Source organism: Dunckerocampus dactyliophorus, chromosome 13 (genome assembly GCF_027744805.1).
Source record: "Dunckerocampus dactyliophorus isolate RoL2022-P2 chromosome 13, RoL_Ddac_1.1, whole genome shotgun sequence".
In the NCBI taxonomy this organism is placed as follows: domain Eukaryota; kingdom Metazoa; phylum Chordata; class Actinopteri; order Syngnathiformes; family Syngnathidae; genus Dunckerocampus; species Dunckerocampus dactyliophorus.
In genome coordinates, this window is record NC_072831.1 from 5,764,953 (window position 1) to 5,895,226 (window position 130,274).

Here is a 130,274-nt window from a genome sequence, read left to right on the forward strand (position 1 = left end):
AATACTTTAAGAAACAGAAGTGCAGAAAACACATGTTTCTATAGTGGAGTTCAGGACGCGCAGCAAAGCCATCAAACAATTCATTTTTTTTCTCCATAACTAGCCACTACAATTGAACGGTTAACTTTAGTTATACTGTAGATATAGACATCTTACCGCTGAGTTAGTTTATCCATATTTGGATTAATAAAGATGAACGTTGCATCTCCGTGTGTAGCTTGCGACATCTGTTCACCACTCTATCTTTGCCAGTAGCGAATCGGGAGGGGAGCTTAATGTCAGCTGACTGATGTCATATGATATCTACAAAGTGACATTTCCGCAATCAACCCAAACTACCGTCGCCATCGACGGGTAGCTCGCGATCGACGTAAAGGGGCTGCCCTGTAACGGCCCCTGCTGTGCACAGTTTGTACTGTATGATGATAAATGACTTCATAAATAAATATAGGAGTAAAGAACGGACGTCAACATTGTTGTGATGATGTATTAATACATGCACGATATAGTTAGCAACAACTTAATGATCAATGTATCTTATGGCAAGATAAGTGCATCAGAAAAAATAGGGTACACTCATCAACACATCAGCGGATGCTGTGCATGGGACATTCCCTCATGCCAATGATCCAAAAAACAAGGCCAAGTCGACACTGGCAATGGCTGCAGAAGAAAAAAGTGAAGGTTCTTTTGTGGTCATATCAGTCTCACTGACCTCGATATCATTGAGCCACTTTGTGGAAACCTCAAACATGCAAATCTTGCAAGGCAGCCCAGGATCTTTTTAAAATTCCGTTCCTGATCGACAATGCCCTCAGCTGGACAGTTTACACATGGCCTTTGTTTCAAGAAGTACAGCAGATTCAGGGGACTGCTTAACAATGACTAAACAGGCCACAGCCAACGTTCCCTCTAAGCTGTGTGCGTGCGCAAACTCCTGCATTCTCAGCACGAAGCAAATCCATGCATAAAATAAAATCCAACCAGAACTGTACATAAAATAAAGACAACAATTTACTCTGTATCATTTTGCAATGCAATGCTGTGAGTGGCAGGTGACAAGAAGCAGTATCAACAGATAAAACACTGTCCAGCCGATGTACCGGAATGCCCCACTGTAGCCCATAGGTTGGTCTACAAACCACACCTAACATCATAAACTCTCCACACAACTGGATCTCAACAGTGGTGCTTCACATTATAGAAAGAAGCCTACAAAGATCATGTTACACTCATCCACACACTTACTGTAGTTACCAGACTTAACTGGAGATTAAATAACTACAAAGCAAACTACCCTATTACATGGCATCGTCTGATGATGTCAGTGGTGACATCATTCTCCCTTTAAAAGCAGGAAATACCTGCCGTCTCCTCCCCACACATCCCTGAAGGTGATGCGTGCTACACAGTGGAGTTTCTTGGGACAAATGACTTATGAGTCACACGTGTTACCGAATAAATCTAACAGAATCAAAACTCCTGTTGCATTTGCTGTAAGTGAAATCAGTATTGATATAAATAAATAGATAATAGATAGATAAATCTGAAGGGACAAGTGATGAGTTCCAAACTCTTCCACAAGGACATATGAATGAATGAATTACTCCTCACATCACAGGAGAAGTGAAGTATTGCACATACCGATAGTGGAATGGCCATTTCTTTGTGAAAGTGAGAGTTGGTATCACATTTAAAATTGTGAGAACGTGTTTTATCATATAACACAAATGTCCGAGACAAATTTCCCTTTAAATCAGATGTGTATTGATGCAATGTTTGGATTAACAGCTCTTATCATTTTTAGTCGAAGAGTAGATCAAAGTTTATCTGTTTCTTCAAGGGTTACTTAACCTCATATAAAAAGGTATTTAACAGAAGTAATTAACAGCAATGAGTATGATTATACATGAGGGTGTGTATCTATGAAAACAAAAGTGCGGTCCGGGCGGAATGGCGTAATTACAATGATACACGCCCTCCTGCAGTTAAACAGTGACTGTAGAAAAAAGGAATTACAAATGTATCCTTTATCTTGGTAATGGTTTAGTTTATTTTGAACATGCTGAGCCAAGTTACATTGATTTACAACAATGCAGTGAGGTTCATGGCTAGCAAGGCACTGATTCCTTTGGAGTATGTTTTTATGGGATCACAGGTTGCTCATGAAGAAGATAACAAGAAAAGAAGAGAATAATCCACTTTCAAAATCTTTTTTTCAAATACTTTTTAGTCCCATTTATTTATTTATTTTCCTAATAAACTGAAAAAATATTTGTGGTTTTACCTCTTATTTATATTTGAAGTGCATGTGCCCAATTCTTCTCCAGGAAACGCTCAGTTACTTTGTTGTAAAGGTCTGATCACCCTCTGTTGAGCTCGGATAGACACTCGTGATCAAAATTTTAAGACCAGTTGAAAAATTGTAAAAACTTACATACACGGTGGATCTTAAGGAGGTTCCAAGTAGAGCTTCAAAATGCAAAAACATTCTTAAAAGATCCCAAGGGTTATGGAACAAAAAAGTCGCGGTAGACCCAAAAAAACTTCACCGGCACTGAGCCAGAGGATCCGATTGGCTTTCTGTCAAGACACGGGACGATCCTCGCGCCTAATGAAGGTTGTTACTCGTGCCGAGTGCAGTCCAATAAGCATCAGATGTCATCTGTGAGAGAAGGGTTTGAAGAACATAACATGTCAATGCCCCAAAATTGCCCGTTTAGAATTTGATCTGTAATCTGTATTAACAAACATAATCAAAAGCATGATTTTCTTTACTTGACAACATTACACACCCACCACACTCCCTTCCCTCTCATATGGACTCATCTGCTTTTTGTTGCTTAATTTTTTACTTAAAAAATCACAAGCAACTTCCTCCTTCCTCCCTGCCCCCCCAGCCCCTTAATTTTACAGTTTTTCACGGCCTTCTTCTGTGGAAGTTATTGACCTTATCTGCCGATCCAAGTCATCCACCTGCCATTTACAGCCCCTCCCTACTGGCTTGGTTTAAGCCTGCTTTCCCTCACTGGTCCCCCTCATCACTCCTGGTTCACATCCAAGCTACTTTAATAACTTTGTCCCATTTCCAATCTCCCATTCTTCTCCAAAATCCTTGAAAAGTCGGTGGCCTCTCAGCTCCATTCCCACCTCACCCTCAATAACGTACACAAACAATTCTTCACTGGTTTCTGCTCACGCCATAGTGCCGAAACAGCCCTTTTGAAAATTGCTGTCTTCTGGCCATCCTCATCCTCCTGGACTTGTCTGCAGCCTTGACACCATTTCACACTGTGCCTTCCTTAACAAACTGCACAATGTTGGCATCACAGACACACTCCTCGAGTGGTTCCAGTCAAATCTCTCCGGCCGCAAATCCAAATCCCATCCATCCCAGTTTTCCTCTGCTCTTCATCAAGTACAGTCATTTCAGGTGTATTTTTTCTTAAACTTTGAACCCCGCGGCTTATACAGCGGTGCAGTCGGTGTGTCCGGAAAATACGGTATTTATTATTTCAGTAAAGTAAAAAAGACGTCAGCGACAAGCATCTTCCAGTCACGCACACCCCCACCCGTTCACGGTGAAGTGAGGAGTACTGCAGCGCCTCAGTGTACGACATTTCTTTGCATTTTATTGTCCGATGAGCAAGAATAATGATGCCACATTGCATTAAAGACACGGGCTGTAGAAAGTTATGGTGTGTAAATGTTTCTGCAACCAAATTATTGGCGCCATGCTGACAAACAAAAATCGTCATCCGACTCGGTGCATTGAGCGCAGCGCACTCAAGACGGTAGGCTCAGCTCTAACCTCGTAACACAGATAATAATGTCAGGTACTTGGAAGAATATGTTATAATATAATATCATGTATTATATACTGTATATATGACTGGTTTTCATTTTGGTTGAGTCACGTTTCTCGTGTGGCTTTTGTTTCTATTCATTTTTGTGGCGACCTTTCAGTTCATGAAGAATTACATAAGCCGGAGTTAGACGGACTCTGCTATTAAAACATAACCTCTGACAGGATACTTTTGCACTCGGCTGAGATAATGGGCTGATGAGAGAAAATGACAGTGGCTTGAACTGGTTTCATAGCACCAGTTCCAAACCGGGCTGTAATGATGCCATTAAAATAAAAGACAGCCGCGTTTTTTAAACAGAAAACTTTTTGAGCTTACCTTCTAAACCAGTTCATCTTGCTTTGTCGTAAAACTTCCCTTGCTATTCTTCCTATACATGTCAGCCTTCCACTCTACGTATTTAATTTATAACGGACTTTCAGGACCTTTTAGCAATGGCGTTTGGTTCATAGCCAGTCGCCTTTAAAGAAATATGTACATTTATGAGCGCATGAAACCAAAGAGGGTGCTTGGACTTAAAAATGAACACAGGACTTGACTCACTCAGGAACTATTTGTGGTGGAAGCTGCTTTTGATTTGGCCGCAGTCACGGCTACATGCAAGTGTGCTGGAGTGGACGCATAAACATCCAGTCTTGTGAAAAAATTAGAGCACCCTATGAAAAATGCTTGAATATGACATCGCTACAATAAATGTAAAAATTCTCTGCTTGGTTACCTTTCAAATGCTGCTAAGTAGGGGTGCTCTGATCCATCGGCCACCGATCAGTATTGGCCGATTTCCGTGAAAAATCACGAGATCGGCAAATGCCGATAAACGACTTTCAAAGCCGATCACAAAAGCCGATATTTGCGGCTTGCACTATTGTAGCATGCAGCGATCCTTTCTTGCAGTTTAGTGTCTTGACGAAACGAATGTCTTTGGCAGGTTGTCCTCTCACTCCTCTCACTGTCCTCTCATTTTCCCCTCCCAAAACATGCCACAGAAACTATCTTGCGGGGATGGCAAGTTAAAAAAGTTCATACAGCATTTATACATACATACACTTGACAGTGTATGGTGAGTTTTCGAGGCTCACGGTGTGATCATCATTCAGACGGCCGCCATGTGGTTAACACTCGCGCGAATGTGCGTGACCGTCAAAAGGCTAAGCTAATAACCCGAAAAATAATTGAATTCATCGGACGAGATGACCAGCCTTTGTCAGCAGTGGAAGACAGAGTGCTTTCTCACGTAGTTGCACCACTGTACTCCCACATCCAGTGTCTCCTTAAAGATGGCGTGTCATTCACCATTTCACCATGCAGTCATATACTGTATGTCATATATGTAAGTCGAATATGTTTTTGTCTAAACTGAGGTGATTTCATGCTTCTACGTTCCTTCCCTCACCTGTGGTCATGAGCTTTTGGTAGTGACCGAAAGGAAAGGAGTTTCACCGTAAGGTGGCTTAGAAATAGGGTAAGAAGCACTGTCATCCGGGAGACGAGTAGATCCGCTGCTCATCCACATTGAGAGGAACCAGATGAGGTGGCTCAGGCATCTGGTCAGGATGTCTCCCGGATGCCTCCCTGGGGAGGTCTTTAGGGCACGTCCAACCAGTAGGAGACATTGTCTCGCAGCTGGCCTGGGAACACCTCAGGATCGGCCAGGAGGGGCTGGACGAAACAGCCGGGGAGAGGGAAGTCTGGGCTTCTCTGCTTAGGCTAGTGGCACTGCGACCCGACACTGGATAAGCGGAAGAAGATGAATGGATGGATAGATCACTTGTTCTGTTTCAGTTTATGAAGAAAGAAAATGTTGGCATTCAGTATTTAAATCGCTCATAACTTCCATAACTTATCATAACTTCCACCATTCTGTATTATTTCTGTCTGCGTCTTTGTGACAAACTTTTGCACGCGCAAACAGGCTGAAATTGACATCAGATCGTCTTTTATACACAACAGATCCAAAGATATTTATTCAATGTGTTTGCGGTATATTTTTATATGGTTACCGTTTCAAATCACTGTCGTCTGCACGTCATTGCCCTCAAAGTGACAGGGCCCTCTCTGGCACCCCTTTCAGTCGTCACCCTTTTGAATTACCCGTATATACAGTAGATACATACGCTACTGTATATTAGAAGTGAGAAAATGTATACACATTAAATCAATTTCATATCCTGCTCCACCAACAGATGCTAATGGTATCGTGGAAAGCACTACTCAAAATATGATTATTATTTTATGTTTAACATGCACTTTATAGGTAAAGGGACACTGGCATGATTAACATTTAGATGTCTGCAGAGGATGTCGGTAACAGCTTTGGTTTTTGACCTCTTTCAGACCCCCAAGATACGGCGATAAATGAATACATTCTTAAATCTTATGTACAGTTCATGTGCAGTATAGTTTAAGAGAACATAATTTAGTGTTTTAAAGTACATCTCTATTAGGGATAGTCATAAACCACGCATACACACACGCAGACACACACACACACACACTCTCTTTCTTTCCTTGAATCGTTTTGATAAATGCCTAAAGATAAAATGAGTCATTGCGTAGACAGTTGGTGTGAAAGTACTTTTTGTAGAGTCAGAATAATAAATGAACTGTACTTGGCTAGGGCAAGGATGATCAATCAAAAAGTCATGATGCACTGTGTCTTGTTATACAACGGGCAGATGAAAGGATGGATTGCAGTTACACTTCAAAATCAACCAGGAGCTGCTCTTCAATCTTCTGTTGCCCGACCTATCCAATCCAGGTTTCTCCTTGTCGTTCTGTTCCAAGTGGGATAGCTGTGCGTATAATTTACCACAGAGAAAATCTGGTTTTGATGGAGACTTTGTACTACCTGTATGTATCAAAGCCATATTTCCAGTGGAGATGATGGGATCCACATGGAGAGTGCCGCAGCCTACAGGAGGTTTGTGTCGCTGTGCCAAACATGAGTCGTTCATCCAGGATAATTGTACTTTTTGTGTGGGCAGCAGATGTTCTTTGAATTAGAACAACATGAATATTATTGTCTAATTGTTTATCCCTTATGCTCCTTTGGCATAAACTCAATATGTTGTTTTTGTTATTCCATTATTACAAATATGCTTATATACGATTGCCTTCTACTAGTTGAATCCTGACTATCCTTACTTTTCATCTGAAAAATTTCAGGGCAATTTTTCAATTTTTTATGTTCTCAAATCATCCGCAGGGAATACGAACATTTTAAAGTTGTGTCCAAAATGCTTAACTGCTTAACTTTTAGGAAAAGGGGCAGCGTGGTTGCATCTGTGTTGCTTGGGTAACTGCGATGTGACGTTGGTATCGGTTTACACGTGCTATGCAGCCACTTAACTGGAAGAATGTCAGCGAAACACTCAACCAAACAAAAAAACACAAGCGGGCAGCATTGCTCAGGTGGTAGAGTAGTCGTCTCTCAACCTGAAGGTTGCAGATTCGACCCTCCGCGTCCTCCCACGATCATGTCGAAGTCTCCTTGGACAAGATACTAAACCCCTAGTTGCTCCTGATGCCATCAGCGGGTTCATGTGGTAACAGTGTCAAAGCACTTTAAGTACCTTCAAGGTAGAAAAGTGCTATACCAGTGAAAGTCCGTTTACCGAGATAATTCTAACCACAAGCACTTAAATGGGCAAATGGGCAAAACAAATAAGCAGTCCGAGACCAAAATATGTCCTTAATAATTTCATAAAACAAAACTAATACAACAAATTTACCACTTTCAACAGTACAATTACAATTTGCATTATGCATTTTCACATCTACAGTAGAGCGACCGTATTTTGATTAGTGAAATCCAGGTAACTTGGCACGGCAATGAGATACTCGCATGAAAGTTTAGTAAGTTTAGAACTTGTTTGGTTTAGTACGTGTTTATGATACACATATAAAAAAATGTGGATTTTTTTTCCACAGTGGTACAGTGGAACCTCGGTTAGCGTACGCCCCGGTTTCAGTCAAGGTAAAAAATTGACACCAAAATTTTGACTCGGTTTGCGTACATTTGCCAGCTAGCACACAGTACGGGGCGTGTTTAGTTTTGTTTTTGTTTTTCATATTACACATCTTTCTTTCTTTAATATTTCAACTCTATGTTACTAAAATGACATTATTTTTCCTCATATTACAAGTCTGTTCTTATAAAACTGTGCCTTTTTTCTCTAGATGTTTTGACCATATTCTCATAGAATTACAGCTGTTTTTTTTTTCCATTTCTGCTGTTGTTGTTTTTTTTTAATTTCACAACTATTTCAACTTTCTTCTTGTAAATGTTCTTCTTGCAATTATGACTTTATTCCCATATTTTGATTTTATTCTCTGAACTTTTTCCACAACTTTATTCATTGTCTTGTTTGTCATAATATTATGACTGTAAAAAATATTATATATAAATATTTTTAATACATCTATTTAATAATATAATTATAAATTTATATATAATATATTTTAATACATATATTTTGAATACATATTTCTTAAATATTTCAACTTCAATTACGTTATTTTCAGACAATTATGCCTTTTCCTGTTTTGTCTTAATATTTTGACTTCATTCATGTAAAATTACTGCTGATTTTTCAATTTTTTTTTATTTAGTTTTTTTTGTTTTGTTTTAGAATGTGCCACAGGCCGCAAATGGCCCCAGAGCCGCACTTTGGACACCCCTGCCCTATACAGTGTTGTTTTCCCAAGGAAGGGCTCATATTCCATCCGTGTTGTCAAACTGCTCCAGATCCAAGATAGACTTGCTCCTGTCTGGAATGTTGAATTGAAAGCAATAAGACTTCTACGACGCATTTTTCTGCTCTTCTGTGAAGTTGTGTCCTGTGCAATGAGTAGCATCTTACATATGACAGTAACGCAGCTAAACACTCACTAGCGATGACTGATGGTTCTAAATATGCGCGGAGACAGTCATGGCTTATGCAAGACCCCAAGAGTACTATATTACTGCATTCCAGGGAAACAACACATTTCTGCTTGAACCTAAAGCGCTGCCAGAAGAGCATCCACCCACAATCTGACTTTCAAATCCTCTCCCGTTAAAACTCATGAAATGAAAGTCAGAAAGTCGCACGGTTCTGCTCGGGCTTTATTTTCCTAGTCGGTATAAGCATGTCTATTAGCAGTCATAAGACATTTCTATAAATGTCTTTCTGTAAAGGTGGGTAATAAATGCATGAATTACATGGGTGCATAGAAAGGCCGCGCAAGAAGTTAAACCAATATTTGGATGAAATACGTTCATGAGCATAGCACATCTTGACATCTTGGGCTTGCTAGATTTGTCCGCTTTTCTTTGCAAATGTTTTTCAGATCTGCCAGTTTGTGACAGGGAGTGGACGGATCCATCCAAATATTGGCATTTTATTATTTTGTTGATATTGTTGTATTTATATATTGTTAAATTGCTCACAGATACGCTTGTTGGTAAAATTGATATGGATTTTGTTTACGTAAACGACCAGTTGCCTGAAGACAGCTAGGATAAGCGCCAGCATACCTGCATCCCTAGTGAGGACAAGCAGTTTAGAAAATGGATGGACGGATGAATCTTTGCCTATAACCTTAGTCCTGCATATTAAGTGGCAAATTGAAGGCAAAATCACAACAATAATTCAGTGATTTTTTAAATATTTTGTAGTATGTACTATGCACATAAACATGTGGTGAAGTTAAGGCTAAAAATAGAAGAGAATAATTCACTTGGGTTAAAACAAATGTTTTCAAATACATACTTTTTAGTACATTTTATTTATTTGTTTTATTAACTGAAAACATTGTCTTGTTCTTACCTTTTGTCTGTATATGAAGTACATGCACCCTCCTTCTCCAGGAAAAGTCCTTATACTTTGTTGTAAAAGTCTGATCACCTCCTGGTGAGCTTGGATATATAATCCTCCATCTTGGCAGTCAAACTCATTAATTCATTCAGCAGATCATACAAATATCTTGAATTTGTTGCATTTTACTTGTCTAGAAGTCTAGCTCAAGCCGGCACTACTGTTTGTGTATTTCGAAAAAGTAAAAAAAAAAAAAAAAGCTGGCTTTGGGCTCCAGCATATCCACGATTCAGTGAGGAAAATCGGTACAGAAAATGTATGAATGGATGGCAAATTTTTTTTTAAAAAACGCTGGCTTTTCCTCTGGAAAAATGGCAGTGACAAGCACCTTCCAGCTCATGCACGGCCCCACCCCTTCAGCATGAAGCGAGCATTTCAGCAGCTCCCGCATAACATGTCTCACAACTTTGGTTTCTACCCTGTATTTGATCAGGACGTGCAAACTCAGTGCTTTCTACTTCAAGAAAATGTTTAAAAAAGATTGAAATCATACATAAAATACATTTATAATACAGTTCAATGGACAACTACTAATTTATTGACATTATCATCATAATTTTTTTTTTTTCACGATGACATGTACCAGAAATACTTTTGCCCTTTACTTTTTATTGGATTGCTACCAACATTTGCTATATCGTCCACCCCGAGTTGTGAGGATATCTCAGGTATCAGGTATCAGTATCGGTATTCAGGTCACCCAGCAGTTTTGCCGGGCATGGATCATGTAAAAATTTGAATATTTTTGAGTTGAACTTACTTAAATATATCACTTTATTTTTTTGATTGAATTGCACTGTGTGACTGCACCTGGGGGCAGACGTTTAAAGTGTCTTTTAGTGTGGGGTTTGAGAGTGCTTGTAAATGCATTGCAATTCCGAAAACCTTGATTACGACAATCACAAACATTTCACACGACTTACTACAAACAAATATTTCATCACACACCATTCTCTCCCCATTACCTAAAGTGAATTTTTTGCTTTTTACTTTTAACCATGGAAATGTTTTATGATTATTATTATTGAATTAAATACCAAATGAATAGCTTACAAAGATATACAGTATGTATCTCTTGCAAAGACATACACATACAGTGCATCCCATACAGATGCTGTTTCTTTGTTTATCACACGCCTCCATAAAATCCATTATGGACCATACGTGTTTTTTTATGGCCAGGTCTTTAAATGTTATATTATTTTGACATGAGAAAATCTGCTGGGACACTAAAGCTGTAACATATGCTTTCAATTATTTTAAGACAAAATAAATGCATGCAATTCTACTATTTCTGTTGGGAAAGAAAAACATGAAGTTTTAAGGGATGTCTGTCACACTTTTTTACTACTGTTTTGTGGAAGGAGGGCTGTTCTTAAGCAACATATTATACAGCAAATCATTCAGCATATTGTTCGAACACATGGATCAGATTCAGTGTCTGCAGGATAAATACTTCAGTGTGTGAAAGGAGCAAAAACCAGATTACTCCCAAAATGAGTTCCCGTGTGCATATTACTTGGGCCTGAGCGCAAACAATAGCTGTGAAAAGCCCCCATTTAAACTGCAGTGTTTATTATTATTATTCTCTGAGTTTTTTTCCCGCATTTTGGGGAGGTCTTAACATGCTTGAAAACTCACCAACGCTTGCAAGCGTCTTAGGGCCGATGAAACATGCTGTATTCCACTGGTCCCGAACACAAACCCCAATTTCATGGATCTGTTATGACAGGAAGCACGAAAAAGTCTCAACACCCACGGTTCGCAAACAGGCAGGGAGTTGGCCATTTTGGTTTGACCCAGCTATTTTGCCGTGAAAACCCAAACTACCGAACTCAAAATCACTGATACATGACAGATGGGCGATGATATCTCGCAAACAAAAAGCGGTACATGGCAACAAACTTAATAACTCCACGAGGAGTTAAATGCATCCATCAGGTCAGATCTTGGTCAGATTACCACCCGTTACCTGACCAAGTGTCAATACAGTATGTATTGACTACAATGTCGCCTCCTACTGGTGAAAGTGTTTAACTCTTATAACTACAGTAATTCGTCACTATATTGCGGTTTGAATATCGCCCCCTCACTATATCGCGTTTTTTCAAATAATAATTCATAAATGACTGCTGTTTTGTACATTAGCGTACATTACCTTCCACACTGCATGGAGACTGGCTATTGAGCTAGCAGAGTCGAGCCATGGCTGAGATTAAGTGGAAAAAAGGTTCTCTTCTCATTGCGTCTGGAGGCGGTAAGTTTTTGTCTCATTTGTCCTCGATCCCCACTCCGTTTAGAGTGTTTAGTGTTTGGCGTTTAGTGTCTAGTTTAGAATAAGTAAATTGGAGAGGCTAGCTAGTTAGCTATGCTAGCACCAGGCGTCTGTTATGTCTTTGCAGTGATCCCGTAGCCTGAGCAATGTGATGTAAACAAAGAATAATAGGAGTGTAACAGTGACTATTGGGGTGTTATTTCATGTCTACAAGGCTCTAATAATGTTAATACCTGTACACTAGGTCCCCAACTTACGAACATCCGACTTGCGAACATTCGGAGATTCGAACACAAGCTGACTGGTCTATATTTTCATGTATTTTGCCTTGTAGTAACTCCATATTTATACTGCTACATGCTACCAATAGAGGGCACTGTGACACTGCTAATGGGACCAACAGGTAGAGGAAGACGTGGGGAGAGAGTGTAAAGGAGAAATGGAAAGCTAAATTGTAGCTGTACGATGCAACCCTGGTCCAAGGTTTTAATTAATTTTGTGACCTGCTGAGCAAACGGTATTTTTCATGACATTAATAGATCCTTTTCATGTGATGTCAAACCAAAGCATTAGCATTATTCTAATACTTTGAACCCTGTACAGTGATGCTGCTAATTTATGGCTAAAAACTGCATTTCCCATGATGCTTAGAGTGAAGCTTCAGGAAGTAGTGATGTTGATGAGTGAAGTGGAACCTAATGTCACGTTATGTCTGATGCAGTGGTCTCTGACACATACGTTTGACCAAGTGTAGAATTACTACATTTTCTGTTTGGACTACTCGGACCGCCAACCGTCCACTGTCACCAATGGGTTTCGAAAGGCTGTACTGAATGAAGAGGCTAGCTCAAGCTAAATGGATAATTTGCCCAAAGACAAAGAAAGGGCGACAACGAAAGAGAGAGAGACTGACGGAGTGTGTGACGAAGGAATTATGAGGCTGTTCGATTGTGCTTGTCAAGGTGACTTACAGGTAAGTGGTTTTAGTTCCCAGTAGGAGGAGGAAGAATAGACAGAGAGAGAGATAGGTATATGGCGATGAATGCCTTTTCTGGTAGGCTACTGTTTACCTAGCATTCTTACACACTGTTCGGCACTGTTTATCTAGCCATGTTACAATGCATTGTTTGGCACAAAAAAAGCACTTATTTAATCAAAAGCTTAAAAAATCTTTCTGTGTAACATGTTTCTGTGTGCTGAATATCCCATGTTGCGACGTGGACACCTGCTGCTCATAGACAGGTGCGACCTTGTGAGACCCCCTCACACGTCTTCAATTTTAAGTGACTGACTCACATTAACTTGAACATTTCCTGTTTAGATTGCAGTGACTTTTTGCGCAGGTACTGTCATATTTTGTTTCACAGATGAACACAACCTTCTCTGGGTTTCAGTTCCTGTGCTCCGTGTGGTGGGATGTAGGTGTTTTAGCTAGCATTTAAGTCGTGGCTGTTGTTTTTAGGTTTGGCGCTTGGGGCCGACACTGGTCATCTCCAATGGCTGGGTGACGGTGTCCTGGCCGGGAATCAAACCCGCACCATAGCACGTACCGTTGCAGCACCAGGGCCTGCTGGCGTTTGACTGCAATCGACAATTTCCTGCGTTATCATAATCAATGTGCTAATAATTGACATAGGCAAAGAGAGTTGTTCCTCCTCCGAACAACTTTAATCATTGACAGCAGCTCAATTTTGCACAATTACAGAAATTGTCCCAAATGGAGGTAAATTGGATAGGCTCAAATGACAGAGGCTGCTTCATCACTGAAAAAATGGAAATGTTTCCATAGTGCAGAATGAGCTGTCAGTCTTCCACCGACACCACATGATGTTGGGGATTGATAACATAAAAAGGTTACAGTGGAACGTTGGTTTTCGTACGCCAGAAGGTTTTCGTATGATTTGATTTCTGATGTAAATTATTGCCAGAATATATTTACTACGGCCAAACAGTGCGCCTAAAAAAATCTAGCCCGTGGAGTCGAGGGTCCAAACCTAGCATGAAGAATGGATAGTGGTTCTTTTAGAGTTGGAAAACTTTAAACAGATTCACGCCAGAGTATCCTTCAATCGTATTTATTATGTGTGGTGTGGGTGTTTTATTTGTTCACAGAATGACGAACAACTTGTATCGGTCTCCTTCCTTCTTCTCGTGCGCTGGTGAGGCGTTCAAACGCACCTTGTATTGAATCTGCGCTAGAACTTTGATGAAGAAAGAAGTTGTAGCAAAGAACAAAGGCATCGTCTGTTACAATAGGTTGGTAATGTAGAGACTCCTTAGTCAACACAGGTTGCAGAGGGAATGGTTTAAGGGAGTCACATAACAGAAAGTGAGCTGGGCCAGTATGTGCTGCTGATGTTTAATAATAATAATGGATTAGATTTTATTGCGCTTTTCAAGGAACCCAAAGCACTTCACAATGAAGTGAACCCATTATTCATTCACTCCACAGTCACACACTGGCGGTGGTAATCTACATCTGTAGCAACAGCTGCCCTGGGGGAGTCTGACAGAAACGTGGCTGCCAATTTGCGCCTACGACCTCTCCGACATGGAACGGATTAATTGGATTTACAAGATTGATTTGGCTCGAAAAAGGCATATCCAAAATAAATAACATTTTTCTCGACATCTAAAAGGTCCAAATGGTATCAAAGTAATGTGGAAACTTTGACGTTTACTGTAGATATGATCATTTTGATATCTATACTATTAAGTAAGTGCAATTCTGCTTGTTCAGTGAGTTTTAGCGGTGAAGGAATTGTAATGGCGAAGTGTTAGCTTTCAGGCTAGGCCAAGTTTGTCGCATTAGTCTTTTGTTTAATGTAATTATTCATGACATGTGCTGTTCTCGGACTGTTCATTTGTTTTGGACATTTTTCCATTTAAGCGCTTGTGGATTGAATTGTCTTCTGTTTTCTTAAAATCATCTACATTTAGCTTTTTGATGATATTCCACGTGTACATGTGTTTATTGATACTGAGCAATTGCTATTGCAACACAGACACAACCCAGCAACCCCCAGTGGGCTCCTGTGGTTTTGAAAGGTTAATGGATTTTTATGTGGTGCTGAGGTGCTAACACAAAAAGCAGAAGCAAAAATATATAAACCATCTTAATTGGACGGTGCAGTTTAGAATTGTCTCATGTAAAAACTGCAGTCTGTTGAGAGCATTTTTCTGCTGCTTACCTTGTTCAGCTAACTTCGGGCGAAAAGCAAACTACACCCTACACTAGTTGCCAGTCAGTCACAGGGCACATATAAAAAGAACTATTCACACTCTCAATCACACTGTCACTGAGTGGGGACCGAAGCCACACTGACTGCAAGTCAAGCAAGTCAACCACTAAAGACTTACGTGAAACCACCAAAAGAATTAAGTTGATGAAGCTCAACTGTGTTTTCATTTCATTCCTTCCACTTCATGTGAGAAAATGACAGGCTGAAGAGGCCAGAGGCAATGAAACCATATCACACTTTTACAAGCCTTTTCAAAACAACTTGTCTTTATAATATAATGCAACATTGAACAGTGTCCTGCTGAGCCCCTGAGTTGTAGAGGCATTTTTAATTGTTGCAGGTGGTTTGGCTTGGCAAACATAGCTGTGATTATTACGGTTCTGCAAATAAAACTCCAAAGCATGCATGTGTGAACGGGTACACAAACAACAGAGCTGGGTCCAAGACAGCTGTGTCTAGACAGTGCCAAGTTTGAGGCCTGAGGTAACAGCAAGACCTCCTTTTACCTTCTGCTGCAGATTGAGTCTACCATGCATTCAATCTGTGTAGAAATTCCACAAAGACTATTCCATTATTGTGATTAACACATTTTAGCTATTATTTTTATTATGTAGGATAAACACAAAACTGCAATTTAGAAATGCTACTTCACTCACTCAAAAGTAATTAAAACTACAAGTATGTCACAAGTGTATTTAAACTTAATTTGTATTGGAATGTGTTGAGGCTAGATGAGCAGTGTTTCCTCGACATACAGACCTGATCAAAATATTAAGACCAGTTGAAAAATTGCAAGAATTTACATGTTGTAGTACGGTACTGTAACGGATGCCAGCCTGTGAGGCTGCGCAAGTAAAGTGTACGTTGGTAAACCTCACTCCCTCTGCCTTGAGAGCTGCGCTGAACACGCCTTTTGGCCGTGTGGTCAGCGCTCCTGTCTCCCATTGCGAAGGTCCTGTGTCGAGCCCCAGTGCGGGCAGTGTGAAGCAGGGCGGGTTACACATCAATAGTGACTATCCCTTTAAAGTGAAATAGGCTGTTCATCAGCTGATCAAAAGTTTAAGACCACAGCCTTAATACCCAAAATCTTGCCAAAAATGTGGATTCAGTGTCATTTTGTGTCACATTGTTATGATCTCTTGATGGCAAAGGCAGAAAGCTTCCTCTCTTTGAAGGAAGTTGGTTTGTTGAGCTGCATAAGCCTCTTGCGGCGCACCATTGCTGCTGAGGTTGGACGCGGTAAGACAGCCATTTGACACTTAACAGATCCTGAAAGTTATAGAACAAAACATTCAAGTGGTAGACCCCAAAAAAATATCACCAGCCCTTAGCAGAAGGATCCGATTGGCTGTCCGTCAAGACACGGGACGATCCTCCACCCAAAGAAGGTTGTTACGGGTGCCGAGTGCAGCCCAATAACCATCAGACGACATTTGTGAAAGAAGGGTTTTAAGAACAAAAAACGTCTTCAAAGGCCTCATCTCCTTCAACGCCACAAAATTGCCTCTTTGTAATTTGCACAAGAGCACCAAACATGGGACAATGAAAAGTGGAAAAGTTTTATTCTCTGATGAGAAAAATCTTGACGGTCCCGATGGCTTCCAATGTTACTGGCATGACAGAGAGATCCCACCTGAGATGTTTTCCATACGGCGCAGTGGAGGGGGCGCCATCATGATCTGGGATGGGGTTTTTTTACCTTCAATGGAACAATGGAGCTTCAGGGTGTGCAGGGGCGTCAAACGGCAGCTGGCTATGTGGATATGAACATTTGGGGGTGGATGGCAAGGGAAGTTTACAAAAATGGACGTCACTTCTAGACAGTGGATGCCCTTCGTGAAGCCACCTTCACCACCTGGAGAAACATTCCCACTAGCCTCCTGTAAACACTGCCATCAAGCATGCCCACAACAATTTTTGAGGTGATTAACAAGAAAGGCACAGCTAATCATTACTGAGTCCTTTTTTAAAAATATCATTTCTATTTTAGAGGCGTTTGAGGGTTTTTTTTTTAATTAAAGTTTTGATCAGCTGATCAACAGCCTATTTCAGTTTAACGGTTGTTCGCAATAAAGTGCTTACTCAAAACATTTTTTGTCTCACTCCCATTTCTTCTTTTTGCATTGTTAACCTCTATTGAGAACATCCTTAAGATTCTACAATGTAAAACAGAAGTTCTTGCAAATTTTCAACTGATCTGAAATTTTGATCCAGAGCGTATTTGGGTGGGTTCACTTTTGTCGTCCGGTACTCTGACTCTGTCCAGATACTTGGTGCGCACTTTAGTACAGTTACGTTAGCATTGTCATTTGTATTCTTATCAGCAAAATAATCAGTCAGCCAAATAATGCTTAGGAAATCATAAAGTTGATTGGACAGCATATATGTGACGTGTAGATTGTGCAATGCCAAAACACAACCAAATGTATACAGTCAAATTATTTTTTTGCTGACATTTAAAAGTAAAACATGATAGAAATCACTGTATTAAAAATAACGTTCAAAATACAGGAGAATGTAGTAGAGAATGTACTCGGAGTCTCATAGAGGTCCTTAGCATTAGTCTGATTGTACGTTCTAATATAAATCCATCATAAGGTGCTAACTGCATGTACCTTGTATGTTGCAAAATGTATTTCTAAATGAAAAGATACTCACTTGGAAATACCTGTTTGCTTTCACCTTCAAACTTGCCCAGGCATGTTCGATGGGTGGGGGGAGGAGACCTCAGAAATCTGGAAAGTGGAAAATGAAGTTATCCTAGTCATTTTTATCAAGTGTCTTCAACTTACTTTATTTATTTTTTTGTTCACTAATACATTCAGAAAATGTATTTAAAATATTAGGTTCATGCAATTACCTGCATTATTAAGTTAATACAACTCATAATAATGAAGTTTAAATCAATACATTAGAATTTTTGTTTTGTAAAGATGTGTTTCATTAAGTTACTATGATAGATACGCTGCCTCAGTTTGTACAGTGTTGGCTGTGATTTGTTCCAATGTTGCAGGTCAGTTTTGGCCATCTCTGGGAGCACGGTGCAAGATGAACAGCTTCCCTTTCCTGCTGTTCTGCAGCTGTAGCTGAACCTGCAGCTCTTCAGGCAGTAAGTACATTTCAGCCTTTGTACTCCAGAAGGATTCCATCAGCAACAGCTGTGGGCTCTGCTTGGGGATTAGACAGCGCCAGAATGCAAGAGAGCGCTGGCCCGCCTCAGCCAAACTCAGGAGGGGAGAAGGTTCGTGAGACAACTTCAGGCAAGAGTCCCATGACAGTTTTGCACTTCAGAAACACAAGCACTGCTCAGACAACACTGCTTAGGACACACATGCATATGGCAACAATTAATCAATGATTAACCGATTATCCAATTAATCAGTAACTATTTTGGTAGTCGATTAATTTTTTTTAGTGATTGAAAAATGTAATTATCCCCTCATTTCAGCCTCTCAAATGTGAATATTTTTTAGCTTCCTCAGTCATCTATAAAAGCAGACCTATTACTGCTAAACTGTTTGTTTTTGGTCAATATTGATTTGGTCCGTCTTGGGCGGGGTGGGCACACTACGGCACAGGAGCCACATCCGGCTCGCCAGGAGTTTGATTCCGGCCTGCCAGATGCTTGCAAAGTATTTAATATAAACTTCTAACATACAGTACAAGCTGGCAACATGACTTGCAAGTCGTCAGAGTCAATCTGAGACAACCGTTTGATGGTTTAAGTAGCTTTTTACGTACAACGATTCTGACAACTACCTCACCCACATTGCCAAACAAACACAAGTCAACAAATATGTGACACACAACTTAACCTACCCCCTGCACTGTCTGGGAAGTAATGTACTCTTTTTAATAGTCAATGTTTTATCGTTCATACTGTATATCACACATCCTTTATTCATGTGCATTCCGGGTGTCTTACTCAGTGTTATTATTTGATGTGGTTTAATATTTAAAGTGCTCGTTTATGGCAAAATAGCCCGCAATAAGTGAAATCTGCAAAGTAGATGTTATGTTTTAAGGCCGTAAAACCACTCACCATACACAGGCATTCACATTTTCTCACATTTCTCTCTTGCTTAAATACCCTCAAAGTTCAAATTTCATTTGAATTTTAATGATCAACCTACTAAGTTGGACTCAACAAATTATGAAGTGACCCACGTGTATTTCACACCTCTGACCGTGCCTCTTCATCCTGGCGTTTTTGTAACATATTGCTCCTGTCGTCATATTTTGCTCCTGCATGAACCAAAGAGTCATTTACAGTATTCCGTAATGGCGCAGAGCTGGGTCCAAGACAGCTGTGTCTAGACAGTGCCAAGTCGCGTAACATCTATTTTCCTTCAGCAGAAGTACAACTTTTTGTGTGATGGTTGGCTGCCTCCTCTGCCTTTTAGGTGTGACCGCAGGTGTCTTTGACAGTGCAGAATGTTCCGTCAACATTGTGGGTGTTGTCGGGGATAAAACTTGCAAACACACAGCACTTAAGAGTCACACTGCTAGCGATCGAACAGTCATGTAAATTTGGCAAGCCGAACGCATTCTGTACCGCACAGAAAGGCACGGACGAGATTGATTGACAATGGTCTACGGCCCCTTAGCCAATCAGGACGCAGAACACAATGCGTGGGTTCTCCCTTAGCCAATCACAACGCAGACACAACGCGTGGGTTCTCCCTTAGACAATCAGGACGCAGAATGCCATGCACGTTCATACTGCTGTGAAAAAAAAATAAACAAATAAATCCGCGAAACAGCGAGTCCGCGAAAGGTGTACCGCGACATAGCGAGGGATCACTGACATGACAGTTTTACAGATAAAATAAGAAAAATAATTCCAGGTGGACTGTTCGAATTATAGACTTAAAACATTGCGTGCTTATCAAATGTGGTGAGGAGTTCCCAAAAGATTATGACTGCTAAAAGCAACACTCTATTGCGGCCAATAGAGTTTGTGAATGTGCAAGTTAACACTGATCTGACTAACTAACTAACTAACACTGACACTGACTGATCTAACACTGACTACGTAAATACCCTTGTAGTCTTTTCATTTAACACTTAAAAAAAATAACTGGTGCAACAATTTTCTTTTTTCCATGTTATATTTTTATGAAATATTTAAAAATGCTGTATCTCATTGTGACCACTAGATGGCAGTGTGTAACGTGTTTTGTGGCAACCTTTTTAGTTTTTTCCTTGTTATAATAAAGTATTTTATTATTATTGATTGATGCATCAGAGTGCTTATTCCTTCAGCAAATATTGTAATATAAGAACACTAACGGCAAAGGACTCCTGTGACATTTACATCTGAGCACATTGGCGTAATTAATAATATTTCATATTGCATTTTTTCCTGGTGCTGGCCTCAAAAAGTGAGCATATCTAGCGTATTCCCTCAGCTGAAAATCCATCTCGCTTATCGATGGATAATATCATCAGAGAATGTTCTTTTTTACATTTTTTTTCTCCACGTCCCCTCGGGAACCTATAGGTTCTCAATAAATGGTGACGCCATCTCCAAATTAGTTAAACAGTGAAACGGTGGCACTTTCATAGCCGATGTTAAGCTGAAAGCCTGGACAGTCAACACAGCTCGCTAACCCACTAAACACACTTCGCAGAATACCCCCTTAGCCTCATGCCCTCATAAAGGCATTGGAGTGTGTTTACTTATGATAATTATGACCAGCTGGTCCACGCCTACAGTTGAAGACAAAAAAAAAACAAAAACATCAGAACACAGGTGCAGACAATTCAGAACTTCATGAATCTCACTTGAACTTGTCTTCAGAAAATTTCTTAACAGCAGGAGAAAATAAGAGACACAATGGTAGATTATAGTCATTAGAACCATGATGATATACAGCAGGGGTCTTCAATTAAAATTGAGTAAGGTCCGTTTATGCAATGTTTTCAAACTCATTTTGCCTTAAATTACATCAAACAGACGAGCTTATATGAATATCAAATGTTATGAAACCCTGTACGTCACCCTATTGTTTCAATACAACACAAATACCGTGGCACCTAAAAATGTTGTTGTGCGACTTGGTAAGAGCTTGACTGTCGGACCATTTCCCGCTGACACAGGGACGTAATACGTACAGTACGTACGCTGGCAGCGATAAACCAACCAGAGAACAGTACGTATGCTTACCTCCGCCACGCCTCCGGTAGGTATACTACCGGTATGCTGTAAAACAACATTTGTGAAGTGAAGCAAATGAAGTAAGTGAAGCAAATGAATTCGGAGCTTGCCATCATTCTGGGAGCATTAACAAAAGAACTCCAACCGCTGGACATTGGTGTAAACAGGGCGTTCAAAGTGAAGTTGCAAATGGTGTGGGAGGGAGTGATGAGAGACGGCAAACACACCTTTACTAAGACTGGGAGGCAGCCACCAAATGTGAATGGATTGTGGATGCCTGGGCTTAGGTATCTGCTTTAACTGTTGTCCGAGCTTTTGCGAAAGTCGGCATCATTGTTGAACAGCCACCTGACAACTGAAATAGACCCTGGAATTGAGACTGCGCCTTATAATCCGGTGTGCCTTATGGTGCGGAAAATACGGTACGTGTGTCTATATACAGTATGTACTGTATATGTATGTATATGATATATGTCTAAAAAATGTATATACTTACATGATATATTAAATTATATATATTGATTTACTTTGCAGAAAGTTAAGTAAAACGTGATACATATTTAAAGCTTTATCTTTAAATACAAAGCTTTGTGTTTATTGGGTGTGTGTGTCAACATCTCTGCTTTTTCTCATTGTGCCTTTTGCTCTATTTTTGCTGTTTTTTATTAACATTTTTATTTTATTTTTGTAGTGATGCAATGACAAATGAGCTACGGTCTATGGAGGTATATTTGTGGAATAATTTTGAGGTAGGAAAGGCAAATTTTGAGCCATATTTACATGCAATAACTACTGATGGTGCACAGGCACATTAAGGGAGACCTATTATACTAATTTTCGGGCTTTTGTATTGAGTTCTGGACTCCTATAGAGCAGCTAAACACGATAACTCACACAGAAAGCTTTGTAGATCTTCCAGACTCTCCACCTCTTCCTGCAGTGTTTCCTTGGGCTTCGTGACTCTTGTGTAATTTACTCCACCAGGTACGCCTCCTGCCAATCCCACTCCGCTGTGATTGGTGACACTCCCAAGCGCTCCCGAGGACTACCGGACAGCTGCCGAACCCCTTTTGTCCGATTACTTACACTAAATAAACACAGCTAGGACACTCATAAATTGTTACTTACAGTTTGCTCTTCTGACTCTTCAACACGACCAAGTAATGTTGGAAAGGCGTTGGTTTGGTGGATAGTCCAGCTTCGTATTGGCCCATGTTCACAAAACAGTCCCATGTGAAGTGCCATTGACAGATATTTGTCTTTTGCTGGCTGGGAATCAGCAACTCCACTTCACTTGTGCCTGATGCTTGCCTCTTTAGGCACACCCGAACAAACATTTCCTGGGAGCCATTGCTTGACGTGCCACCGTGAACAGAGCGAAGTAGAGCTGGGCATATAAGGAAGTCCGAGTTGCACTGACGTCAATGGAACTCTGTATTAAAAAAAACAATCTGGAAACCACAGCGTGCAGAGCTGCCCAAAACTGCTTTCAGGGCTCACTTCCAAATGCGCAAACCTCATTATCTGATATGTTCATCGTTTAACACGAGAATACAACATTGTAATAACGTTTGTAGGTTAGAAAAGAGTAAAAGCATAATATGTCCCCTTTAATGATAACCAACAGACATAACAGACATAAAATATCATCCAAAATTAAAACCCACAGCACGCTCACTCACCTGCAACATTAGGGGTGTCATTTAATTGATGCCATCACTCCTCTTGCAAGTAATGACAGCCTCCACTTTGCACCAAAGGAATGACTGGAAATAAGGTCAGGGAAATTGCAATAATGCAACAAAGTAGAAGTGATGGTGAAAGTTTTTTGATCTATTGAAAATTACTGCAAGTTTATGTATTTTGCAAATGACTAGAATTTACTAGAGGGTTGAATATTTTTGTGTAGTGTAGTGAAGTTAAAGCGTGTTAAAAAGATGGCACATGGGGAGTAGGAGCAAGCACAGAGGGGAAAAGTCCCTGATGAAATGTGGCACACGTCCATGGAATGCAATTCCAACTTCCACATCTGCAGGAAAGATGAAACCAGCTTCCTAATTTACAATGATGATGTCAGTAAGAATACATGACATTACTGGGATGGGATGCCAAGTCACCCTCCCCATGTTTCCTTCTTCTCTCTCTAGTTTTTCATGTTCCTTCTCTCAAACATTTTTGGACCAGGAGTTCTGAAATGCAGTATTTGACCTCGCTGTACTTTCCTGTTGAATTAAACCAGTGATGTAGATTTGATATTAGAAGACTTCTGTGACCATGCAGTCACATCCGAGTTACGGTACATACAGCTCGTTAAGGTTAAATGTTTATTAATATAATATCACAGCCGCCGTGGAAGTGGTAAGTTTTTCGCTTCTTTCTCCTTCTTCCCCACTCCGTTTGAAAAATTTCTTACATTTAGAATAAATAAATCAGTGAGGCTAACTAGTTAGCTCAGAAGCTTGCTATGCTAGCGGTGGCCGTGTTTTATGTCCCTGCAGTGATCCTGTAGCCTGCACCATGTGGCAGGAGTAGTGTAAAGGTGACCAGATGGGGGGTTATTTCATGTCTATAGGGTTGTAATAATGTTAGAAACTTAATTAGAAAGCCATAAACAGGTTTTCTATGCTCTAACTACAAAAATATTCTATTAATACTGAATCCTACTTCACGGAAATTCACGTATCGCAGTCGGGTCTGGAACCAATTAACAGCGACAAACAAGGGATGACTGTACCTACAATCTTTCAGAGCAATGAAATACCTTTGCCAGCAAACATCCATCTATTTTCATCCTCTTATCCGGGGGCAGCGTAACCGATGCCAGTTAGTGCAGCTGTGCAGCTGTATGCTGGTAAACCTCACTGACACCTTAACCAGTCACCATCTGTGTGGCATGGATCCACTGCAGCAGCCTGGTCTGAAGCAGACGGCAGTGCCACTCATCCAAGGCGGCTGGCATGCCAGCGTGAGCCGTCGACTAGGCAGAAGGTGGCTGGTCCTAGCTGTGCAGTGATCTGATGCGGTGTTGACCAGAATGAAAGCAGCTTGTTGGACCGGTTGGGACTACTGATTCGGACCCAGTCCATTACACATGATGCTTCCAGTCAGACTGCTGCTCGTCACAGCTGCAACTCACACCCAAGCATCAGGAAGGCAGTTATAAGAGACACACTGGATGTCGAGTTGACAGTCTGGGCTTGTAGCTTGATGGCTAGCGCGCTTGTCTGTCATTATAGCTGGCTGAACCAGGTGGGTTACAGCAGCAGTCTCAGTAGGAAAGGCCAGACTTCCTTGTTTCCGGCCACCTCCTCCAGCTCCACCGGGGAGACACTGCAGCACCTACCCTGGGCCTTCTCCCGGTAAGACATGCCCACAGCACCTTACCAGGGAGGCGTCCAGATGGCATCCCATCCCATGTTGACCTCAACTGACTGGAAAAGGGTATGATTTGAATGGTTGCTGTGAGTCTGGAAATTGACCAGTTATGTGGAGTATAGTAATATTACATGACAGAATTGCGATACGGGAGTGTACATAAGCGAGTGTGACAAACTCAGTTCATTTATAAAGTCATTGTTCTGCGTTGCGGGTAAATAGACAGACGTTCAATTCACTTGTGCAACAATAGATGCAAATGAGGGATGGTGCCATAACAGTTAGACGTCTAGAGCAGTGGTCGCCAACCTTTTTTGACCCACGGACCGGCTTGTGTTCCCACAAATCTCCCGCGGACCGGGGGGGATGGGGTGGGGGGATGTCGTATATTTTAGTGGTCTAATTTATCTTATTTATTATGTATTGTGTAAAAATAAGACATGAATAACATCAAATTAAAAGCACAAAATGAATGCCGATTCACCATCCACCAGTTCAAGTTCCAGCCAAGTTTTTCCAGAGAGATGATTACATGGCTGTTTGACGTGTGTGGTAAAAGGCAGTGTGCTAGCATGAATTAACTTGAGACAAATGTGCACATTAGCACTCAATAAGTCATCAAAACTTACCTTTATGCATTCCCACATAGTATCAGCATTTGAGACCAAATATGAGGTCAAAGAAAAATGGTAAAAATACAGTAGTAGTCTATCTGTGATAAAGTTAGCACGCGCACAATGGACATGCGTCAAGTAAGACGGATGTAACAGAGAGAATCCAGCCACTTTTCAAAATAAAACATAAAAAAATGAAATAATGGAAATTATTTTTTCTTTCTGTGCTACCCGGTACCAAATGACCCACGGCCCGTTACCCGGGGGTTGGGAATGCCACAACAAAGCACCTTTTTTCCACCCCAAAGTTCTAAGAACACCACTAAGGGCTATGTTATCAGTGGTGGTTTCACAGAACAGATTGTACAAAAATATCTCTTGTCGTCAAAATTACAAGTTGAACTGAACAAGATTCGTCTTTCAGCCGGAAAAGGGGCAGTGGCGTTAATGGCTGTCACTCACTCACAGCTACTGCAGGCAACAGGCAATGCCCGGAGTATGCACACACATATGCAGTCATATGCATAAAGCTACACATATGTCCCCCTACATTCACACTTTAGGTCAATTCCATTTTTTTTGTTCATCTTTTAAACCCAAGGAAGACAGGTAGTAATTGTTGCAAGGCACCCAAAAGCCTGTTGGTGGTGTAGGGGGTATCATGACAAGCCTACTAAACAGAACAAGATGGCCCACAATAACACACCACAGAGGCAAATGAGTCATACCTTGAATAAGTAAACAGGTGTGATTCCATAAAATGCCCCTGAATACAAACGGCAGCTGGACCACAACGTCAGCCTTTCAGGCATGATCTCAGTCAAGAATGTTTCACTTTAACTATTTTTTTCATTTAATTGCAATGCTGCTGTCGTAAAGACAAACCAAGGGTTACGGTGGACAAACCTGTGACTGGAACAAGATAAGAGAAGCTGTTCATGATGTCATTTGTATTTATATTTTCACAACAGGAATAAACAGTTTATTTCATTATCTGTGAGACAGCTTTGGTCTTGGCTAAATAATTATGGTGGCACCATGTTTAAACTATTAGATTTTATTGAAAAACGGCACAGCTGGCCTGTATGTCGGGCTGAAAATGAAACACTGTTACCTCCATGCATTACTAGACGTCCAGTCCCATGTATGATTCATAGGAATAAACTGGGTCGAACCTGCAACAAATCCTGATATTTACCATTTTGGTTCTGCCTCATTGTCTTGTTTGTTTTCCCCAGGCAATGCTCAAACCAGGAGTGTAATGCAGGTGTGTGCTTTTTTTGTTCTTTTCTAGAAAAGGAAGTGATTTGGAAGTTGAATGGACGTCCACTGCCTGGGCTTGGAATTTTGGACTATTTTGTCATTTTTCTTGTCCGCAGATCTTGACCATAATTATAGAACTGTGAGAACTGATACTCTTGGCTTGTATACTCTCTGGCATGGAGAACTAACCTAAAAAGGGTTACGATTGCAGGTAACCGCCAGCAAGACAAGCCAACCGGCGCTATCGGCTGAACTTCAAAGGGATTGCCTGGCATCGGAATGACTTACGAAGAAAAGGCTTCTGCCGCCTTGATGATAGTCCATCAGGACAAGGAAGAGGACGTGGAAGAGCCCCAGGAGTCTGAAGAGACAGTAAAGATGTTGAATGACAGGTGGAAGGAGTTTACAGAACTACGAAAAGAAAACAGGTCATTTAAAATAACAATAATAAGATAATACGGAGCAAAAACAGAAGATACGAGAATTTCGCAAGGAGATAAACAAAAATAATGTGTTCTGTATACTGAAAAAAAGGAAGCCATGAAGAAACAGAAGGATGAGATCATATCGATAATTATGTACAGAATGGCTGAGCTAGAGCAACGCACCGGTGTGAACAGGAGTTTGTTGCATGTTTTGCCCGTGCGTGGGTTCTCTCTGGGTACTCCTCGAACATTCCAAAAATAGTCATGCAATTGGCTCGCGATGGGTTATCTGTGAGTGTTGTGCAACTCTAGTTATGCTGTTTGAGTGTGTCATAGAAGGCCTTCTATGACGGGGCCGCCAATCTGTCCATCGCGATCGACCAGTCGATGTTTGGGGCTTTGCCGGTTGGTCACGAAAATATTAGGAAAACAAAATCTATTTTCCTGGCACTCTGGCTGTCCCCCAAAATGGTTTTGGTTAGCATTGCCGTCCTGGCCGTCTCCCAGTGCGACCACGACTCTGTACGGTATTGTTTTGCAGTGGCACTGATTGGTCTTCCATGGATGACATCATCCTCTGCATATTTTTTTTTTTGCATTTAAAGGGGTATTTATTGTCAATGAGCAAACAGTACAAAAATACTCTGAACAAACATTTTACGGTCATACTTCGCATGTTTCACAGTTAAAGCTACACATCTGGCTGAAGCCATGATTTTCTACTGGATGCTTCACATGCTGCAGTGTAAAGTCAAATGCTGGAACCGGTTCAGGATACTCTGTTTCATCACACTTAAAGACGGAGGGCATAGTTAATCTGTAGTTTTTATAGTCTTTCTGAAGAACATTACTGTGCAATTAATATGTTACACCATTTGTATAGCCACAGTTAATTGACACCCCCCTCTGTGTTTGCTACCCCATAAAGCATTCCTTTGTCTCACTGACATTACCTATGCAGTGTGTGAACACAGACGCAGCCATAAAGTTCTTTATTGCACGAGGCCTTTGTCTTAGCTTTTATGTGGAGTTTGCACCTGTTAGCCTGATGTGATTCTCCTTTGCTTTGCGGGAGAGCGCTCATGTGGCTAGATGCATTACACTCTGGGCATTCATGATTAAATACTATATGTTTAGTCTAGTTATCTCATGGCACTAATGGAGCAGGGCCCATGCCGCTCACACAAAAAGAAAACCAACGCTTGAGGAAACCCGCTTGGGATCAGAAGCAAGGAAAGATGATTGACTGGGGAAGAAACATTTAACACAACAATAATTCAGAGGGGTGAAGCCTATGTTACCAGTCAGAGCGTCCAAGTCATCTGTTTGATGGCGCTGTACCAGTCCCGGTACCTGCTCCTGTTCTAGAGGAGCTGTAGTCATCACCCCGTGCATCATGATCCTCAGCTGCTTCAGCCCTTGCCCCAGCAGAGCTAGCTGTCCCAGTGTCCTAAGCTAAAGCATTCTTCTCCTTAAGACCTAGCACTTCCAGCAAGTCACCTGTGCAGGGCGCACTGGCCATCCTGCCAGAATGGCCTTGGTGAGCCTCACGTGCTTGCCGTTGATGTGCAGTGATGTTTACAGTATTGAGTATAATACGAGGCAAGACAAGTTTATTTATCCAGCACAGTTTGTACACAAGGTAATCCAAAGACGGGTAAAATCGCTTCATAAAATCATTCCATAAAACATAAAATCACTCTAAAATTCTTACATAAAATTCCGTAAAATCATTCCATAAAACAAAAAAAAAATTCTAATTGAGGAGTGCAGATAAAATATTTCCAGTTGTCATTTGCACAGTTGAGTAGATGCATTTTCAGCCTGCACTGTTGCACGTTTTATGGAAGATTGTTCCAGATTTTGACAGCATAAAACTGAAACGCAGCCTCATCATGCTTAGTCCTGACTTTGGCCACCCGCAGGAGACCGCTCCCAGAGCTTCTCGGAGCCCGGGATGGTTCATGTGACTCAGAAACGTACTTTGGCACAAGACCATGAGAAGACTTGTGCACAAGTAGAGCTGATTTAAAGTCTATTCGCTGATCGACAGGAAGCCAGTGCGGAAACCTGAGTACTGGACAAATATGGTCATATTTCCTGGTTCTAGTTAGTACTCGAGCAGCAGCATTCTGGATGTACTGCAGCTGTTTTACAGCTCGTCTAGAGAGGCCGGTGAGGAGGTCATTACAGTAGTAAGCCTGCTGGAGACAAAGACATGGATTAGTCTCTCTAAATTTGGCTTAGACACGATCCCCGTGACTTTGGCAATGTTTTTTAGGTGGTTAAAAACTGCTGACGTTATTGATTTAATGTGGCTGTCAAAGTTCAGATCTGAGTCCATTATGATCCCTAGATTTCTAACTTGATGATCAGCTTTTAGAGAAATAGCCTTAAGGTGACTAATAACACTTTCTCGTTTTATTTCTGTGGGCCACAGGCAATGATTTCAGTTTTGTCTGAGTTTAGCTGGAGAAAGTTGTTTTGCATCCACACACTGATCTGTTTTAATGAACACTTGTTTACCTACAGTATGTTGTCTATTGTGTTTTCTCAGCAGTTTCTCCTGTTGTCAGTCAATCAACTCCTTCCCTGACCTTTTGTCTTCTTCAGCTGTCTCACATTTCCTAATGAACCTGTGTCTTAAACCTCTTGTCAGGTTCTTATGAACAATGTCATATCTCCTGTTCTTAGTGTGTGTCAATTTGTGTCTGTTCCCATTTTGCTAGTTTGGTTATTTTACGGGAATTTGTCTTGTCTTGTGTTCACTTCTGATTTTCCATTTGCTGAGAAAAGGGCCTTTAATGTTTTCCTGCTGTTCAAACATCCATCCATCCATCTTCCTCCACTTATCTGGGGTCAGGTTGCTGGGCCAGCCGCCCAAATTTAGAGCTTTACCTTCAGCTTGTTCTTCAGCACAACAGGCCGATACAGAGTCCACATGACTGCTGATGCTGCACCAATCTGCTTGTTGATCTTGCCCTCCATTTTTCCTCTCACTCAGGAGGTAAGACCCCAACATACTTGATAGAATCTCCTCCACATAGAGCAGAATCTTATCCCGGCCCGGAGAGGGCACTCCACCCTTTTTCAGGTGAGAACCATGAACTCAGATTTGGAGGTACAGGAGAGCCACGCTTTTGCGGCAGTTACGTTCTACGCCTACCAGCGAACGGCAGAAATCCGTGAGTAACTGATAGAAAATGTATATTTTTAGCACATGGCTTGCTCCTAACCCTCCCGCTACCTTGACATTGACGTTCTCCTCCAATTTTGGATCAACATTTGCAATAAAAGTGTTTAAATACAGCTACAGAACCCTCTCACCTTCAATTGCCATTGTTGACTAGCAACGGATGCTAACAAGCTTAATGCTAAATGCACAATCCAGGATTACTAAATGCATTTAAAGTATAACATGTGTATGTGCTCACCACTGATGATAATGGAAATGATCGATGAACAGATACAATCACAGTCGCGGTGTAGCTAGTCGTGGCATACAACTACGGTGCATTCATGGACCGCAGATCAAAGTGCAAAATCTCAAAGTCGGAAGACATAATTCAAACATTATTAGTGAGCTATAAAGACATGAACATACATAAACATTGACCTATAATATCACATCTTTATAATTTTTTGCGACGTGAATGAGATGTGTATTCTGTGGAAAAAAAACGGCCTATCTTTGGAGAAAAAACTAAAATCTACAAAGTTGCGAGGCCCTGTATGCTAAATTGTGAATGTGAGGGAATCCATTGTACTGATTCTGAAAATAATGGCCAGATGAAGCCAACGGCACTTTGATAGCTGCATGGCCAGGTGAAATTCAGGCATGCAAAACTAGACAGGGGTGCATTACTTGTCTTTACACCGGCATGGGATGGTCCAGGTGCAAGAAAATGCAGTGCTGCAAGGAATTTTCCATATGAAATATGGCATGGCTCCTTTTTGTGACTGGTTCCAAATCAGCCCTTCCAGTAGCTCAAAAATGTCATTGCTGGATAGACGGTATGTCTTCACTATTTTTATTTCTGACAGTCCAAATATGATGACAAGCGCAAGGAAGAGTCTCTGTGGCCATCATCTGTCATTGCGTGGCTCCTTCGCACCACAATGACCACAACCATTTGTGCACCTGCCTTTCAAATGCAGAGAAACGACGCAAAAATACAGATTGCAAACGGTTTCAGTTTGATCAATGAGTGGGTGGGTGCTAAATGTACATTTGCATTTCCTCCTCCCAGTATTGTGCATGTTCTGATCATCTGCATATATTCTACATATCCATGAAGGCAATGAAGGCATGAGCTTTGCGCTTGCAATCAGGTTTGCACATGTTTTTATCCTTTAGTAGATTGGGAGCTTCCTATAGATTATGGTGGTATAGATAATACAGAAAATATTGGGAAAGGCACTGAGTGTAGTCATTTTAAATTCAGTTTTACGACACAATTTCTGATCAGCAAACTGGCCTAACAAAGAAAATGTTAAAGAAATATGTTGTTAGTAAAAAATAAAAAATAAAAATGTTTCTTGCTTGCTCGGATTTTATTTTTTTGTCTGTCATAATTAAATGAAAAAAATATTTAAATAAAAAATATTTAAAATATATGAAATATTTACTTATTTTTATAAAACTTACTTCTTTTAAATAATATTCTAAATATTTAAACATATTTTATCTGTCTTAGATGTCATGTTTGTCATAAATAAATGAAAATAATCTACAGTCTGTTAAATATAATCTTTAGGAATTTCCTTATTGTAAAGAAAACTAATATATGGGTTATCTTACTTAACGTAAGCAAAATAATCTGCTTATTTTAAGAAGTATATGTCAGATTTTAGTGCATAATACGATATAATAAGCAAAATTTTGAAAAATGTCAACTAAAAACTATCAAGATACAATGAGACAAGAGTTAAATCATTTACAGTGGTAACTCCAGCCTCATGCCGGTAGATTAAAGAGCACATGTAATCATTTCCCACCTGTTTTCAAAGTAAACAATCACATTTTCATGCCATTAAAATGACTCATGGTTTACTTGGGGAAAAAAACCTTCACTGTGGCTCCGTGACTGAAGCAAGGACCATCTGGAGAGACTGAGTGCTCATTAGCTTCACTGATTGTATCACTCCTACACTGGGGGAAAAAATCGACATAAAAAGCCACATCAAGGCCCAGGTGGGATGAGGGTTTTGAAGGCTTTACACCCCCGTACAGTAGCTTCTTTGGTCATATGATGCCATCCACTGGACACAAGCAAGTACTATACTGAGGCACAGACTGCCCCAGTTCATGAAGCTTCTGCTATTGTAGCTTGAAAGTGGCTTCACGTGACTGAAAGTCATGAAGTCCCAAAGTGATGTCAAGTCAACATTTTGGAGAGGTTGTCATGTGACAGTCATGTGACTATCCCAGAAATTGGCTTTCCCAAAATGGATTTGTGTAAGCGAATTTCCAAAAACGCATTTTTTGCCATTTTTGCCAGATCATTTTACAGTCCACCCCACATTTTAAAATGCAATTTTGAAAACGGACATCCTTTTTTTTTTGTTGTTTTTTTTAAATATTCACACAATTATCCAAACATCGCACTCAACGTGCGTAACTTCTACATTGTGTGCAAAACAACACACATTAGACACTTTATTCATCTCCAAGAGGAATTCAGGTTTGGAGCAGCGCTCCAAAAACCATAATAAATAATAATAAAGTCATAATAAACAATCAAAGCAACACAGGCAAGATAAGAAAAGAAAAATTAAAAAAATAGAATAAAAATAGATACATAAATAAATAATACGTAACGGTTCACTTCCAATTTGTAATGCATAATAATATCTAATAATAATACATAATAATAATTATGTACGTTAACGTTTTTTGTGCTCACACTCTGTTGTGTTGTAAAGCCGGCTCTGGGTGTCTCGTGTTTCTCCTAAAGTCCAGTGTTCTCTCGTTTATCCATTTTTTTTTTACTATTATTATATATGTTTTAAGGCTGGCCGCACGGTGGCCAAGTGGTGCGTGCGTGGGTTTTCTCCAGGTACTCTGGCTTCTTCCCACATTCCAAAAACATGCATGTTAGGTTAATTGGAGACTCTAAATTGTCCATAGGTAAAAATGTGAGTGTGAATGGTTGTTTGTCTATATGTGCCCTGCCATTGGCTGGCGACCAGTCCTGGGTGTACCCCACCTCTCGGCCGAAGTCAGCTGGGATAGGCTCCAGCTTACTCTCGCGACCCTAAGCGGCATAGAAAATGGATGGTTTTAAGGCTGTAAAACCCCTCACCATACACAGGCATTAACATTTTCTCACATATCCCTCTTGTTTAAACACTCTCAAAGTTAAAATTTTGTTTGAATTTTAATGATCAACCTAATAGGTTAGACACAATAAATTATTAAGTGACTCAAGCGTATTTCACTCCTCAGACTGTGCCTCTTCGTCCTGGCGTTGTTCCGCTGCAGTGTTTTTGTATCCTTGTTAAAACATATTGCTCCTGTCGTCGTATTTTCCTCCTCCTCGAATCGAAGATTCATTGATGACAAATCCACGTTTCCAGTTTTTGAAAGATCCTGAGCATTATGGGAGAGAAAAGTGAAGTGATAGACCCCCCCAAAAAATCACACCTGCGCTGAGCCAGAGGATCCAATTGGTTGTCCATCAAGACACAGGGCGGTCTTCCACCCAAATTAAGGCCCTTAATGGTGCCGACTGCAGCGCAATACCCATCAGACGGCATCTGCAGGAAAAGGGTTTAAAAACTAAAAACAAATTCAAAGACCTCGTCTCCTTCAACACCACAAAACTGCCCGTTTAGACTTTGCCAGGGAGCATCAAACATGGGACATTGAAAGGTGGAAAAAAGTTTTATTCTCTGATGAGAAAAAATGTAACCTTGACAGTCCAGATGGCTTCCAAGGTTACTGGCATGACAAGGAGATCCCACCTGAGATGTTTTCTACCCGGCACAGTGGAGGGGGGTCCATCATGATCTGGGGTGCTTTTGCATTTAGTGGACCACTGGAGCTTCAGGTTGTGCAGGATCGTCAAACGGCAGCTGTGCAGATGTTGCAGCGGGCATCCCTCATGACTGAGGGCCCTCGTCTGTGTGGTAACAGCTGTTTTTTTCAACAGGACAATGCTGCAGTTCACAATGCTCACTTGACCAAAAACCTTGAGCTGTTTTGTGTATGAACCGCAGGTTCTACACGTGTGATCGTGAGATCTGTGTCAGCTACATAAATAGACTGTGACATTGAACCAATGTAACACAGTGTAACCTGCCAAATAGTTGAAATAGGAACCCCACACAGAGGAACAGCTCATACTAAACAATGGACAGCAATGGATTGTGCTGTTTTTTGTTGCTTATCATCACAAGAGGTGCAGTTTGTGTTCTTCCCATTTCATCACCTTTGTGGCAGTTAGCTGATGACTCTCTGCAGACGGGTGGGTCAAGTTCTATTTTGTAGTTACTGTTTTACTGTGGTCACTGGTTGGTAAGAAAACATTGCCAAAATGTTAAAATTGAAAGTAAAATAGAAAATTGTACTGCTTGGTGAAAACAAGGCTTTATTACTGTTTTGTTCCAAGACACAAACAAAAACAATAACAGATCTGCCCTGATTGTGTGCTTGTGCTTGCTTGAGCTATGCAGGAGCAACTGGAGACCATAATCACCATAAAACAAAACTGGGAGGACACAGCAACTCACATCGACCAAGGACTTCTTCAGGGAGAATAACATCACTCTTTTGGACCATCCTGCATGTTCCCCTCCTTTAAATCCCATAGAGAACATTTGGGGATGATGGCAAGGGAAGTTTATAAAAATGGCCATCAGTTCCAGACAGTTGATGCCCTTGGTGAAGCCATCTTCACCACTTGGAGCAATGTTCCCACTAGCCTCCTGGAAACACTCGCATCAATTCAATTCAATAGTTTTATTGTCATATGCACAGTAAAACAGGTAGTTTTGCTGTGTAATGAAATTCTTGTTCTGTTCATTCTCCCAAAAAAAGAAAGAAAAACACAAGAAAATGAATAAGAACATCAGAAACATAAGTACCAATAAATCAAGCAACAACAACACAAGAGACATTAATAGAAATCAATAAATAAATAATATAGTGCTATGAGTTGTGCTTGTGTTGCGTGCGGCGTGTGTGAGTGCTTCGTTGAGAAGCCTGATGGCCTGTGGGTAAAAGCTGTTCGCCAGCCTTGTGGTCCTGGACTTCAAACTCCTGTAGCGTCTGCCTGATGGTAGGAGTGTGAATAATGAGTGTTGTGGATGTGTGCTGTCCTTGATGAGGTTGTGTGTTCTGCGTAGGACTCTAGAATTATAAATGTCTTGCAGTGAGGGGAGGGCTGCCCCAACAATGTGCTGTGAGGTCTTGATCACCCGCTGGAATGCCTTGCTATCGCGTGTTGTACAGTTACCGTACCAAACAGTGATGGAGGCAGTAAGGACACTTTCCATAGTGCATCTGTAGAAGCAACTCAGGATTGTGGTGGACATGCCAAATTTCCTCAGTCTTCTCAGGAAGTACAGTCTCCTTTGAGACTTCTTGATGATTTGTTGGGTGTTGTGAGACCAGGTGAGGTCCTCGCTGATGTGTGTGCCAAGGAACTTGAAGGTTTTCACCCTCTCCACCTCAGTCTCATCAATAAACAGGGGTCTATGCGGCTCCTTTTCCCTTGTTCTTGGGTCAATGATCATCTCTTTGGTCTTATCTGTATTGAGATGGAGATTGTTATCATGACACCAAGCTATGAGATCCGCCACCTCTCTTCTGTATGACGTTTCAACACCACCAGTGATCAGTGTCCTCCGCAAATTTAATGATGCTGGTGTTGTTCTGGGAGGCCACGCAATCATAGGTGAAGAGTGTGTAGAGGAGCGGACTCAGCACACACCCCTGTGGGGTCCCAGTGCTCACATTTCTTGAGCTGGATGTGCGATTGTGGACTCTGACTGACTGGGGCCTGCCTGTTAGAAAGTTAAACACCCAGTTACAGAGGGAGGGTGACAGGCCAAGTGTGAGGAGCTTATCTGTGTGTTTGTGGGCGCTGACTGTGTTAAATGCAGAGCTATAGTCTATAAATAGCATTCTTACATATTTGTCCTGGCCCTGTAGGTGAGAAAGGGCTTTGTGGATGGCAGTGTTGACTGCATCATCAGTGGACCGGTTCTGGCGGTATGCAAACTGTAGAGTCAAGAATCAAGCATTCCCAAAGCAATTTTTGAAGTGATTAACAAGAACGGTGGAGCTACTAATTACTGAGTCCTACTGAGAACATTTTTTGTTCTGGTTTGGAGAGTTTTTTGTTATTTTTTGAGCGATGGTCTTAAACTTTTGATCAGCTGATAAACAGCCTATTTCAGTTTAATTGTTGTTTTCAATAAATTACTTTTTCAAAGTGCTTTTTGTGTCACTCCCCCTTTTTGCTTTTGCATAATGTAGCTCTACTTAAAACCTCATTAAGATCCAAATGTACAAAATGCAAATTCTAGCAATTTTTCCACTGGTCTTAAGATTTTGGTCAGGAGTGTATGTAGTATTCTACACTGGTCACTAGGTGTCAGTAATGTTACTGTAATGTTCGGTGAGACACACAAGCTCCAGGCTTGGTCACCGGAACATCAGGCTTTTATGGCAGGTTTGATTGGTCTCACAATTGGCTATTGTTGCGACCGTAACTCACGCCAAGCTAAAATTCAACTTCGAATCCCTGACGTCAATTTCTGTCCGACCCCCACATGCCTTAAATGGCTTATTTTCTCTTTTTATGTCTACTATATGGGGTAACACAAATGTAAAGGTGATTAAGGGGTGTTATTTCATGTCTAGAGGGCTCTAGTAATGTTGAAAAAACAAATTTAGAAGGTCATAGACAGTCATGTTGTCATCCAGCTTTTTTGTTGACTGTCATTATGTTATATATACACTGTAATGCTTTCATATTTTTCTGCTGTCTTCTTGTTTTGGCCATTAGCTCATCGAGGTCTTACAGTTTTCCAATATTGTTGTCTGTCCTGTCATCGTGTCCTGTGTCCCTATTACCATTTGATTCATGACATTACTGAGCAGTAGTTGTATTTACTAGCACAATGTCGTCATAAAACTGTATTTGCATGTGTAGCCTAACAAATAAAGTGGTCCAATGAAGCTAGCAGTGATAGCCAGGCTGCAAACAAGTTATCAAACTCTGTCAAGTATTTTTATCATGTCATTTCATGACCTTTCATGATATCAGCGTGCAGCAGCTGAGTAGGAGGTGCTTGTGTTTATGTGGATTTGTAGCACACACTAGGGAACAGAAGCACACAAACAAATACTTCATCTAAAAGGCAGACTCACTAAAATTAGACTTCATTGGAAGCGCAGCCATGGCTGAGAAGACGAGTCGGGCTGATCAGGAGAATAAACTGGAACAAGAGCAAAACCTTAGGTATTTTGATGACCAAGCTTTTGAAACTACAGCCAGAAGAGAATCCACTAATCTGGATTTGACTGAAGAAGAGGAGACCTCACCCCAAACTGAAGAAGAGACTGAGTGTCCAGGTTGCCAGTCAGTGGGTGTTGTGACTTTGCCTTGCAGCCACAAGCTATGTCTACGTTGCATTGAACTGAGCCAGCAGGAGATGGGTCATGAAGGTTGCACAATCTGCTATGGTTCCCAGTTGATGGACTCTGTCCTTCACAGTCTGTTGGGTGCCTTGTTCCAGGGGCAGCCCAGGAGATATGGGGTGACACCACAAGCAGAAGCAGCGATTTTAAGGACTGCTGCAGAGGAGTCCAAAACTTATGGTGAAAATGGTAATTTGGAGAAAGAGCAGCAATGTGTGAAGCATGGAGAACCGTTCAGTGAGTTTTGTCTAGACAAGGGAGACCTCCTCTGCCAAAAGTGTCAAATGAACGATCAGGAACAACACCAGTGCTGCTCCATTCAAGAGGCTGTTCTTGTTTGTAAGGTCAGATGGGGGAAAAAAACATATGCAGATTATACTTTTTATTTTTTGAATTCATGAATGCGATTGTGGTATGATCATATTTGCTAAGAAATATCTTAAACAACACTATAAGTTGTTGATGGTTGAATATATGTAATGATTTAACATTACAATCAAAGCACCTGTTTTCCATGATGACACTATAGATAGCTTTTTTAATGTGTTGTTGCGAACCCTGCTGAAACCATCCAATTATCCATCCATCCATTTCCTCAAGCCCAATCACGGGAATCTGGAACCTACCTAAGCAAAAGACGGACCACACCCTGGACTGGCCGCCAGTCAATCACAGGACACATATAGACCGTTCACTCTCACATTCACACAGGGGTACAAGGTGCATGTATTCATAAACTGACTTTTCATTACAGAACTTTTGGTTCGGTACAGGCGTAGATTCGGTACCGATTTCCCACATGGTACACACGAGAGGCAGGAAGTGTTTCTCACGCCATGTGTCTACTCGGTAAACTAGAGAGCAAGAGATCGTGCAAAGGAGAAACCAGAGCCTGGAGATTATCGGCCATTGTTTGGGAGCGTTTCACCTTCCAGGTGAAATACGTGAAACGAACGAAGGCAGGTGGATACGCTCTGGCTTCTCGCAACCCTTCTTCTAACCCTGTTAGAAAATGAATGGATGGAACATGGAAATTGTGATGATTAAATTACTTTTCTACTAAGTGGTTCAATTCAGTTCAGCTCACGATGAAGGCATTTGCTGTCCAGAACCAAAAACCTTGAGCTGTCTTGTGTATGAACCGCAGGTTCTACACTTGTGATCGTGAGATCTGTGTCAGCTACATAAATAGACTGTGACATTGAACCAATGTAACACAGTGTAACCCGCCAAATAGTTGAAATAGGAACCCCACACAGAGGAACAGCTCACGCTAAACAATGGACAGCAATAGATTGTGCTGTTTTTTGCTGCTTATCATAACAAGAGGTGCAGTTTGTGTTCTTCCCATTTCATCACCTTTGTGGCAGTTAGCTGATGACTCTCTGCAGACCAGCTCTATTTTGTACTTACTGTTTTACTGTGGTCGCTGATTGGTAACAAAACATTGCCAAAATAGCAAATTGTACTGCTTGGTGAAAACAAGGCTGTATTACTGTTTTGTTCCAAGACACAAACAAAAACAATAACAGATCTGCCCTGATTGTGTGCTTGTAGAGGCAGATGAGATCTACCATCAGAGCTATCCAGGAGCAACTGGAGACTATAACCACCATAAAACAAAACTGGGAGGACACAGCAACTCACATCATGGTACCTCTTGAGTGATGACAGTTTTTCACAATATAACAGGAAATGTAAAACTGAAAAATGTAGTTGGGCTGAAAAGTAGCAAAATAAAAGCTGGATAGGATGACAGGTTACAATGTATTTGTGAGCGATATTGCAAATTTTGGTGTTGATTCAGTACCAAGTAAATACATGGTCGTCCCTGTGAGATATGGCCGCCGAAAACCAGGTCGTTCAGTGACCGAAAGAGCAAAATTGCAGATACAAACGGTCCAAATCAATTTCCTCAATAGAGTGACTGGACTGGAGATAGGGTGAGGAGCTCAGTCATCCTGAAGGACCCGCTGCTCTTTTGCATTTAGAGGAGCCATTTGAGGTGTCTCGGGCATCTTGTCCGGATACCTCCTGACGCCCCCCTGGTGGGGCGTTGTGGGCATGCCCAAACAGGCCATGCTGGAGGGATTACGATTTTTGGCAAACGGCTAATATATTTTTATCAACAAACTTATTTGTGAACAGTTTCGCAACATACATATACTGTGGTGTGAAAAAGTGTTTGACCCCTTCCTGAATTTATACACACTTAAATGTTTAGATCATCAAACAAATTTATGACAACACAACTGAACAATAAAATGCACTTTTTAAATGAAACTTGAGACATTCCCTTTTTCACATAGGAACATGTAGGTTTGGATTTTTTTTTCTCCCTTAATAATAAAAGGTTTCATTTAAAAACTGCATTTTGTGTTCAGTTGTGTTGTCATTGACTAATATTTTAGTTTGCTTGATGATCTGAAACATTTAAGTGTGACAAAAATGCAAAAAAATAAGAAGGGGGCAAGCACTTTGTCACACCACTGTTTATAAAACTTTGGAGTTTTTTCAATGTTTTTTAGAGGGTTTTCTAGGCAGAATAGGTGAATCCCCATTTTCTTCATTGTTAGTGAAAAACTGCCTTGGCTCGGCGGCTATCTACAACTCACAGAAAAGGGAAAGACGTGTGTTCTTCTCATATAAGGATTGTGGATGATGGACAAAATAATAAAAGAAAAAGTGCAGTTATCCACAAACTCAAAATTATTTTAAGAAACGTGTCTGTAAAGGTTTTCTGTTTTGTTTCTTCTGTTCATTTTCTCAATAAAGACTCCAGCTGAGTTACATTTCAGAGCTTTTACTTTGTAGTACTGTAAAACTGAACATAGAGAAATAAAGCATGTTGAAGTGAAAGTGAAATAAAGCATAATTTTTATTCCTTGAAATGTATTCACATTACAACGTTACTATTTAACACAATCAAGCAGAATCTTGTCATGTGATAGTCTTCTTTTTTTGACATTGTTCACAGACCCAGTCAATAACAACCACCCAGATCTTGAGGGAGGAATTTGAGAAGATGCACCAGCACTTGCGTGACGAAGAGGCCGCTCTGATGTCAGAGTTGAAGCGGGAAGAAGAAGAGAAGATTCAGCAGGTCGAGCACAAGATAAACAAGTTGAGTAACGACATACGGAACCTGACTACCGGTATCAGAGAATTGGAAGAATTTATGGAATCAGAGAACATCTTCTTTCTAAAGGTAATAACTGTGGGGGCACATGTTGTACAAATAACAATAACAAAAATAACACAAAAATATTCTTGTTATAATTGTGTGAATGCTAGGATGTCACAAGATCTCGCAAAATTAAAACCGTATTATATCATATATCATATTTTTTTACGTTAACAAAACAACTGCCTCGTGGTCACTCGTGGGCACTAGCTAGACCTTAAATAAATTAACTCATCACAGAGTGAATGAAAATGAACTTGATCATTTTGTCATGCATTTTATGTTCATCTAAAATTTTAAATGATGTTACTGTTTTGTTACAAGCCTGTTATGGACATTATGGACCAACTGAAATGAATGCACAAACACATTTAATGGGCAGGTATTGCTGTCTTTCACATGACGTCATGTCCAGTAGCGTCGTCACAGGCTGAAACACGTGGGGGTCAAGCGTATTTGGCTACGTTCACACTGCAGCTCAATTCCGATTTGTTTTGCTGAAACACGTTGAGGGGAGCAAACACTGAAGCAATACTTCCATAAACAAACGGAAATGCGTGTGACGTTGCGCTTTTGTGCCTGCACGTTACCTCCCAGAAACTTTGCGTTCACATTATCAAGTCAAATTTTAGGGCAATGTGAATGACCACATGAAAAATGGGATTTGAACCAAAAATTTTGAAATAACTGCAATGTGAACGTAGCCTTTGTAACTAGAAGTTATGGAAAATCATACCTGTGGAACTTCAAATAGGGATTTTGACAAAAGTTACAACTAGGATAAGGATAAAGGGAAATAGTTCAAGAAAACAACAAAACCTTGACTGTGGAGTTCCCCAGGGATCAATTCTTGTGCCCATCCTATTTGCTCTATACCTGTTTTGTTTCCACGCTTGAGAGGCGGTTTGATGAGGTCATCTTTTGCGTGCCGGCAAATACGGGAGGCCATAGGCCTATATACAGATTATGTTTATTATCGGCTTTCGTTACAGGGAGAAATCCCGATACCGACCGATATTACATTTTTATGCCAATATCGGGCCGATAATATCGGGCTGATATTATCGGACATCTTTAGTACTTACGCATGTACGAATGATTTCAACACCTAATTTGTGGACCCAATCAGATGTAAAGAAGTTCCATACTTTTGTAATTATTTCATTCCTTGCGTGTAGAACACAGGTCCCGGGGTCCGGATTTGGCCCCCCATATCATTTTATGTGGCCCGCGAAGGCCTAGAAATAATGCAAGTCAAAAGGACACTTATTTTAATATTATTTAAAAAAATATTTGTGTATATATATTGTAATTTTGTTAGTAATATTAATTTTGTTTTTACTTTTTTAAGCTTTATTTTTCATTATTTTACTTGTATACGATTGTAAAATTATATTTATATTATTGTATTTTTATATGTATGCTGTAGTTTAATATTTTTTGTACTTAACATAAATATATTTAAATTAGTAAAAAATGTCATATTTAAAACATATTTTTACAATAATGTAATAAACGTTTACTGTTACATTTACAATAAATAATAAAATAATATATTAAAGTAAAAACAAAATTAATATTACTAACAAAAACAACAGAAAATCTTATATTTTTTTGTTGTCAAATCCAATTTAAAATGACTTTGTATTAGTTATTAATGAAAAATGAATATAATAATTAATTATTAATGAATTTCTAAAATAGAATTAGAAAAAGTGGCCCTCTGAGGATAACCATAACTGCGATGAGGCCCACGGTGAAAACGAGTTTGATGCCCCTGGTGTAGAAGCACGTCTGGCCCACCAGACAGCTTGACATGTCAACTTCAGTGCTTTCTTGGTAATAGTTCACATTTTGAGAAGTCTATTCCTTCTTAAGAGTATCACATTCAGCTATGTTTTGAAGATATGGCTTGTATATTCAGCTCTAAAACGTTACAGTACTCTGACATCTGCGCATCTCCGTGGTAATTGAAGACCGGAAATGACGCAAACTGCCTCCAGGTCATGTGGTTGCAACCAAACAATTCCAATGAATGTATACCAGGACTGCGCTTCTGGCAACATGCAGGAAATAGACAACAACTCCCAATTTCCATACTTTGAAGAGGTTTGCTCTTGGTTGACCAAGGCAAATCCATATGGACGGAGCCACAGGAGCCCCTTTGGCATCAAAGTAGACCTACTGTATAGGAAAGTAAGGACACAAACAAATAAGTGTCCATACTCACATTCTTATTCCAAATTCAAATTTTTGCATACAGACCTTCAAAACCTTCAACCAGACTTTCTTCTAATGTCATTCAATGTTTCAAGCAAGTGTGGAAATGAACACTTGAGCAGCATGACAGTGGACAAGAAACGATTTCCAAAAAGCCTTTCATGCTGGCTTCATTCTCTTCCCTCCAGTTGATTGAACTTGTTTTTTCTCCCTTCAGAATTACAGAAGTGCCTCTCAAAGGTGAGCAAGCTAATTTGTTGCTTCTTGTATGAATAATCACATACATGTACTGTACATACAAATCTTTGTTAGCTTTATGTCATAGGTGACAAAATGGATTACTATTAGTCTTACTAATATCAACATTTCAACTTTTTCTCTTTAGATTATGCCTTTTTGGTCTTTTTCTCAATTTGTTTCAGGTTTTTTTGGGTTTGTTTCATTTTATTTTTAGACTGTGGCAGGGGCAATCGAAACAAGCTGCTATGGTAATGGTTTATTTAGGGATGCTGCAATCGATCGGCTCCCGATCAGTATCAGCCGATTTCGTTGAAAAATCACAAGATCGGCATATGCCAATAAATTCCATTCAACGTCGATTGCTAAAGCTGATCACCTGTGGCTAGCACTATTGCAGACCGCAGCGATCCTTTTATGCAGTATCGTGTCTTGCCCTAATTGACGTATTGGGCAGTGTCGTCCTCCCACTTTCCTTCAAAACAAAAACAATCATGTCTGCCGTGTGGAACTCAACTGCCAACACATGCCACGAAGACTATCTTGCGGGCGTAGCACGTTAAAAAGCTTTAACACGGCATTTGAAGCGCAAACACTTGATGGAGTATGGTGAGTTTTTGAAGATGACGGTGTGACCAGCAGTCAAACGGTAGCTATCATAGCCATGTGGCCAACACTCTCCTGTATGTGTGTGACAGTCCAAATGCTAAGCTAATAACTTGAAAAATAATTGAATTCATCGGACGAGATGACCAGTCTTTCTCAGCAGTGGAAGACACCGGGTTTGCAGAGTGCTCTCTCACTTAGCTGGAAGTTCCACCAACGTACTCTAACATCCAAAGTCTCATTAACTCATTCAATACCAAAGACGTATTTATACGTTTTTAGAAACCCAAACACGTATTTACACGTATTGTGCGTATTTTTGCGCCAGAGGCAAAAAGAGGTGATGATGCAACTGCACAGTAAAAGATGTCACTTTTAAAGGAGCTTTAAGCCGTACAAATGGCCACAAGGTGTCAGAAGTGTATTTGATAAGCGCTCGGTATGGATCTTTTGGATGTAAAAACACACTCGACAGCAAGGAGGAAGTGGAAGAGCATGGTGGAGTGTAGCGTGCAGAAGGTTACTCACTGTAGGGACATTTTAATTCATGCACGCGTGTGTGTGCACACACAGTTTAGTTCGAAATGTGAAATTCATGGTGTTATATTTTGTGTTGTTTATGTTGTGGTATAATTGTTGACATATTTGAGCTGTCACAAAAGCAAAAAAAATGTGTCCAAGTGAAAGTTATACTTGAAACGTGTCTTTTCACAAAAAGCTGTTTTTCTCCATTTTCTTGTTGGGAGCTGATATTTTCCTGAAACTCAGTTATGTTCAACTGGTGATTACTTAAGAACGGAAAAAGGTAGAAACAAACTTTTTTTTCCTGATGAGTCTAATAGAACACAATATTCTGTGTGCCTTGAAAGATCAGTCAAAATGTTATCAATCCTTTGGAAGTTTCAGTGATACAGTATATGTTGTCTTCAAAAATTAAGTCCAAAATGTTTTTGTCTAAATGAAGGTGATTTTATGGTTCCTTTTTTATATCATATAGCCAGTAGCAGGGGTTGCAGCCAGGAATTCTGGGTGCCATGAAAAAAATCACGTTAAACCCCGCCCCCCCTCCAACTTTTTTATTAATTTAATCTATTTTTGAGCCCCCTGGCAGTCAAGGGACCTTGGAACTGTCCTGACTTTTTCCCTTTATACGGAACCCCTGGCCAATAGCACTCATCATAAATGAATTGAAAAACGTATAATTAATCCATGTGATCGGTATCGGACGATTTTAGTCCTGGAGGAAACCCTGCCTGAAACGGCAGCATAAAACCCTGATCGGCGCATCCCTAGGTTTAATTTAGTTCATGCATGCTTAACATGTATGAACAAGTACAAGGACATCACATGATAACACTGGCACAATTCACTATGTCCGAAAAGGAGCATGTTACACTCTGTTAGGAACCCAAGTTGCAAGGCTAAAGTAGTATTCCGGGAGAAAAATCCATTTTTTATGTATTCAACAGTTAGCATGTTTGAGAGTCAACAGCTGATGACATAGACAATAGATGACAACTTCCGGTTCCGGTTGGCATTTTGTTAGAAAGCTAATAGGATGGTAACAAGAACAGTTTGTTGTCAAAAATACATTAAGAACACAGTTGGACTCACTCAGTGTATTAATAATAAAAATAATAATAATAACATCCTATATTGTACGCTAAGTGAAGAATGCACGCAAACATTTTTGACGTGAACTGAAAAACACGGGGCGGACGCTAACCGAGGTTCCACTGTACATTAAAGTATGTGGGCCTGTCTCATTCTTTCAGGCAGTTTTATGGCATGTTTTAAAATGTAAAGCCTAAGGCGACATTTTCCATAATGCAGCTTCCGTCACAAATACTGCAGTTTGCCAATTTCACCTGAAATGTTACCTTGGTGATGCACTGTCACATGTTTAATGTATGGAAGTGCCACGGTGTGTAATACAGTACCAGGCTCTGCTGTAAATGTAGTGGTAAAAAAAATGTGTTATGCTTGGAGTGCCTTATCTTAAGTTGTTTGTCTCAGGACTCCGTACAGAGTGGACGAGTACAAAGATGAATTTGGAGCTCTGATTGATGTCCCCAAGTACCAGAGCTGCATTCAACACCATGTCTGGGAGAAGATGCTGAGAATAATCCACTATTGTGAGTAGGGACGTCCCAATACAATTCCGATTTTGCAGCTTTGCATATTGGCCGATAATGATATTGATCCAATATCAGCACGAATCATACAGTATAGAATTTTATTACTTGGTGTGGAATGTTAGAAAAGGTGATATTATCAAGTGATATTACTCAAACAGAGAATAGTCAGCAACAATAGGAATGCGAAAAACTGACGCATTTACTTCTTTGTGCAGCTGGTGTACAGCTTTGTCCACAACAGGCACAATGTAGTGAGGCTCAAGGTGCTCATTGAAGTGTTTAAACCTGACATTACTCACGCCAGGTGACGGAGGCTGGTTCTTTTTTGTTTTGGCCAATGAAACGTTTGGGTTCGTTTTTCCAAATAAGAGATCCGTTGGACCCACTTTTCTGTATTTTCAATTTTTTATCATTAAAATTGTCTGAAACCTGTCACTAAGTACAGCGCTGGCCCTCTGCCCTTCAAAGGAGGAAGCCAGAAGGTCCCGAACTGGGAAGTGCCTACCTTGTTATGCTATTCTTAAGTCCCGCCCAAGCAGGGGCTTTACTCTTTCCTGAGTGGATCAGTATGTGACTCTGTGTCTGCATCTAACAGGCTCCAGCTCTTGTCAATCAAGGGTGTGTGTGCTTTCTACGTGTGCAGTTGTGGCAGACTTGATAAGGTTGCCAGGCAACCTGTCTTTCCAAAATACAAGTAACAGTGCAACCATAGATTCTACTGTACACATATTTCTAATTCTCGTCAACCCTAACACCAATGACTTTCTGCCGCCTTGTGGGAGTTCCTCACGCTTTGCAAATGTGTCAAAAAAGCGGTTTAAGGAAGCCGTGGTGTTGCGAAAATCCTTCTTTCCACTTGTGCGAGAGGTTGGTCATATTAAATTTCCATGGATTTTAACGAAAAATACTTCCACAGGGCTGACATCACTCCTACTCCTTGCTAAACACGCTAAGCACTAAGTCTAATGCTAAGAAGTATTTCATTTATTATTGGTTAGCTTAAGTATAACAACATTAAAAAGACCAAATTAAGAGACTTATTATAGTCTAAAATTGTGGGTCTTGCTTAAAAACGCATGCATTTAAATGTATTGAATGCTAAAAAAAAAGATATGGCTCTCAGAGAATACATTTTAAAACATGTGGCTTTCATGTTTGTCATTTCTGGTCGGATTTGCGTGATGGAACGTAGTTCTGCTTAGTTGCTGGTCATTTAAGTAAAGAGTTTGGCTTCTCAACAATATGCGTTGAAAAGAGTACACACAAATAGAGAGGCGACAGTGCACAGGGACACGGCGGGAGACAAATATAACGCTGAGCGATTTGTGAGGTCTGATGTTTTTGAGGAAGCATTTTTATGATGAACGCATATTGTTTTGAGAAGCCAAACTCTTTACTTAAATGATGCAGCAACTAAACCGAACTACGTTCCTCATCATGGAAATCCAACCAGAAATGGACTCGCGGGACCAAATGGGGGGGTAAGTCACTGTTGAAATAGTCCACTGTTCATGGGGATGTCATATAACTTCATGTAAAAAAAATCCGAACTATCCCTTTAATTTGGCCTCCATCCGACACACAGCTGCAGATATCTGCTGCAGAAAGAAAGAGACAGCGTCTCAGCGCTGCAGCTCACGTTGTGTTGCAAACAGTCCCTTTAAATGTAAGACATTTGAGAAGTTTGAGTTGAAAAATGTGGTCACCGCTCATCATTGAGGGGTGATAGTTGAGTAGACCAGTTGAGAGCCACTGATTTAGTCCTCTTGAATCTACTTTAGTCAAACACAGTAACTGTGTACACTCACCTAAAACTGTACAAAACACAAATTAGTTTATGCTCATGTAAAAACACATGTGCTTTTTTCTTGACAAAACTGTTTACCTTTAGTATCTATCCTTTGTTTTGATGTTATCCTATGACACCAGTGTCCCTTTATCCACAGTCCCGGTGACCTTGGATCCCAATACCGGCTCATCGTGTTTAGTCGTGTCTCCTGACCTGTCCAGTGTGTTAGTGTGTGATGAACAGCCTCTTCCAGACAACCCAGAGAGATTTGTGAACCCACAGGGCGTCTTGGGTTCAGCTGGATTCAGCTCTGGGAGCCATCACTGGGAGGTGGAAGTCGGCGAGAACAGCCAGTGGTCTTTAGGGGTGGCCAGTGAGAGTGTAAATAGGAAGGACTGGTCTGGATTGGATGAAAATCCTGTTGAATCTAGTGGTGGCCTGTGGACTGTGTCCCTCTCCTCTGGCGTGTATCGTGCTTCTCCCGGCCACAGTTCACCTCTTACACTCAGGAAAACACCATCCAGAATCAGAATCCAACTGGACTGGGAGAGGGGGTGTCTGACTTTCTCTGATGCCAACGGCAACACTCTGATCCATAGATTTAAAAAGCAATGGAGTGGCACACTCAGACCATACTTTTCTACCACTTGTTCCAAACACCCTCTGAAAATCACTGAAGCAAGGGTCACTGTTGGAACAGAATAGCATCATGATAACATACAGCACGGTAAGGAAGGAAAGCATGACCGAACCCAGCTACTTGCGGGGCTTACGATACGAGACCCCCAGGAAATGGCTCCAAACTTTATAATATGCATCCCACAGTTCTCAAACACATTTTAAATTCAGTTTGACACGTTAAAAAACAAGACATGCACCCAGTATTTAATGACAAAACGTGCTGTTACATCACATCACATCAAAGCATCTTCCCGTCGTCGAAAATATTGAGTGAATTGACTTGAGACAGCACCCTCTGCTAGAGTCATAGCTAAGGCACTCTTTTTCCTCTGCAGATAGTGCCATCAAACTATTTTCTATTTAAAGTCCATCTTCTTTGACTTATTCTGCCTAAGACGAGAAGCCCAGACTTCGCTCTTCCCATCTACAGTACTTCATCCAGCTCTTCCCAGCACATCCTGAGAGACATAGTGTCTTCAACACGTCCTGGGCCTTCCCCGATGAACAATTCAGACTAAAGTACAGTTTGTATATGTTGAAAATGCATGTTAGTGTGCTTCTCCCCTATCAGTCAATCCATTCCATGATTTCTTTGGGTTAGTTTTTACGCTTAATGCCTCGTCTGACACAACCCGGCCAGCTATCTCCGAGTTAGCGTAGCGGCTGGGAGTCAGAACAGCGCCAACCGCACAAAATGCAGCAGCATGTGTCCCTACGCTACCATTTTGTGTAATGTCTAAAAATTACCAGCCTTCGAGGCTCAGTATTATATAAACTTAAAGGGATGGTTTGGATTTTTTGACATGAAGTTGTACGACACCCCCATCAGCACTGCAGTCCATTAACAGCGACTTACCCCCCACTTGGTCTCCTAAGTCCAGTTCTGGTCGGATTTTGGTGATGAAGAACGTCGTTCCGCTTCGTTGCTGGGAACAATTAAGTAAAGAGTTTGGCTTCTCAAGACGAAGACACTCGCATCTTCTTCCGCTGTGGAACACAAACATAAAGAAGATGGCCGCGGCGCTCCGTTGCGGAAGCAGACGCGAGCGTCTTTGTCACATAGACAAGGACGCACAGGCGACAATGCGCAGGAATACGGTGGGAGACAAATATAACGCTGAGCGTTTTGTGAGGTTTTATTTTTTTGAGAAGGCATTTTTGTTGAAATGTATTACTCTTTTGAACGCATATTATTTTGAGAAGCCAAACTCTTTACTTAATTGTCCCCAGCAACTAAGCGGATCTACGTTCTTCATCACAGAAATCTGACCAGAACTGGACTTAGCAGATCAAGTGGGGGGTAAGTCGCTGTTAATGGACTACACTGCTGATGGGGATGTCATACAACTTCATGTCAACAAATCCAAACTATCCCTTTAATTACAGTATGTGAACAGCAGTGAATAACAAAAAATCTCAGTCGTTTATTATTAGTTTCCAACCTCCGCACTTTTAACAAGCACCTTCACTGTCCATTTTTAAAGCCCGTCTTAAAAAACACGTTTACTGTTTGGCCTTTGACCCAGCGCGAGATATTGATTTTATTGCATGAAATATGTCATGAATTTATTTTTTATTAAAGTCTGTTGTTTGTATCTATTTTATTGATCTTGTTTTGTTGTACTGCTGCTTGTATTGTGTAATTTTACTGTCCAGCTGTACTGGTGTAAAGCACCTTGTATGGCTATTATGTGATGTGTGAAAGGTGCTTTATAAATAAAGTTAGCTGGTTGAGTGATTGATAAATACATATTGCAATGTGACCACACCCGCAGGTGAAGATGAAACAATAGCTACAGGCTCTACAAACTAGGAGGGAAATTTGGATTTATGGAATCAAGATCAACTTTGCATGATCCAGATCCATTTGTGACAATATCACACATTTTTTAAATTAATCAGGAACATGATTTAACTTTAACTAATACATCAATGAACAAACTAGCCAAATAATAACAAAACAAACATTTGAGATATGAAGAGCAAACATTTTTTTTCAAAGTGCAGGAGTTATAATGACAGTAAGAATTTAAGAACACAGGCGCTGTTCAAAAGATTTCCGTCGGTTTCTTAAGATAGAGCGGAAGGCTTCCAATGAAACAAATTGTGACAATTTCAGATCAAATTGGAGGAATTCCGAGCACAGAGGGCATAGATGTTTTTTTTTTCTCTGTTTCAGTTTGAACATGAGGAGTGGAGATGCAAAACATCATTGGATGGTAAGGAATAACAGCTTTCAGTTCTCCAAAGAAAAGTGCATAAGTAAGTGAGACTCGAGCCAAGAAGAACTTTATAAGGCAGAGTCACCCAGTGTGTATATCGCCATGCCAGCTTGAGCGTACAGTTCGCAGTGGTGTGTGAGGCGGCTACACCCAGTGACAAACCTCAGAGCACAGTGCTAGACCACAGTCAAGGGATGGATGAAACACACACACAACGTACACACACAAGTGGTGTCAGGAAAGTGTTTGCCCCCTTCCTGATTTTCTATTGTTTTGGATGTCACAATTAAATTTAAAGTTTCAGATCATCAAACAAATTTAAATATTAGTCAATGACAACACAACTTAACACTAAATACAGTTTTTAAATGAAACTTTTTATTATTAAGGGAGAACAAAAAAATCCAAACCTACATGGCCCTGTGTGAAACAATTACCAAAAAATCCTGAAGGAGAATGTCCGACCATCTGTTGGTGACCTCAAGCTGAAACCAACTTGGGTTCTGCAGCAGGACAATGATCCAAAACACACCAGCAAGTCCACCTCTGAATGGCTGAAGAAAAACAAAATGAAGACTTTGGAGTGGTCTAGTCAAAGACCTGACCTGAATCCTATTGAGATGCTGTGGCATGACCTTAAAAAGGTGTTCATGCTGGAAAACCCCTTCCAATGTGGCTGAATGACAACAATTCTGCAAAGATGAGTGGGCCAAAATAACTACACAGCGCTGTAAAGCCTGCTGGTCTCTTGCTTAGTTTTCGGTATTTGTGCTGTATTGCTTGGTGGTACCCCCTACTGCTTCTGTTTTGTGTTTCTCAGACGCTGTTTCACCTGAATTGGGCGGAGCTACGGGATGAGCACAGCTGCGTTCCATCGGCTCATCTTCTTATTGTTTGGTGTGGGATTATTCCTTCGTTGGGACGCTCCTTGTCACGCTTTGTCTTACCTTGTCTTTCAAGACTCCTGTTTAGCGTCTCTGCTTGTGCCTCACGTTTTTCTAACCTTTTTTTTCGCCTCCTGCCACATTAGTTGCTCATCCAAGTAGCCTGCCTGACTTGCAGGTAGTTTTTTTGCTACTCTTTTGTGCTCATTAGTTTGTCCGTCTTTTTTCGCGGTGCAGCTCGGACTGTATAGTGCACCGTTGCCCTCAGTTTGTATTTTTGCGTTCTTACTCAACTATAGTAAAACATAATTCCTACCTGGAGTTGCCTCACTCTTGCATCTTGGGATCCACCTGCTCTACTCCACGCTCCAATTGTCACAGTAAGAGTCCAATGACAAGTTATCGCAAACGCTTGATTGCAGTTGTTGCTGCTAAGGGTGGCGCAACCAGTTATTAGGTTTAGGGGGCAATTACTTTTTCACACAGAGCCATCTAGGTTTGGATCTCCCTTAATAATAAAAAGTTTCTCTCACACACTGTATAAACAACATTGTTATAATGAAGTAAAGACAAAAAAGTAGCTGATAGCAGAAGCGTCCTTAGCACTGAGGGAAAAACATGACTTGTTTCCAAAGTAGAAACCAAGCTTCACCCTTTATTTGGAAATTGTTTGGTGGTACCTGTTGTTGTTTGGTACCTTTTTGACATGAACTTTGAATGAAGAGTTCCCATCAATGATTAGTCCCAGGTACTTGTGGCTGGTGACCACCTCTAAAGTGTTACCATGGGCAGTTTTATTTGAGGGGATAACCTCCAAGCGAACTGATGCATTGGAAACAAACTTTCGTTTGATTTTTGCAGTATTTGAAACCGGTTTCAATTTCTACAGATGAGACTGCACTGTATCAAAGGCAGATTGCAAGAATTCTAAATGTCTGCGCAATCGGATGTGAGCGGCAGTAAATTACAGAGTCATCCGCATAAAGATGGTATGAGGCATTTGGGATGTTTGCACACAGATCATTAATGGAAATTGAAAACAGAATGGGTTCCTAAGGCTGATCCTTGAGGTACACCTTTTGTGAGCTCAAGAGAGGTAGAACTAACTCCAGCCATCTGAACACATTGCGAACTGTTACAAACAATAACAAATAATCGGCAAACCAAGAAGCAGCTTGTTTGTTGATGCCATTTTCAAAGACTTAGATTAAAAATAGAAGTTAAAGGCTCGGCAATGAAGTCAGTGGCCAGCTTTAGAAAAAAATGGACACAAACTATCAGGACCAGCTGAATTTTTTGGAATCCAACTTTTTTAGCACACCACAGACCTCAGAAATAGACACAGGTTCAAAATGAAAAGGGGGGGAGGCAGGTTACAACAGAAGTTTCATTTCGTTTAAAGTAGTGTTTGTAAAAATCATGATTTTATTTTATTTTTTGAAAAAAAAAAAACTTTCCCACTTGATCTGGGTACATCCCCGATCGTTTTCTTTTAAGTCTGAGTAGTGGGTCTGAGTAACAAAAAAAAAATAAAATAGCACTATTTATTTCCCCCCTTACTTTATTTTCTTCTTGTGTTTCTGATTTCCGTGTAACATCTTATTTGCTTCTTGTGTCCCGGAACCATAGACCGGAACGAACAGCAGACGCATATGTTAAACGTCACACCCGTCGCCATGTCTGTAGTTTTTTTGGTAACATAGACTGTACAAATAACGTTGGTAACGTTAATTAACGACAGAACATTTCAACTGGCCGATTAAAGTAGCAAGCCACATCTAGGTTTTCTGAACGCAAGCGTGCGTATCTGCGGATAAATTACGACACAGCAATCACTGTTTCTTTGTGGTACTACACTACCCAGAATTCTTTGTTTTCCACATGGGAAGCTGGCGAAGAGGTCACAACACAACCACCGGCAAGTGGAAGCGAGCCATCGCAAAGGTAAATATATGTTCGGTTTAAAGCCTCTTTGTTAAACTCACGCGTCTGTGTAGTTTTGTATGCTTCTGTTAACATCCGGTTGTTGGTCACTCGCGCATTTTGCTACAATACCCTGCCGGTCGTATGACATAACACCCCCACGTTTCAAGTGTTACATTACATACATGGTTAAGTACTTTATGTTCAAAACAATAACGAATGTCTAATTCACTGCAAGCAAGGGAAGCTAAATTACTTCTTCCTTGTATCCTACTGACCATGACATATAAGCCAGGGTATCCAAAGTGCGGTGCAGGGAACATTTTCAGCACGCAGCTCGTTGTGTCTCCGCTAATACGTCCCATATGCAGAAATGTACCAGTGTTGAAAGTTTCTTTGCATTTGAATAAACTATAGGAAAGGTACAGAGTTTTGTGTTCTGGACCACAACTTTTGTCGTACATAAATGTTCAAACACGAGGGTGCGACAGCATATTTCGTGATAAAAGTTACCATACCTTGCGCCCTATACATGGCACCTCCGCACCGTCACCAGTGGTCAACCAAATATAGCACGCCACTTAGGCCTGTCGCGTAATCGATAAATCGATTCGTCCAACGTAAAAAACAAAAAAAAACAGGTCGATAAATTGAAATGTGCATGTATACGTGTGTTTCGTCTGCTTGTTTCTCTGTGCCACACAGGCTGGATGGCAAGAGGGTTCGCTCTGCATCAGTCTGTGCATCTGGGTTCTATAGTGGAATGAACGGAGAGAGTGGGCCCCCATGTCATTCAGCCTCTTTGTGCAGGCGGGGCTACTCGTGAGTGGAGTACAAAGGGTTTATTTAGCTTCACGAGGCAGCATGTGCTAACATGAAGAAGGCGCAGAAGCGATGGTTTCTGAGGCGAATGCCACAGCTGACAGCCACAGTGTGGGAACATTTCGGTTTTAAACAGAATTTGAACACGGTAAGCGCATGGACACCGACGACCGACACGGACACTTTTCTCAACTGGGAAAAAAAAAAACTATCAATGTAGGTGCCTCGGGCAGCGGAGCAGGAAACATCTCATTCATGCTTAGTCGGGAATAATTTCTAAATACATGGTCTTCTCAATCCCACCGACACGTCTTCCAATGAGGAAGCAGTGGACATCGGGGGCGGTGCCTGTGGATTGGCAGATGTGAGCTACAATACAATATATATGTACTGTAATTTCAGGAAAACAGATTTGTACATACTGTATATATAAACCGCACCAGATTATAAATCGCACATTCTCAAGTGATAAAAATACATATTGTGGCGGAAAGGGTAGCTCTTTCTTTGGCAGGAGCCAATCACAAGCTATGAGAAAACTCCGAACGAGTTTATCAACCCATCGGAAATTGCAGAATGTAATTACTCAATATAACAGTCAGACTCACGGTGTCATCTCAGATAGAAGGCTAACATCAGCACACAGCAACTTAACACTCAAAAGGTAGCTAAGAAATATACAAGACAAGTACCAATACGAGTTTGAAATAAAAAACACGAACTATTTTAACTTCTTCCAGAGCAATTCATGGGCCAATGGCTTCTGGGCCACCAGACGGAGCTCGGGAGCTCATGAGCTCCAGCCTTGGCGGAAATCTATGCTCTATAGAGTGGTCTTTTTTCCATACGATATCCTTTTTCTTCATGTTCTTTTCCCCTCTCAGAGTGCGGCTGATGGCTGGCCGGCTGCTGAAACTCTCCTCTTTGGCCACGGCAGTGTTTGCCTCCTCTGGAGTTTACCTTTACAATCGACAATTGGATTTCAATGACCTGAGTTTGATCCGCTTTGGACGAGCTGCTGCCACTGTAAGTTACTGCACAGTTGAATGAATCATATCTTGGAAATACATTGATTGTGGCTGCACAGTTAATACGTTTTAATTGTATCTGTGATGTGGTGAGAGTTGGGCATACGGTTCGTAGTAGTAGTTACTGGCCTACAAACATGACACAAAGACGAAACCATGGCGTATATAATTTGTCATAAGTCTGGTTTTGCTTGGCAGATCAACGATATTTAAAGACTTATACAATGGCAATGCAGTAGCGGGTGGCATATTTCATACCTGGGCCTTTAGCAGGGACAGCGGCGAAGAATTAGTCAGGAAAGAATAAACGGTAGCGCAGTAATGTGGAGGTACTTCGAATGCGGAGCAAAAAAACCCCCATCTTTTTCACCACTTCAAAACTTGCCACAAACTCCAATAAGAGGAATTTGCCGGACTCCTGTTGCGTTCCTCGTGAAAGGAAAAGCAAAGTGGTATGTTGTTAGAAAGAAGTGTCCTACAACATTGCTAAGATATGGTCCCCGTTGCAAAAGTGGAAAAAACGGCTTTAAAAAACGGCTGAAAACGATGGACTCGCGATGTCCAGCGAGCTTCGAAGTCACAAATATTTAGCACGACAAGCTCTACCACAAATGTACAAGGAAGTTAGACAGACACTTGCTAAGCCTGATGCAGTGGACAGGTTGGACATAATAAGGACATACTTGTGTCTTTGACATTTGAAAATTTCCTCTTAAACTCCTTCATATTTTGTTCTTTTGTTATTACCTGAGGATTATATTTGACTTTTTCTATGTTTATTTCAAAAAGAGAATGGCCTAAATTTTTTTTTTTAATTTTAAGTTTTTTTTTTAATGTGCATCTTGCATGAGGCTTTAAAATATATATATAAAAAAAAAAAAAAACATCTTCATGTTAAGTATTTATTTTAATAAAACAACTTGACACACATATTTGGCTTTAATTTTGTGTAAACTCACTTTGCTTAAAAAATCTAGGAATATATCTTGTACACTAAGTCCCCAACTAACGAACACAATTGGTTCCAGGCGACCGTTCTTAAGTCGAATCGTTCTTTAGTCGGGGAAAAGGTAATATTAGCAATGATATAGGTACTACATGTACGTGTATACATATACAGTATATGTGTATGTATGTAAATATGAGTTTGGATGCAGTAGTAATATTAAACGAGGATAATTAATGAAAAAAACAATAATAAAAATAACATAATAATACGTAATGATAAATGTTATTTACCTTTGAAGAGGAGTGGTCGAGCATATGTCGTTGGTGGTAGTGGTGGAGCAGGAGGAGGAATTATTGAAGAAAGGACAAATCTTCGTCGTCATTAGACTCCTCTTTGTAATGATAGTGGATGCCATTGGTACAGAAGTCTTCATGTGTTCCATAATTCCAACCTTGCCTTTGTAAATTGTTCCTATGGTTGAGCGATTCACTCCATAAGCACGCGCTACATTAGCCATTTTCTCGCCACCGTCCAACTTCCTGATGATGGCCACCTTCGTTTCCATAGAAATTGCTTGACGTTTCCTGCCACTACTACCAGCACTTGCACTCGATTTATCAGCCATGATAACGGATAACAAACGTCTCTGCAAAGTATCGAATGGGGTACGAACGCCGTGCTCCGAGATGTTATCAGCGACAAGTGCAGACGAACTGAGAAAGATCGTGCGAGCAGGATGCTGCTACCCACCATTCGTAGCGGCGGAATGGCGCGCAATACGAAAATAGCGCCTTTGTATTTCGAAAAAATTTAAATAACAAAATATGGCAATTTTCGAAAAAAATCCTGAAAAAAAATAGACCAGTCGGCTTGTGTTCGTATCTACGAGTGTTCTCATGTCGGATGTTCGTTAGTAGGGGAGTTAGTGTATATCGATGGTCAACCTAAATATATCGGGATATGAGTTTTGGTCCATATCACCCAGCCGAAATTTCAACTATCTCCTTTCTACTTCTTGTAAAATTCCTTCTGGTAATATTATGAATTTATTCCTATAATATTTTGACTTTATTCCCATAATATTATAATTTTTCTCCAACGTAATTTTTCAAAAATTACAACTTTACTTTGTTTTGTTTGTTTCTCATATTATTACAGTATAAAAAAATGTATTTTCTTTCTTTAATATTTAAACTTTATGCGATAAAATGTGGTTATTTTTCCTCTTAATATTAGAATGTTATTCTCATTAAATGACCACTTTTTCTTGGTCAATTGCAACTTTTTTCTTAATAATTTGACTTTATTTTTTGCAAAATTACTGATGAGTTTTCCATTTTTGCTGGTGGGTTTTTTTTTTGTTTTGTTTAAGTTGTCTTGTTATTTTTAGAATGTGCTGCAATGTGCCAATAAAAAAAACAGCCATGGGCCACAAATGCCCCCGAGGCCACACTTTGGACACCCCTGGCTTAATACCACCACTTTCACATAACATCTATTAAAAACCATCAATAATATACAAAAACTGAAATTAAAAATGTGTGACGTGACAGAATTGGGGATGAATACCATAATTACCAAAGCAACAAACCCAGTGAACACGTTATCTTCGCACAGTACATCATCTGGAGCGGTACACAATCAATATTTATCTAATGACATGACATAAACTTATAAAAATGAAATGCACTCACCACACACTTGTAAGCACTGGTGTGGAGGACTTCCTGGGGCAAACAAACCCTTTCCCAAGCTGACATACATATATAAAATCTATATATAAACTCACATATTTGTTCATATAACTCACACAGAACAGAGCACCACCGTCTCTGTGTCCTTTTTGACAAAATCTAAGTGAAACCAATAAAAAAAAAATATTTAATGTATATGTGTACAGTATATACACATACTTATAAGACCCCTTTTAAGTGTTTTCATCTTTGTCTTTCATGCCATCTAGTGGGTTACTGATGTAACTACAGTACAGTGCACCACAGGTATCAAGAGCTATTGGCTGTCCTAGAAGTCACTAGATGACGCCATTGGCTAATTTGCATATTATTTGCATATGATTTAAGATGCTGTGGGGAAAAAAAACATAACTTCATCGCCTCCAGCCTCTACCGCTTACCTTGCAGTTATGACTACTTGTTTAACTTATCGCACATCATTCTCCTGTCACACGTTCTGACGCACTGACAGGTAAGTGACCGAGTCCAAATGAGGCTTGAGTGCAATGAGTAGTAATTTAGTGAAGATTAAGAAACATTTACGTTTTATATCCCGCTCTGTAAAACAGGGCGAGATCCTCCCCACCGGCGTTGCGCCTCGTGCATGCGTGATTCATGGATGCGTGAAGCTGACTGTGCACTGACGGCTTGTGACTACTTTGGGGCAGCACCCACTGCTGCTCAGTGAGAACAGAAACTGCAGATCAATACGTGCTTTCAGTTTTAAGTCCCAAAATACCAGGAAACTTTCAGATGACGCCAGAAAAAGTAGCTAGATTTGTCGCTAGTCACTTTTGAGAAAATAGGTCGCCAAGAGGGTATGGAATGTTGCCAGATTTAGCGACAAACTAGCCAAGTTGGCAACACTACCATATGCACATGTGGTCGAAATTGTTGGTACTCTTACGCCAAAGGAGGAAAAAACCACAAGAATCACTGAATTGATTGCAAACTGACAAACGAGATAGGCTCTTTGTGTCAGATGCATTAAAGCAGTGTAATTGTTTCTTTATCTTTTCAGTCCTTCTACATGTTTTTATTGTGTTTGTTCACAGACTGCTGTCATCAGCTATGACTACCTCACTGCTTTCAAACACGTGGACTATGGCACAGAGGAGTATTGGGCCCTCAAGTCCAAGGTAGGTACTTGTGCTCGTGCATATGAATAGCAATTTTTCAAACTGTTAGCACTTCTGAAAGTTCTGAAGCATAAGATACAACGGTGATTTTGATTTGTGTTGTGTACCCAGTCCAGTTTGTTGTTGAGGAATGACCTGCAGTAGCTTCCCCTTGTGGGACTAATAAAGGATGATCTTATCTTATCTTATCCTTCCTGCACTGCAGATGCAATAGTTTGCTGCCGAAGGAGGTGCTCAGGGCCTCCGCGATATCGTGCATGTCGCGGGAAGAGTGGAATCAGTCAGTTTAGCCAACATCCTTCTGTCAGCCACCTCCTCCCTGGGACAGAGCCAACACACGATAGCAAATAACCCTGCAGAAGCCACCACAGTGTCATAGAAGGTCCATAGTAGTGACCTGCACACACCAAAGGGCCGTAGTCTCTTCAATATATAGAGATTCATCTGTCCCGTCTTGTTCAGGGTGTCTGTGTTGTTTATCCAGTCTAGTTTGTTGTTGAGGTAGTATTCAACAAGTATTCAAATGAATCCACAATGTCAATGTCTCATTCCTGGATGGTCACTCGTGTCCCCACACCCCACACCACACATGGTAGCGCTGAGTCAATCTTCAAAGCAATCACAAGCTCCTCTGTCTTGCTGGTGTTCAAGTGGAGATGAGTTATGTGCACACATGTAGAGAACTTCTGCGGATGGCAGTGCCTGGAGTTTTGTGTGAGGTCTAGAGAGTGAATAGTAAGGGTGAGAACACAGTCTCTTGGGGAGCCCCTGTGCTGCAAACTTCCACATCCAAAGTACAGTTGCACAGCCTCATGTACTGTGGTCTGTCGGTGAGGTAGTTGATGGTCCATGCAGCCAGTTGATGAGCCACTCCTGCCTCCTCCAGTTTCCCCCGCAGCAGTCGCGGTTGGATGGTGTTGAAAGTGCTGGAGAAGTCGAGGAAAATGACTCTCGCCGCTCTCCCAGTGGTCTCCAATTGAGACAGGGCCCTCGTGCAGGGGGTCACGCTGATGCACGGATGATAATCCAACTGCGATGTGTTCATGGTCTTCATGAGGTGGACGGTCAACGTAACAGGTCCTTAGGATGAGGTATTTTTTTAGGATCATGACCAAACGGGGGAGTGAACTTGACTAGAGGGCAGTGGGACAGTGAGGGCAAGGTCAGGGTGGTGTGAACAAACATCCGCTCTTAGCGGGAGAGCGCTAACAGCTGGTCCCTAGTGTAAACAATAGAGCCATGGCTAAAGGGGGTCCCCTGAGTGCCTGAGTGTTAAAAGTAGTGCAAAAGTCACAAAAGTATTTCCCCGTGTTGCGCAATTCCGTAGGGGTTGAAACCAGAAAGTAAAAACACACAAGAAGAGGCAACCATTAAAAAACACAAAGGAGGGCAGATAAGAACATAGAGCTACTGCAACCAGCTGCCACTCAAGCGGCACCATCTCAAAAGAACTTTTAACGTTATGACAATAAGAATCCAAAAAAATCAAACTGCATTCAAACTGTAGGGTACATGAAAAACTGTAAAAGAAAAGAAATGCCTGAGGCAGCCAACTCATACTACAGAATCAGCACAGACAGTTGACTTAATGAAGTATGCATTCTCAGCGGAGACAGTAAAATCTGCACCCCCTAAGCTTGAAGCCATTTAGTTTCACAAAATATTCTGATTTATTAATAACCGCTACCCAACTGGCATTACTAGCCAATCACTCCTTATCTTTATGCTGTTTGATACAAAAGTTTGATGACCAGTCTGCGCACAACTTTTTTTCCCCTGATGTGCGGTACATAGTTGCCTCCACTAAAACATGCATGTTAGGATAATTGAAGACCTTAAATTGCTGATATGTGCGAACGGCTATCTCTGTGCCCTGTGTTTGTCCGGCGTCCAGTCTAAGATGTACCACCAGTGTAGACCAGTTGACCAATTAGTGGGGCGCCCTGCACCCCAACGCATGTGCGGGTTTGCATGTATACATTTCTAGATGCCCATTGTGATGCAGACTGTTTTCTAAGGATAAAATACTATCTTATATTCTAGTCAATACGGTAATTTAGCTTTATTAATCATCATCCCATATGTTTTTAAGTGCAAGCATATGAGACTGATTAAAAACGAGGAATTAATCAGTGAATTAGTTATTCCCTGTAACAGGATGAATCTCTGTGATTTATGGAAATGTGATAATTTTTATTTTAATATATGTGATACTTAAGTTCAATAATTATTCATTCTCTTTGACAGCCTAAACGTAACTCAGTCACCTCCCAAACACCAACAGTTGCCCCTTCTATTGGATTGTACTTTATTTGTATTGTATTTGTACTTTATTTATCCCACAGCGGGGAAATTCACTTGTTACAGCAGCAAGCAAGATACGCAAGTAAAGAATGCATAGTGACATAGTGACTACACATGGTTCAGGTGGTGCAGGTGTTGTAGAGCCTGACAGCGGTCGGTAAGAAGGACCTGCGGAACCTCTCCTTCTTACACCGTGGGTGTAACAGTCTGCTGCTGAAGGAGCTGCTAAGGGAACCCACAGTGTCATGTAGGGGGTGAGAGACATTTGTTAAATCTGTGAACACTTTGTCAGTAAACTTCCAACATCTTTCCATGCAACAGCCAAGCAGCTTCCTGCCTCATATACTCACTCAATGGCCACTTAAGCAACCAGTCTTCCTGGAGGCTCATCAAAGGCTGCCCCACTGCACCAATTCCACTCATAGCCAAATACAGTTGATCTCAGAGCAAGCATGTCAGCACTTTGAAGTCTGCCATACATTGTAATACTAGAAAAGCCCTCGGGAGAGCGCAGACCTCCGCCAAGCCCTAAAGTTCCCCCCATATTGTGATTTACACCATAAATATTAGTCCTACATTTATTTTATCTACATATTTAGATTGCTAACGTTAGCATACTAACACCCAGCATAGTAGTGTCAAGTGTTTGTACAGTATGAGTGTCTAGCTATGAAAATGGCAAAACATTTAAAGTATCAATCTATCTATGACATTAGATAGATAAAGTATCTATCTATCTATCTATCTATCTATGGTAATATGAGTGTAAAGGTGACTATAGGGGTGTTTCATGAGTTTTAATACCATATTTAGGTTATAAACAGGTTTTCTATGCTCTAACTAGGAAAATATTCCATTTATTGATAAAGAATCCTACTTTGCGGAAGTCTGTATCACAGTCGGCTCAGGAAGCAATTTACCGTGATAAAGGAGGGATTACTGTAAATTGTTCCAAAAGTTTGGACGAAAAACCAAAAAGTACAAACGCAGAATAAATGTTTCCACATAAGAAATCATGTAAATCAGATTTATACAAACAAAAAATATTTTGTAAAGAATATTCAGAGTTTTTCATGCAGAAAGCAATGCAGAATACTAGGGATGGTCCGATCCACATTTTTTGGCTTCCGATCTGATCCGATTTTTGTAATAGTCCTGCCGATCCAATCCGGTACAGATCCTTTTTTAAAAATTGTATTTATTAATTTTTTTAATTATAAGCTTTTGTTACAAACATGAATTTCTGAAATCAAATATGGTTAGGAAAATAGCTGTTCAAAGCATTAAAAATAATGCAAGATCCAATAAAAGTCCATCCAATAAAAGATCAAATTGGAAAAAATGGGCGTGCAAAATACTTTTAGGGTACGACTAATCATTTGACGTGGTTATAGATCAATTTGTGGTGTGATTTGGAATATATGAAATTTTTTTTAAACAAACACCTCTCTTCAACGCAATACAAATTTATTGACGGTCCTGAGAAGAAAAAGCCAGCTGTTAGAGCAGCACTTCCCGTGCAAGCTTCCACCACAATGACACAGCAGTCCGGGCGGGTGGCGGGAGTCGAGTGGCAAGCAGCTTTGAGGCGCATTACCGTACCTACCATGTTGGAGTGTGGCCCAGAGTCACGAAAGTTATACGGCAACCAGATCGTCCCGATCTCGTTGTGGAAGCCGATATTATCCGATCTTCAAAATACAGCGGCTCGGCAGCCGATCCCGATCCTGAGGATCGGATCGGGACATCCCTACAGAATACATACTGTATAAATGAGGAATGACATGGATAAATGAACTTTTAACATGACTTTTATCTTTATCGAAGACTTGTTGGTGAACACAGAGATGAATGAGGGACTTGGGGAGGGGACAGAAGAGTCACGCGGACGCTATTTTACTCGAATTCGTTACAAACTTAACTTTAAAGATTGAACGGTTAGAGCTGTACAGAGCCATGTCAAAACATTTGAATATTGTGTAAAAGTGAATTTTCTTCCATAATATAATTCCAAAAAATAAACCTGCATATATCCTAGATTTATTACACATCACCTGAATTGTTTCAAGCCTTTTATTTTTTTAATCTTGATGTTTATAGCATTTAGCTCATGAAAACCAAAAGCCCATATGTCAAAAATTGGAATATTTCATCAAAACAATAAAAAAATGGGATTTATAATACAGAAATTTCAGTCCACTGAAAATTCTGTTTCATTGCTGTATTCAACACGTGATTGCGGCTCCTTTTGCACGAATCACTGCTTTAATTCGGTCTGGCATGGAGGCAATCAGCCTGTGGCACTGTTGAGGTGTTACGGAGGCCCAGGATGCTTCAATAGGGGCCTTCAGCTCATCTCTGTTGTTGGGTCTGATGTTACTCATCTTCCTCTTCACAATACCCCACAGATTCTCTATGGGGTTCAGGTCAGGTGCATTTGCAGGCCAGTCCAGCACAGTAATACCGTTGCCATTAAACCAGTTACTAGTGGTTTTGGCACTGTGGGCAGGTGCCACGTCATGTTGGAATATGAAGTCAGCATCTCCAAAAAGGTTTTCAGCAGATGGAAGCATGAAATGCTGAAAGATCTCCTGGTAGACAGCTGCATTGACTCTGCACTTGATAAAACAGAGTGGACCAACACCAGCAGATGACGTGGCACCCAAATTTTCACAGACTGAGGAAACTTCACACTGGACTTTAGGCAGCTTCTGTCCTGTGCCTCTCCAGTCTTCCTCCAGCCCCTAGGACCTTGATTTCCAAATGTCAGAGGTCAGAGAACGTCAGAGAACAGGACCTTGGACCACTGGCCAGCAGTCCAATTCTTTTTATCGAAAGACCAGGCCATTTCTTGTTTTGTTTTGGGGTCAGGAGTGAGTTGACCCTGGGGATCTGGCTTCTATAGCCCATTTGTAGGATACGTCTGTGTTGTGAGCTCAGTCAAATTTTTGAAGCGGCTCTGCTTCAGAATTTTCTTAAGCTTCCGGTCTTCTCTCCTGCTTGTGCAGCGTTTCCTCCCACATTTTGATCTTCCAACAAGCTTTCCTCTTATGTGCTTTGAAACAGCACTTTGTGAACAGCCAACTCTTTCTGAAATGTCTTTTTGTTTCTTGCCCTCCTGATGGAGGATGTCAATAGCGGTCTTCTGCTTATCAGCCCGGTCAGAAGCCTTCCCCATGGTTGTGGTTTTGTCATCTGAACCAGGCTGACAGGTTTTTATAGGCTCAGGGAACCTTAACAGGTGTTGATTAGCTGGTTTTTAAATTAGCAAACTCAGTACTTTGAGACTGACTAACTGAGTACTGTCAGAATATTCTAATACTATGACACATGGATTTTGGGGTTTCTTGAGCTGTATGCTATAAAAATCTAAATTAAGACAAAAAAAGATTTTAAATAGTTGACTGTATGCGCAATGAACCTAGAATATATGAAGGTTTCAAAATTTGAATGATATTAATGAAGAAAATGAACTTTTACACAATATTGTAATTTTTTGACATGGCTCTGCATACTTGGTCACTTCAACTTTATTGTAAACTTCAGCAGCAGATAAAATCATCATTACACACACTGGCCCACCTGACTTTCTGTTATGTGTCTCTATTAAATCATTCCCCATGCAACCTGCATTAAAGGTTCCTACATTACAATCCTTCATACATTGCTATGAGTTCCTTTTTAATCATGCTGGCCTGTGTAGTATAATATTGTTTTATTAACTTGTTAGCTGAGTGAGTAGATATTTATTACAAGTTGATTATAGAAAGACAGTTTTATTAACTTGTTAGCTGAATAGATGAACATTTAATTTAAGTAAAATATAGAAACACATAAGATAAAGTACATTCACATAATCAGGGGTCTGATATGGACACAGAATGAAGCAACTGGGCCAAAGATAGGATGTACTATGCTGGGAGTGCATGTGCTATGATGAGTGTTCTACCACGTCAGGTAAAACGCAATTCTCAGCTGTTGTCATCACACACACAACCCCGAAGAATGCAAAGTATAAGATATCTTGGCGCCAGATCACACGTCAGCTGCCTGGGAAAGCACCTATAAAAAGCTGGGAGCCCATCGCTTGGGGCGGACTCTCTCTTCTTCTGGTCAGGAAGCCGCAGGAGGACATTAGGTTATGGAGAATTCCATCTCTAACACCTGGTTGTCTCCAGTAGTAGTGCCAGGCCCGGTGGTGCCTGGTTAGCTGTTGCTAGCCTGGGCCTGACCAGGTGGTCATTGGCCGGTTGCTGCCGGAGTTGCGTTTTCGATCAGGCATTCACGTTGCCATGACCTGCCGATGGCCAAGTCAAAAAGGCTTGCCAAGGTTGGACGCAGGAAGACAATGATTTCCCATTTCCTAAAAGATCCTGAAGGTTATGGAACAAAAACGTCAAGTGAAATATACGTTTACGTGTGTCTCCAAAAAATATTCTTGGTTGTGACAGATGATGAGACAGATTAACTGACAAAAGAATCCAATACATTCAAACAAACATTCATAACAACCAAAAAAAAAAATATATATATATATATATATATATATATATATAAGGGAAGGCTGGCTGATGGCGATAGGTCCTTATCGCTGGACTGACAAAGCAATTCTAAATGTATCTCACCCCCACCCTTTTCTTTCCCTCTCAGGGAGCTCAGGCTCTTCAACTATTAGCATCTCATTACAAGCCTTGCCAACAGCTGATTGGGAAATTAAATGTAGCTTATTTAACACACATGAATAATACATGAAAGCCTTGGCCTTAGGCCATGGCGGGTGGTTGGGGATGGGCGCCTGAAATGTTGAGATTTTGGATTAAAAATGAAAAAAAACAAATCAAAAACACAACAATAATAGTAAATATAAATACAATAAATAAATAATAAATATTGTGGTTAGAACCAGTCCTACACATTATCAATAGTTAAATAGATTTTTTTATTGTCAAAATTGTCTTACTCAAATTGTGGGTTTTACAGGAATATTTGACAGGAATTACTGTTACACACACAGTACAGTTAGTAGTGCCACTGTAAGCTATAATCATGGTTCGGTACATACCTCGGTTTAAGGTCACGACTCGGTTCATTTTAAATACAGTAAGAGAACAAACAGTAATGCCACCTTGACAATTGCACAAATTTTTCCTTCGCATTGTCTCGCAGTTCGCCGTGGCGTTGCGTGTCAGTAGATGGTACACCTAAAAAGCGTGAAGACTAGTTGGGCATTGTCACGCATGTTTACGCATAAGTTACGCATAGGGCACGCATTTCGTGACCACAAATGGTGCACCTTGGCACGAAATGCCACGCTCCCTCACAACTTATTTGCACCTAAGTCAAATAAAGTTTACGTCTAGTGTATGACACTCGTGACGCGCATTATTCCCGCATGGGTATGCATTGTCCCGTGTGACACCACGCAACAGCAGGCATCAGCTCTGGAGAAGAAGCTCTCATTGCAGAAAAGAAAAGGTAGGTCCCTGTTACCTCGCGATTAAAGGACAATATTGGTTCATTTAGAACGACACGATTAAATCGATTCAATACATTTTTTGCCAAAAATTCAACCAGTCTGACTGTGAAATAAATACCTGGAAACTGAACAGTGGAGGTAAAGTTTCCTAGATTCATGTATTTTTTTTTATTTTTTTCAGCAAGGGAATCGGGTATATACAAATGAATTATGGATATAAACAAGTAAACAACAATTGATGGCAAACGGATTCACGTTTTATTTGAATAAAGGGCAACCAACACTTTCGTTTGAATTAAAAATGAATGAATTAACAGGTTGAATTAAATCAAGTTTGTGATTCATTGTGATTGATAAAACATGACTTGAACTTTAATTTGATAACCTCATTCACTTCTCTACCACAAGTATTAGAGAAGTTAGAGCCAATTTCATAGCGGGAAATAGTACCTTTGGTTCCCATTGCTTTAACATTGAGTCAAGACAAAAGTTGTGATCAACCCACGAACCTTGGCAAGTACAACCGCACTACAATATTTAATAATTTAGGCTGTGACGTTTGTTTTAAAAGAACAGAGTAGCCATTTACAATTTTTTGATAATCCAAAAATCCAGGGAAGAAAATCAAGTGTCATTTCATGTACTACACACGCAAGAGTACAAATTGCATTTACGCAATAATCCGGGGAAAAATTAACGTATTTTGCATACATATGATCAGATTTTAACAAAATTTTGTCTGCAAATGGATATTAAAGTGACTTTATATCCTACATACCTTTTATCCTGTCCTGAAGGTCCAATCCATGAGTTTCTAAGGCTTAAAGTTGGACTTAAAGCACTCGCATGACTTGATGTGGTCCAACACCATATAAAGTATGTAAGTACAAATTCAGTATAACGCGTGACGATGACATCACAGGCAGACTGAATCGAGTGTAGTGTCCAAGGTGTGGGGCAGTGATCCCCAACATGTGCTCTTTAAGAAGGATGTGTCGGCTCCGTTGTACATGTGCCAACCACACTGTAACCTTTGGCAACCACAACAGTCGCCTTTACATGACGTCATCCGTGCATCCCACTCAACAGGCATGACTAATCAACTTACGCCAAATCAAACTGTTACACGAGAAACGTTTAACGTCTTTATCATTAATGTGCTAAAATACACATCCATATAAAGCCTGCCATGTTTAAATCCAATGCTTCATTTCCTAGCATCGATTCAATCGATTGATTACCTTTTAAACGATGTTAGATCGATATATGTCGTCCGGAATGGCAAATTGTTGAACACAGATCGATGTAGTTACACCCCTAGTATTACTGCTTTCCGAAAACCAGGGGAGAAAAAGTTAAAAGGAAGGCACGGACAGTGCGGATAAGGGAATGGCTGTCTAGAAGGCATGGTCAGTTATTAACAACTTCACAAGGAAGAAAAGGCAGAAATGACTTTCCCCTGACTTGTTCCAAGAGGTGGTGGAAAAATTAACCCATTCATGAGAATGACACATGCTTTGATACGCATTGCCCAAATTACGACAGCTTCTGCTTGGAATGTTTGGACCAGGGCTCACCAACGCTTTTCCTTGTGAGAGCTACTTTTTTTTTTTTTTTTTTTTTTTTTTTTTTCGCCCGGACCGGAGCAGGAGGGGACAGAGAAGAAGAGAAAAGGAAACGGGGGGGGGGGGGGGGACAAAAACAACAAAAAGAGAGACAAGAGACAAGGACAACAGCAGCAACAACAACAATTGTGACAGAACAACAGAAACATACAGAACGACATCAGCAAATAAATGTCCGTGACAACTATAAAGACGAACAAGGATAAAGGACAAATCAATATCAACAACCACAATGACAAAGCTGTCAATGACAATCAGACATAATAGCAGTCATGAAATGATGAACTATGACAGTGATCACAATGACAATACTGCATTGAAACAGTCGCACACAATAGCAGTCATGAAATGATGAATTATGATAGTGATCACCATGATAATACCGCATTGAAACAGTCACACATAACTGTAGTAATGAAATGATTATCCATGATAGTGAATAGAATCAAAGTTACTGTAATGCACATCATTGTAAAAAAAAAAAAATATACATATACACACATACATACATACATACACATACATACATATATATATACATATATATATACATATATATATATATATATATACACATATATACCGCACATACACACATATATATATAGTCATACTGCTGAAATCACCGTCGCTGTAATAAAACCAACAACATAATAACACCCTGGTTAACTCAGTGAGTAATGTGGGGAAGTACGTATGTACTGTGAGTGTGCATATGTACAGGTATCTCTGTATGTAAGGAAGACTTCATATATATATAAAGGTGCAGGAATGTGTGGGCGTGTGATTGTCACTGAGAGTGCATGAAAGGAAAGGGGCCGCCTTCCACCTCCCAGAGAGCCCCGCCCCAAATAGCAAGGCCGGGCCCCGGCCGCCAGAAGGCCACCAGGCCCATAGGGGCAGGCAGCACAAAGATCAGTGCCCCAAGAGCCAGCCCAGGGAGCCCCCCCCCCGGGAAGACCAGTAAGGGGCCGAAGAGAGGTAATCCCAGCCAAGGACAGGGCGCCAGCAGGCCGGAGGACTGCCAACCCCTGAGACCAGCGAGAGATCACACCCCACAAAGGCAGACGGGTACCGGGGGCCACAAACCGGCAGGCCCAGAGACGCCTCCACAGCCGGAAAGAAGCCCGCCCGCGCCGGAAGCGCCAATTCCCGCCCACCGCCACCCCCACCCCCAGGGAGCGGAGCCCGGCCCGCCCCGGGCCAACCCCCGCCCGACCCCCGACACAGGGCCGCCCCGCCAAGGGATGCAGGAGGCACACCCTCCACCCACCCGGCGGAGGCACGGGCGGCAGAGATGTATCGCCCAGCACCTGACCCCACGGAGCAAACCCCTGTATGCCCCCCCCCCCCAAAATAAATAACTAAAATAAATAAATAAATAAAAATACACACACGCACGCACATACACACTCCTACGCACCCACACACACGCACATAAACACTCCTACGCACAAACACACCCCTATGCGCACGCTCATACACACTCTTACTTACTCAAGCGCGCACACACACACACACACACACACACACACACACAGTGGTCGACTGCCCGACACCCGGAAGCCCCACCCTATCCCCCGTTGGTAACCCAAGGAGCAGCGGAGCCGGGGACCCCGGGGTCCCAGACATACGATTCAGAACCCAGGGGCGGAGAGCGCAGACCGCCGGGGAGCAGGAAGACACCCGGCCACACCCCCCCAGCGGTAGGACGCCGCCAGCGAGGCAGACAGGGGAGTCAGCGAGGAGGAGAGCGGGAAACCGAGCAGGCAGGCGGGAAAACGGGCGAGCAGCCAGGCGAACCACCACACAGCGCCAACCGAGACCCGCGGGCCAGCAAACCCCGAAGAGAGAGCGGGAGCACCACACCCCAAGCCGCAGGGAGGCCAAGCACCAGAGCCGAGAAGGCGAGACCAGCAGCCGACCAGCCGACGGCCCCCACAAACCACCAGAAGCCAGACCAGCCACATGCCACCAGAGCCGACAGCGCACCACCCGCGCACCGGAGCCCCACCCCCGACAAGCCCACAGACAGACCGGGGGAGGCGAGGACACAGACAGCGGCCCGGCAGCGCACAAAGCGCAACGGCGACAGACGCCCAAGCGCCCGGCAGAGCACGACCCCCCCCAGCGAGCCCGGCCCCAGGGCACCCGCCCCCCCACCCCCACCCCGCCACCCAGGCCCACAGTACCCGCAAGCATGACCAAGCCCCAACCCACCAGCTGGCCCGGCGCCCCAGCAGCCGCCACAGCGCAGCAACCACCGGCCGCCGCGAGAGCTACTTTTACAAAATGAAAATGGCCAAGAGCTACTCTTTTTTGTAACATTTATTTTCAGAGCTTATTTTACAACCAAACAAAGCGAATATGCTTGTTTTACCAGAACATTAGCAAAATGCTGGTGTCCACAACTCACATTTTGTATTTCAGAATGCATTTCTTTCTACTGTTCTTTCATTATTAACTGAAAACCTGAATGAAAAGCAGGCTTGCGGGCACCTCATGTGGTCGTGGGGGGGTACCTGGTGCCCTCGGGCACCATGTTGGTGACCCCTGGTTTGGACCGTGGCAGCTGTTGATCTCGGATGAAAAAAGTCTCTCATATCTTACTCATCGGCTTTTAGTAGGGATGTCCCGATCCGATTAGGATCGGGATCGGCTGCCGATCCGCTGTATTGTGAAGATCGGATAATATCAGCTTCCGCCACGAGATTGGTTGCTGTATAACATCCTTAACTCTGGGCCACACTCCAACATGGTTGGTGCGGTAAAGGGGCCTCAAAGCTGGTTGCCACTCAACTCCCGCCATCCGTAAGAAGAAGAAAACGCAACACCACCATGGAGACATGTCTGCGGTGTACCGTGGTGTTAGTTTCACGTTGGACGTTGGACGTTGGATATTCAACTCCGTAGCTACAGCGGTAGTTCCCCCTCACTATGCCCGGACTGCTGTGTCATGGTGCGGGGAGCTTGCACGGGAAGTGCTGCTCTAACCGCTGGTTCTTTATACTAGGCACTGCCACTAAATTACTATTGTGTTGAAGAGAGTTTGTTAAAAAAAAAATCACACCACAAATTGATATATAACCATGTCAAATGATTAGTCCTACCCTAAAAGTATTTTGCACGCCTATTTTTTCCAATTTTATCTTTTATTGGATGGACTTTTATTGGATTTTTTTTTTTGGATTAGAGAGCTGACTCACAGAGGTTTGCTACAAAAGCCAAACAATATTGCTGGTCCTGCTGTGTAATAAAAAAGTACATTCATCAATAATTTGGTTGTATTATTTTTAATGCTTTGAAGAGCTATTTTCATAGCCATATTCAGTTCCACAAATTGATGTTTGTAACAAAAGCTTCTTGGGGAAAAAAGAGGGATCGGTACTGGATTGGATCGGATGTGCAAGACTATAAAACAAATCTGATCGGATATTCCTGTGTAAATATCCCATGTTACAATGTGGACACCTATGGCTTATAGACAAGTGTGGCCTATACAGTATATGTACATTTTTTTTGGTCTTTAAATGTGGTGGGTGCGGATTCACGTGTGGCGCACGAAGATTATGCAAGCAAGAAATTTTGAGCATTTCAAAAATGTTTTTAATTTTACGCATACACTACTGGTCAAAAGTCTTAGAGCACCCCAATTTTTCCAATTATTTATTGAAATTCACGTCCAATGAATAGCTTGAATGAATGCTGGCTTGACTGTACTTCATCCATCCGGACCACCCAGGGTTGCACGGCCCTCATCAGTAAACAGAATTGTTTGAAAATGAATCGGCATGTATTTGTTGACCCACTGCAACTGGTTCTGCTTGTGTGTATTGGTTAGGAGTGGCCAAATAGTAGGTTTATGCATAACTGCAAGCCTCTGGAGGATCGTACACCTTGAGGTTCGTGGGACTTCAAATACCCGTTTGCTCCTTTGCAATGGCTTTTTAGGAGGTGCTCTCTTGATTCAATAAATTTGTCTGGCAAATTCATTATTCATTCATTTCTTATTATGCCTTATTATGCCTATCAGCACAATCCCTGCTGTCATCTGAATCAGCGACAAATTTCTTCTTTTTTTCTTCTTCTTTTGTGAATTGTTGAATGTTGTCATGCCTTGTCCAAAGCATTGCAATAATTGATGCTTTTTTGTCAGTGGAGAGATCTTTTTCTTCCCATATTGCTTGAAATCTGTGGCATTGTTAATAATGTGAAACATCATTTTTAAGTAGCCTTCTTTTTATTGGGCTCACCTGGCAAACTAATTCTGACAGTTGTCCGAGATTGATATCAGTAACCCAAAGAGCCCCAAGACACAATGCCATCCATGAATTTCATTGAAAACCAAAAAATATATATGTTTATGATACTAAAATCCCATTTGCATAATAATTTGGGACAGTGTATATAACAAGGGGTTGTACTTCCACTTCCGGATAATGTACGTTGTTGTTGGGACCGAGCCGTTGCTATAGCGGTGGTGTTGTGGCCCATTTATCACGTCACCGTACATGCTGGAAGCTTGTTAGATCCACTGCCACCTAAGCTCCTGTTTGCAGCACCACTGGCTCTGAAGCGGCAAGTCTCCACTCTTTGGAATACATACGAGTTCACTGATTGTCATGGAAGCCCTCGAAGTCTATCTGTCACAAGTAAGCTTCACTCTCTCCGCAAACTTGAGTGCACTGCACAGTGCACACTCGGCAGCAGTTTATATGGGTGATTTATGATTGAGAAGTGCAATAGTAACAGTTTGAGCAGTGTGGATTATTTTAGTTTTGGTAAATGAAAGTTCCCTATTGCTTGAAGTGCAGCATTAATAGTTGGTAGCCCTGGTTCCCATCGCAACCGAACAATGCTGGCACACAGTAGTGAAATGCATTGATTGTATGTTATTATTAAATAAAAGAAAGCACATCATTTACAAAATATATATACATGTACTGTTATTTACAAAAATAAAATTCATTTTGGTTCGGAGCCACCCACAGACCAGCACAGGTACCAAAGGACTCCTAGTTGAAAGGACATAAATATATTAGACACGAATTTCAATGTGAAATGCATAGATTTATGTATGTTGGCATGTCTTGACTTCAGGAAGAGAGATGAGATTCCTCTTCAAAGCATATGCTGAGAGGCCTTTGCATCCTCAGCTGCATGAGAAAAAGGCGAGTGCGCCAGTAGTTGGAGGAAGCGGCCGTTTTGAAAAAGTGTCTTTTCATTACCGAGATGAAAGGAGAGAACAAAATGCTGATTCACTCAGTGCATCTGCATACTATGATGCAAATGCTCTTGCAACAGCACCCTGAGGTTGGAAATAGACAAATCGTCTTCATCATTGCTGTTCACATATGTTGAAACTTCAGTGAATGCGTCATCGCGATCTGAAGTCACCGTGGGAAAAGGTTTCAAAGCCAGTGCGGATGGTGATTAGTGTTACTTCTCTCTGGAGGTACAAGCTTGACAGCATTGGCTTTTATATACAGTAAATGTGCTCTATTTTAAATGTTAAACGCACGTTTTGCAGATGTCTGCATTAGTGTTTGGGGTTGAGTGCTTTAGTGCTGGCTTCACATTATTCTAATAATTAATAAATGATTTTCATTCATTCATTTTCTATGCTGCTTGTCCTCACTTGGGGCGCGGGGGTGTGCTGGAGCCTACCGCAGCTGACTTTGAGCCAGAGGTGGGGTACTGATGGCCAGCAAATACAGCACATACAGATAAACAACTACGGCTGTAACTAACGATTATTTTCATAACCAATTCATTGGTAGATAATTTTTTTGATTAATCGATGAATCTGATAAAAAAAAAACAACACATTTCTAATTTCCGCCTCTTTCTTCAGAAATAAAAGATTGAACATTCTGATAAAATAATGTTAATAAATGTTTGTCAAGTAACTTCAGTAAAACAATACATGTACACAAAAATACAATCATGATAATTTTCTTAGTCAATTAATGTGAAGCTTGTTGTTTCAATTAATGGGGTAATTGGTTAAGGCCATAGATGGACCAAATTAATATGAAGCAAACACCTACAGTTAGCGATTAGGTCCGCAACATACAGTATCACTGCCAAAGTCAAAGCTGATATGTGTGAATATCTTGTTTTGGCTAAAACACAAAGATTAGGGGTGTCCGATAATATCGGCCACCGATAATTATCGGCCCGATATTGGCATAAAATGTGATATCGGCCAACAGTGGTATTGTTTTTTTTCCTACATTGAAAGCCAACTTCACAAAACTGCAACATTGTTGAATCATGTATTTAATACTGTGCCGCTCACAAGCCTGTGAGGAAGAAGTAACTCTTTATTTAGCAAGCAGAGTAACATTCCACATATCATTCTTCTTCACGCTGTCTTTAAAGGCCCTGTCACACCTTGACGATTTAGCCAGCTTACGCCAACGTATGAAAAATTTGGCAAATACGCTGGCGTACGTCGAATAAGTTATGGGTAAGTTTTGTATAAGTTAAGAGCACGCTGAAGCACTCCGGCATACGTTGTAGTACGTCCAAGTCGTCCAAAAATTTTGTGCATGCACAAAACTTTTCAACGTAGGTCAACGTATTATTCATACGTAATATGTCAACATACCTTCAGACAAAACTGTGTCTTCTTGGCTCTCTTCTTGGCAAGGGTTGGCTGAGAGGATATGGAGACCGCTGGGGAAGCAGCTTCCAATATCATTGACGATGCCTGAGAGGTATTAGAACCTGCGTCACCTCCATCAGAGTGAGAGTGGGAGGGGGAGGCTGTGGGTGGTGATGGATCCCTCCGTCACTGCCCTGATACTTCTTGGAGGCGGTCTTCCAAATTTTCTTCGGCATGATGGTGATGTTGACACTGTGATGTCTAGTGAGGTTGTGATTTGCGTCATCAAGTGGCAGCCTTTTTATAGGCTACGGCACGTGATCGTCGGCCATACGCTGCCGTGCGGTTTGCATAGGTTAGACTGGCGTTGGGCATGAGTTGTGAACGCCGGCAACACTCTACGCATTCGTTAGTGTAAGTTGTCTATAAGTTATAGAAACTTTCTATATAAGTTACTAATACGTCATGTATACGTCGAACTCGTTATGAATATGAAGAAAATGTCTACAGTTCAACGTATGCCATCAAAATGATCACGTCGGGCATGCGCTGGCTAAATCGTCAAAGGTGTGACAGGGCCTTTAAGAAAGAGCTAAAAATACCATCAAACAGCAACGTAATAGGTAGTTAACAACAGACAAAACACTACCAACGAATAGTGCAGAATAAATAACTATGTCAGCCCTAAACATGGAACTTAGCAGCTATTTACAACAACAGTACAGCAAAGCACGCTGGGAAACGGGAAGAGCTGTTGTCAAAACTAGGGTTGTTCCAATCCACATTTTTTGGCTTCCGATCCGATTTTTTTTTAATAGTCTTGCCGATCTGATCCGGTACCGATCGTCGAATAATACGCTTTTGTAACAAACATGAATTTGTGGGATTCAATATGGTTATGAAAATAGCATTAAAAACAATGCAACCAAAGTAGCAGAGGTTTGGACTGTTTTTGCACTTGTCGTGACCGCAGATCTCGACCATTATTATAGATCTGTTTGCTGGCACCATTGGCTGGAATACTGTCCGGCGTGAGGAGGTAATTATTGAGACAAACAATCGCTAACTATGACTAACGGCTGAACTTTAAAGAAAGTGACCAGAAGAATGGGCTTCTGTCGCCTCAAATGCGGAGGAGGAGGGTGTGGTAGAGTGCCAGAAAGCAGGTACTATCCGTGAGCTCATAGTCACAATGTTGAATGACATGACGAAGGAGCTGAAGAACAAAATAGAGCATGATGACGTACAATGTGATCAAAATCTAAGAGCAGTTAAGTCAAGGGCTTGAAGAATAAGATTGCATCACTTCATATTGCAAATGATGTGTAGAATAGATGAGTTGGAGCGAAGCACACAGATGATGGATGTGATTGTCACGGGGCTCCACATTGTACTCAGGTTGTATGCAAGGGCACTTGATAGGACAGGAGAACAAGGTTAATCACATTACAATACTATATATAACATAAAATCTACTTAACCTCATCAACAATGTGCTTGAGAGGCTTGGTAGAAATAATGACAATATATGATATAGGCTATCAATAAAATATATATAAATATTTTTCTCTGTATCTACAAGTTCTACAATATTCAGTTTATATACCATGTATACAAGAAAAAAGTATTGCAGTTGTAAAATGTTATTTAAAAGGTCATATACACATTTTAAAACAATGTTAAAAAAGCACAAATACATGGAAAAAAAGCCTACTTGTTTAGCATCATTAATTTGTTCCAGAAGGTCCGACTCTAACCGAAACGGACCCTAACCAAATGTATTCCATAAATAATGTAAATCAATCCCTTCCAGAAAGTAAAAAATGTTAACAAAAAACACGTTTTTATAGCCAGTCCAGGGTGTACCCCACCTCTCGTCCGAAGACAGCTGGGATAGGCTCCAGCATACCTGTGAATAGCCCTGTCACGATAATCGATAAAACAATTAATCGAACGATAGAAAAAAACGAGGTAGATAATTTTGACGGCTCGATAAATTGACATGTTCAACATGTACTGTATGTATGCCTGTTTCATTTGCTCATCTTGCTGTAGCGCACAGGCTGGATGACAAAAGGGTTCACTCTGCTGTGTCTGAGCGCATTGGTTGTATAGTTAAATTAAGGAAAAGAGTGAGCCTCCTGTCAGTTATTCAGCATCTTTGTCACAGCACTTGGAGGCGGGGGCTAGCTACGTAGTGATTGAATACACTGAGTGCTAGCTAGCAGTTAGCAAGCAAACGCTAATAAGAATGAAAGCACAAAAGCGATGGTTTGTAAGCCGAATGCTATAGTTCCAGTGTGGATGTGCTGTGGGGCATTCGTCCTAGCGGTTGGCACTTACTGGGGCCTTTGATCGGCGAAGTGAATGTATAGTGCCAGGCGGCGTGAGCTTGTGATACCCAGGGTATGTGAAGTGGTGACACCCCACGATTCGTAAGTGCTATAGTAAGCATCTTCTGTGCCGCACACAGATACACTACACTTGAGTACCTTCTCGCGGCTCAAATGTGACATGACACAGTGATCATTGAATGATAAACTTAATGATAATATGGTCTTAAAAAAAGATCGAAATGATCGATTATCGTCGATAATTTATAGCACAATGATCGACCAGCGATATTTGTTATCATGACAGGCCTACTTGTGACCCTCGTGAGGTTATAGCGGCATAGAAAATGGATGGATGGACGTTTTTGTAGTTTTACAATTATAGTTTGACATGCAGAAAACAATTCAAAATGCATATAAATACACATAAATGAGGAATTAAAGGAATAAATGAACACTTGACTTGATTCGTTTCCGCGACTGTTCCCAAAGACACAAAGTGGCAGCGAGATCAACCATCACCACCTTCCTGTTTTTCCATGAGTCATTTATTGAATGCAATAGTGTTTCTCACCTCAATAACACAAAATGTAGCCAAAGAAAGTTTCAAGTGCCGGCATTTTGACAAAGAAGGTGAGAAACACTATTTAATTCAAGAAATAACTCAAGAAAAACTGGAAGGTGGTGGTTGATCTCACATGTCATGTCTTTGGGAACAGTCACATCTTCCTTCAATTAAGGTAAAAATAACCTTAAATGTTCATTTATCCCTTTTATACATCATTTATATGCATTTAGAATTTTTTAAAAACACTATAAACATTTTTGAGAGTCAACTGGTGTTGACATCATAGACGGGCAATGTAACGTAGACATTTTGTTGTAAGGAAGGACGTCTTGTCCTAAAAATACAATAAGAGCACAGATGGACTCATGCAGTGAATTAATAGCACAAGATGTGCGCCATATTCTTTGCTAACAGGAGAAAGCACGCAAACCGAGGCAGAATTGTGGCATAAATTATCGACATGAACGCTGACAGAGGTTCCTCTATAATTTATTTCTTTATACCTCTGCAAAGTTGTCACGGTATAAACGCTCAGTGTTTGCCAGGAAACAGAATATGTAATAAAATAGAGATCATAGTGAGGAAACATGTTCATTAAACCTCAAGGAGTATTCAAGAGAGTGGGCACAGGGTTTCACTTTACTGTATGACCAGCAGGTGTCAGCATTGGCAGCTTCCTGAAAGGCTCAGCTCAGTTTATCTCCCACAGTACACATGAGGGTTCTTAACCTAGATAAAAGGCCATCTTCACTTATTCTCTCCTTTGAGGAACAACATAAATTGAAGGGTAGTGCCTGATAAATGCTGACCTTGGCAGTCATCTCCAGCATATTAGCCAAACAAGTATGAGGTGAGGTGGGGGGGGGGCGTAAATGTAGAACTGAATTGAAAGAATGCCCTATTGTCAACTTTTTTACTGTAGGTTAAGATAATTAGGGGATTTTGCATGCTTGAACCTGGCGATGTGTACTCTTCTTCCTCTTTTTCTTGTTGGCGGTTGGCAAACAACGTAATAGACTTAGACTGAGATAGACTTTATTGATCCACGAGGCAAATTGCCTGGTTACAGTATCTCAATTGCAGAAGAAAAAGACAAATACTCATAAATAAAATGCAATGCAATAGAAATAAAATATAATTAAAAAGAACAATATAAAATAATAAACAAGATTTGCATATTTACAAATAGTGTGTAAAAATATAAGTAAATACAAGTATTTTTACGCTTTATACAAGGGAGGGCAGACAGTACAGCACAATAATGTTGTGAATTATCTTTTACAGGCAGGTGAGGTATTGTAGAGCTGGATGGCGTGTGGAATTAATTAAGTCCTGTAGCGTTCACAGGGAACGGAACGGGAGCAGTTAGAGAATGTGCTCCGTTGCCACTCTATTCTCCGATGGAGTGGATGAGTGGGGTTGTCCATGATAGAGAGCAGTTTGTCCAGTTTCCTCCTGTTTCACTGTTACAAACACCTCCAACAGAGTGCCGATAACTTGTTCGGCTTTCCGGATCAGTTTGTCCATCGGGTTTATGTCCTTTTTGCTGGTGCTGCTCCCCCAACAAACCACAGCAAAGCACAGGGCACTTGCAACCTCAGACTGGTAGAAGATCTCCAGCAGCTTGCTGCACACATTGAAGGACCTAAACTCCCTCAGGAAGTAGAGCCTACTCATGCCTGTTCATGTGGACTCCCAAGCCCTGAACGGTGATGGGCTCCACTGGAGTCACCTCCCTCCTGAAGTCTATCGCCAGCTCTTTGGTCTTGTACACATTCAGGAGCAGGTGGTTTGCCTGGGACCACTCTATAAAGTCTCTGTCCTGTATTCTACCTCCTGTCCATCTCTGATACACCCAACCACTGCAGAGTCATCAGAGAACCTCTGCAGGTGGCAGGACCTAGAGATATACTGGAAAACAGAGGTGTACAGAGTGAGCAGGAATGGAGACAGGACAGTCCCCTGTGGTGCCCCTACACTACTGACCACAGTATCAGACAGGGAGCTGTGGTCAGTAGTGTAGGGGCACCGGACATCATGGTGCATTATGTTGAGTTTCGATGCGTTGCGTCAGCCGCTGGGGACTGGGCTCAGGGCTGGGTTTGGCGGGATACGTGCCTGGAGAGCGACAAGGCTCATGGGCATGTTCAGAGGTCAAAATGTGTGCCTGTTGGGGAGGGCGCTGATGTGATGATGCATTTATTTTTCCGAATAGTTTCACCAGCAAATTCCCAAAGATCAACTTGTCGATCTCGATCACACACTATGGGGTACCTTGTCCATGGTGTACCTTGCCTCTTGCCCAGTGTCAATTGCGATAGACGTCATCCATTACTTCAGCAATAACAAGAACAATCTCACATCCAGTCTGTATCCAAAAGTACTTCTTTGCATGTTGAATATTATGCATTTTTGTCATCTTTTTGTTGCGTCTACTAGGCAGCATTGGTATTGTACTTTTGCACGAGGCCTATTGACCGTGCAGGTTTAAACACACATACAAACACAAGCCCACTCACCATGCCCCTCTTTGTTTTTGGCAGCTTAATGAGCCTCAGCGAGCCGAATAACGAGCTAATCATGAGCATCCTAATAATAAATGGGGCCTTTTCATAGTCCACTAATCCCAGTCTTTAAATCCTGGTGTTGCAGGAGAAATCGATTACTGCATCTGGGCTCTCAATATAGGACCAGCTGTCCAACATCACAAAGTAAACCAACCAGTGACTCTTCCCATACAATAAGTCATAATTAAATATCTTTTGTTGCTTCTTGACTGTAATTTGCGCCACATGTTATCTTATTGTAGTTGTGTCAAAATTACAACACACCCTATACACCATCTTATATAGGCAAATAACATGACAATGAAATGTCTGGAATGGAATAGAGTTGTTAGAAAAATGAGAAAGGCACAATATTTTTAAATGGTATTATTCTTATCATTGGAATATATTGCCTGACATGGTTGTGGTAGGTTGGGTTGATATCAACAGCATTCTTCTTGTGCAGTGTGATAAGTGGCCATTGGTAATGTAATTGCATGAGACGTGATGCCAGTCATTTGTGGCTGTATGTGTCGCTTAGAACATGTGTGTACAGGATGTAGTATGCCAGGGTATGTACGATACATTCATATTTGTGGACCGCAGTGCCAGGGAGATTTATTTTTGGTTCCACAAAGACGATGTTGAGCAAAAGAACACAAAATGCAAAGTGAGTATGAAAACTGTTGTAACCACCCAAAGCACATTATCTAAGTGGAGCGTTTTTGGCGCTTTTGGAGGTTTTTTCAGAAGGATTTATAGGCGGAATAGGTGCGTCCCATTACATGCATTATATTTCATTGAAAGTAATGTGTGCCAGTTGGTCAAAAAAATCAACGAAAAGCAGTTAATTTCCATTCCCTGCATTTATTTTCAGATGGCAAAGATATATAGTGGTCGGGGATTTATCGTGCATTTATCGTTATCAAGGTAAAACTGCCCAGTTTATCGTGATATTGATTTGAGGTCATATTGCCCAGCCCCAACAGGGGGTTGCAGTTTTGATTCCGGGTGGCCTATGAGTCCGCTTCAAATATCCTTAAATATCTTAAAACCTGAACCATTTTGCTAGAAAAAGGCATATCTAAAATAAATATAATTTTTCTATTCATCTACAAGGTCAACATCAATGACTCAGTATCAAAGTAAAGCGGGAACGTTGATGCTTACTGTAGGTATAAAAATAAATACTTTACAGATGCCGGAGGAAGTTAAAAATGTAGGTATCTGTCAGGATCCGGTTGAGGCTGTCAAGTGCTTGACCCCCAGTATGCAGAGAAAAGGTGGTGGCTTGCAAACAAAAGGTCTTTAATAGCTCAGGTGCAGGAACTCACAAAAGAAGAGGAACAAAACAAAAGCGACAGAGGAAAAAGCTCTGTGGGAAAACAACACGATGAGACGTATCAACAGGTAAGTAGGTTACAGCACCGGTGAGGAGACGAGGAACATCAACAATGAACTAGCGCCACAAGTCTGATGACGTTGGTCTTTTAACTGCCACAAATGTTAATTGCCGGCAGCTGCGCAGCCACCAGCAGTGAAGCGGCTGCCTCTTCCTCCCCGCAGGAAGTACAGCCCGCCAAAATAAGAGCGCAGGACAGGGAGTGTTCGCTGCTGTCCTGCAGAACATGACAGTATCCCCCTCACGGAACGGATGCCAGACGTTCAAAAAGTCCAATACTTCCAGGGTGGGTGAAGGGAGGATCGGCGGAGGGTCGCCGGGCTTGCACGCCCCCCACCACGGGATGAACGGCAAAGCCGGACTGGCATCCCCACCGCTGACGAGAAGGTGCCAGGCAGCGATGCCGGGTTGCACGACGGTGTAGCTGACGAAAGTGGCAAACAAGGAAACTCCGTGGGAGACAAGTGGAGCGGTCGGGTCTGCGGCGACGGAGTGGGGGGTGGCCGGAGTGGCCGGGTCTGCGGCGACGAAGTGGGGGGCAGCCGGAGCGGCTGGGTGTGGGTGTTGGCTTGATCCCGGCCGACGGACGAGGTGGGGTGAGCGACGGCTTGCTCTCGGCTGACGGAAGAGTTGCGGCGAGTGGCGGCTTGCTCTCGCTTAGGTGAACTGTCGTCCCTGCGGCCGACTGCGGAAGCGGCTGAGCGATGCAGGTCTTCAACTCCCGGAGGCGCTCCATGATCCCGCCAGGTGCCTCGTAGTCCCGCAGCCTACACTCGTGCCGAGCGGCCATTTCGCGCAGACTGCAGAGCACAGTTTCTGCGGGGGTCAGCTCTGGTTGGTTCATTCTGTTAGGATCCGGTTGAGGCTGTCGAGTGCTTGACCCCCAGTATGCAGAGAAGAGGCGGTGGTGTGCGGACAAAAAGTCTTTAATAGCTCAGGTGCAGGAACCCACAAAAGAACAGGAACAAAACAAAAGCCACAGAGGGAAAAGCTCTGTATATTTTGTGGTGTGTGCAATCTCATCTTCTTTTTGTGTGGTAAATGGTGGTTTGCACTGAGCAAACCTTCTGTTCTGGAATCAAATTCTTTGGACACATGAAACCAAGATGAAGATGGGATGAAACAAGTGTGACAGACTAATAGTTCAGGGGCACTAATATGGCTGTAATTCCTTAATAGTAATGCCATATTATTGTGAAATGCCTTAGATTAGCTGTTAAATGTATTATGGTGGTGTGTAAAGGCATTATCATAAAAAATTTATCAAACATTACAAAAAATATCTGTGTTCACGTGGTTGATGGCTGCTTTTGTGGGTACAGGAGGTAGTCTGCGTACGCGTTCTGTTCCTATGTTGGTGATTTAAGTTGAATTTTAGTGTAAATTGGAACGTATACCCATATTAACACCTAAGTCACTCACACTGTACACAGAACACATGAATGACTTGTAAAATACAGTAATAAAAAGATTAAATTAAAATGATTAATTTTCCTTGATAGTTTCCCTCACACGGAAATACATTATTCTATATTCCAGTGGTTTGTAAAAATGCATCCCGAGACATCCTATTAGCTTTTGTGTTTGCGTCCTACCCAACATTAACACATTCTATTTGTTAACATGCCTTTAGATCGGATGGTGCATGTGTAGAGATGGCGGGTGGCGGCTCGCCTCAGGCTATGCCAGAAGTCGTCGTCTCAGGCTTTCAGGAAACAACATTTCTATGGTGATGTCACGATCAAGCTGTGAGCGCGCCTCTGTAGGACAAAGCATCCTGATTACTTGAAGAGAGGAGTGATGAATCAGGTGATTAGGCTACAAGCTTTAACGGGGCCCTATCCTATATTGCAACTTTTTAGACTTGTCGTAGCTGGGTCGCACGTGACGTCCGGTTGCTGTGGTCACAGGCTCAAACGGATGGGGGCAAACGAGCGCATTCGTCAGAGAGAAAATGCTGCATACGTGCATGAGGAAATCGTTCAAAAGTTATTACTAAGATAGTCCATCATAAAGGGAAACAAGTTCAAGAAACAACTAGAAAGTGCAGAGAATGGTGGCTGCTACTGTCACAGAGAATACGCTCTCCGTGCTGTTTTTGTTGACAGAAGCAGTGTTAGTTGCTCTGGGCTCAGGAGAGAAGTTCCGGTAATTTTAATTTTATTTTTTTTTCAAGATTTAAGAGTTAATTGTAAATTCACCATTTATCAACGAGATACAGAGTATCAAAATTAAGAGTAATATTGTTTTTTTAATGCTTGAAATGTAAATATAAATGTGCCTGTTACTACATAGTTACAGTATGTACTGCAGATAAAACGTTGTTGGAAGTATTTGGAGTTTTTTTTGAATAAAGGGCTTTATAGGCGGAATAGGTGAATCCCACTACGTGCAGTATTAGCTGCCTTGTGCAGGAAGTTTTCCAATATCTAGAACACACAGAAAAGAGAATGAGGTCTGTTAATATCTCATGTAAGGATTGTGGATGATGGGCAAAATACCAAAAAAGTGCTGTATTCCTTTAAAAGCAGCCGAAGACTTTAAAATGTCTGAAAACGGATCAACTCATCTTAAAAAAGAAATGGGAGTAAAACATCGCCGAGAAAGCACGAGACTTGAGGAAGCAGAGAAAGATATAAAGCACTTGGCGCACCAACGGCAAAATCTACATCAAGCTAAATTGAGGACCAGGAGAGGCAAGAGTGCTTGTTGTCAAAGATATCGCCGATCTTCATAAATACTAAAGAACACATCACCATGACAACAAGGAAAAGGAGGGTACAACCCACAAAGAAAGAATTTGCTCTGCCAGGGACAAGTGTGAGATACACTTCCCCTGTTATACAGAATTTATTTCACTTTGATGTTTGGTTGTTTTGCAAATTTGGAGCTGCCAGACCGGAGCAGGAGGGGATAGAGAAGAAGAGAAAAGAAAACGGAGAGAGGAGTGCGAGGATAAGAGGGGGACAAAAAAAGGAGAGACAAGGACAACAGCAACAACAACAATTGTGACAACAATAACAAAACAACACAAACAAACAGGACTACATCAGCAAATGTCTGTGACGGCTATAAAGACCCTGACAGAAAGAGCAACATGATATTAACAACCACAGTGTTAATACTGCATTGAAACAGTCATACATATTAGTAGTACTAGTAGTAATGAAATTATTAACTACGGTAGTGATCAGAATGACAATAACTGTAATGCACATCATTGTAAAAACTATAATCATATTGCCGACATCAGCATCACTGTAATAAAACCAACAACATAATAACACCCTGGTTAACTCAGTGAGTAATGTGGGGAAGTACGTATGTACTGAGTGTGCATATGTACAGGTATCTCTGTATGTGTGCAAGTCTTCATGTATATAAAGGTGTGCGAATGTGTGAGCGTGTAATTGTCACAAAGACCAGCCCCCCAAGAGGTAGCCCACAGAGCCCTCCCCCCCGGGAAGACCACCAAGGGGCCGCAGAGAGGCAATCCCAACCAGAAACAGGGCGCTGGCAGGCCAGAGGACAGCCAACCCCTGAGACCGGTGAGAGATCACACCCCACAAGGGCAGATGGGCACCGGGGGCCACACACCAACAGGCCCAGAGACGCCCCCGCAACCGGAAAGGAGCCTGCCCACGGTGGAAGCGCCCATGGGGTGGCACCCCTTAACCCACGGAACGGAGCCTGGCCCGCCCCGGGCCAGCCACCCCATGCCTGACTCCCAACACAGGACCGCCCGCCGAGGGACGAAGGAGGCACCCCCCCCCCCCCCCCCCCCCACCCACCCAACGGAGGCCCCGGTGGGAGAGATGTAACACCCAGGACCAGCCTGCACGGAGCAAACCCCTGTATCCCCCCACCTCCCCCCAAAAAGAATGTCAGTAAATAAATAAATAAATAAATAAAAGTGCGCACTCACACACACGCGCACACACATTCACACACCGTGGTCGACTGCCCAATACGCGGATCCCTCGTTGCAAGACATCCCCCGCTGGGGAGCCAGGGGTCCCCGACCCACACACAGTTAATCCTCGACATTGTTATTGTAGCAGCCAACGCGAATAACTATTTTTCTGGCGTAGTGACGCAGCGCCAAACACCACTCCAAAATAATGAGATAGGACACCAATCTGTACTGACTAGGAAACAAGAATAAGAATATGAACAACTACAAATAGACAACTAAATTATCTGTAAAGTATTAGCCCACATTCCATGTTTTGTTTGTACACGGCTAGACGGACTCTGTATGTAGCTGTGATATCAAGCACAATGTGCTCCATGTATCACAATCAATATCATGGTGACTTACTAAAGAAAGTTGTCCGTCTGGTCCAGCTGGCCTGGGGCGTCATTTCCAGTTGATTTTGGTTTGGTGGAAAAAAGTCATATCACTGCAGGGGTTGTTAACGCTTACAAGTCTTTGTTCGTTGTGATGTAATCTCTTGGAGCAAAGCCCTCCTCGCCATATATACAGTACACCAAGTCTTCCCATCAAAAAAAACAGTTTTTAAGCGTCATTTTCTGGTTATAAAATAACGTTATAATGATAAAATGAAATATATATATATACAGTATACATATATATACTATATATGTCTTTATATTATTACAGTAGATCCCCACTGTGAGGGGGGGTTACTGCATTTTCGAGCAGAAGTATCATCTGGTAATCTCCGGCCGCTTGTTTCTGTCATTCCCTTAGCTTCATCATTGTACAGGTGACACTCAAGTCAGATGGCCCATGGGAGCAAGCCTTGCGTTTGTGTGTGTGTGTGTGTGTGCTGACTGTGCATTCATGGTGTGTGCATGAGAGGTTACAGAGGTTAAGGGGAGCTAGTTTCACAGCTTTTTATTTGCACTGGTCCCAGGAGAGGAGCTCTCAATAAGCATTATCAGCTGCTTTAGTCAGACAAGATGGTACCATGTCTGTCTCTCTCTCATATATATACAGTATACATATATCATGTATACACATAGGGTGAATAAAGGTACAGACAACTCCAAACATCTGCACTACAACATCACCTGAAGCAGTTGACAATCAGCATTTATCTATTAACATGACAAAACAAAAATATGAAAGCAGAGAAGGCTTCCCCGAGGATTATTTGAAGTTGTGGTGGTGGGCTGCATGGGAGGCGGCGTGCCGCCGCTGTGTCATGCCGCCGCTGCGTTGCTGTAGCAGGAATTAAAAAAAAAAAATTAATGTACTATCTGTAATAATGTCAACATTAGGGTCGTTTTTACAGACTTGAACAACAAATGCATTAATTAACTTTAAATGCCTTTTTGTCAGGCCTTTCCTATCCTTATCTGTCAAGGGCACAGGGCAGACAGGTGATTCTGGTGCATGTTCTTCCAAAGTATAGTGCAATGTTTTTATGATATTTGATATTGATATTTTATTTCAAATTAATTGTGGTCAATATGTAAATAATAGGCTATACATGTATCTATATAGCGCATGGGTGCTCACACTTTTTCAGCCTGTGGGCTACTTGGTCCCAAAGATCTACCTCCTGCTATAAACATAGAATATATTTATATATATAAAATGTATAAATATAAGTATTTATGTACATTGTACATGTACATGTATATCAGCGGTGCACACAATCAAAATGATCTCCCTCTTACTTTAAAAGAAATAGCATATATAAAATCTAACCAGTAAACTTTGCAAATACTATACAAAATGCTCATTAGTATTTGACATTGACAGTTTCAAAGTTTGCAGGTCATCAAAATAGTTGATATCGTTCAGTAATTCACGATTCAAACCAATATGGCAATAAAGATAATTACACAGAATTCCTCAATAGCTGTGTGCATAAACTGAGTTACAGTCCACCCTCAGTGAAAATAGCTTCCGCTCGTCTTGTATTACGTCCAGTTAGCATTTGCTATACAACATTACAGACACTGTATATGAGAAATTAAAAGGATTATGCCAAAGACAATGCAGCTGAAGTCAAGGCAACATATTAAAAAGCTTTCAGCAATGGGCACATTCTCCAATTCATCGTGAAATAGCAATTTAACAAACAAACTTGGAGAAAACATTTTTATAGTGGCGTTCATGACGCAAAGCACAGCCATGACACGATGGACTTTTTTTTTCTACGTAACTAGCCGCTAAAAGTGAACGGATAACTTTGTTATAGATATAGGCATCTTACAGCTGATTTAGTTTATCCGCAATCATAATAATAAAGATGAAAGTTGCATTATATGTTTGTGGCACCCGACATCTCTTCTCTACTTTTTTTATACTGCCGCCGCGGCACTAGAGCAAATCAGGAGGGGACTTAATGTCAGCTGGCTGATGTCATATGACATCTACGAAGTGACTGTTATGAAGCAGGTCACACGTGACCAACACTACCTTCACTATCGCCATAATGGGCACGCCTGATATTGCATATACAGGTATATCCATTCATACACTGTATTACTTAACATTGTTATCACGTAAAAAAAAACAACCAAAAAACGCATTTCCAAGGTATGGGCGCTTTGATTGAGCCGTGGCGCCCGGTCACGATCCATTACATGCAGCAGAAACCCTGCTTTGCTGGCCCTGACCGCACAACACTGATACATATATACATATAGTGGAACCTTGGTTAGCGTCATTAAACCCTTCCAGAAAGTTGGACTCAAACTGAAACGTACATTAACTTAATTAATTTTTACCATAAGAAATAATGGTAACTCAATTCATGTGTTCCATACACTCAAAAATGTTAACACAAAACACCGTTTAGTTTTTACAATTAGGTCCTTTGAGCCCTTTGAGGTGATTTTATTCACATCAACGAGTTCAGTTTGCAGTACAGTAAGAGACAGGACTATAGCATGCTTGCCTAGGTTGCCTAGCCAGCCTCTGGACCTTAATCCCATTGAAAATTCGTGGAGGGACGCTGAAATTTGAGTTGGCAAGCGACAGCCTTGAAACTCTAACTCTTTTAAAGTAAACCTCCCATAAAAAATATGGACTTTATAAGCAGCCAAAGTTACAAATTATTCTAATTATTTTCATTATATGTCACGATATAATGAACAATTTAAGAAATTATTATACATTTTGTATTGAATTAATTCATATTTTATTTAAGCATTTAAATAACTGCATATATGCGCCATTTTGGCACACAATACCCCCCACTCTTTTGGGATGCAAATTGATAACGTTTCTGGAGCATATTCATGATTGTACTCAGTCATGTGGAAAAACACTGCGTACGGATCAAACTATGGATTTTACTAACAGCGCCCCCATGTGTTGTGCTTGTCAAAACTACGAGCAAAACATTCATCCCTAATGTGTTTCCTCATTAGAGTTGCATGTTTTGCCAAATTTTAACCCTATTGTGTGCAGCAGTTCAGGAACAGAAGAGTTGGCTTACACAAATCCATGCATACACTTATAGTAGGATACTTAGACTTACACTTAGACAGACTTTATTGGTCCACAAGGAAAATTGCTTGGTTAATTGCAGAAGAAAAAGACAAACACTCTTAAAAAATAATCAAATATAATAAAATAAAAATAATTTCAAATAAATAGAAAGAATAGCAGGTGAGGTATTGTAGAGCTGGATGATGTGTGAAATAAATAAAGTCCTGTAGCGTTCACTGTCAGAACGGAACTGGAGGAGTCTGTTGGAGAATGAGCTCCGCTGCCCCTCTATTGTCCCATGGAGTGGGCAGTTGGGGTTGTCCATGATGGAAAGCAGTATGTCCAGTGTCGTCCTGTCTCTCACTGTTACAAACGCCTTCAACTGAATGCTGATACCTTGTGCGGCTTTTCCGGATCAGTTTCCTCAGGAAGTATAAAGACAAAGTATAAAGTATAAAGAGTGTGCTCATGCCCCTCTTGTAGACAGCATTCCTGTTGTCCTTTCCAGTCCAGTCTGAAGTTCATGTGGACTCCCTAGTATTTGTAGTGGTCCACTACTGCCACCTCCTGTCCGTGAATGGTGATTCCTTGACTTCCACCTGAAGTCAATCACCAGCCCTTTGGTCTTGTCCACATTCAGACCCGTGGGGTCTTAATTATGTCATAACTGTATTTTCTTCTCCCCACCACTTCTAGGTACATCAACGCTCAGCAGAGCGTCTTCGAGAGCTGTGCTGTGCCAATCGGGGTACCTTTATCAAGGTTGGCCAGCATCTTGGTGCTCTAGATTATCTCCTTCCGGAGGAGTACACAACCACACTAAAAGTCCTCCATAGCCAGGCTCCTCAGAGCAGCAAGGAAGAAATCCAGCAGGTCATTCGAGAGGACCTTGGCAAGGAGGTGAGTCCATCTTCCATGGAAAAGAAGTTCTGCTGACCGGTACTCAAATTGCAAATGTAATAGTTTATGCCTTGTCTCATGTAAAACCCCTGCACCGATGTGAAAATGTCTTTGTCCATCACCTTCCATGAATTTAGAATCTTAAAAAAAAAAAAAAAAATGTTGATCCGATGTCTGTATATGAAAAAAATGTATACTGACTGTTTTGCAAATTTGTGTAGTTTAGTACGTGTTCTATTCACAACCAAACAGCATGGTATGTGAAGGTTGCATTGGTACTCAGAGGTGAAACTATAGTGCACAGGAAGTTGGGACATACAGTCTCCAATCATTACTTACTTTGGACACAGGCCACCAACAAGATCACTTCAACCAGGTGTTTCTTGGATGGCCCCGTGTCTTTTTGTGGGTTTTACCTGAGTACCGTGATGTTTTGTGCTGGTTTTTGTAGAATGTGTCCCATCTAATCACTACTAGCAAAGAAAAAAACAAGTGCACGTCACCGGCCATAGAAGAAGGTGGTGGTGGTGGTAGTGGTGGGTCGGTGTCGACACACATGGAGCCCTTCCCGCAAATCTCCTCAGCTACAATGCTCGCTGGGCTCCCCTGCCTCCCGGCCCGGTATCAAGGTTTGTATCTGTTTTTGAACACCTAGCCTTTCGGTAAAACACGTAAAAGGACAAAGACGAGTGCACAAAATGAAAGCAGTGTGCCACAAAGCCCCGGTCCCCGTCATGCGCTATTTCTCCTGTGGCACCAAAGAGAGCATCCTGTCCAGCTCCATGCATCACTGTGTGGTACGGAAGATGCTCGGCTTCCAACAAAAAGACCCTGCAGCACATAGTTAGAGCAGCTGAGAGGCCCGTCAGCACCACCTCTGCCCTCCCCCCAGGACATCTATAACACAAGCTTGACCAGAGGAGCACTCACCATTACACAAGATCCCACCCATTCCTCACATCACTTGTTCAGTTTCCTGCCGTTTGGGAGGAGGCTGAGGAGCCTGCGAGCGAGGACCAGCAGACTGAGTGACAGCTTCATTCATCAGGCTGTCAGGCTGTCTTACAATACAATACAATACAATACAATGCCATAGTACATAACAAGAGGTCAGAAGGGACCAACACAAAACTTGAATACTTTGATCATAACTGGTGCAGAAGAATTCATCACAGTACCACTTAATGGTGACACGGAGTGCCCCACAATCACCTGTCTCATACTCTTCATAAGCCCACTCTGAGGTAATTTATTAATTACTTATGACACATTTATACAAGGAATATGAAACAGATGGATGATGGAAAGCAAGATTTTTTATCCCATGTGGTGGGTGGAGTATGGCCGCGAAGACTGCTCCTCGCTAGGCCTGTCACGAAAATCGATAAATCAATTAATCGCACAATTAAAAAAACTATAATTATGATGCCCTCGATAAAGTGTCATTTGCATGTATGCGTGTGTTTCATCTGCTCGTCTCTCTGTGCCACACATGCTGGATGTCAAGGGGGTTCACTCTGCATTTGTCTGTGCGCATTGGTTCTATAGTGGAATGAACGGAGAGAGTGAGCCCTCATCTCATTGAGCCTCTTTGTGGAGGCGGGGCTACTAGTGAGTGGAGTACAGAGGGTTTATCAGTTAGCTTCGTGAGGCAGCATACGCTAACATGAAGAATGCGCAGAAGCGATGGTTTCTGAGGCGAAAACCACAGTAGACAGCCACAGTGTGGGAACATTTCGGTTTTAAACAGAATGAACACGGTCAGCGCATGAACACAGACGACCGACACTGACAGTTTTCTCAACTGGGAAAAAGAAATACCGATGTAGGTGCCTCGGGCAGTCAACGCTTACTGAGGCGTTTTGTCTGCAAATATAAAGAAAACAGTGCAAAATGGTGCACGCTCACAGTGTTTCTGGCTACATTGCAAAAACGTACATACAGGCAGCTTCTGTGTCAAGCTAATGTCTCACACAGGTACACCGTACACTATACTTGAGTACCATCTAGTGGTTCAAATGTGAATTACACCTTTCATGACAAATAATGAAAGAATGGTGTAAAAAAAAATGTTGTCGATAAATCGATTGACGATAATTTGTACACAATTATCAACCAGCAAAATTTGTTATCTTGACAGGCCTACTCCTCGCCATTGACCATCAAACTAGTACTGTTGCACATCTAATCTAATTATCAGATCCACTTGAGAACTGATATGTGGACTAAAGGTCAGAGTGTGATCAATGACTCCAGTGTCGCTTCTAGTGGGAAAAGTATAACTGCTCAAAATAACTTTGAACTTGAAGTGTGTGGGAATACCATCAGCCATCATGTGTGCAGCTTTAATTACCGCTTGTCTTTTTTATTCACTGTTTCCCTTTCCATCTCTGTCAATGTCTTGCAGCTGTCTGAGTTATTTGTTTTCTTTGATGAGAAGCCCCAGGGAGCCGCCTCTTTAGCCCAGGTCCATAAAGCAGTGCTGCATGATGGGAGGACAGTGGCTGTAAAGGTCCAACACCCAAAAGTTCAAAGACAAAGCTCCAAAGACATATTGGTGATGGAGGTGAGGTACAGCTGTGGTCAGAAGTTTACATGTACACTCATCATGGGCATTAATGTAGTATACATTTTCAGCTTTTAATTAATTGCAACAGTTTTTTTTTTTTTTTTCATTTTTCAAATGTACATTTTCAATGATTTAAAAAAATAAGAATTTGGTGCACATGTTTGACTTTATTTTGGATTTTTGGATAGCACAGGCTAAATATTGTGCATACATGCTCAAATATATACACGTACACCCAATAATATTTGACTAAATATCCCTGAGGCATGATTTTGAAGAAACATGTTCAATTTCCGCTTGAATGCCTTTTGATATTACATTTAGCTGATATTTCCAAAGACGGATTTGACAAAGCCTCCTGCAGCAGCTCAGCCGTGCAAACTACGCTTGATAAATTAATTGGAATATGTAATGTAAAATACATGTAGTAATGCAAGTTCTGCTTTATATTTTGAAGGTGTTGCTCAGAGCTGTCCACTGGCTCTTCCCAGACTTTGCCTTCATGTGGTTGGTAGAAGAGGCCAAGAAAAACATGCCACTAGAGCTGGACTTCCTGAATGAAGGACACAATGCAGAGATGGTGTCAAACATGCTGACCCACTTCCCCTTTCTCAAGGTAATTAAGCTGTACACCTTTAATTTGTGCTTTTGCTGTAGTTTATATTTACAGTGGGTGTTTTTCCATGTATTTATTTGTGTTGCAGACACAGTTGTCAAAACAGTTCCTACAGGACTATTTTGATGATGTCAGGCTTGTATAAACAGGTCAGCTCTGCCACTTCATACTACAGCCACATTGGCAGATATTCAAATCTTAGGCTGTTTAAATCAGATTTGTATAGTGAAGGCCTGAATTTGATCTGAGGATATACAATGGGGAAGGCCATGTGTTTTCAAACTGACTGTGGAATACTGGACCAGCTCTACACCCTTGCAAGGGTACTGGAGGGTGCATGAGAGTTTGCCCAATCTACATGTGCTCTGTGGACTTGTAAAAGGCATTTCACCTTGTCCCTCACGGTGTCCTGTGGTGGCTACTACGGGAGGACGGGGTTGGTGGCATGTTACTATGTGCAGAATTTTATTGTTCCATTTATCACAGCAAGTCTTCCAGGTCTTGAAGCAGCAAAACAGTCCCAGACCATCACACTACCATCACCATATTTTACTGTTGGTATGATGTTCTTTTACTGAAATGCGCCGTTACTTTTACCCCACATGTAATGGGACACACACCTTCCAAAAAGTTCAACTTTTGTCTCGTCAGACATAGAGTATTTTCCCAAAGGTCTTGTGGATCATCAAGATGTTTTCTGGCAAAATTGAGACGAACCTTAAATGTTTTTTGTTCAGTAGTGCTTTTTGTCTTGGAACTCTGCCACGCAGGCCATTTTTGCCCAGTGTCTTTCTTATGGTGGAGTCATGAACGCTGATCTTAACTGAGGCAAGTGAGGCCTGCAGTTCTTTGGATGTTGTTGTGGGGTCTTTTGTAACCTCTTGGAGTCATCGCTGTGCTTTAATTTTGGTTGGCCGGCCACTCCAGGGAAGGTTCACCACTGTTCCATGTTTTCACCATTTGTGGATAATGGCTCTCACTGTGGTTCGCTGGAGTCCCAAAGTTTTAGAAATGGCTTTATAGCCCTTTCCACACTGATAGAGCTCAATTAATGGGGGGGGGGGGGGGGCAATCACTTTTCACACAGGGCCATGTAGGTTTGGATTTTTTTTCCCCCTTAATAATAACGGATTTTATTTAAAGCTGCATTTTGTGTTCAGTTGTGTTGTCATTGACTAATATTTAAATTACTTTGATGATCTGAAACATTTAATTGTGACAAACATGCAAAAAAATAAGAAAGCAGGATGGGGGCAAATACTTGTTCACGCCATTGTACATGCACCCACACATTATAATTTTCTTTTCAGGTTCCTGTGATCCACTGGGATTTGTCCACTAAGAGGATTCTGACCATGGAGTTTGCTGAGGGAGGGCAGGTCAACGATAGAGAGTACATGAAAGCTCATGGCATCAATGTCAACGAGGTAATATCAGCAGGGCTGCTGATTGCTGTGAGACTAAGCCTGAGCCAGAGAAACTAATTAATTTTGCTACATAATCTTGGGCATATGGATATATATTGTATGCTATTTTAATAGAATGAGCTTCACGCAATGCTGCAAAAGTGACATACTGTACATACATCTTCAGCAAATTTCAGCTTCCACAGCTAAGACAAAAGCATTGAACATACAAAACTGCAAACTGATGGCAGGTCATTCTCCAATAAAATGATCAAATTAAATTAAAATAGATTGAAGCATACAGAAAAAACTAAGAAATCTGCACATTAAAGATGCTAAAACCAAGTCAATATAGGTCTGCTCGAGTGTTTCAGCAAAAGCCTGCACACACAACCAGTGGGCATAATATCAAACAAATACCTATAAATTCTGGTGTATAAGCCGCTACTTTTTTCTTCAACTTTGAACCCTGGTGCTTATATAGCGTTGCGGCTAAATTCTAATCTCGTGACATCCCCTTTACTTCAGAACTACTACTAATTGTTTAAATACTGTGCCGCTTGAAAGTCGGTGAGGAAACGGGAGCTCTTTCTTTGGCAGGAGCCAATCACGAGCTATCAGTGCACTCACAACAGGCTTGGCAACCCATTGCAAATCGCAGAAGGTCATTACATATAACAGTATAACAACATGAGAGTCTGACACACGGTGTCATATTTCTAAGAACACTTTACTATCAACACTAAATTAATCACACAGCAGCTTAACAGGTGTACCAGGCAACTATACAAACATGTATCAATATGAGTTTCAAATGGGGAAAAAAAACATCTCTTTTAAAGTTTTCCCATAATCCATTGCGTCTGAGCAACGCATTCATTGGAGCACTGCAATGACATCAGCCTCCCTCTGGGTTCCGCGTCCTCTGGCTCTCTCTAGTGGACAGAGTCATTTTCGATTTTGCTTGTCCTCCAATGAACTGCTCTTCTAGAAGTACAAATGCATTATGAGAAGATGTTAAAATAGCTGCTGTTTGTTATTTTAAACTCTTATTGGCACATGTAATTTATATTGCCTGGGTACTTTTGAGTGTTAAGTTGCTGTATGATGAGTTTAATGTTGTTTGTAAAATGGCACCATGAGTCGGACTGTTATATTGATAATGACCTGCAATTTGGGTTGCAAAATGGGTTGGCAAGCTCGTCGTGACTTATTTTCTTAGCTCATGGTTGCCTCCTGTGAAATAAAGAGCTGCCTTGTCCTCATGGACTTGTGTGTGCCACAATATGTCATTTTATGACGTGAACACGTGCGGCTTGTACACCGGTGCGCCTTATAAACTCCTGATCAAAATCTTAAGACCAGTTGAAAAATTGCTAGAATTTGCATTTTGCACATTTGGATCTTAATGACGTCAGAAGTAGAGGTACAATATGCAAAAGCAAGAAGGCGGAGTGAGACAAAAAGCACTTTGAAAAAGTAATTTATTGAAAACAACAATTAAGATGAAATCAAAAGTTTAACCATTGCTCAAAAAATCACAAAAAACTCTCCAAACCAGAACAAAAAATGTTCTCAGTAGGACTCAGTAATGAGTAGAAAAAATTGGTTTGGGTATGCTTGATGCAAGTGTTTCCAGGAGGCTCGTAACACTGGCTGGGAACATTGCTCCAAGTGGTGAAGATGGGTTCACGAAGGGCAGCAACTGTCTGGAACTGATGCCCATTTTTATAAACCCTGCACCACCTGAAGCTCCAGTGTTCCACTGAATGAAAAAGCACCCCAGATCATGATGGACCCCCCTCCACTGTGCCGGGTAGAAAACATCTCAGGTGGGATCTCCTTGTCATGCCAGTAACCTTGGAAGCCATCTGGACCGTCAAGGTTACATTTGTTCTCATCAGAGAATAAAACTTTTTTCCACCTTTCAATGTCCCATGTTTGATGCTCCCTGGCAAAGTCTAAACGGGCAGTTTTGTGGTGTTGAAGGAAACGAGGTCTTAGAATTTGTTTTTTGTTTCTTAAACGCTTTTCCTGCAGATGCCGTCTGATGGTTATTGCGCTGCAGTCGGCACCATTAAGGGCCTTAATTTGGTTAGAAGACCACCCTATGTCTTGATGGACAACCAATTGGATCCTCCGGCTCAGCGCAGGTGTGATTTTTTTTGGGGGGTGGGGGGGTCTACCACTTTACTTTTTTGTTCCATAATGCTCAGGATCTTTCAAAAAATGTAGAATGACTGTCTTACGGCACGCTGCGAGAGGCCTTGCTTATGCAGGTCGACAATCCTTTTGATCAGGTGATAAACAACCTATTTCAGTTTTTTTTTGTTTTTGTTTTGTTTAAATGACAAGTTCCAAATATTTTTCTCTCACTCCCCCTTCTTGTGTTTGCATATTGTAACTCTACTTAAAACCTCATTAAGATCCAAATGTGCAAAATGCAAATTCTAGCAGTTTTTCAACTGGTCTTAAGATTTTGATCAGGAGTGTAAATGAACAAATCTGTTTTTTCCTCTAAATTTAGTGAGTGTGACTTATATACCGGTATTTACGCTTTATAACAACAACAGAGAGTGAACAAAAAATGTGGCACAAGAATATATAAACAATGTATTCCATGAGTATAGTTCTGGGTGGGAGGGTTTGTAGAGCCGCATTATGTAATAATGGTTTAAAATGTAATAATATAATTGTCGCATTTTGTAATAACTTTTGTAATATGTAATAAGTTATCACAAAATGCGGCAAAATTTATTACAAAATGCTTTCAAGAATGTTATTACAAAATGCGGTGTTTTTAAATAATGATGTGAAAATGTATTACCTACACCAGGGGTCACCAACGTTTGTGAGAGCTACTTTTACAAAATGAAAATGGCCAAGAGCTACGCATTTTTGTAACATTTATTTTCAGAGCTTATTTTAAACCCAAACAAAGTGAATATGCTTGTTTTACCAGAACATGAACAAAATGCTGGTGTCCACAACTCACATTTTGTATTTCAGAATGCATTTCTTTCTACTGTTCTTTCATTATTAACTGAAAACCTGAATGAAAAGCAGGCTTGCGGGCACCTCATGTGGTCGTGGGGGGCTACCTGGTGCCCACGGGCATCACGTTGGTGACCCCTGACCTACAGGGTTCCAGGGACAACGTCACTTTCTCCTTCTTCAGTCTCCGGAAGAAGACGTGATGTTGTAGTGACGACAACACAGAAACACACAGAAAACACAGAATATATGCCTTTCAAAAATGATTTTGTGAAAGTAAAATTAACATGTGCTTTGTTGACATGAGTAGCTTAAAACTGAGGTACATACCCACAACTATGATCCTGGTGTGCAGCTACGCTCCTATAATGCTGTGATCTGCGACCACACATTCCTAGCTTAATTGGACAGTCATCATACTTAAATCTGCAGGACGAACTCTGCTACAGTGACTGTTGGATTAGTATGTTCGTGTTTTTCACTTTTGTTCTCCCTAAACTGTTAAACTGTGTCTTTTTCTTTTTTAATGTTTTTTTCAGATTTCACAAAACCTGGGAAAAATATACAGTGAAATGATCTTCATACACGGCTTTGTCCACTGTGACCCCCACCCTGGCAATGTGTTGGTTCGAAAATGTCCGAAAAGCAAGAAGACAGAGATTGTTCTACTTGACCATGGCCTTTATCAGGTTAGGAATCTTCAGGCTCGGCAAAGCACAAATAACAAATGTTCCAATATTGCAGTCCATTTTTCATGCGCTGACTGAGGCCTTGGGTAAATGAATGATCAGAAATTCTGATCCACATAAAAATACTTTGCACTTGCACACACATACACAGACAAACATATTTATTAGAGCCTCAGCAGACTAAAAGCTTTTTGATAAACAACTCGTTCGATGTTCTTAGCAGAGTGCAGGGTGCTGTGTTCATATTGAACTTCACCTATGTGTACTCTAAAGATACACAACACACAAATGCTTTTTGATTAGGAGCATTCATTAACTAACATTTGCTAACTGAAACAGACATTCTGAGGTTGTGTCCATAGACGTCGTTAATAATCAACTCCCACAGTGCATACATGCAAAAGACATTATTTGAAATGGTGTTTTTATTTCAGATAAACACACAGCTTTACACACAGCTCTTATTGTGTGATTAGTTGCATCCATGCAGCAAAAATTCAAATTCTACACATCTCTGTCATTCTGTGGTAGCGAAAAAGGAAAAATGAAATCATACAATTCATTAGAATTAATACACAATGGGGGGTTTGTAAGTTTACGAGTAGAAAATGGATAAATGGATGAGTGTATTTTAAGTAGGGATGCTCCGATTGATCGGCCACCGATTAGTGTCGGACGATTTACGTTAAAAACCATGTGATCGGGCCAAACTGCCATGGGGCCAAAGTAAGTGCCAGCATTCTGATAAAGAAAGTGAGAAACTCTATTGAATTCACCCATGTTGCTCTCTTCTCCCTGTTCGCCGTTGTCTTTGTCAAAACTAGTCTTCAGTTCAAAGTGACATTAAATGTTCGCATTTATCCCTTTCATTAGTCCTTTACCTGCATTTCGTATTGTTTTCTGCATGTAAAACTATAAAGGACGATACTATACAATATTAAAGGTGTTTTGTGTTAACATTTTTGGGTGTCTGGAACGGATTAATTGCATTTGCATTGTTTCCTATGAGAAAAATTGTTTCGGTTTTTAAACATTTTGGTTTTAGATGGGCCCTTCGGAATGGATTAATCATGAAAACCGAGGTTCCACTGTATCTCTTTCACTCAATCAAATACAAATACATTTATAACTTGTTTTGTCTCTTTGCAAATGTGTTTTCCGTAGTTTAATAAACAATTGTCACTGCGCCCAGGTGCTACAACCAGACTTCCGGATGAACTACTGTCGGCTATGGCAGGCTCTGATCAGTCGAGACATGTCTGGGGTGGAGCGTTACAGCCGCAAACTGGGAGCTGGAGATCTCTACCCACTCTTTGCTTGTGTACTCACTGCTCGTTCCTGGACCGCCGTCAACTCTGGAATCAGTTCTGTCCCTGTCACACCTTCTGAGGTAGGATATACCCGTATTGGTTCAAAAGGATATATATCACATAAAAGAGTACAACTGTACCACCAGAAACACCAGCAAAACATAGAGCTTCAAAATACTTTTGTACAATTTATTGCAAACAAACAGAAAAAGGCTGTTCATCAGCTGATTAAAAGTTTAAGACCATAGCTAAAAGGTGGTGAAGATGGCTTCACGGAGGGCATCCACTGTCTGGAACATCCCCAAATGTTCTCAGTTGGATTTAGATCAGGGGGACGCGCAGGATGGTCCAGAGCGAGGTTATTTCTCTAGGAGAAGTCTTTTGGCAGGCAGCCATTGTGAACTGCAGCGTTATTACCACACAGACAAGGGCCTTCAGTCATGCCATCTGCCGTTTGACACCCCTGCACAACCTGAAGCTCCATTGTTCCACTGAAGAAACAAGCACCCCAGATCATGATAGTGCCTTCTCCACTGTGTCGTGTGGAAAACATCTCAGGTGGGATCTCCTTGTCATGCCAGTAACGGTGGAAGCCAGCAAGACCGCCAAAATTCTATTTTTTTCCCATCAGAGAATAAAACTTCCTTCCACCTTTCAATGTCCCATGTTTAGCGCTCTTGTGCAAATTCTAAACAGGCAACTTTGTGGCGTTGAAGGAGACGAGGCTTTTGAAGAACTTTTCTGTTCTGTGCATTTGGGCCGGTGACATTTTTTGGGGTCTACCGCATTACTTTTTTGTTCCATAACGCTCAGGATCTTTGAAGAGGTTTAAAATGACTGTCGTACTACAATGGCGTACAGCAATGGCGTGCTACGCGAGACAGAGCAAATGCAGCTCAAAAATCCGACCGCGTTCAGAGAGAGAAAGCTTTTTTCCGTTTTCCATCAGGAGATGGTGACTGTGTGAATCTCAGACAGAAAATGACATTGGATCCACATTTTTGCCAAGAGTTTGGCTTTTAAAGGTCTTAAAGGAAAATGGCACATCCGCAGTCCTTATGTGAAACATGAACACAAGTCTTTCCCTTTTCTGTGCGTCTAAAGAGGGCGCTAACTATGCATGTAATGGGGCACACCTATTTCGACTATAAAGTCCTCTAAAAAAACCTCCAACGTTTCATATACAGTACATGCTGTGACCATGCAGTAACAGGCACATTCATGATAACATGTAAAGTAATACAATATTTGCCGTGTTTGCTCATTTTAAGCTTTACCGAAACTTCTTTCCTGGGCACATTGATTTCATCGAGCCTCAAGCAACTAACGTTACTTCCGTCAACATTAGCAGCATAAAAAGCGCGTGTCTGTTTGCTGTGACTAATCATGGCAGACTTTGTGATGGCCGCCACCGCCGACAACAGCTACTATTGAACAAACGACGATACTTATATTTTTGAGCCTGAATATACAAAGGATGAGCTATACGTTTTACAAGCTGAGCGGGCAAGAAGAGTGAGTGAAATGTTGGAGCAGACGGGGGCTGAGAGAGTCAGGACCGGCATGACGTGGTGGCTTAAATGTGGATCTTCCCGAGCCATGCCAACAGAAATCAAGTGTTTCGAGTGGCACACGGCACACGCCGTTACTATCGATGGAAAGTCTTCATGTATATAACATATGTATGTATACAGTATGTATATATACAGTATGTATATAACATTGCTCCAAGAGACTGCATCACAACAAACAAACAATTTTTAGCGCTAACAAACCCTGCAGTGGTAGAAACTTTTTTCTACCTACTCAAAATCAACTGGAAAGGACGGCCAAGGTACATCACCATAATATTGATTGTCATACCTGGAGCACATAGTGCTTGATATCACAGCTACAGTGGTGTGAAAAACTGTTTACCCCCTTCCTGATTTTTTTTTTTTTTTTTGCATGTTTGTCACACTTAAATGTTTCAGATCATCAAACTTAATCATCAAATTTAAATAGTCAATGAGAGCACGACTGTGTGAAAAAGTGATGGCCCCCTAAACCTAATAACTGGTAGGGCCACCCTGAGCAGCAACAACTGCAATCAAGCGTTTGTGATAACTTGCAATGAGTCTCTTACAGCGCTGTGGAGGAATTTTGGCCCACTCGTCTTTGCAGAATTGTTGTCATTCAGCCACATTGGAGGGTTTTCCAGCATGAAGCACGTTTTTATAGAATTCAAGTCAAGACTTTGACTAGGCTCCTCCAAAGTCTTCATTTTGTTTTTCCTCAGCCATTCAGAGGTGGACTTGCTGGTGTGTTTTGGATCATTGTCCTGCTGCAGAACCCAAGGTAGTTTCAGCTTGAGGTCACCAACAGATGGCCGGACATTCTCCTTCAGGATTTTTTGGTAGACAACAGAATTCATGGTTCCATTTATCACAGCAAGTCTTCCAGGTCCTGAAGCAGCAAAACAGCCACAGACCATCCCACTACCACCACCATATTTTACTGTTGGTATGATGTTCTTTTTCTTCTAAAAAGTTTAATTTAAAAACTGCATTTTGTGTTTGTCATTGACTAATATTTAAATTTGTTTGTTGATCTGAAACATTTAAGTGTGACAAACGTGCAATAAAAAATTAAATAAATCAGGAGGGGGCAAACACTTCTCACACCACTGTATATATGCAGTCCATCTAGCCGTGTACAAATAGAACAAGGAATGTGGGCTAATAATAAAGGTTAATTTGGTTGTCAATTTGAAGTTGTTCATATGCCTGTTCTTGTTTCCCAGTCAGTACAGACTGGTGTCCTATCGCATTGTTTTGGGGTTGGCCTGTCGGAGTGGTGCGAGGCATTGTGAGTGAGGTGCTTTGTCACTACGCCGGAAAAGTAGTTCTTCGGTGTTAGCTCCTAAAATAATGTTGCTGTAGCTTGGTTAATATGCAGGTCAGTTATGTAAATGGAACCTTGTTGGCATTTTTTGCAGTTTTTTAAGAGTGCTTTATAGTCGAAATAGGTGTGTTTCGGTATATGCATTGTTAGCTCCCTCGTGCTAGCTGTTTTTATCTCTTTAGAAGCCACAGAAAAGGGAAAGACGTGTGCTCATGTTTCACAGAAGGATTGTGGATGATGGGCAACATTCCTTTAAATGTTTGATTAGCTGATGAGCAGCCTATTTCACTCTAATGCCTGTTTGCAATAAATTGCTTACTAAAAAAACATTTTTTGTGTCACTCCCATTTCTTCTTGTTGCATTTTGAAGCGCTACTTAGAACCTCCTGAAGATCCAACAATACAAAATGTAAATTCTTGCAATTTTTCTATTTGATCAGGTGTGTATTGAAATTGCTGTTAGGTTTGCCTGGAAAGCCATCTTACCTGATAGAAAGCTACCCCCCAACAAAGGGTCTGAGAACAGTTTTGTGAAAAAAGCAAATTACTTATGAGTCAGACATTATTTTACTCTCTTTCATCTGTGTCTCTGCCCACTAGTCCCTCATGTCTCTCTCATGAAATAACCCAGATGACTCTCTTTTACACTAGGGAGAAAAATTAAATGGCTCCCACCAATTTCTCCTCCTACTGACTGCATTCCCTTTGCCTTTAGCACTGCCTATTATTGCTGCACTTGCTATACAATATGTCCTTATTGAAGCTTTCAGATGCAAATGAGAATGGCTCTATGTTCTGCTGACAGCTGTGAGGCTTGCTATATAACCTCCTATAATTGCTACTAATTGTTATTCCCCAAGAAGGACTTAGCACAGCAGTTGGGCATATCCAAACTGCTGCTTTTCCAACTGTGATGAGTGTTTCTGTTTACCACATTTTGTGATGTCATATTCTGCTGTTGGGTTTGTATTGTACTTATTCGGGGTGTAACGGTATATGCCACAATCACGGTTCGAGGCGTACCTCCGTTTTAAGCTCACGGTTTGGTTAATTTTAGGTATGGTGAGGAAGGGAAGTGGAATACATGAAATGTCTCCGCTTTTGTGTAAATAGCTTAAATGATTTTTTTTAAATGACACATAAAAAGTGCCAACGGTTAGCAGGTAATTCTTTAATAAACGAAAATCTAAAATTAAAAAATATACGTATTTGACCAGGAAGGTCGAGTATTCCCACAGAACCATACAGTTATGCCTCACCACTTCGTGCTTCGATGCTTCGAATTTTGCAGCTTCGTGATATGCATATTTAAAAAAAAAAATTGTAATGTTTGCCTAAATTGAGCATTTTCAAGCATAAAAATGGCAAAATGAACTACAATACAAATATAAGGCATTTAGAAGATGCATTCAAAGACGTTGCGATGATGATGTTGTAGTTAGTATTCTACACTGGTCACTAGGTGTCAGTAATATTACTGTAATGTTCGGTGAGACACACAAGCACCAGATGTGATCGCCGGAACAACAGACTTTTATTGCAGGGTTGAATTCTCACAACAGGCACAATAATCCCTAACACGAGCTACTGTTGCGGCCGTAACCCATGCCAAGCGAAAAGTCAACTCTAAACCCCCGACATCACTTCCTGTCCGTCCCCCACTGAGCTTCCCTCGCACACATTTACAGCAACACACACAAACATGAGTCTTAATTATGTCTTGAGTGGCTGATTTTCCCTTATTGCGTCTACTGTATTGGGTAATATGAGTGGAAATGTGACTATGGGGTGTTATCTCCTGTCTACAGGGCTGTAATAGGGTTAAAAACTGTATTTAAAAGGTTGTAATTTTTTTTTTATGCTGTAACTATGGAACTATTTTATTTATAAAAATAAGGAATTGTACTTCACGCAAATTCACTGATCACGGTCGGTTCTGGAACCAATTAACCACGATAAACGAGGGGTTACTGTAGTGGCCATGGGCCCTTTGCATTTGCAGAGAGTGCCAGAAATATGAGAGCAAAGATCAAATTCAGCCAGTGATTCTCTAACCCGCTGGCGTGTTCCCTTTTTTGGGGTCATTTGAAATGTCGGATGGCCCTGACTCATTTAGGGTGACACAACAACAAATCACTCGCAGCAGGCAATCTTCTATGGCACATTTGAGTCCGGTTTGTTGGTTGCTTTGATCCATATTCAATTTATGTACACTTCCCTTCCACTAGATGAGGCGGCCAGGCACGAATTGTTATTTACACACAAAAGCGTACGTGCAATGTGTCATAAGATTACTGTGATGCGCTCGCTTCTCGCCAGTTCTCATTTCTAACTGTCCACTTTCAAAATAGAAACAGAAAGACTCAAAATAATCCACAAAGTTCACAGTACACTTGCTCATGCACAGCACGGAAGTGTTTTTAACTCATTCAGTCCCTGCCATTTTTCAAAAGACCACCGATTCACTACCAGCCATTTTAGACGATTTTGACTGCTCTCCCAAGGCACACAGAATATTGTGTTCTATGGTTATACAAACATGGAACCTACCAAAAGAAAGATTAGACTCTCGTCTTTCATCAGGAAAAAAACATTTGTTTCTACCTGTTTCTGTTCTTTAATAATCAGCAGTAGAACATAGGGAAGTTTCATGAAAATGTATGTTTCAAACTAAAAAAAAAAAGAGAAAACCAGCTTTTTGTGAAAAGATACATTTCAAACAGAACTTTCACTTTGACACATTTTTTTTTGCTTTTGTGACAGCTCAAATATTTAAACAACTATACCACAACATAACAAGAAGGGTTGCTTTACATCAAAATAACTATTTAAAAATATAAGACCATGAAGTATTTACAGTTTTCACATTTAGAACTGGCTAAGTGTGTGCGCCCGTGCATGCACACGCGTGTGTGTGTGCAGACGTTAAAATTTCCCTACAATGCGTAACCTTCTGTACGCTACACTCCTCCACGTTCTTCCACTTCCTCCTTGCTGTCATGTGTTAAAACCCTTGTTACCAGGTGGTGCCAGACCCTTACCCCTTCGTGTGTGGAGCAGGCGCACCTCCCTCTCTGACTTCTCCACTTAAAGGGTTAAAGCCTCCTCTGTTAAGAAGGACACTTCTAAGTCAGGTTGAAGGAAACTCACCCAGGTTTTCACAGCTCGTGTAGAGCTGACCAAGTACAGTAGAGTAACCATATTTATATTGCACCCAGCACTGGACCCTCCGCTTTATAGCCGCTTTCCTTCGTATGGGTTTATTGCATTGGGTATAGACCTGGGAACTTTTACCAATCTATTAGCGATCAGAGGGACCTGTTTAAAAGGTTAAAATCATGACCGGAACAACCTGAAAGGAATTATCTTAGACAAAAAGGCCACTCTTTCATCCCACAAGACGTAAGAACAACAGTGAAAGTGAATGAAGGAAATTGAATAGTCAAGTTGGCAAGGGCAAAAAGCAGTGAAAAGAGAAAAAACATACATTACTTTGTCTTTTAAAATGTTGTTGAGCTCCAGTTTCACATACTCTATGAACAAATGTTGTAAACAAATGTGTGGCTATCTCTGATGTCCCCGAGCACTTCCTCTCTTCCCTAAACTGCTCCTTGCTGGTCTAGCACTAAGTTTGCAAAGCCTGTGTTTCTTCTGACGAGATAGGAAGTCGCTCTTTTCGCTTTCAGAACAAAGTTGCAGTTTTAGTCAATCGGTTAGATGCGGCTACACGTATCCCAGGGACTCCAAGGAGAAAAACCCCCAAATAAACTTGGGTGTGGTCTTTATACCTTTCCACCCTTTGGCGTCATAGCTCCAACCCTTCACTCTCCTCCGAGAACTAATTTACATATTCCAACTTTTCTCAGAATATTGGGAAGTTACCCCACAAGACTTGACCAAACACTTGAACAAAACTTCCCTTTCATGGGTGACATGTGTGTGCGTGTGTGTGTGTGTGTGCGTGTGTGGGTGTATGTACGTGGGTGTCATGATGTCCCTCTCAATGCATTCACTCTAACTGGGTGAAGGTTCAACTAACTTGTGTTCAAAATGTGGTTACTACATGTAAGTATAACAGCCAGCACAACAAGCAAGCGTAAAAGGTCTAAAATGTATCCCTCCTGTGAGCATAGCCATCTTTCATAACCATTGCTTATACATATACAGCAGACGCCCCTACAACGTAAATAATCCGTTCCGAGAACCTTTATGTTATAGGGTTTTTATGTTATACGAAGCGTAAAATACATGTAAATAGCCTAATCTGTTCCAAGATCTTCCCAAACTCACCCCTTTGGCCCTTCAAAATATTCAAAGTCCACCAAATATGGTGGGAAAATATAAGAAAACATTAGCATAAACATAGCACAGTAACAGTCCAATATCAAATAAGGTAATAAATAAGATTACTGTAAATGAATAAAACTGAAAAACAAAAACAATCTTACCGTTCACGAGATGTCTTGATCAGGAGCACGCAAGTGGAGGCAGGAAGGAGGAGGACTAGCCTGAGTCGAAACGCGACTCAAAGAGTCTAAGAGTCAGCTGGTCTCACAGACAAACGCACACGCACTACACGATAATGCTGTGTGCAGAACTTTAATTTGTAACTTAACTTAATTGTTAAGTTAGTTTCAGGGCGACTACAAAGAGGAAGGAGTTTGCAGGGACAAGCCTGTCTCTCACACAAATTCACGTATGCGCTGGATAAGTCAGCCAATGAGATGAGAGCGTAGGCGGTGCCCCGATAATCAGCCAATGAGATGAGAGCGGAGGCGGTGCCCCAAAAATCAGCCAATGAGAGCGTGAAGCGTCAGAAGGCGTCACCAGGTGTTAGTCTGAACTACCGACTTGAGGCATTAATAAAGTTGATTGAAAAAAAAAAAACTTGCACCGACTCAACGCTTTACGTTATATGGAATTTCTTCTGTAATACGAAGCAGAAACTTTACATAAATTCTTTACGTTCAGTGGAATTTACGTAAAAGGAGGTTTACGTTATGCGAGGTACTGCTGTATGTACATGTTACTATGAACATATCCTCCTTTCTCAAGGCGAGGTCGACCTAACAATACTTCATTGCACAGCCATAAGCACATCGTACTATAGTGTCCCTCCTTTATGCCATGCAACCCTCCTACGTCTGCCCATAGTAACCATACATGTCCTTTTAAGGTCATGCCCAGGACCCAGTCCTTTCACAATAGTCCCTGGTTACTGTAACAGGTCATCACACAACAGGCACTTGTTTCACACAAAAGTCCCTCGTCACCATAGGATTCTTGACACATGTATGTTTTTTCCATTCAAATTCTCATGCCGAGCTCTTATAAAATGCACTTCTGGCACCTTGTGGCCGTTTTTATGGCTTAAAACTGCTCTAAAAGTGACATCCATTTGCGGGGACTTGCCTCGTATCGTAAAAAATGTATAAATACGTCTTTAGGATCAGGCGTTTGGGATTGTAAAAACATATAAATATGTCTTTGGTATTGAAAGAGTTAATGTGATTGCCCCTCCCGCTTAACCATTTTTGCTCTAAAAAGACATCAGTCACACACTTTTCTCTGCACCTGCAAGGTCTGCATGGATGATCTTGGTGTCAAAGTAAAAGGAGGACGTGATGGTTTCTGTAGGTGTGAAAATGTACATATTTTTGCTACTGGATAAGAGGAAATGAAGCTGTTTGTATAAATTATGCAATACAATAATATTAATTAATTAGCGCATTAGTGTTTTGTTTTATGCATTTGTTGGTGGGAGGGTTCACGACGAAACCTCACTTCCTCCGAGACTGCTTTCAGTGATTTGAGCACACATCTAGCACAGGAAATATGCCTCATTGGCAAAAACAATAAGATGAACTTGTGTTTTGGTGACAGGAGCACTTTAAGCTCTCATCAGTCAGGGTTTGAAGTGGGAGAATTTTGAATCCACATTGCTCTTATCTTTTGTGGACTCATATCTCAAGGGAGCCATCAGGTTCGTAGATTGGTAGATACAGGTAACTTGTCGGTACTGCTTTATGTCAAAGCAAAAATGGTAGTCCACAAGTAATCAGTCGGGAAAAAGAGGGAACTGCTATGTGCCTGTGACGCTGTGAAACTTGTGTTTGAGTTACTTATTTCACTCAATCAAATACATATTAATTTGTGAAATGTATTTTTTTTGTTGATATTCTGTCTCACTCTGAAATAAACCTACCATAAGATGGGCTGATCATGTCATTGGTAAACGTACAAAATCCCAAATCAGCAGGGAATCAAGTAGTTATACCCTGCTATAGTCGTTCCTCGTTTATTGCGGTTAATTGGTTCCAGCCCCGACCACTGTGAGTGATTTCCGCGAAGTAGGAGTCAATATTAATAAACGCAATATTTTTGTAGGTGGAACATAGAACACCAGTTTATGAATTTCTAAATACGGGTTTTAAAATTATTAGAGACCTCTATACATGAAATAACACCGTTATAGTCGCTTTTACATTCTTATTATTCTTTGTTTACATCACTTGATCCCGTGGTCAAGCTACGGGATCACTGCACGGACATAACAGACGGCCACCGCTGGCATAGCAAGCTAACTAGTTAGCCTCTCCAATTTACTTATTCTAAATTTAAGTAAGTATTTGAAACGGAGTTGGGAACAAGGACAAAGAAGACAAAAACTTACCACATCCACACGGAATGAGAGGGGAATCTTTTTTTTCCACTCGATCTCAACCATGGCATGTTCGTCTCAGCCATGGCATGTTCGTCTCAGCCATGGCATGTTTGTCTCAGCCATGGCATGTTTGTCTCAGCCATGGCATGTTCGTCTCAGCCATGGCTTGTTTGTCTCAACCATGGCATGTTCGTCTCAGCCATGGCATGTTTGTCTCAGCCATGGCATGTTTGTCTCAGCCATGGCATGTTTGTCTCAGCCATGGCATGTTCGTCTCAGCCATGGCATGTTCGTCTCAGCCATGGCTTGTTTGTCTCAACCATGGCATGTTCGTCTCAGCCATGGCATGTTTGTCTCAGCCATGGCATGTTTGTCTCAGCCATGGCATGTTCGTCTCAGCCATGGCATGTTCGTCTCAGCCATGGCATGTTCTTCTCAGCCATGGCATGTTTGTCTCAGCCATGGCATGTTTGTCTCAGCCATGGCATGTTCGTCTCAGCCATGGCATGTTCGTCTCAGCCATGGCATGTCGGCTCTGCTCTGCTGGCTCGGTAGCCAGTTTCCATGCAGCGTGAAAGGTAATGTAATCTAACGTGTAATGCCTAGTGACCAGAATACTACATATAACTTGTCTTTCAATATTTTTTGACTAATAGGTGCTCTGACCAAGCGTTTTGTAAGGTATTTGTTTGATGGCACTGACTTTATTATCTTGATAGATCAAAATGAACATGCGAGGACATACATGTACATATGATGTATATGCCAAAACATGATGAAGTCAGATGACACCTAACAGACTACAGAGTTAGTAAGAAATGTCTGCTCGGTAAAAGAATGTCTCTCTTGACAGGATGTTGAAATTCGGACCAATGCAGCTCTTTACCTGCCCCAGATCAGCGATCTCTTGAACAGAGTTCCTCGGCAGATGTTGCTGTTGTTAAAGACCAACGACCTGTTGAGGGGAATCGAAACCACATTACAGACCAGGGCCTCGTCTTCCTCATTTATCAACATGTCACGCTGCTGCATACGTGCATTGGCCAGGTACAAAGACAGGAGTTGTTATTGTTACATTTCTGTTGAAATGAGTGGCTTTTTTCCGCATTTCTCAACCCATTCAAAGCATTCCAGCACTAAAACATTCAGGCTAACAATTTTCCACATTCCAACAATTCCCACTTTACCCATAATTCCACATGTTCAGAGTGCAGAATTTCAGTTTGTTTTTAGTAAGCAGATTATTGCAAACAACCTATCAACAAATGGACAAATGCACTTTGGACACCCCTGATTTAGTGCTCCAATGAATCGCACATTCATGTTTTTGGACTGGGGGAGGAAAAGGAGTACCTGCAAGCACAGAGGAACATGCTAACTCCACACGAAGGGGTCCAAAAATAAAAATGGGGTAAAAAGCTGTTGTTCCAACTTAATGATATGAATTTCCCCTATTGTTGTGTTGTCAGTGTGTTGATGTGGACTGTGCTGAATTTCATGACGTTATTCCTATCACCCCTCGCTTTCTTCTGTGCTTTGACTGACAGGCACAAGAGGAGTAAGACTCAGTCCAGGAAGAAACTTCTGCAGATCACATTGGCAGAGTCGTTCAACCTCTGGAGACTCAGCATGTATGAATTGTTTCTATGGTTGAAGAGTTCACTTTTGGGACGTGGGGTTTCCACTCTGCATGCATTTCTACACCGGATGACATGATACTGGAACGCTGTTGTCTGCTCATGAAGAAGGATCCTAGTACTGCAAATAAAAGATCTGTCTGTTTTTGCCAAACACATCCCAAATGGCAGGGGTCTCGAACTCACGGCCACCAGGCCATTTGCAGCCTGTCGAATTGTATTTTGCGGCCCGCGACTTGACATGAAAGAGGAGTGTAATTGCGGCCTGCGACATCCCGGCAAGTTCCGTGTTACTTGCAGGGGCTAGTAAACACCAACACTGATCTAACACTGGTGTTATCACTTGGAGACGAGGGGGGGCACTAGACAGAACACTACCTATAATTGCGGTGCTGCACACAAAAGCGTACGTGCAATGTGTCATAGGATTTAGAAACAGAAAGACTCAAAATAATCCACAAAGTTCACAGTACACTTGCTCATGCACAGTACGGAAGTGTTATTAACTCATTTTTCAAAAGACCACTCGTTCACTACCGGCCATTTTAGACGATTTTGACTGATCTTCCAAGGCACACAGAATGTTGTGTTCTATGGCTATATAAACATGGACCCTACCAAAAGAAAGATTAGACTCTCTTCTTTCATCAGAAAAAACACGTTTGCTTCTACCTTTTTCTGTTCTTTAATAATCAGCAGTAGAAAATAGGTGAGTTTCAGGAAAATATCATTTCCCAACAAAAAAATGAGGTTTCAAGCATAACTTTTACTTTGATACAGTTTTTTTTTTTTTTTTTTTTTGCATTTGTGACAGCTCAAGTTTCTAAACAACTGCACCACAACATAAACAACACAAAAAGGGTTGTTTTACATCAAAATAACAATTTATTTACAAATATAACACCGTGAACTATTTACAATTTTCACATTTGGAACTAAACTGTGTGTGTGCGTGTGCATGTGCATGCGGTAAAATTTCCCTACAATGCGTACCTTTAGCCTAGCTGCCTAGCCAGTTAATACATTCAAAAGATCAATGAGCAAATGTACTTCTGCCACCTTGTGGCCGTTTTTATGGGTTAAAACTGCATGAAAAGTGACCTTATTTATTCTACACTTGTGTCGTTACCTGTTTAGCCTCTCGTGCAAAAAAACGTATTAATACGTCGTTGGGAGCGAGCGTTCGCGTTTAAAAAAAAACAAAACGTATAAATACGTCTTTTGGTATTGAATGAGTTAAAATATGGCCGCTATAAACCTCTACCACCACCCCTTCTCAGTGAGTCACCATTTTACATGTCATTTTGGAGGAGCTCCTCGCCAGAACGGAAGAAAATTTGGCAGAAACCACAGAAGAAGAAGGAAAAACAAATAAACCTCGTGTAATGGCAGACTCGGCCGGTGAAGTTAAATGGAAAGATCCGGTAGCATAGTTAACATGAAAAGTATGGACTCACTTTGGCTTTTATAGCATGGGCGAGACTATGCAGACTTTGCAGTACGGAAGAAGTGTCTGACGAAGAAGGGACACGTTTATTGTGAAAATTGTCGTGCTGCTCAATCTTATCCGGGTCATTCTGTCTCTTTCCGGCGAATACGTCACCACTGCCATACTACACTAAATACTTATTTTTGTTATGCTTCAACTTTATAGAGTTGATCTAGTTGACAGACATGAGATGTTGTGTTTTCTAAATGAGTCCAAAACAGTGTCAGTGTTTGTCAGACACCTAAACTAAAATGCTCTTTCAACCTATGTTGCACTGAAACAGTCTCATTCTTTTTGTATTCTGGTTAAAATATGCTGTAAAAATTCCATCCATTTTCTATACCGCTTGTCCTCATTAGGGTCACGGGTAAGCTGGAGCCTATCCCAGCTGACTGCAGCAAACTACAAACCATGAAATTATTATTTTTTTTTGTATCATCGTATCAAGATATTCTATTGTATCACATCGTGAGGTACCCTCACATTCCCAGCCGTACTCCTAATTGATGCAGCCCAGCCTCACGCAGACTCAACCTCCAGTGGCCCCCCGTGAAATTGAGTTTGAGACCCCTGCCATGTGATATCCAACCATTGTAGCTGATTCAAATGAACATTTAGTTATGTGATGAATTTTATGAAAATAGTATGCCCCAATAACTCCTTGCTGGGCCAGTTTGAAATGAAGTTACGGTTTAATGATGTCATGGAATATTTTTGAGAGCACTGCATGCATCTGGACATCGGACACAGGAGCTAGAACTTGTAAGTTTTAGTAAGATCCCCTGTGATACCAATCTGATACTATTACAAGAAAGGAGAAAAGAAGGTACCGTAAATTCCGATGTACAAACTGCTACTTTTTTCTTAAACTTTGAACTCTGCATCTTATACAGCGGTGCGGCTAATGTATACTTAAATTATAATCTTGAGCCATCAGTGCACTCACAACGAGCTTGTCAAGCCATTGGAAATTGCAGAAGGTCATATATAACAGTACAACAACATAACAGTCTGAACTCATGGTGTCATCTTACTGAGAACACTAAATTCATCACACAGCAACTTAACATTCAAAGTATACCTCAGAAATATACAAACATGTACCAATGCCAAGTTTAAAATGATAAAAAAAATATTTTAAAGTTTTCCCATAAGGCATTGCGTCTGAGCGACGCATTCACCGGGGCTCTACAATGACATCAGTCATATGGCTCCCTCTGGTGGACAGAGACAGCATTGCATCGTCATCCATCTACAGGTATGCTGCTTGTCCACCAATGAACTGCTCTTTTGGCAGTAATGCATTATGGGTGGATGTTAAAATAGCTGCTGTTTGTTAAATTTATATTGGTACATGTAATGTATATTTTCTAGGTACCTACTGAGTGTTAAGTCGCTGTGTGATGAGTTTAATGTTGTTTGAAAGATGACACCTTGAGTCAGACTGTTATGTTGAGTAATGACCTCCTGCAATTTCCAATGGGTTGGCAAGCTCGTCGTGAGTTTTTTCATTGCTCATGATTGGCTCCTGTCGAATAAAGAGCCGCCTGGTCCTCACAGACTCGTGTGCGCCACAATGTGGCATTTTATGACATGGACATGTGCGGCTTATACACCGGTGTAGCTTACGGTATATATGAACAAATCTGGTGTTTCCTCTAAATTGAGAGCGTGCTTAATATAGGCTTTAAAAAAAAAGACCACGTGCAACAAATATTCTGCTCCACTAACAGAAGAAATTACCCCTTAACATGACTCAAGTTATGCAATACTACCTCTGTTGCTTTGTATTTAAAATTTTACATGTACGTAGATTTTAATAGCCTTTTTGATTGGTCACCAGACACGGCAGCACCTTTCAAAAAATGAAACTGTGTGTCAAACGAAACGAAAGAGGAATGAGACGCCATGTGGCCTATCGCTCAGTGACACAGCCAAAAAAACGAGTTGCAGTATTTACTTACTTGTAACTTAAATCATGAAAACTTAACGTACAAATAATTGCGTATCCACTTGAAAACGTACAATGATACAGAGTACCTGCCCTCTTTGAGCATTTACATCAGGGGTATCCAAAGTGCAGCCAGGGGGCCATTTGGGGCCAGCAACTCGTATTTTTACTGGCCCGCGGCACATTGTAAAAATAAAATACATTTTAAAAACAACAAAAATGGCAAAAATAGAGTAAAACGTGTCAAGAGACAAAGCAAGAGGGAAAAAAAAAGTACAAATACATGTTGATACCAACTCATCCTAACAATTTTGTTTTACAAAATTAAACAAATAACTACAGATGTCAAAGTGGCCCCCGACAGCCTTTGATTTTTCAATATGTGGCCCTCAGTGGAAAGGTTTGGACACCTGATTTGACACATGGCAGTTTGGGCTATCAGATTGGATCAGACGGGTTATACTGTATATACAGAGTAATCCCTCGTCACTTTGCGCTTCGAATTTAGCGGCTTCACTTTTACTTTTGCGGTTTTTAAAAAATATATTAGTAAACCATGCTTAGGCCTGTCACGATAACAAATTTAGCTGGACAATAATCGTCCTACAAATTATCATCGCTAATCGATATTATTGACATTTTTTGTGACCATTTTGTTCATCAATTATATGGCATAATAGTGAGAGTATGTCGTATCAAAAGCGAGTTTTGAGAGTATTTAGCATTGTAATTGGAATGTCAAGAGCATAATACATTAAACAAACAAAAAAAACAAAAAACAATGAAAATTATATGGACAAAAATTGCACTTAAATAAAAATAAAAAATCCTAAACAAAAACAATAAAAAAATAGACCCTATGTCTGTCAAGAAAAAAAAAAAGAGTCCACTAAAAAAAACACACACACACAGTTGTGTAGTGTATTGTTAGACTAATGGAGGGGTCATATTTGAGTTGGACTGGTGGTTCAACACGTCTTCTTTCACTTGGTTAAACAATTCAGGAAATCCTGTATGTGACATTTTGTACATGTACGTTCTCCCAAGCGATTCTTACTGTCTGTCAAACATTTGTTGCATTTCCCGAAATGTTGGCTTTTCAACCGCGAGCGCGCACCATTTTGCACCATTTCGTTGATATTTATTTTGCCAACCAAACATCTCTGTAAGCAGTGACTGTCGGGACGAAGGCTCTGCAGCACCTCCACACTGGGGCTGTAGCATTCGGGTTAGAAACCACCGCTTTTGTGCCTTCATTCATATTAGCGTTTGCTTGCTAACTTGCTAACTACTAGCATCCTGTCTGTATATCCACTCACTAGTAGCCCCACCTCCACATACTGGGACAAAGAGGCTCGGATGACAGGAGGGTTCACTCCCTCCATTCATTCCACTGTAGATGCGCACAGACACATGCACAGTCACCCCCCTTGTCATCTAGTCTGTAGTAAATTTGGCTAGGAAAACAAAGACGCATACATGCGCATTTCAATTTATTGCGGCCGGCAAAATTATCGACTTTGTTTTTTTATTGTTCGATTAATCGATTTATCGATTATCGTGACAGGACTAATCATGGTGTTTCATGGTTGAATACGGCCTATTATTAGTCAAAAAATATGTATATTCAAGCAAATTTTACATATTTTTTCCAAAATTAATCATTTTCAAGCATAACAATTACTAAACAAAGTAAAATACAAATATAAGACAAACAGAAGAGACGTTGTGATGATATTTAGTATTTTTACTACTGACAACTGTCACTAGGTGTCAGTAATGTTACTGTAATGTTTGATGAGACACACAAGCACCAGACTTGATTGCCGGAGCAACAGGCTTTTAGGTTTGAATTATTGCACAACAGGCACAATAATAAAAATTCCTAATAAAACCCGAGCTAGTGTTGTGGCCAAACCCACGGCAAGCTGAAACTCAACTCTGAACCCCTGACGTCACTTTCTGTCCATCCTCCTACTAAACTGCCCTGGCACCGGAACACATTACAGCACCACACACGAGCAGGATGTTATTTATGTCTTAAATGACTTATTTTCTGTTATTGTGTCTACTATGTTGGGAAATAGGGATGTTATTTTGTGTTTAGAGGGTTCTAATAATGTTACAAATTATTTAGAAGGTTGTAGGTTTTTTATGCTCTAACTACAAAGATATTTCATTTATAAAAGGATTCCTACTTTGCAGAAATTTTGGATCTGGAACCAATTAACCGCGATAAACGGGGGATTACTGTGTACAGTCAAACCTGTCTTAGTGGCCACCTGTATATAACTGCCACCTGCCTATAGCAGCCACTGAAAAATCCCCCCGCAGAAAATGTACGTGTTATAGACCCTGTGTATAGCGGTCACCTGTCTAATGCGGCCAGCGGCCACACATTTTGTATCCCTTGGTCAATATCTGACTGCATATAGCGGCCAAATTACCGACTCAAGCAGAAGCTTCATGCACGAAAAAGTTTTGTTTTTTAAACAATGAAACCGTCGTGTGTAGACTTTAGTTACTGAGTCCTAGCTCAGTCACAATCATTCACAAGATCCACACAAACTGTCAGTTGTTCCACACAAAAAAAAAAAAGCCGTCTTCTTTGGAGCTTGTTGCAGACAGTGACACCGTTTATTTCCTGGTGTGAGACAATGTGCACTGGTCAATACTGTAATGCCGCTTGTTGTGGGGAAGGTGAGACTCACGTCGCCGATGCACTTTAATCGCTTTATTAACAGCGGTTTATTAACCTAGTAGTGCTTTACAACTTTTATCTGCAGTCCCACAGTGCCCTCTACTGGTCAACATGTAACAGTATAATCATATGTATCTGCAAACACAACAAGCTTCTAATCACAGACATGTTAATATGTGTGAGCACAAATTCAAAATGGCCGTCAACCTGTCTATAACGGCCACCTGCCTATGGCGGCCACTTTTGCCGTTTCCTTTTTAGTGGCCGCTATAGACAGGTTTGACTGTATATATTTTTTCAAATATCCGACCCTGTAAATTTGGCCAGTATCAGCCCAATACCGATACATAGATCAGCCCATCCCTAGTGACAGTACATAGCCCTGCAAAACAGCACATCATGAAACTGTAGTTGTGGCCGCTATTTCGCAAAGGGGTTGATATTGTAACATTTCCCACTGCTAAATGCAATACTCCAAAACCAGGTGTCACCTCTTCCCATTGTCATTCTTTACATATCTACTAAACTGTCTCACAAGTATTGTACTGTGACTGATGCATTATGAAGTAAAGATAATTAGGTACATTATAGGTAGATGTGTAAGGATTTTTTGGACTGTTGGTCTATTTCGAATACTTTTGTACCTCAGGATTAAGTTTGCGTCAAGTCACAGTCACATTTTGGACAGTGAAAAAGGCTCTGAATTATTATTATTATTATTATTGGTATTTTATTGAATTATTATTTACACCGTGCTATTAGGTCAGATGCTGTAATATCAATTCCATTATGCTCTGTAATATTACTGATGATAATGAGTAGTATTATTGTAATTGTTATTGTATTATTTGCATAATGATGTTTTTACTAAGGGTGCTCCGATCAGGGTTTTATGCCGCCGATTCCGATACCGATCATCCTGGAGTGAGATCAGCCGATACCGATCACATGGATTAACTGTACATTTTTCACTTTATTTATGATGACTGATATTGGCCAGGGCCGCCGTTCGACAATTTCAAGGGCCCCTGGCAAATAGGTAATTATTAAAAGAAACCAGTGGCGGAGCCAGAACTGTTTCATTGGGGTGGCCAAGGTAAGACCATTACTCATAATGGAGTGGCAGCAAGTTGATACCTGAATTGTCCAGCTGGCCAGTGGGGTGGCTGGAGAGTGGTGTCCACCACGTAGCTCCGTCACTGATTTTGGAGCGTGCCGAGGACAATTTCAATGCATAGTTTCTGGATTCTGCTCAGCATAATGCTGGCCAAACCCGCGCAGGGCATAATACAGAAGTGGATGCCGATCGGCACTCCCGCTTTAACTCTAGACTCCTTGGTTGACATGCCCACTCATGCTGCTACAGAGAGCTTCCATTACTAACATATTATTGTGCTGAATCACGCTCAGAATTTAAGTCAAAGTCAACATAGTGAGAAAACTTGAGAAAAGTAATCATGGAAAACTTACCTCCCGCTTGCAGTTCATGCAAGACACCGTTTTATTGACAGCTCCTCCACACAGAAGGTTGTGTGCTGCCGTGAAATGCATCCAAGCGGAAACTGCGGTTAGGCTGAACTAATGTTCTGCACCAGAGAGCCGCATTCGTCAAAATTGTCCCGCAGCCATGTGGGTTGCCATTGGGGTGCAGTAGCGCCGCCACTGAAAGAAACTTTTGGGCGGATAGTTTTTTTTGTTGTTGTTGTTGTTGTCGCCTTTATTTTTGTGAAACGATTTTTGTACTATTTGACACAAACCTGAATTTAAGTTGATGCATGTTTTGGAGTAATACAAATACATGGGAAATAAATTGTTCAATAATTCATTTTTTAGTTCAAGATAACAACATTTACAGAATAAAATAAATAGCTTTATTCAATAGTAATCTGTCCTGTTTAACGTAAAAGAGAATAAATTGAGTGTCCAGGTTGCAGGGGTGTCCAGCTTTCATCACTGTTTCACAACTGTTTATGATTGCCAACATTTAAATAGTACACTGTAGTAAATCGTCTTGATTATTGCGGCAATACGGCTCAATACGGGTGTTGGCAACCCTATGTGACACAGCAGACATGAACATTCATGTCATGTTTGTGTTGTCATGACATGAGGTATTTATCGGCATGTGCCGATCACATGTTTTTTACGAAAATCGGTCGATACTAATGGGTGTTTAATCGATCGGAGCATCCCTAGTTTTTATACAGTTCTATTAGGTCAAATACTGTCATCTCATTCCACAAGCAGACAAGTTTGTCATATTTTAATTGCAGATATTTATGTTTACTTCATCAACAAATGACTCACTGTTTACGCTCCTTCCACTGATATCATGCCTCTATAAAGATCGTGAAATGCTTGTCGCCTCATGAAGTTTGTGTACATGGATTAAATGTGGGGTTGCCGCATGCAAATGTTACATTTTCCATCATTTTTTGTAACCTCCTTTGGGCTGTGGTTGAATGTGGAATTGTCTTCAGTTGTCTTTCTGTGTGTATTTTACTTCAGTAGTGCATGCAATGCAATTTTTGCTATATTTATACCGCACTGCCTAGTTAAAGCTATGAGACAACTCATGTACTAAAGGGTCTTTTATTCAAAGATCACACACACACGCACACACGCAGCAATTCATTAGGCCGGAAGTACAAAAGAATAACAAAGGGAAATGCCCCAAAAGGCCTTCCACACGCGACAGTGAAAAACAGATTACTCTGCCAAGTCACTACAGTACCATTTATTAATGAAGCAAGACATCCACTTAACCCTTTATCTTGCAATAAACTGCCACCGATACACCTGACTTTCATTTCTGCTAACAACGTCAAGCATTAGTAACTTCCACAAGTGATTCCAGGTGCTTGTCAATTTGGTGCTCAGCCAAACGTAAAGAGCGTAAATGGAACGGCTCGGTGATAATGGCTTCACACAACTCCAAACACTACAAAATCATCTGGAGCAGTTCACAATCAACATTTATTCCGAAACATGACAAATCATAATCCTTTTAAGGAATTCTCCTCCTCACTCAGCCATTGTGGGTGTAACTTGGCTTGTCAAACTGTTCTGCTATGAACAACCAATCAGTGGATGGGAAAATGATGACCTTATTGTAGGCCTGTTAGCTGGCCTTATGAGTGTAATCTGAAATCTGATTGGTTAAAAAAAAAAAAAAGCCCCATTGCCAATAGTGTTTATGTCACATGGGCCAGCATTTCTGATTATGAATGCCCTGGGCAGAGTACATTGATATGGCAACATACGGAAACTAAAATCTGATTGGATTAAAAAAAAAAAAACATACACTGCTGGAAGCAGTGCAGCCAAGAAGCACACTACTTAATGAAAGTAGACTGCTGGGAATAAAAGAATACAATTTCATGGAACAAATTCAGTTGTACATGTAGGTCAATGCCCTGACTGCATACCACTGCAAAAGCCATTTTGTCATGTAAACTTCATTTTCTGATCATCGGAACAAGAATAACCTCTGGCTTTTGTAAAGGAAATGAAACATAATCCATACAGTACACCGGAATTTATTATCAGATATTCAACAAAGAATTACGCTCCCCTTAACCGAAATCATAATTATGTTCTTTGTTCTTTATGATTTGTGTTGTAGTGACACACATGGGTTGTCTAAGTCAAACAAGTAGTCTGTTTCCCAACACAATTTTTCTTCCTTTCACACTCATCTTAACTTCTGGTACTGGGCATGGAGAAAGAGGGGAGCACGGGGCGGGGTTTTCCGGAGAGCCAACTTGTGAGCAATGACACTGTTATTACGAATATTTATTAGCTTGTCAGCTTCCTTCGTCATGAGTGAATACTGTGATAGGGGTGTCACAAAATCTCTCGAGATTAAAACGTGACTTTTTCTCATTGAGAAAAAAAAACTGTCTCATGGGCACTAGGCCTGGGACGATATAAAATAAATTCATTCATTATACAATAAATGAAAATGAACTCCATAATTTTGCCGGTTTCAATACATTGACATGTGCGTGCGTGTCTGTTTTCCTCGTCTTCTACCGCCAGGCAGGAAGAGGGTTCACTCTGCATAGGTTTCAGCACCTTGGCACATTTGGCATGAATGGAGTGAGCCCTTTTGTTAGCTCTCTTACAGTCTCTTTGTCTCGGTGGGTGGAGGCGGGACCAGTAGCATACACACAGAGTGCAGATGTAGTGGAAATGAAATTAGATTGCAATATATTGTCACAGTTTTTATATGTTTTCATTGTACTTTTCTTAAAAGTAATGGCAAAATCTCGTCTCGTTCTCGTAGACCTAATCTTATGTACCATCTCGTCTCGTGAACAGAGTGTCTCATGACACCTCCAGTAATTAAAGAGAGAAGCGTGTTGGAACTTATCAAGGTTTTACAACCCTCATCACTATTGCGAAATGTTGATGCAAAACTGCCACCACAGGAGAAAGCAATCGCAAAGGTGGGCTGGACGCTTTCGTTTGTATGTCAGTGTTTTCAGTCATGGTCAGTGAGTTTTAATAATGTACTGAAAGCCGACCAATCACAGCCTTTGCATTGCCAGAACACAAGGTTAGATTTTTTGGGGGGTGCACGTCAATCACCGTGCAGGAGCGTTTGAACGAGGAAGAGCGAGCCAGCGAAGCGTAAACTGGTGCCTGAAGCAGAAGGCTCATTCAGGCTTCACCTGCTGGTGGATGGTAGTAATTACAATAATTTTCAGCTTTATTGTTTGTTTTATTTGGGGGTTTGAATATTTTGGAGTACAACTGTGTTACGTGCTCAGCTAATAAAATCTGCAAATTTGGTGCTACAAAATTATAACTTATGTTCCACAGAGCTGAGCATTTCATCCAATAAACATTTGAATGTAGGTTCACTTATGAGGTCGAGAGGAAGGTTAACCCAGTGATTCCCAACCTTCACTGGGCCAATGCACGTTTTACATTACAACAAATCTCACTGCACACCATCAAGCGGAAATGTTGTATGAATGGCATCAGGTGGATACACAGGTTAATGATGCACTGTAGCTGCCATCTAGTAAAACAGCATGTCATTGTTGTCAGTTGTTGCTGTATAGCCAATATTTATTGACTATATCAACCATGAATGCCCATGTATCATATACATAATGAATAAATCATATACTGGTTATGGCCCAAAAGGAAAGTTGCGTCGCCTCAGGAATGGCGTCCCACAGGGATCAGTCCTGGCTCCCCTCTTATTGAACATCTATATATATGACTTGCCAGCAATAATCTCCAAAAAAATGTTTATGTACGGATGACTTGGCGATCATGCATTCTGCAAGAAACAAGGAGGCACAACGTGAGAGCAACATCACTGTTGACGGACGTTCTTTGCCCTTTTCTACCGAACCAAGTTGGATAGGGCACTTACATTTCGCGGACGAGTTGGGCTTTTGAGACGACTGGCTGGATCGAGCTGGGGTGCTGGCGGTATGACGCTCCGCACAGCTACCCTTGCTTTGGTCCACTCTGCAGCCAAGTACTGCGCACCCGCTTGGTGTCGTAGTGCTCACACTCGTCAAATAGACAAGCCAATTAACGGCGCTTTGCACGTAGTGACTGGATGACTGCGTCCCACACCAACAAACAATCTGTACGTTTTAGCATGTATCCAACCATCTGAGCTTCGACACAAGAGAGCCACACTATCTCTAGCATCCCAGGCACTGGAGCCCGGGTATCTCCTGCACGATCGCCTCCTGTCTCTTCCTTTCGTAGGACACCGACAGCTTAAATTGAGACACCCATTTGTCCCTGCTGCACCGGAATAGCTAAATGACCTTAATCAGTCTGGCACCAATGCACACGGTTAGCGCATTGGACTACAAATGGAACATGGAGTGGCAAGAAAGTTTTTCCAGACTACTTTCATTGCTGACGTCAGTACAACACCGCTGGGAATATGCTTTCCCAGGCCCGCTTGGGTCAGGCTCAACCGCCTTCGAACCGGCGTTGGTCTCTTCCGCTCATCCATGTACAGATGGGGTATGGCTTCCACTGCGGCCTGTGAGTGTAGTGCGGAGGAGCAGACTGCAGACCACGTGATGACATCCTCCCCCATTTATCGTCATCCCAATGGGGCTCGAGGTTTGACAGCTGTGGATGAAAACTTGGTCAGCTGGCTGACAGGTAAATGTTCATCTATCTAACGGGTTTGCCTCCTTTGTGTCAACATCTACTCCACACGAAAAAGAAGAAGAAGATACACTCCTGATCAAAATCTTAAGACCAGTTGAAAAATTGCTAGAAAAGCATTTTGAAAAAGTAATTTCTTGAAAACAACAATTAAACTGAAATAGGCTGTTTATCAGCTGAAGACCACACACTATAAAAGCCAAAATCTGTTCAAAATGTTCATTTTCTGTCAGGCATTCACACTGTCTTGTCCTCCTGATGGCTAAAGCTAAGAAGCTTTCTCTTTTTCAACGTGGTGGGATTGTCGAGCTGCATAAGCAAGGCCTCTCGCAGCGTGCCATTGCTGCTGAGGTCGGGCGCAATAAATCAGTCATTCAAAATTTTTTGAAAGATCCTGAGCATTATGGAACAAAAAAGTCAAGTGATAGACCCAAAAAAATCACACCTGTGATGAGCCGCAGGATCCGATTGACTGTCCCACCTGAGATGTTTTCTGCCCGGGACAGTGGAGGGAGGGGTCCATCATGATCTGGGGTGCTTTTTCATTCAGTGGAACATTGGAAATTCAGGTGGTGCAGGGTCGTCAAACGCTGCTTACGTGCAGATGTTGCAGCGGGCATCCCTCATGACTGATCCAAATGTGCAAAATGCAATTTTTCAACTGGTCTTCAGATTTTGATCAGGAGTGTATATGTAACACCACACGTTGCTCTTTGACATTAATTAGTAGTACTTTAGAAAAAGCTGGGCGAAGCGTGTAAACAAAGATGCGAGAAAAGTCGAACGGCAATAGGTTTGATAAGGGAGTGATCAAACACGCTGGCATCATTGGCGTAGCCTGTGTCAAGCTGAAGCCATTGAGTTTTTACAGACTACTGTTGATTCTCGCAGCAATATGGGACAAAGTCCGTCCCTTGTCGGCTCGGTACGTGCGTTGGCAGCCCTACGTGACACGGCACACACAGGGTTTGCTGCCGTATGCGGTTTTGGTGATTGGCTTTGAAAGGCATTTATATGCCGATCACATATTTTTTACTGAAAACGACCAATATCGATCGATGGCCGATCGATTGGAGCATCCTGAGTGTTTTTACTTTTTCTAATGTAAAAACATATCAGATTTGACCCAAACAGTAAGTACGAGTTAACTATCTGAATGACACAAGTTAATCTTGGGAGAATAACAAAAGGAAAAACAAGCAGAAAAAGGGAAGGTGGGAAACAAAGAAAACCCCCTCTTATGCTGCATTTACCTTGGCTGCCAGTGTGTGGTATGGGATGTGAACAGCGTGGGCCAATTGACTTTGACACGTCATTTATTACTCTGAACACACTGGAACGGACGCACAATGACATTGCCATCGCCCACGCAGAAGTCCAGGTCGCTGGTGCCTATCAACACACAAGGAACAACTTGCTTTTTACAGCTACACCGCGATGCCAGTATCACTAATCAGCGTTTCTCAATAGACTTGGCCGCTACATTCACAGCACAAAGGCATTTCACTGTGTTGATGGCATCTTGAATGCACAGAGAGTGACGTGAGCCTGAGGCCCATTGTTCTGTCATTCATCCACATCATGTTGCATCATGATAACACACGGCCCCTCGTTGCAAGTGTGGACTATGTTATCCACCCTTTTGAGTATGGTGTTGTCTCCTGTGATTGAGCTTCCAGCCAATCACCGCTAGGAGACGCCTTTATAAAGAGGGGCTGTGTCATTTCCTCTACCTTTGGCTTGTTGGTGCTGATGTACGCCCCTTTTCTGGTCACATCGTGCAATCCCACTTGCCAGGATAGAAAGGGTATGCAGCAGTGTTGTTTGCGTATGACAATTAGAAAAGTGTATGCAGTTATACTTGTGGCCGTACTGTTGTAGAGCGTTCCTGATTGTGAAGAGAGTTGTTAGCTTTCAGGCTGTCCCGTGTCCTCCCAGTGCTGCCATCAACAGGTATGTGGTCCCACCTGTTTGTCCTCCCAGTGCTGCCATCAACAGGTATGTGGTCCCACCTGTTTGTGGCGTCAAGCCACTCGTGTAATCTGTGTTATGCCTACAGTTTCTCCGTCGGTGCATGGCGCCTGGTCTCCCCCTTTTTGCTCCACGGAAACTTCACGGACGCGGAGTTGTGGTGGTGTGTGGCTCAAGCGCACCCCTGCCCCTCCACTTGCATCACACTCACGACGCCACCTGTAACGACTGGCTGCTGCTTGCCTTTAGATATTGACATTGTTACTGCGCTGCCCTCCCTGTTGCCAGAGTTTGGTTTCAACTCTTATCTTGCTGGCTGGGCTTCGGTCTTTTAAATTGTTTGGCCTTTTGTGGCCAAGTTGCCATATAAGGACTTTAATCACAATATCTTAACAACAAAATTAGAAAGGTATGGAATTAGAGGATTAGTTTTGAATTGGGTTAAAAGCTACCTAGCAAACAGCAAGCAATTTGTAAAGCTAGGAGAATACACATCTGCAAGTTTAAATATCATGTGTGGAGTACCCCAGGAGTCAATATTGGGACCAAAACTGTTCAATTTGTATGTCAATGACATTTGTAAAGTGACAAAGGACTTAAAGTTGGTATTATTTGCGGATGATACCACTGCCTTTTGTTCTGGAGAAAGCACATAAGAACTAATTAAAAAGGTCAAGGATGAAATGGTGATATTAAAGACACGGTTTGATAAAAACAGATTATCCTTGAACTTAAGTAAAAGTAAAATAATGCTATTTGGAAATAGCAGAAAGGATACACGTACGACCAAATACAAATAGACGGAGTGGACATTGAAAGAGTTAATGAAAATAAGTTTCTGGGGATCATACTAGATGAAAAAATTTGTTGGAAATCTCATGTCAAAAATATACAACAAAAGGTGGCGAGAAATACTTCAATACTGAATCAAGCAAAATTTCTTCTTGATCAAAAACACTACACTCTTAACGGCAATGTTAACACTTGATGTTTGCTAAATATAAAGCAGAAAAGTTTTGATTATTATATTTTTTGTTATGTCATGCTTGTTTTTAATTTGTATTATTTATTTATTATTACACTGATTATTATATAATATTACATGGAATGCAGGAAGTCAATAAAATGTACTGTACTAGATGTAGAATGGATGGGGGGGTTAGATTAAATAAGCTCTGCTTCTTCCTACTCCTTTTGGACATGTGGAACTGTGAAATGATTCATGAGATGTTTTCCATTGTAACCTGCATGCATGTTCAAATAAAATTAAACCAAAGCAAACCAAGGACTGTGTGTGTGAGTGCGCGAATGGTCGCGCTTTTGCTTTAATTAGTTTAATTTATTTTATAACTGTATTTATTACTATTTTAGTTATAGTTACCAGTTTACATTTTATTTTGTGTGTATATTATACATTTGTTTTTGTTGTTGGTTTTTCTTTTGCTTTTGATGTGGGTTTGTGGTGTTTGTGTTGTTGTTTTGATGAAGATTTCAATTCCCTTTTATGTTGTAACTTTACATGTTTTCAAACCGGTTGTAATAAAATAACAGTGCTGCACGATGGCCAAGTGGTCAGCATGTTGGCCACACAGTCAGGAGCATCAGATCCGGAACATCTGGGTTCGAATCTTCGTTTGGTCATCTCTGTGTGGAGTTTGCATGTTCTCCCCGAGCGTGGGTTTTCTCCGGGTAATCCTGTTTTCTTCCACAAGCATGTTAGGTTAATTGGAGACCCTAAATAGTCCATAGGTATGAATGTGAGTGTGAATGGTTGTTTGTCTACATGTGCTCTGTCATTGACTGGCGACCAGTCCAGGGTGTACCCTCCCTCTCGCCCAAAGTCCAGCATACCCCCGCGACCCTAGTGAGGATAAGCAGCATAGAATGGATGAATGGATGTAATAATATAATTTTGAATCCTCTGCCTTATTGGTGCAATGAATCTAGTGTGTCTTTTAGTAATATGCAATTATTTCCTTGGGTGAAACTCCCGAGGCATTGTCAGTTTGTGTAGTTACCTCCCATCACCCTTGTGTTGCCACACAAGATTCAGTGCACAATTCCGGGAGGCTGAAACCATCCCAGCACTTGTATGGCCAGCATACTCACCCGATACGTCACCCATTGAGCATGTTTGGGATGCTCTGGATGGGTGTATACAGTATTTGAGGCAAATACTGTAGTGGTCACAGCAGATATTGACTTTCTGACCCCCCCCTGGACCACCCGCAATACAGTTAAACTGCACATTTTGGAATGGCCTTTTATTGTGGCCAACCTAAGGCAAACTTGTACAATAGTCATGCTGTCTGAACATCTTGATTTGCCACACCTGTGAGGTGGATGGATTATGAAACATGAATGATGAATGCTCACTAAGACAGATTTGTGAACAATATTTGAGCAAGATAGGCCTTTTGTGTGCATAGAACAAGTTTAACATCTTTGAGTTCGGCTAATGAAATATGCGAGCAAAAACAAAAGTGTTGCGTTTCTATTTTTGTTGAGTGTATGACTGTTGCATGAATGAATTAAATGGGTTTCACTGTGTTTGCTCACATTTTTCATGCGCTGCACTCATAGTCTGTTAAACGGTCGTACTCCATCTAATTGAAGGTGTTTACATACGTTTTAACAAGCGGTCATGAATTTGGATTTCATATTGCATGTAAACGTAGTGACCAACACTGTGAATGATTGTTCGTCTATGTGTAACTTGTAAATGACTGGCGACCGGTCGAGGGTGTAGTCTGTCTCTTGCCCAAAGTCAGCTGGGTTTGGTTCAATCTCCCCGTGACCCTGAACAGGATAAGTGCTATAAAATGGATGGATGCAGAAAGAGAGAGCCTCTTGTTACCTGGGTGTGATAGGCTCACCTATGGCTCCCATACTTATGGTATTCCTCCAGACAGTTAACTGGTTGTATGTGAAATGTAAATGTTATGACTATGCTGAAAACTGGAATATTTCGGCATTGCATTGCACAACCTCGGTCACATTTGTTGAGCTCGAAAACAGTTTGCAGGAGACTCTGTGACAAACCAAACTCAATCAAATTTCCACTCACCTGACGGGTCATTGCAAATGAGCTTAGAAACGATCCTGTTAAAGTGACTGGAAGTCCACCGCCGGGTCAAAAAAATACTTTCCTCCTCTTGGATATTTTTGCATTTATGCACTTTAGCAGGATGAGCCTCACAGAGAAGGAAATTATCAGCGCCCCGACGAGTGAGTGTGTGTGTGTGAGATTGGATGCTGCTTCCGCTGCTGCTTCGGGGATTATAGCATGTGAGACTGGGAAGGAATGGTTGATTCCGAGCCTGCACTGAATTCTTACAAAAAATACAGTATGTCAAAATGAGTGAAGAGATCTTTTATATGATAATTAACTGGACAAAAATTGTGATGGGATAAAGTTTATGCTTGGGGTGGTTGATACTGCAAATTTAAAATGAATTACAGTAACAGTATTGCCAGTATTAGTATATTTTGTATTCAAATAGGCTATGCATAACAATAACAAAGGCACTATATAAAAATCCATGCTCTGCAGCAGCCGTGGGCACCCCCATATCGTCAGAATGGTACAGTCTTGATCATATAACATTTGCATAGGATTCGACTGAGATTGATCGTCGAATAAGACTCCACCGAATCAAATTGTTGAGCATTCTGCCCTCGATCCAACTCTAGTGGGATCACACTCCTCAGCCTCTTTGGGTAAGTCTGTTCCAGGGTGCTGGAGAGAAGGGTGCGGCCGTTAGTCGAGCCTCAGCTACAGGAGACGCAATGTGGTTTTCGTCCTGATTGTGGTACCAGAGGGTGCGTGGAAGTTTGCCCAACCTGTCCATGTCCATGTGATTTGTGGACTTTGAAAAGGCATCTGACTGCGCCCCTTGTGGTGTCCTGTGGGGTGCTCTGGGAGTCCAGGAGCCTGGTTCCGTCACCTGTTATGTTCTGTTCTGTTATTTCTATGGACCGAATTTCTAGGCGCAGCTTAGGCATTGAGGGAGTCCAGTTTGGGTGCCTTCGGATCTCGTCTCTGCTATTTGCAGATGATGTGGTTCTAATGGTCTCATCGAGCTATGACCTTCAGAGTTTACTGGGGCGGCTCACAGTGTGAAGCTTCTGGGATGAGACACAGCACCTCCTGCCATGGCCTCAGAGTGAGATCTTGCCTCATGTGGAGGAGTTAAAATATCTTGGGATCTTGTTCATAAGTGAGGGAAGGCTGCAGTGTGAGAAATACAGTCACTGGACGAGACAGGTCGGTCTACGTTCCTACCCTCTCCTATGGTCATGACCTTTGGGTTGTGACCGAAAGAGCAAGATGGCAGATTAAAGCGCACTAAATTCATGTCCTTTGTAAGGTGACTGGATTACCTTAAGCGGTGTTTACTCTTGCACGCATTTTGCCTCCGCGTTGTACCGCAATTTGTGGTGGAAATGCGTGTCATTTATTTATTTATTTATGGCACGCCTGAAAGCGTGAAGACCTGTTTGCGCACTATTTGGATTTTGTTTGCACATAGATTACGCACTTGGCATGCAATTCGTGACCAAAAATGGTGCGGATTGGCACAAAATGACCACGCTCAACTTATTTTCACCTTGTCAAGCCGTGTTTACTTCTCGTGACGACAATAGCGCACACGACACACATTGTTCCCGCACCACCACCACCACCACCACTTTCTGCATCCGTGAAGCAGTCGTGGCATTATTTGGTCCCGCCGTGTCCCGTGTGACGCCACGCAACAGCTCCTCTATTTGCAA

The 130,274-nt window shown here is 41.3% G+C and overlaps 2 protein-coding genes across 4 annotated transcripts; both read left to right on the forward strand.

The window, feature by feature from the left end:
• Window positions 1–37,475: 37,475 nt before the first annotated feature.
• LOC129192628 (E3 ubiquitin-protein ligase TRIM35) lies at window positions 37,476–49,804 on the forward strand. Of its 2 annotated transcripts, XM_054796818.1 has the most exons (7): window positions 37,476–38,073; window positions 39,287–39,382; window positions 40,707–40,937; window positions 43,351–43,373; window positions 45,993–46,111; window positions 48,061–48,370; window positions 48,980–49,804. In XM_054796818.1, exons 1-7 carry the CDS (start codon window positions 37,489–37,491, stop codon window positions 49,044–49,046), a joined length of 1,431 nt encoding a protein of 476 aa, XP_054652793.1. In that variant the 5' UTR covers window positions 37,476–37,488; the 3' UTR covers window positions 49,047–49,804. The 2 variants fall into 2 exon arrangements, with proteins under 2 accessions (XP_054652793.1, XP_054652792.1); XM_054796817.1 differs by having other exon boundaries at window positions 48,061–49,804.
• Window positions 49,805–53,561: 3,757 nt separating this feature from the next.
• Window positions 53,562–119,730, forward strand: adck1 (aarF domain containing kinase 1). 2 transcript variants are annotated; one of them, XR_008573463.1, is made up of 12 exons: window positions 53,562–53,634; window positions 55,320–55,461; window positions 59,201–59,284; window positions 90,259–90,462; window positions 92,870–93,028; window positions 93,489–93,647; window positions 94,958–95,074; window positions 98,587–98,736; window positions 99,929–100,126; window positions 110,447–110,640; window positions 111,141–117,908; window positions 118,045–119,730. XR_008573463.1 is itself a non-coding variant. In XM_054796823.1 (11 exons), exons 2-11 carry the CDS (start codon window positions 55,330–55,332, stop codon window positions 111,307–111,309), a joined length of 1,566 nt encoding a protein of 521 aa, XP_054652798.1. In that variant the 5' UTR covers window positions 53,562–53,634; window positions 55,320–55,329; the 3' UTR covers window positions 111,310–119,730. The 2 variants fall into 2 exon arrangements, 1 of the variants encoding a protein (XP_054652798.1); XM_054796823.1 differs by having other exon boundaries at window positions 111,141–119,730.
• The last annotated feature ends 10,544 nt before the right edge of the window (window positions 119,731–130,274 follow it).

Coding starts and splice junctions, on each gene's coding strand:
- adck1 (XM_054796823.1), top strand. CDS start 55,330: ATGGCTGGCCGGCTGCTGAAACTCTCCTCTTTGGCCACGGCAGTGTTT. Junction 59,285..90,258: donor ATTGGGCCCTCAAGTCCAAG/GTAGGTACTTGT, acceptor CACCACTTCTAG/GTACATCAACGCTCAGCAGA. Junction 93,648..94,957: donor CCCACTTCCCCTTTCTCAAG/GTAATTAAGCTG, acceptor TTTTCTTTTCAG/GTTCCTGTGATCCACTGGGA.
- LOC129192628 (XM_054796817.1), top strand. CDS start 37,489: ATGGCTGAGAAGACGAGTCGGGCTGATCAGGAGAATAAACTGGAACAA. Junction 38,074..39,286: donor AGGCTGTTCTTGTTTGTAAG/GTCAGATGGGGG, acceptor GTGTGCTTGTAG/AGGCAGATGAGATCTACCAT. Junction 43,374..45,992: donor TACAGAAGTGCCTCTCAAAG/GTGAGCAAGCTA, acceptor TGTTTGTCTCAG/GACTCCGTACAGAGTGGACG.